General features: G+C 44.1%; 1 protein-coding gene across 2 annotated transcripts; it reads right to left on the reverse strand.

The window, feature by feature from the left end:
* Positions 1 to 46,181: 46,181 nt before the first annotated feature.
* On the reverse strand, positions 46,182 to 98,734 carry HLF (HLF transcription factor, PAR bZIP family member). Of its 2 annotated transcripts, none has more exons than XM_069482370.1 (4): positions 98,261 to 98,734; positions 95,753 to 96,088; positions 51,444 to 51,664; positions 46,182 to 46,572 (listed from the first exon to the last, which is right to left on the reverse strand). In XM_069482370.1, the coding sequence occupies exons 1-4, from the start codon at positions 98,373 to 98,375 to the stop codon at positions 46,354 to 46,356; spliced, it is 891 nt and encodes a 296-aa protein (XP_069338471.1). In that variant the 5' UTR covers positions 98,376 to 98,734; the 3' UTR covers positions 46,182 to 46,353. The 2 variants fall into 2 exon arrangements, with proteins under 2 accessions (XP_069338471.1, XP_069338472.1); XM_069482371.1 differs by having other exon boundaries at positions 46,182 to 46,569; positions 98,261 to 98,731.
* Between the last annotated feature and the right edge of the window lie 37,804 nt (positions 98,735 to 136,538).

Here is a 136,538-nt window from a genome sequence, read left to right on the forward strand (position 1 = left end):
TGCAAAAGGGGTACACCACCTCCCTCACAGTGCAGTCGGAGATATTAAATAATACATGGAAAGTGTCTAGTTTATGCGTTCTGGCATATAATTCCTGCTGGGTAAATATTCTAGTGCTTCTTTCCATATGGCCAAGCTTTTAAAAATTATGGTTATAGCCCATCTGGGGAGATTTTTCATGTAGAAACAACCTGAAGGAACAGTTCTGTATGCCTCCTAAAATTGTTTTCTGCATTTTCTAGCTCTTACAAATGGTCTTGGATTCAATGATGGCCAAGGCTAAACTGAGACATTGTCATCCCAGGCTTCATAATAATTTTGTATCCTTTTTAACAAATATTCTTTAAATAGTAAGCATTTCTTTAGACAAGACCCTGAGTATTTCTGGAGAAAGGGTAGAAAAGGAGGAGGCCGGAGCAGTTCTCCTCTTGTGCCCAGATGGGAGCTATTAATACATTCTCCACTAAGCAAAACAAAAGGCCTTCAGTTAACTGGACCCACGCTCTGTCCCACTGGACAGCAATTTGGTGATCATCTGTTGTGACCTGAGCATGCCTCTTGGGAGACTCATACCCACCAGACTGACCCTTAGTGGCTTATTAGGGAATTCCTTCCAACTGTAGCGCTCTAATGTCTTCTCCACTTTGTTTCTTTCCCAGTGATTGTTATAGGATCCCTTATTCACATATTCATTCAACAGATGTTTATTGGGTATCAGCCACGTGCCAGGGACTGGTCCAGGTTCTGGGAATTCTATAGTGAAATTAAAAAAAAAAAAAGACCATACTCTTGCCTGCTGCTTAATCTAGATGATTCTCTGCCCCCTACTCCCTTAATCTGGATTTGATGCTTTGGTGAGCTTTTGTTGATCTGTTTGTTGACACCATCCAGATAGGTGCATGTGGCCAGCTTTCCCACAAGGGTGCCTTACTTGGTGTAACCTTATTTGTGCATCTGCTAGGCTGAGTTCCCATGACTTGTTTGAAAATTGGTCCTTATTTTTGAGAGCACCGAAGCAGCTTATTATTTAAAGGAACCTGTGGTGAACTCTGCCTTCTAATGAATAACCCTCCATAGAAGTAAAACTCAACAGTAATCAAGCGGGGGGTGGGGGAGAGGAGGGGATAGATGAAATCACGCCTAACGGGTACAGTGTACACTATCTAGGTGATGGGCACACCCAAGACTTTGATTTGAACTGTACAAAAGCAATTCATGTAACCAAAACATTTGTACCCCCGTAATATTCTGAAATAAAAAATTATGGTTACAACTTGTAAAATTTATGTAACTATATCTAGTGAACGTGGAAAAATAAATACTATGTTAGATGGTGGGGAAAAAAAAAGAACAACCCTCGTGTGTGAATGAATCACCCTCTCCTTTAGCTGCACGTTTGTTTAAGTGTGTCAGGTTCATCTGCAGCAGGACTTATCCTCCCAGGGAAGGGATGATGGATGAGAGACGCCCACCCGGGCTGTTTCCTTCCTTGTTTACAGTGCCTGGGAGGCTTCCCTTCATCGTTCACCCCAGCCCTGAGATGTGTCATTCTTGTGTTAGTGGCAGAGGATACAGTATCCAACAAGGTACGTCTCTGCCCTCCAGGCTCCTACAGTCTGCAGGGGAGAAGGACGTGGGAACAGATGAACAATTATGAAGCAACACAATCTCTGCGTTTGCACTGGATGCTGTTGGTGGAGGAGGGCGTGATTAACTCCGCCCAGGGGAGTTCAAAGTCCTCCCTGCAGAAGCCTTATTTTATCTGAGACTTGAAGGGTAAGTGAGGACTTGCCAGGAAGACAAAAAGTGAAGGACAGCAGGTAGAGACAGACTAAGAAAAGACACATTCCAGGTACAGGAAACAGCAGGATTCGGAACAGCAGGGGGTGCACTTGGGAGAATGACGCCTGGCCCGGGATGTCTGGAAGGAGAGAGAATGACAACAGCTAATATTGATCAGTTAAGACTGAGAGCCCGGCCCATTCCTCATGTTTTACGTACCTCATGTTTTACGTATTGACTCGTCTATTATTTGGGGGAGTGAGGAAGAGGATGTTACATACATCTTCAGCAAACTGAATCTTAGATGGCTTTCTTTGTCTTCATATTTCAGCCTCTTTTTCCTTTTTTTAGCCCCTCACAACCACGTGCCCCCATAGAATTCTTATGGAAGGCAAAGATTCTATGGCTCATCTGAGCTAATTTCCTGCGTTCCTGTATTAAAATTGAAGCAAAGCATGATCAAGGGCATTATGAATCGTTTGCACAGGCCATCGTTACTGGGGATCCTCATCCTTTGCTGCTGACATGGATGACGAAGCTCTGAGGGTATTTATAGTGACCCTCTTCCAGGCATCCGATTCATCTGACAGAGAGTGACTCCCCCTGAGTGCCCGATGCCGCTCCTGGCGTTGGGGATAAAGCAGTGAACAAAACAGACCAGTTCCTGCCTTTGTGGGACTGACATTGGAGGGGGGCGGGGCAGGGGATAGGCAATAAACAAACACATAAGGAAAATATATAGTGTTTGGTGGAGATAAGTGCTAGGGAGAAGAATCAGTCAGGAAAGGGCGTGGGAAATGCCGAAGGCAGGGTGGGTGTGTCCTCGTAAAATACAGCAGTTAGGGAAGGTCTCATTGAGCAGGGGGTACTTGAGTCCAGACCCTAAAGGCCCGGGGCCCAGGGCCACTGGGAAAGGCATCCAGGCAGAGGCAACAGGGAGTGCAGAGGCCGGATGGAGCCCGTGCAGGAGGAGGTGTGGGTGCAGTGAGGGTTTGAGCCACGGCAGGGCAGTCTTGGCAATGAGGTCAGGCGGGCGACAGAGACTCTCTCCTTCGACCAGACTTGAGTCAGGCTCCTCTGAGTCCTCTTTCTGACTCATCCCTGACCCTGGGCTCTGTCGTCCCATTTAGTCCAGCTTTAGCAATAATCCTACTGGATCATTTTAGTGAAAGTTCCCTACCCTTGATATCTGATCAAATTCCTCATCCCTCACCTTCCATATCTCATCTCCTTGGCCTGCCTTCTGCGAGAACGTCCCTGGCCTTGAAGTTTCCCCTCAGTAGTTTTCCAACCGCTGACCCCCCACCCTGACCCTTGGCTATAAATCTCCACGTGTCCTTGTTTTCAGAGTTGAGCCCTCTCTCTCTCCTACTACAAAACCCCATGTTGTAGTTCCCCTGCATAAAGTCTGCTATGAATTATTTTTTTTGTTTTATTTTAGAGACAGGGTCTCACTGTCACCTAGGTTGGAGTGCAGCGGCATGATCACAGCTCACTGCAGCCTCAAACCCTTGGGCTCAAGTGATCCTCCTGCCTCAGCCTCCGGAGTAGCTGAGATTCCAGGCATGAGCCACCACGCCAGGCTAATTAATTTTGCCTTTAACAGGGGTACTGAATGGCAGGGTACACGGGGCCTTGTAAGCCAGAGGAAGGCCCACGGGCACATGTGTGGGGTGATTATTAGTGGTGGATCATCCATGCTCAAGTATTAGAAAGATCCCAGCGTCTGGATTCATAATACTGAGTTGAGTCCTGGCCCCTAAACAGCCACAAGGACATGGTCAAGTCCCTGAGCCTCAGCTTGTTTAACTTTAAAATGCAGATTAAAGTAATAAGACTGTCAACCTCACAGGGTAGGAAAACTGAAAACTCTCTCTTAGTTAAAAATGATCACTAATCTTAAAGCTAAGAAGTAAACCAGGGCATTTCTGAGTATCCTTGAATTGTCTAATTGTTTGGGGGGGGGGTGGGTATTTTGCTGCTCAGTACTTGGGGGGCGCTGAGGTCATCCCAGCTGACCTTCCTCCCCTACTCCACCCCCCACCCTACCTCCACGTCCTTTGCTCCTTTGAAAGACAACATGTTTGTGCAGCGTCTTCTCTTTCTTCTACTCATTGGCCTAACACATCCTGTGGGCCTGTCATGGTATAATAGAAATAGCATCCTACATCTGGCCCAAGTCTGTCTTTATTTTTACTTAATGGGAGCTTAAGCCAGTGAGAGATAAAAGGCTCCTCTCGGATCTGTTTTGGGGATGGTGACCTGGTGACCAGTAGAGAGGAAAGCAACAAGCACATGACTTGGGCAGGCTCAGCCTCGATATCCTCATTCCGAAAGGGAGGATTATGCTCTCAGCCTCAAAGTGCTGCCAGGGGGTTATTTACATAAAGTACCTAGCACAGGGCCTGGCAATCAATACTTGCTGGATTCCACTCCCAGCTATTCTGATGAATGTGAAATAGCCCTTGGCTTTAGGCAACGGGGCACAGGCAGGTGACTCTCCTGTTTACCTCCTTCATCTCCTATTAGTGAAATGTGGCCCTACTCCTGCCCAAGGCTCTTACCCAAGCCCATCAGCAGCTTGGGCCCTACTCTACCAACATCTCTCTCGTCCCTCCAGTTTTGGCCTTCATCATACTCACCCTCCCTGAGGAACATGATAGCCTTGAGCGCCTTCCCTCAGCCCCGGCCTCCTTGAACTTGCTGCCTCCTGGTCTCCCCGACCTTGCTGCTTCCTGGTCTCCCCTGTGGGCTTCTGGCCTCTCTTTCTGCTGGTTCTTCCTGCTCTACTTCCTTAAATCTTGCTGTGCGCCGGGCTCCTCCTGAGCTCCCTTAATTCTCTCTCTACCTGATCTCCCTTGGTGATCTCACCGGTGTCTGTGGTGAGAGCCTCTAACCCCAAACTCTCTCCTGACATCCACATCCTCAAATGCATTTGTCTACTGGCAATTTCCACATAGATGTCCCACCACACCCACCTCAAAGTCAGAATTTTCCCAGCTAAACAAATCATCTTTTCTTCTAATCCCGATTTTCCTCCAGTATTTTCTATGTAGGTTCACAGTATAATTGTCAACCCAATCACCCGAGCCAAAAACCTGGGAGTTATTCCAGACTTCTCCCTCTCGCACATCTATGCTCCACATCCCATGGTCAAGTCCCTTATACCTCTGCCCAAATCTCTCTCTCTAACCCCTCGCCCTCTCCACCGGCACTGCCTTAGGTGAGGTCCTCTCCATTCCCAGTTGCTTGTCTGTCCTCCACATTTCTACCCGCACGCTCTTTCTAAAAGGAGAATCTGATTCAGTTCTCTGAAGTGGTTCCTCTTCTCCTTGAGGACACTCCCAGCACTGGATCTGGCACCAACTTACCCGTCTGGATTCATCGCTTGTCACTCCACAGTCTATTAAACTCCTTGCTGTTCCTCAAATGTACCACTGCCTTGTCATGCCTCCGTGCCTTTGCACATGCTGTGGCCTCTTCCTGGAATGCCTTCCCTGTCCCACTTTCACCTTCATCCATCCATACTGAAAATTCCTACTTATCCTTCAAGTCCAAGTTCAAGTATTACCTCCTCCTAAAAGTCTTTTCTGACCCCTCTGGGCTTAGAAAGGGCTCCTCCTTCACATTCCCCTAAGGCATTCCATTATGACAGTCATTCATCACACTGTGTTTTATTCATCTGTTTCCCACAATAGACCTCAAGGTAAAGGAAGTTTTCTAATCTTTGCACCCCTGATCCTAAGATGTTCTCGACATGTAGGAGCCACTTGGAACTTGCTTATTAAATGAGTCAATGAATGAATGATTGCCACTGGATGGGCAGTGGCATTGAAAGGGGCATTTGTTGGAAGAACGTCAGTGGCATTGGGAAGACAAGAAAGTGGGAGACCAGGCTGTCAGGTGTGGCATCAGCATGTGACAGTAAATACTGAGAGGAAAATCTTGAGCCAGGCTTTACTCCAGACAACCTCCCTCCCATCGCCCAACATCTGTCTGGACCTCCTCTCCCTTCCATCTCGCAAAGCTCAGCCTGAGCAAAACAAAATTAAAAAGGTAAAACTTACTAGTATTATTATTATGATTTCAATGCTGAATTAAAATGATTCACACTCCTTGAGATTATCTGCTCTTCGAGATGATACTCTGCCCCTTAGCAAGGATGATTAAAGACTGACTGCTTTTCCTTCTCAGGACATTCTCTTTCCTAATGCATCAGAGCAAATCGATAACACCCTATAAGATGAAAACTGTCAAATCAACCGGGAGACATCGTGGAGGACCAGAAGGAGCATGGGATTCAGAAGAGCTGAGGTCTCTTCCCAGCCACGGGCATCACGAAGGCCCTGTCACCTTTCACGCCAGGGCAGCAGAGTAGCCCACAAACCCGGGTGATTCTGGGAAATGCTCTAATGATAACGTCTCCTGACCTAAGACATCCTCCCTTTAGAGATTTTCCAAGTGTTTTTGTGGCTATCTGCATTCTTTTCAGTTCTCTTGGGAGGCCATTTCGTGGCACTTGTTCTAAATCCTGTGTTACAGTTGGAGAGACTGTACCTCCCAGGAGGCGAATAACAACCTGGGGTCACACGGTGAAGTGGAGATCAAGCCAGGACCCGCGCTGGGGCAGAAATAACTCACCAAAGGCTATTTTACCAAGTCTTCTAAGAAGCATCATCTGTTCTTTATTTAAGTCTGGGGGAAAATTAAATTTGGGAAAAAAGAATAGAAGCATAATTAAAGGATCTGGCAAGAGAATATAAAACCCGGAGGGAACAAATCATTCCTTTGTGCCTTTTTTTTTTTTTTTCTTTTTTAGCTGCTTGAGCACGCATATGATTTTCCTTATTCCTTATTCCCAAATGTTCCTTCTTCTTTTTTAAAGAAAAAGCTTAAAGTGCTGAAGCCCAAACCCTTCAGCTCCCGACTTTCTCAGGGCCTGATCATCCTTTGATTTACTCTGCCAGGGGCTCACGGAGCAACTCAATGCTATTTAATTTTTAAAAACTTTTGATTATGGAAAATTTCACATGTCCACAAAAGTACCCAGCAGCTCAGCTCTAAACAGAAAAACAATAAAAAACAAAAGACCTAGCCCTAAGGGGTTTTCGATGGATTTTCATCTCCGGACATTATTGGCCCATTTTCCAACGGCATCGAGGTCCAATGTGCTCTAGACGGGAAGGAGAATGTCTGCATCCGGCCTTGCCTTGTCTGAACTGCGTGGCATGTGGAAAGTTGCTCTGAGGGTTGTTTTTTTTCACTTTCAGAATAGGAATGATCAAACCAGCCTCACAGAATGGCTGGGACAACGATATGAGATAATGTCTGGGAGCATGTTTCTTAAGTTATAAGACGTGAGGAACTATTATTAATATTGCATGGGGTCCTTGGAGCATCGCCATGCAAAAGTGTGGTTCACGTGCTCAGGAGTGTAGACAGAAGTTGGATGCCGGGAGCTCTGCCGTGCCCACCCCCTGCTCAGACGCGGTCCTGAACCGTTCACCTCCTGTTTTCCAGCCACTTCACTACCACCCTTGCTATCGGCACTCCTTTCCGTCCGTACTTCAAGGACAGTTCTTTCATCGATCTTGTCTTCCCAGCCTCACCCAGGCTTCTCTGGTCACCACCAGCCCTGTTTGTCCACCCAGACTGTACCAGCTCAGGCTGTCTTCATTTACAAAGACCCCCTCCAATGGGGCACCTGTGATCTTATTCTAGCAAAATCCTAATTGGCAGCACCCTACCCAGTGCTAGGGTGCAGGCAGGAAGCAACGTGGGCATAGAAAGGAGGATATAGAAGGAAGACCCCTTGTGACAGGCTCAGCCCCTCTCCTGGGGGTTAAGGAAGAACCCAGTCGTCCTAGAAGGCAGTTTAGGGACCGGTGGTGAACAAGATGAAATCCATGATGTCCCCAGAGGGGGAGCTGACTATAAACATGGAATCATACAAATAAATAATAAGTAAAATAAAAAATGAATAATATTTCAAATTGTGAAAAATAATGCAGAATTAGGGACTAGAGCCCTGTTAAGGGCCCTACTTGCTGCTGGTAGCCATCCCAATACCCTGGAGGAAGCTAGTTTTAGGATGAAGCTGCCACTGTAGATAGTAGAAAAAAGGAGAACTGGAGTCTTTGATGCTGTGGTTAAGCCGCTGTATTTTGTTGTTGTTATTTGTTTGTTTCCTTTTGAAACAGGATCTCCCTGTTGCCCAGGCTGGAGTGCAGTGGTGAGATGATAGCTCATTGCAACCTCCTACTCCTGGGTTCAAGTGCTGGGATTACAGGCAGAAGCCACCACGCCTAGCCTGCCACTATATCACTGAATCCTAGTACAACCAGAGTTGGCCCATCAACTCTGGGCCTTCCAGTTAGGTGAGCTAATGACTTGCTCAGGCCATTTTTTTTTCAGGTGTTTGATTCCCAGCAACCAAGTGCACGGTAACTGATTCATGCCTTTAGTGGGCTATTATGCCCAGTCCAGGCAGTTTGTCTGTCTAGCCAGACACAGCACTTCCCATGCTAATTCTGACAATCTCAAGTTTCTCCATCTTCCTGCATTTCCCTGCCATTACCAGGCTGAGGCACTTCCTCATATGCCTAACATATTAACGACATTTGACAAATGTCCGTTGAGCTGAATTGAGGGGGAATCAGCCAGAGGGCTGCTTGCGTGGAGAGAAGATGCAAGAATTCTAGTCTCCCCAAAGACAAGGACATTCCAAAATAAAACTTTGCACAGAAATCTTTCACATACATTATGCCATTTAATATTGTACTACCCCAGGGACCATGGTTATCTTCGTTTTGTGGAAAATGAGAAAGGTTAAGTCAGGGGCATGGCAATGCGGTGAAGCTCAAAGGTATTCTGACTCCCAATCTCCCACTCTCTTCTGGACTCTGAAAACAAACTAGATGATGCAGTAGATGATTCAAGTTCCAGGGAAGCCAGAAGAATCACCAAAATGGCGCACATATGCTTATTGACCTAGGAGAACAAAGCTTCTGGAGATGGAGGCCTGGAAAACATGTTTGGGATCATCCAGGCACTGGAGGGGCCAAATATTTGTGTCAGGGACACAAGAGCCCTTCTGTGCTGCTTCAACCAAAGCCAACTAAACCCCACTGACTTCTGAGAAGGCAGGACAGAGGCTTGTGTAGCACCTTCCTCCCACCCTTCAAACGCTCCCCTTATAATGCCAGCAATAAATTGATTGCACTTTTTTTAATTGCATGCAAGTCATCTTTAAAATTTATTTTATTTTCAGTAAACTTTTTATTTTAGAGTTACGAAAAAGTTGTGACATTAGTGCAAAGTTCCCATATACCCCCATACCCAGCTTCCCCTGTGATTGACATCTTACATTAAGATGGTATATTAGTCACAATTAATGGACCAAAGTTGATAAATTATTATAAACTAAAGTCCATATCTTGTTCATATTCATTAGTTTTTACCTACTGTTTTCTGTGTGTGTGTGTGTGTGTGTGTATATATTTCTATTTAGGGACAGGGTCTCATTATGTTGCTCAGGCTGGTCTAGAACTCCTGACCTCAAGTGATCCTCCCACCTTGGCCTCCCAAAGTGCCAGGAATACCGGTGTGAGCCACTGAGCCCAGCCTTTGCCTACTGTTTTATCTGTTTCAGGGTCCCATCTAGGAGACCACATTACATGGAGTCATCATGTCTCCTTAGGGTTCTCTTCACTAGGGTAGTTTCTCAGACTTGCTTTGTTTTTCATGACTTCGACAGTTTTGAGGAGTACTATTCAGGTATTTTGTAGAATGTCCTTTAATTGGGATTTGGCTGACATTTTTTTAATGATTAGAATGGGACTATGAGTTTTTGAGAGGGAGACTACAAGGATAAAATGCCCTTCTCATCATATCCTATCAAGGGTACATACATACTATCAACATGACTGATCACGGATGATGTTGACCTTGATCACCTGGCCGAGGTGGCATTTGTCTGGTTGCTCCACTGTAAATTTACTCTTTTTCTCCCTCTTTCCACACTGTCTTCATAGGAAGGAAGTCACTGTGCACAGTCCACATTTGAGTAGTGAGGACTTAAGCTCCACCCCTTGGAGCATGGAGTATCTACATAAATGATTTGGAATTCTTCACTGGGAGATCTGGCTCTCCCTCATTTACTTATTTATTCAATCATTTATTCATATCAGTATAGACTCATGGATATTTATTTTATGCTTTGGGGTATAATCCAATACTGCTTTATCTATTGGTTGCTCAAATTGCTCTAGCTTTGGCCATCAGGAACTCTTTCCATTAGCTGGTTGTACTTGTAACCCAAACGTATATTCTGATGTCTTTCTTCCCAAAAGCATAAAGCAAAGAGTCAGAAGAAATGAGGGTTCTTTTTCACCCCACCTCTACCGCAAATTTTTATGTCACTTTGGTCAAATCTCAACTCGTCTCTCCTTTTCTTCACCTGTGCAGTGAAGTTAACGCCACCTGCTTCCCCTCACCTCTGCTGTGAAACTAAAGTGAGATTATAGGCAGGAAAGGACTCTAGAAAATTAAAAACCAAAACCAAAAAACTATGCAAATCCAAAGCCTTGTTTTAAATCTCCACTTCCCCTCCCCACTCACCTCTGCACTAACAAATATTTTCCTATTTTCTGAGTGAGTGAATGAATGAGCAAATGAGGGAATGCACGTGTGCTTCCTGAGCTTCAACAGCAGGTGAGCAATGGAGAAGAGGGGACACAGCCCAGGTATTCCAGAACATACTGTCTCTAACTCAACTCATTGCAGAGCGATTTCACGCAATTCACAGGTGGGTCTATGATGGGCAATCCCCGGGCTTGGGGTTTGCAAGGACACATGAGATACACAATGTGCCATCAGGAATTTGCAATCTAGCAGGAATCCACACACAAAAGCCACTACTCATGGAGAGTGTGATGTATCTCATGGATAACAGAAAGGCATCTCTACTTTGTTACTTTTTCTGTGACTTGACCTGATCTCTATAAACGTCTCCATCGCACCTCCTGACTTGGTCAAGCCAATTCCAGGCTGTTTCAGTCATGCTTCCTTCTCCAGTCCAGGTCTTCCTCCCTCCCAATCCCTTTCGTCCTAGGGCTGCACCTAAACATCACGCACTGAGTAGACGTTAGAGGTGAGGGAGGCATCTGATGACCTGGGTGTCATCTGGCACCATTGTGCTGGCCTCTACCTGATCTTTAGGTGTGGTTACCTGTCCATCTGCTTCGTCATGGTGCAGACACCATCAGGATCCATTGGCTGGCTGGCTTTCATTGTTTTTCCTAGAGATACAGGGATTTTGGAATTCTTTCACACTGCTTTGTTGCCTCTGCCAGCCTCTCACATGACAGTCCCTGCCTTCCGCTCTCAGGCCACAGGGGCATAAGGAACACCCGCATGACGCCGAGGTCTCAGACAAGAATCGAGGCAGCCTTCCTCTACTCTTGGATACCCACAGTTATCAGGGACATTATCATGACACCCCCTTTGAAGCTGACTCTGGGGAGGAGGGCCCTTTCTCAGGTACACCCACCCTCTGCTGTCCTGCGTTCACTCCAGCCCTCTCACGTTCTTCCCCTTGGGAAATGGAGGGGGGTGGAAGGGAGCTAGCTCAGCAAGGAGTCTGTTAAATCATTATAGCTTACACCTGGACGATGATGGTTCTCTTAAGACCTAATAATTTAACAATGTTGTTCCTGCTTTTCAGTCCCACCTGGGACTCCAGAGGCCTTTTATCTAGCCGGCCTGTGTGCAGAAAGATCTCAAGAGGATGAAAGAGCCAGATGCAGTAAATGAGTGACACACCAGAACCAATGAGCATGAAAGCAGCATCTTCTCCCTTTAGGAACATAGTGCAATGAGGACAACAGCACAGAAAGGCAGTCGATGTCTTCATCGGGGACCTCATCCACACACCTAGTTCAATATGCCTCTTTAGGCAGCACAGACTCTTGCCTAAAGGCACTGATCCCTCTCTTCTAGGCTGTGTTGGTTACCTTCTGACATTAAATAATAACAAGAAATTAGGTTTGCCTAACTCTTCAGTTTACCAAGCATTTTACATCCCTGAGTGCATTTGATTACTACATCCTCATAGGAAGGCAAGTCTAATGATTCTCATTTTATAGATGTGGAAACCAAGGTTCAGAGAGGTTAAGGGATTCTGCCCAGGCAAACCAGAGAAAGACAACAATCACCAGAACTTAACCTCTCCTGTTTCTAAATCCTTTGTGGGGGGTGGGGGTTGCGCTCAAAGGTGTGCTTCATCACCTTTGGAGTAGGAAGAAATGGCAAAGCAGAAAGCCTGTCTCAGTGCTAGGGCTTTGGGGAAATTGCCATGATGTGACAGTGAAGACAAGGGCACCTAAGTCTTCAGCGTTAATAAACTGCTGTCCTTCAGGTCCGTGACGGGAAGTGTGTATGTCACAGTAAAAAGGATGCAAGTTTGGGTATTAATTATTTATTCATTCAACAAACATTTATTAAATATCTGTTAGTGTTGGGTGCTGTTCTAAGTGCTGGGGATAGAAAGGATGAGTAAGATTTTAGAAGTTTACTCTCTAGTGAGGGGAGAAATGTGAACAAGTTAGTGAAATATACTAACTAGTGAAATTCACTAACAAGTTAGTGAAATGTAATCTGACATGAGTCTTCGAGGTGGACACAGTTCAATGTGGCTCTCAGAGGGGATTGCTCAGTCCCAGGGAGCAGAGGTGGGAAAAGGAGGGCCTCGTGGGCTGAGTCTAAAAAATGAGTGGGTTTTCACCAAGTGGACAGGAAAATGATGGGAAGGGCAACTGAGGGACAGGAGGTATCATGGGGAAAGGTCCTCAGGCATCAACAACGGTATAAAATACCTCAAGCAATGCAATTCCACGTAACTGAATCCTTATGCGCAGGGAGGGATGAAGAGGGAGGTAAGACAGAAGAGCTTGGGGAGCAGCTGGACCCTGGAGGGCCTTGCAAGCCATGCTGACGGGTTAGAATTTTCCCTCTAGGCCCATAGGCTGGCCAGTATGGTAGCTACAAGCCACATGTGACTACAGAGCTTTAGAAATGTGGTTAGCGTGAGTCAGGAGTTTAATTTTTAACTTTAAGTAATTTAAATTTAAAAACTAGTACTCAATTCAGTTATTGGAAAACTTTTCAGTGTGTTTGGAACAACTTAGATAAGTACATCTACTCTTTTAGCTCATTTGTAAATTTTGTGAAATCCAAACACAAATCAAGTAGGTTTCAGTGAAAATTTAATATCCGAATTGACATGTGCTATAAGTATGGAAATAAACACCAGATTTCAAAGACTTGGCATGAAAAAAGAATATAAATTATCTCACTAATGATTTTTATATTGATTATAGGTTGAAATGATAATATTTTTTCTATATTGGGTTCAATAATACATATTATTAAAATTAATTTTACTTGTTTCTTTTTACTTTTTAAATTTTCTGGCAGCCACATAAGATTACAGCCGTGGCCCACATTATATTTCTACTGCACAGTGCTGGGGGAACAGTGAAGAATTTTATGTAGGTTGGAGACATGATAAGATTTTGATTTTGGAGGGAACATTCTAGTAGGAAAGGGTAGGATAGATTGAAGGGATCTAGGGCTGGCGAAAGGAACACTAGGTGGGAAATTATTGCAATAGTTCAGGTGTGAAATGATGAGGGCTTACCTTAGAATAGGAGCTTCTGGAATGAGATAATTAGAGAAATATAAGGAAAGTTATTTTAGAGCATGCATCACAATAACCTGGGTGACTTGATAAGACACAGATTGCTGGGTCTCAACCCCAGAGAGTCTGATTTAGAACTAGGGCGGGGTCCAAATTTTTTTTTTTTTTTTTGAGACAGGGTCTCACTCTGTAGCCCAGACTGGAGTGCAGTGGCCTCATCACAGCTCACTGCAACCTCAAACTCCTGGGCTCAAATGATCCTTCTGCCTCAGCCTTCCCAGTAGCTGTGATTGACTACAGGTACGTGCCACCATGCCTGGCTAATTTTCTATTTTTCGTAGAGACAGAGTAATTGCTTTTGCTCAGGCTGGTCTTGAATGCCTGGCCTCAAGCAATCCTCCGGCCTCAGCCTCCCAAAGTGCTAGGATTACAGACGTGAGCCACCGCTCCCGGCGTAAACATTTTTATTTCTAACTAGTTTCCAGCTGGTGGTGATGCTCTGGAGACTTCAACCTGAGAACCTCTCCTGACAAGACTTGGTGACCAATAAGACATATCAAGAGAGAAAGAAGATGGCTATGAAGATTTCTAGGTTCCCACTATGGTTATCTGGGTAGGCAGAGACTACCCAGGACAGAATAGGGTGGGTTTAGTTTGGAATATATTGAGCTTAGGGTCCCTTTGGAACCCCCAGGAGGAGATATCTAAAAAGTAGTTGATAATATGGGTCCAGAACTCAGGAAAGAAATTGAACTATAATTAAAGATTTGAAAGTGATCAGAATACAGTTGGCAGTTAAAGCCCTAAGCATGAGATTGCCCAGAGAAACAGTAGAGAATGAGAAGAAAAGAAACCCAAGGACAGATTCCTAGAGTGGAAGCTCTGTTTTGATCAAAATCATCAGTGTCCAAGAAAAATAAGATAGGTATGAATTTCCACTTGTTTTTAACCATATGCCTCTTATATTTGATCACAGGGGGTAGTGACTCAGGTTTAGGTAACAGTTTCACATGGCTTCAAAATCCTTAAGATTCTAATCAATGGGTAGCTAGGCTCCACCAATGACATGGCAGAAGTTAAGCAAAGCCTGTATTTGTTCATTTGATCATTAATGAAATAGACTTGGCCAAGTAGTAGCCACTCCCAGAGCTTCAGTTTCTTCATCTATAAAATTGGGCTGCTGATACCTCTCTCACAGAGTTGCTGAAACAATGGGGACGGTGTCTGTCAGGCATGACACCTGACGGACCCACAGCAGCATCTCAATAAAGGTAATTCTCATTATTGTGGTGAGACCCCCTTCCAGGTGAGTCTACTTCCCTAACTAAACTTTATTGGCTAGGGGCCAAAGAAAGGCTCCATTCACGTGGAATGCCACCCTGTGCAAAGACAGTGATTTAAAGAGTTGAAAATAGCAATAATAATTTCAGTTTATAATAAGTGTAATTTTAGAATTCAGAGGGAAAATGCAACCCCAATTACTTAGGGCAACGCCTGCTGTCCATTGTTTCATCGTGTTTTTGTAACAATTGAAGTCGAAGGGACTATGTGCTATACAGGCTGGATATTATTATTTCATTTAATTTATCAATGTATTGTCTTTAAATAAGGCCCCAGTGAATGGCTCTAAGTGCTTCTTGGGATGAACTGTGTCCCGGTGATCCCACCAAATGCCATTGCTAAGACGGTCAAAAGCTGGGTCATTGCGGGTGGCGTGTGATGTGCCCAGAGCAGCAGATGTGCCCAGCAGATGGCTGGCCACAGCGCCCACTGGATTGATGGGCGGGCCGGACCTGTGCAGAAAAGCACAGCCGTTCTTTTGTTCATTTAAGCCATTTTTCCCTCTCCCCTTCTCCTGTTCTCATTTTCTCTGGGAGCCTCAGTACTTTCTTTCGTTCGTCTGCTATTTTTCCCCAAACAAAACCCTTCTCCACCTGAGAGAGGAAGTCCTCCTCATGTTACCTTTAATCTGAATATCGATTTCAGCGTCTTAACCAGACAGCCTTATCTAGTCCAGCTGCTTTGATTTAGATGCCGTCTGGAGAGAAGTAAAATTGAATTTGTGGGGCTTGGCTGACCTCTCTCCTGGTCCTCTTGCACTTTTCTTTCCAGAGAATTCTCCCACCTCTTTTCGGGTCCTGTTGTGCTAATGAAATAGATATTCTTTGTTTCCGCTAGACACAGAGTAAAGCCCAAGTGCATGTCCTAATGGTTTGTTTTCCAGGTAGGCTGAACAGAATCAAAGCCACAAACCACCAACGAGAGCCCGAGACATGGAAAAGAACAAAGGAAGCCATTTAAAATGCCAAAAATAAAATCAAATCAGAGGCCAGTGAGATTCTCTGTAGTTATTTTGTTAAGGAGTGGGAGAAGATTATTTTATATACATATAAATGTATGTCATTATTAAATTTTTTATATTATGTCATTTACCAAACAACCAGGTAAGCTGCACTGGTTTTGTTTGTTTGTTTGTTTGTTTGTTTTTTATTGCTAGGTTAGACTCAAGCCCATTCACTGTTTTAGTTTTTTTTTTTAAAGCATATCTATACATACCCTGATCTAACCAGCCTGTTATTCCTTCCCTCCTCTCCAACCTCTACCACTCTGCCACCAAGAGCCCACTAAGTGATCAGCAAACTCACCTGTGTCCTCAAACACTTCGCTGAGTATTCCGTGTACCTCCAGGCCTGAGCTGAAATCCAAGGTAACTATGTGTCTTCTGTTATGGTCTGAATATTTGTGTCCCCCCAAATTCATGTGTTGAAATCCTAACCCCCAGGTGATAGTATTAAGAGGTGGAATCTTTGGAAGGTGATTAGATCATAGAGCAGAATGATCTATGATCCCTCATGATTGGGATTAGGGCACTTACAAAAGAGGCCCGAGGGAGCTCTTCTGTCCCTTCCGCCACGTGAGGACACAGAACAGGCCCTCAGCAGACACCAAATCTGCCAGCACCTTGATCTTACACTTCCCAGACTCTAGAACTGTGGGAAATATACTTGTGTATTAACTGTCCATTTCATGGTGTTTTGTTACAGCAGCCTGAACCAACGAAGGCTCTCTTAGTTCTTTCTCTCCCACAGTTCAGGCTCAGGTGGTAGGAGAGAGGTCTTCCTGTTTGCTTTGCTACTTCCAGACCATTATTCTTCCACCCTCTTATTAAAACAAAACTAAAACCAAAATACACAACAGCAACAATAAACCCAGTTCCTTCAAAGCTCATGCTCTTCTACATTACCTTTCTCTCCCCTTCTTCCTTTGTCGCTTTCCCTCACTTACTAAAGAATTTAGGACCTGGTTCATGGTCTTTGTCTCTTGCAATCCCTGCCATCAATTGCAATAACTTTTGCATGCAGGTCAGCTTCTTACCCAACACCTTGTGCATCAACTCATTGACCTCAACTCCACCTCCCCATCCCACCCTGGATGTTGTCGTCTCCACATATGTGCACCCCTTCCGAAATCATGATTTTGCAGATCCGATTTTTTAAAAACTATTTATTATTTATTTATTTTTTGAGACAGAGTCTTGCTCTGTCACCCCAGCTAGAGTGCAGTGGCATCATCGTAGCTCACTGCAACCACAAATTTTTGGGCTCGAGCAATCTTCCTGCCTCAGCCTCCCGAGTAGCTGGGACTACAGGTGCTTGCCATGACACCCAGCTAATTTTTTTTTTCTTTCTATTTTTAGTAGAGACAGGGTCTCGCTCTTGCTCAGGCTGGTCTCGAACTCCTGACCTCAAGTGATCCTCCCGCCTTGGCTTCCCAGAGTGCTAGGATTACAGACGCGAGCCACCACGCCCAACCCAGATCCAATTTTTAGACCACATCTTCCTATCTTGCCAGGACTTCTTCAGCCTCCTGAAGGCCTCCAATCTAGTAACTAACTGCTTATTTTTTTCTTTTGTCTATCTGCCCTCTCTTGACAATCACTTACACCTCTACAATTTGTATGTCATGACTTATCAGTGTCACCATTCCCCTGACACTGCCGTGGACTCTTGCCCTTCTCTCCTTTCATCACATTTGTCTCACAAACAGAGCAGTGTCTATACCAGCACCTCTGGGAATGGCTATAGAAAACCACAAAATGGGGCAAATTACTGTCACTTTAAATTAAAGATAACTCACTTCAAATGCGTATGTCATGAAGCCTAGGATTCCTGCTATAACTCTCTACTAAGCCTGATCTCTGTGATGGTTAATTTTAGGTGTCAACTTGACTGGGTTAAGTGATGCCCAAATGGCTGGTAAAACATTATTTCTGGGTGTGTCCGTGAGGGTGTTTCTGGAAGAGATTAGCACTGAGTCAGGAGACTGAGTAAAGAAGTTCTGCCCTCACTAATGTGAGCAGAGATCATCCAACCCGTTGAGGGCCCAGACGGAACAAAAAGGCAGAGGAAGGGCAAATTCTCTCTCTCATTTTGAGTTGGGACATCAGAGCTCCTGATTCTTGGGTCTTTGGACTCGGAGTCTTACACCAGCACCAACTCTCTCTCTCCGGGTTTTACCCCTGCCTCTCCGGAGTGATCTTCTCAGAGCCTGTGCTAGACGTCTGTCCCTGGCACACACACATCAACTCCCTGGCTTTCTCCACCCTGTTCGGTGCCCTGGGAGGCTGACTCACGTTAATTTCCTGCCTCATTTGCCTTCTTATTTCTTGTCAGGTCTAGCTAATGGGATGCCCTTGCAGGAAATTGAAGGGTAGGAAGAGAATGAGGATGCCATCCGTATGTCCCAGCTCCAGTTCAGCAGGGTTGCTGTGCATTGACTCTGCCCCACTATCAAAAAGCTTCAACTCTGTTGGGAATCGTCTACACTCAGGTCTCCTTCCAGGGTCCTGCACCTGCTTCTTCCTCTGGCCTCTTCAGTCCTGGGGACAGTAAAGCTCCAACTATTGTTAACCTTGGGGGTACTGTACTATCCCTTTTTGTTTCCCTAAGCCTTGCCCACACCTTTGTAAATAGTCCCTTTGTAAAATCCTGTTCTGACCTATTAGTTTGAATGTGCCATCTGGATTCCTGCTGGGATCCGAAAGCTTCTCCTCTACCTGAGCTATAAATGTTTAAATTCCTCAGGCTTCAGCCTTAGCTTCCTTTTCTTTCTATTTTCTTCCTAGGTTATCTCATTCACTTCTATTGCTGTATGCTGACACTTCAATAAATTATATCCCTGGCTGAGAACTTGCCTTTGATTTGGGGACTTCTAGAGCCAGATGCCTATTTGGAATTCCCACAGACACTAACCATACTACAAGAGCATGCTCTATCCCCTGGGGTTAAGTGTTCCTGCCTGACCAGCGTCTGCCCTGTTACTGTTGCCATGTCTGAAAGTTCTTCAAGTAGGGCTGTAGCTATTCCACCCAAGTCCTTCTCCTTACCCACGTCCCCTCCCCCCCAGCCCCGATCTTTCGTATTGTCTCTTTCTCTGAAGTGGCCTCTACCCAAACGCAGTAGGGATAGTTTATTCAAAGTCCAAGCCCTTCTCAATTAAGAGAGGACGTAATTCTGAAAGTTCATCAGCTTAGAATTCCTAATGCTTTTCCCCAGAGAAATTCTGCTATAGCTTCTGCCTAGATTTCTAGTCTACTTCACAAAGACTGCTGAAGGCATATTGTACTTGTAAGCTTTTCAAGGGCAATGATCTTGTCTAATTCATCTTTTTTTTTTTTTAAGAAAAAAAAAAAGCTTTATTGAGATAGGATTCAAACACCATACAATTAAAAGTGTGTAATTCAGTGTTTTTCAGTACATCGGCAGTGGGTATACCATCTCCACAATCTAATTTTAGAACATTTTCATCCCCCTCCCAAAAACAAATCCCATACCCATTAGCAGTCATTTCCTCATCCTACCCCATCCCATCCCTCGGTAACCACTAATGCACTTTCTGTCTCTGTAGATGTGTCTATTCTGGATATTCACATAAATAGATTCATATAATAGATGGTCTTTTGTGACAGGTGTCTTTCACTTAGCATAATGTTTTTAAGATTCATCACGTTATAGCATATATCAGTACTTCATTGCTTTTTATTGCCAAATACTATTCCATTGTATAGATATATCACATTTTGTTTATCCATTCATTCATTGATAGATATTCAGGTTGTTTCTACTTTTTGGCTATTATGACTAGTGCTGCTGTGAACATTTATGTTCCGTGTGTAGGCATAAGGTTTTATTTCTCTTGGGTATGTAGCTAGGAGTGGAATTGCCAGATCATGTAGTAACACTATGTTTAACTTTTTGAGTAACTGCCAATTTTCTAAAACAGTTGTACCATTTTATATTCTTGGTTGACAGATTTTTATTTCAGCTCTTTGAATATATCCATCTTCTCACTGCTTTCTGGCCTCCATTGTTTCTGACGAAAAGTCAACTTTGACTCTTACTGGGTTTCCTTTGTGTGTGATGACGTGTTTTTTTTTTTTTTTTCTTGCAGCTTTCAAGATTCTCTTTGTCTTTCAACATTTAAGCAGAATGTGTCTGAGTGTGCATCTCTGTATTTACCTTAGAGTTTGCTGAGCTTCTTGAATGTGTATATTAATGTTTTGCATCAAATTTGGGACATTTTCAGCCATTTCTTTTTTGTTCATTTTTCTCTTTCCTCTCCTTTTGGTGCTCTCATTATACATATGTTGGTGTGTTTAATGGTGTCCTGCATGTCTCTGAGGCTCTATTTGGTTTTCTTCATTTGTTTTCCTCTCTGATTGTCAGACTACATCATCTCTATCAATCTATCTTCAGGTTTGCTAATTCTTTCTTCTGCCAGTTCAAATCTGCTGTGGAGTCTCTCTAGTGAGCTGTTCATTTCGGTTATCATACTTTTCAACTGTGAAATTTTCACTTGGCTCTTTATTTTTTAAAAGAATTTCTATCTCTTCAATATTTTTATTTGATGAGATATTTGCATCATACTTTCTTTTATTTCTATAAGCATGCTTTCCTTTTTTATAACAGCAACTTTGACGTCTTTGCTAGGTACAAACCTGGGCCTGCTTCTAAGGCAGTTTCTGTTGCCTGCTTTTTTTCTTGTGTATGGGTCATAGTTCCCTGTTTCTGTGAAGGTCTCACAATTTTTTGTTGGAAACTGTATATTTTAGACAATATGTTGTAGCAACTCTGGCTGAAGCAATTCTGCAAAGTCTATTTCACCCACAGTGTGCAGCCTCTAATGTCCCTACTCAGATTCTTCCCCCTTACTTTTGTCTTTTAGCCTGCCTATCTGGGGGTTGACCCTGTGTTGGCATATGCCACTTACTGGTCAAACATTGTGCTTTAAGTCTGCTTATTCTGTTAGATTGTTAACCCTTTACTGTTGGAAATGGCATGTGTGATGTGGAGGCTGTTATCACAGTTCAGAAAGCTCACTATTTTTCTCCCATATTCAGCCAGGAACTAGTAGCTCGGTAGTTCCCTCTCTGATTATTCCTTAGGGGATGCAGCCTTGGGCATGCACGTCGTCTTCCAGATTGCCAGGCATGAGTGTGATTTTATTTTTAAGCCTAGCTTTCTAGGAGTCACTCCTGAGTCAGAATAGCTTATTGTTCAGTCAGGTTTTAATCACAGGTTGTACTTACGCCCTTTATGCCAATAAAATGTCTACTGTATATTGAAGGGCCTGTGGGTGACTTGCGGAATGCTTTGAAGTCTGCCCCACTTCCTGTTCCGATTGCTCCTGAGTGGGTGTGGCACAGCACAGCCTTTCTGACCCCCAGAGTTGGCTGTGATCATAGGGGGGCTCTTCTTGGCTGTCTCTTTCCCTGGTCTATTAAACTTCTGGCTGCTCTTCCATTTTGTTTGTAACACATATATGCCAGCCTCCTCTGAATTGCTCTCCAACAAGATCACCATTATTTTTAACAATGCCCTTACATAGGAACCTCTTCACTCTTTGTTCCAAATAAACTCAGTCTCTTCGGGCAGAGCTGTGGATATTTTCCTTTTTGTAGCCTGGCTTTCCCACTGGGCAGAACCCCCGTACCACTACACTGGAGCTGGGTCATAGATCCTCTTTCCCTAGAGTGATACCCCTGCTCTATGAGTGGTTACTAGGGCTGGGAAGTGCGGCAGCCCCTGTCTTCTCATCTTACTTCTCTCAGCATAGAATTTCTGACTTGCAAGTGAACTGAAGGGTGGGAAACCAGTCCCCCAGTATTCTTGACTTGCTGTGCCTAGAGTAGAGCCTCCACCTTATAAGTAGGGGCTGGATGAAACCTGGTCCTCTTGGCATGTCTATCTGGAATAGAACTTCTGCAGACCGGGGCTTGGGGGAATGAGAAACAACAGCATCCTGACTCTCCTGGGGTGGAACCATAGCCCCACACTGGGATCTAGGGAGAGGTGGAGCCCTGTCTCCTTGGCTGCACATGCCCAGGTAGAGCTCCCATAATAGGGAACTTGTGGAGAGAGTGATAAGGCAGATCATAGCTCAAGTGCCACAGATTCTTGTTGTTATTATTGAGATTTTATAATTTGGTTTTTTTTTTTTTTTTTTTGAGACACAGTCTCATCTGTTGACCCGGCTAGGGTGCAGTGGCGTCATCATATTTCACAGCAACCTCAAACTCCTGGGCTCAAGTGATCCTCCTGCCTCAGCCTCCCAGGTAGCTGGGACTTCAGGTGTGTGCCACCATGCCCAACTCATTTTTTATTTTTTTGTAGAGATGGGGTCTTACTATTGCGCATGCTGGTCTCGAACTCCTGGCCTGAAGTGATCCTCCCGCCTCAGCCTCCCAAAGTGCTAGGATTACAGGCATGAGCCACCACTCCCAGCCTGGATTTTCTTGAATGAAAGTTTCCCCTTTGCTGTGTGCCTCTGTGCGCTTTCCAGAGACTTTAAATGATGGATATTTAAAATAATTTTCTCCAGATCAATTGTTGTTCTGCTGGGGAGAGTGTCCACCACGCTTGTTATACCATTAATCCAGAATTCCGACCTCTTGACTCATCTTTATATATCCACCATAATATCTCTTTGCATATAACATAAAGGTTAAAAGCACAAGCTCCAGTCTAATCACCCTGGATTCAAGCCCCTATTCTGCCACTTGTTGGCTGTGTTACTTAGAACAAATTATTAAACTATAGTAGCTACCACAGGGGATTGTGGCGAGGATAAATGAGCTAATCCATGGAAAATGCCTAGCGTGGTGTTTGTCTCAGAGTTAGATACCATTAAATGACAGCTGTCATGTTCATCTTGGTAACCCTGCATGAAGACAGATTGCCACAAGGGGGCACCAAGAACCAGGGGTAATGATGAAGGACTCAAGGGATTGATTCAGTTAGAGCATCCCGAAGTTTATATTTTTAGGCTAGCAGTTATATTTGTAGGCTAACCAAAGTAGGTATTTTTTTCAGACAGTAGAAGAGGGAGGTTTCAGGTACTTTCTAAACATCACCATACCATCTCCCACATCCTGAAGGTGAAAATTCAGGATCCTTGCTAAATATTACCAGGCACTTTTCCCAGATTGGAAGCTTAGCTGTGCACAAGGAAGTATGCCGTGAAGGAGAATGTCCCATTCGATCTTCTAGGTACTATTCCTGTGTGCAAGGTACTGTTCCAGGTTCCCTTAAGGAGAGTCAAATGTAGTAAGTTGGTGTTTACTCACTGAGTACCTACCGGGCACTAGGGATTCTAAAGAGCCTAAGGCATCATCCCATTCCTTTTGATTGAAGAGAGCCCCGGATGCTTGGCTGAGGATTTGACCTAGGTCCAGAAGAGGAGGATAGAAGGTCAACAGATATTCTGCAGCAGGGATAGGGTAACTTAATGAAGAAGGAATTTGGAATGATTTATCTAGAGTAAAGTGCAAAGCTCAGGGATGCCCCTGGCAATGTTGAAATAGACAAGTGTGAAGTCAAACATTGTTAAAGCAGAAACTTATGATAAAACTAAACTTTAAGAGAAACCACAATAGTTGTTAAGAGAAATAAAAATGAAGCTTTTGTTCTGCGTGAATCAGGAGCAGGGAATCTGAGTTTCCACCTACTAAGCTTCTTTCTCCCCTTCTAACCACCCAAAAAATGGTAGTTCTTAAAAACTGAATCAAATGTTGGAAGAGCCTTGGGTGATTCTCTATAACACAGTTTGAAAACCATTGCAGTGGTTCGAACAGTAAAATGGATGGATGAAGACCCAGGATAAAGGATGGCGGTGAGGATGGAGAAAGTGGGTCAGAAAAGTGACCCAGTGGGCATGGTGGTGCACACCTGTAGTCTCAGCTACTTGGGAGGCCGAGGCAAGAAGATCGCTTGAGCCCAGGAGTTTGAGGTTGCTGTGAGCTAGGCTGATGCCACGGCACTCTGCCCAGGGCGAAAGAGCAAGACTCTGTGAGAGAGAGAGAGAGAGAGAGGAAGGAAGGAAGGAAAGAGAGAGATCTACATTAAGCACTCAACTACGTTGTACTGTGGGGAATTTCATTTTGTGTGTATTAAATATATCCATTTCTTTCTCAGAGCAATTTCCCACCTTTACTGCCAGATGGCGCCCACGAGCAGTGCTGCCCTTCCCAGAGGCTTTTATTTCCACTCTTTGGGCGCTAGGTAGTTATCTTCCTCTCTCTTAGTGCTCAGGCTGGCATTTAAAATCCAGTGTTGCACACAGACTTTGTGTTTTTAATCCATCTGCTCCATGAAGAACTGTGAAACCCAGAAATACCTATTTCTAGCCAGACACCCATTTCTCCAATAGGATTTGTCAGATGATAAGCCTTTGTGATATAACCGTGCAGCTGGGCATTTAAAAGGAGTCAAACAACCCTTAATTAGGAATCTGTTTTTGTGTATACTTATCCCTATTATAAGTTTAGAGAGGCTGCAAAGAATGCAGAAATTGAAAGTTCAGGCCATATGAGTTTGAATCTCATTGTTAGCTTTAGCTGAGCGACCTTGGAAAAACTATTTGATTTCTCTGAACCTAACTCTCTTCATCTATAAAATGGTTGTAATAGTAGCTATTTCATAGGATTGCTGTGCAGGTAAATGAGATAATACACGTGGGATACTCAACGCAAAATCTGGTACACAGGAAGTGCTTACTAAGCATCAGTGATTATGATTATAAAAGCATGAGCTTTGAAGTCAGAAGGATATAGATTTGATTCCTAGCACTTTGACTTCAAAGTTGCATGATTCTTAAAAGTTGAATGAGTTATGTAACCTTATCTTGACAGTTGCAAGGTTATTATCAACATTGCAGAGATGTATTTGCAAATACCTTTTACCTTTTATTTATTTGTATTATCACCCATTTCAGACAAGATTTGTGTTTACCTACCCCCCAAAACAGAAGAAATTAGCCCAATGACTTTTTTTTTTTTTAAAGCACGTAATAGAATCAGGGTGAAAGAAAAGTAAGAGTGGGAAAAATAAGGACAAGCCAGAGATAAGGTTAGGAGCTTAGATCACATCATAAGATTAGGTCACAAATTTGGCTTTGAGCTTCTTAGCATCCAAGGCAATAAAGCAAGGAAATATGGTTTGTTAGATGATTCACAGTGCCAAGATAAATGCAGAGGAGTTCTGAAGAAGAAACCCAGCTATTCCTAGTTCTGAAACTTAAGATACTATAGCACATGGTGGATACACAATAGATATATAAATGTTAGCTGTCCTCATCTACAGGCACAGAGGGAAGAGTGAGTCTAAGAATAAAAGCAACATGGAAGAGGTAATTTTTGAGCTGAATAAGACTGGATACAGATTTACCAGGGGCTGGGGGGCTGGAGAAGGGCAGGAGCCTGTCCATAAGAGTGTGACTGTATCTGGAGGGTCCCCACACATCAACAGCAGGGCACCTTTAAATGCGGTTTACACACTGGGATGAAGATGAAGTTCTCATCTGGCTGAAGGGCACAGGAACTTGTCATGTGAGGAGGCTAGAGGGACAGGATGCCTTGGGAGCACTGTCCAAGCAGCTGTTTTGGTTTAGAGGCTCTCCCTACTGGACATCTGGTATTTAATGACAATCCTCAGAGGGAAGTTAGTGGTCTTTTTTTTTTTTTTTTTTAAGTGCGTTTTCTTTTGTTCTGTTTTCCTGAGGACCCAGACTTATGGCTCTTGAAGAAAGAAAAGGATCAAGATAGTTACAGGGAATGACACCTTTTTCCTCCAGGCCTTCTCATCCATTACAACAAGTAGAGGAGTGGTCACAGGGTGAACGGGATCAGGCTTGGAGGCGCAAATGAAGAATGAAGGACTCTGGCATTATTCAAGCAGTAGGGAAAGCAAAAACACAAAATATCACTTGAAAAGGACACCAAGATTCCTTTTCTCTGTGGCATCTCAGAGAGGAGACTCTCAGAGCTGGAACTTTAGCTTCAAGCCCCTCAGTTTGCAGATGAAGACTCTAAGGCTCAGAGAGCTCAAATGAATGTGTTTAAGTCATTTAGATCACACAGATAGTTCATATCAGAGCCAAGTGTAGGACCTACACCTTTGGACTCTCAGGCCAGGGGGATCTTGGAAGAACATGCTCTTCCAAAACATTGTTATGAGCTAGAGAAGAGGTTCAGGGAAGAAGTTTGGGCGTAAGTCCCTAGAGCAGTAGAGCACATGTGAAATAGCAGTGGGGATATAGTCAGGGGCTTTTCTGCAGTACGATGGCTCTGTGTTTGCCTCTTGATGCTGCATTGGCCACAACCCAACAGCTGCAACACCCATGGAGCTCTCGCTGCTGGCCTCAGCCCACCTGGTACCTGTTATGCTTCTTTTCTCAACAAATAAGCATCTGTTCAGTCACACATTGACCAACTAGTATGGACCAGGAACTGTACAAAGCACTTGGGCTAAAATGCAGAATACCTGTCTTAGTGAACTTTACAGTCTAGTGAAGAGACAAGGGTAAGTGTCATCATCATCACTATATTAGAGGGTTTTATGGGAATACAGAAGAGAGAGCATGTAGCCCAGCCTGGGTGTGGGAAGTGGTCAGGGAAGGTCTTCTGAAGAAAGGCTACTTGATCTTAACTTAGCGTGACGCAGGAGTAGGAGGCATAAACAGAAGAGGGAGGAGGACATTGTAGGCAGATGGAGTCACCTGGGCAAGGGCGTCATGAGAAAGCATGACATTTTCAGAAAACTGAAAGTGATTTGATTTCCCTGAGAAAATAGGGTGTAGAGAAGAGATATTTAATATTATACCAGTTTCCTAGGACTGCCATAACAAAACACCACAAACCCGGTGGCTTAAAACAACACAAATTTATTCTCTCACAGTTCTGGATAGCAGAAGTCTGAAATCAAGATGTCAACAGGTCCATGCTCCCTCTGAAGGTTTTGGGGGAGAAATTTCCTTACCTCTTCCTGGGTTCTGGTGCCTTCCAGCAATGCTCGGCATTCTTTGGCTTGTAGCTGCATCACCCCAATCTGTCTCCATCTTCACATGGCCTTCTCTCTCGTGTGTCTATCTCCTCTGTGACTGTGCGTCTTCTCCTCTTCTTACAGGGACCCAGTCCTTGGATTTAGGGCCTACCCTAATTCAGTATGACCTCATTTTAACAAGTGACATCTGCAAAGACCTTATTGTCAAGTAAGGTCGCATTGTTAGGTTCTGGGTGGACATGAATTTTGGAGGGGGGTACTATTCGACCCACTACACATACTTTATTCCAGAGAGAGAATCCACAGCTTTTATTAGATTCTTAAAACAAAACAAAAAAAGCCTCCTAATCCCTAAATCTTGAATTACTACCTGGATGAATTTGAGTTGGAAAAGTAGAAGAGGGACTCATCCTCTTAGCAAGGGCAGTCATCCTTATCAGGGCCCTGTCACCCCAGTTCCCAACCCCACAACCCGATGCCCTGAGCTAACACTTTCTAATGACTTCTCTTGTGTACCTCCTGGTACCCTTCCCTTGAAAGGTGCCCAGACAGCCAAAGGGGATGAGAAACAGGATGGTACTAGGAACAAATGTCTCTTGGCTCCTCTCAAGGTCCCTCACCTATAAATTGGGGGTACAGATCATTGCCCAGTTAGCTGCACAGGGCCGCCGGAGGATTCTGTGAGTTAACGGATTGAGAAAGAGCACTGCAGGCTGTGAAGACCACAGAATTGCCAGCAAATGGTGTTTTATTTCTTCTCTTCTGACGCCACACACTTTGCTCCTTTCTTCTCCTTCCTTCTTCATTTCTTCTAACACATTCCCCCTCCTCTCAGAAAGTAAGCGGAGAGGGAGTGAGATAAACCAGCAGAAATCTGTGTTTCTTTCTGCTTTAGACACCCAGAGGGGGCAAGCTCTGAGGCACATCCAAGTCCCAGTGTCGTCCCCTCGGGACTCTGCCCTAATGAAATAAGCCTGCTTGCAAGCACAGCGCTTTGCTGCTTGCTCTGGGGTGTGCATGCCCAGGAGGTTTAAAATGAGCTAAGTGGTGATAACAATTAGGTTTGAATTCTTCAGCACAACCCTTGGTACTACTGCCTCCCTTTCAGAGACAATTGAGCAGTGACTCATTGTTAGGATTTCAATACCTTTCCGGCTCTTCCTGGCCTGCTCAGGACAGGCCTAGCGTGGTGATCCTGCTCACAGAAGCCCAGGGCAGTAGCTTATTATCTCTGCATCATCTGTGTTCTAAGAATTCTCCCCCCGGGCCAGTTCTTGGAACGGTTCCGATTGTTATCTTTGCACCCTCTATGTGACATTTAGCTCACTCTGCCCAGGTAGGGTGGAAGGGGACAGGATCGGAGAGTCAAGATATCTGAGTTCCAGGCGCAACTGTCACAGACAAATTTGGTGACTTTGGATAAGTCATTTCTATTTTCTGAGCTTCAATTTTTCCATCTGTAAAAAAAAAAAAAAATTGTGTATTAAAATTTTGTTTTATATGTGGATTTTTCCTGGGCAGAACTGTCCATGGCTGTCATTATTTTCTCAAAAGGGTCTGTGACCAACAAAGATGAAGAATCACTGGAATGGCTGATTTGTAAGTTCTTATCATGCAATTTAGAACAACTCTTTTGTCCTGTACGTTTAGGAATGTCATACATCTAACCGTTGAACAAGTTTTTGCTGACTGCCGACTGTATACTAGGTCCTTTGACAAGGCCTAAGTTTGCAAAAGTAAATAAGACACCTTCCAAGGAAGGCCCTCTCCCCTGGGGGAGACAGACTCACAAACAAAATACGTCCAAAATACAATGATGGAGAAATACACAGGGCATTTGAGTTGAACATCTGGAAGTGTTTGTAACTTTTCTTCCCGGCCTCCAGAGAGGTCGTGAACTGCTGAAAAGAGAGAGGGGGCTTTTAAGGGCTTCCCTGCAGGCTTACAGAGGGGACAGCAGGTTATTCCCCTCCAGTCACTGAAGGCCCCAGGTTCCCACTCACCTGCTCCCTCCTGACACCCTCCACCTGTGGTCTCTCTCCTTGTGCTGCTAGCAAGGGCGTTGATTTTAGTGGAAACCGGTCCCCTCCTTCCTGGACAGAACCCCTACTGTGCATTCCTCAGACCTCCTGCTTCCAGGGTGAGAAGCCCCACAGCTTCTAGGAGCCCCAGGTCCTGCCGGGGTGCCTTTTCCTGCCCTGGCTGCGTGGGCCCTCTTGGGCCCCTTACGCATCCGCACTGCAAGAGATCGGCCCTCAGGGACGCTGATGAGTGCGTTATCACACCAGCATGCTATTCTTGCTCCAGTGTAGGCCTGAGCAGCTCCCAGTGGCATTATGGTTCTGCAGAAAGCAGTGTTAAATGGGAAATTTATTCAAAAAAAGCAAAGCAAGAATATTGACATTGGCAAATGGCAAGCCAGAGGGGCAGATGCTGCAGTGGGCCCGGGTTCTAGTCCCCGTTGCCTTACTTGCCTTTGGGGTCCAAGCCTTTCCATTGTGTTGCTACCGGGTAGTCTAGGCTACCATCACCTCTGCCTTCAACTGTTCTGCTTAACTTCCACATACGCCTCATTATAATTTCGTCTCCATATGGCAGCCAGAGGGATCTTTTTAAAATGTAAATTAGAGCATGCCACTCCCCTGCTAAAATTTTCCAAATATTTTTACTGTACTTAGAATAAAATCCAAAGTCTTTACCAAGTCCTGTAAGACCTTCCCTAATCTGGCCTCTGCCTACCAGTCCAGCCCTACCCTGAACCCCTCTCCTCCTCACTCTCTCAGCTCCCTGACCTTCTGACTGTCCCTGCATCGCAGTAATGTCAGTTCTGCCTCAGGACCTTTGCACTTGCTGTTTTTATTGACTGAACTATACTTCCCCCCGGATTCAGGTCTCGACTTCAAACCCAGCTTTTTGGGGAGAAGTCTTCCCTGACCATCTCATCGGGAGTTTCTCCATCACACCCCCACTGTAGCCTTTTCACTCTGCTTTCTTTTACTTTTCATAGCATTTATCATAACCTGGAACTGTTATTTGTTTATCTATCTTCCCTGCTCCAACCCATTCTGTCCCATTCACTGTTGCATTCCCAGCATCTAGAATAGGGTATAACCATAATAGATAATTATTTGTTGAATGGTTGAATGAGTAACTATGATAAATGTCATTGAATATATTTGAGCCCCAGAATCCTTAGCAGTAAAATGGGGAAAGGAAAACTATCTACTTGGCTACATAGCAGATCTTTTATGATCCTTAGAAAACTCTCTGAGGTAGATATTATGATTATAGCCACTTTATGGTTGAAGAAATGAAAAACCAGATGGGTTAAACAATTTGCCTAAAATCATAGTTGTAGCCTGAAAGTTTATCCTCAGTGAGATACCAATAAAGATTTAGGAGAGAGAGGCAGGGGAGAGAAAATCTCTATGTTCTTCCAAGTTTTAAATTCCAGCAGAAAGGTAAGCACCCATTGGAGAATGGGGCCATGTACTGTCTATCCAGTGTACCCAACAGCAAGGTCTGTGGTCCGGGCTCTATTCCTACACATAGCCCTTCTCCACTACATTCATTCATTCATTTATTTATGCATCAATTCATCACATATGTCCTGTTAACAGTCTGTCACTATGATAGGAACATGGCAGCGCCAGGGAAGAGCCCCCGGTTCGTGCTAAGTGTGTGTCCCTAGATTCCCCTCGAAATGGAGAGTCCCCAGTAGGGTCATTGGTCAAACTCTAATTCTTTCGGTTAATTAAGATAATGCATATAAAAATGCTTATAGCCAGGGTTCTGGCATGGAATAGTCCCCCAAGGAATGTTAGTAATGATGAGTATCAGAACCTGGGCCTCCTTCCTCAGCCAGGCTGGCTGGGAGAGGAGAAAGAGACAAAAAACGCCCTTGGCAATTTTTCCCACCTAGAGTCATCCTGTTCAAAAATCCAGCTCACATGACTCCCTTTGCCTTTTCCTAAATCCACAGCCTGTACAAGCAACTGAAAGTAATAAGCATAATTTAAATGCTGTGTCTTTCCTAATTAAAATCCATCCAGAAAGGGATGCCAGAGTTATTTTTGTCCATGTGGCAGAGGAAGTTTCATTATATAAATCCAGGCTTCTAAACGGAGTCCAGGGGGAGGTGTGTCCGTGCGTGTTGTGCCCGTGCGTGTGCACGCGTGCACACATATGCATGTAGCGTAAGTTTGGGGGAGCTACCAAGAATGCATAGTTGGTCCCTAAACAGGTTGAAGGCTCTGAATTCTCAAAGGCAGCTGTTGATGGAGCCACTGGGAACTGGAAGAACCCCTTGGCCCTCTCAGGTAGTTCTGAAGAAACGCTGGAATGGCTTTTCCACGAGGGGATGTTGTCCCAGCTCTCCCGGCAGAGGCCCCACATGCTTGGCAGCTCCCGGTTGCCAGAGCAGCTGTGTCAGCCTGGCTTCCCCAGAAGGGATGGGAGAGCAGGCAGGGAGCCCTCTGCTCACCCAGGGGCCTCTTTCCAGGGGGCGACTCCCAGGAGTGTCCACAGGAAACCAAATCCAGAGAGGGAAGGGATGACAACGACAAAACAAGGAGGAAAAGAAGAGAAGGAAGTAAAACTAAGACAGGCAAGGAGATGTAGAAGGCTTCATTACAAGACGTTCTCTCGGAGGGTAGGTTTTGCTTCTCCAGGGCAGGACTTTATTTCGGTGTGGGAGGACAGTTGGCTGAAGTGTGAAGACAGTTTGGGGCACGCTTTTCATTTTCAGAGGACTCTTCTTTCCCTACACCTGGCCCCGCAGCCTTGCTGGAACTCTGCTCATATTTTTGAGGTGCATTTCCATGTCTATCCTCTTATTGATAAATCCATTTCTTTGACAGCAGCCCTTCTGCCATATTGCCCCTGCCATGGAGTAGAGAAGAAGGAAGAGATGATGTTAAGGGACCTCTCCACCCAACAGGAAGTGGGAGGAGATGCATCTATAGGCCTGAGGAGGGGGCACAGAAGAGAGAGAAGACAGGGCAAGAGATAAGAGATGTGGGGCTGGGCACTCACAGGTGGCTCACGCCTGTAATCCCAGCACTTTGGGAGGCCCAGGTGGGAGGATCACTCGAGGCTAGGATTTCAAGTCCACCCTGGGCAACCTAGAGACCCACCTATCTCTACCAAAAAAAAAAAAAAAAATTAAAAATTAGCTGGGCATGATGGTGCACAACTACAGTCTCAGCTACTTGGGAGGCTGAGGCGGAAGGATCGCTTGAGCCCAGGAGTCTGAGGTTATAGTGAACTATGATTGCACCAATGCACTCCAGCCTGGTGACAGAGAGAGACCCTCTCTCTTAAAAAAAAATAAAAACAACAACAACAACAAAAAAACCCTGAGAAACCTAAGTTAAGAAAAAGAAAAAAAGATATGAGAGATGTGGTATTTCTGCTCCCCAACTCAAAGTCAAACCTAGGGTTGTTGGGGATAGGAGGAGAGAGGACATTCAGCAGGAGTTTTAAAACAGTCAGATAAGGAAATAGGATAACTATTCCCTGGGAAATACAAATGTCTTAGGGTCCAACTAACAAACATCACTTGCCAGAAACCTGGCCTTCTTGAAGCTTCATTTCCAAAATGCTGTGGGGGGATGGATGCGTCAGAGGATTACGAGGAAATTGTGCTCATTCTGGGCAGGGTTGTACCCTGGGATGTACTGGAAGCAGATAGCTCTTAATCTCCCCTCCTATGGACGCACAATTATTTTCAGTAACAATCATGAAATAAAATAAATAATAGTAACAGCCAGAAAACCATAATTTTTTTTTCTTTTATTGAATGTAATAATAATCATGTCAGTAAAATAAACATAGTAAAACAGGAAAAGAATAGTAGAATGATACTTTTTCATTAGTTATTTTCTTTTAAAGGACAAAACTTATACCTGCATATTATTCTTTTGTAATGATGAATAGTATTACAGATTTTGTGTTTATGCCTTAATGTCTATAAATTTGTTAATCACTTTGTCAAAATTGGTCTCTTCTGCATGTTCGTGTTCAGTGGGCAGAACAGCCATATTTATCAAGCTGTCTTCACTTATAGTTGATCAGAGAATTATTTATTAATTTTAGTTTTGAAATTTTCTTTCACAAAAAGCAACAGGTTTATAAATAGGAATTTTAATATTTACCTTGTGGACAAGTTTGGCAGAGATTCATAAAAATCCTATTTCCCAATAAATTCCCCAAATCACAATACTGCCTACATCTTTGATTCTCTTCATGATTATTCTAGCAGCTTCCCAAGGTTTTCACAGTTGAAAATGTCCACTGAAATACTTTCAGCAGAAATCTCATGATTTCTATTGTGCTTCGTAAAAATATGGAGAATTTTCTTCTTCTGCAAAAACGGAGAAAATGGCTGGATACTGTAGAACATGGACATTAACACTCTTAAAATCACTCCAGACAAGGTGCCCTCTATTGCCTACACCCTGGGCTCACCCATCCCGAGGCTTAGTGCCGGGTGTGCATCTATCCATGGGTGCTTCCTGGAGGAGGTGTGTTTCATTGCTTAGGCAGGGCGAGGATCTGTGGGGTAAGGCAGGCTTCACTGCATCACAGTATTCCAAGATTAAATCCTTTTCTTTTTTAAAGTTTTGTTTTCTTAAAAAAAAATCTTCGCAAAAAGAATATGAAAATGCAGAAACACATTACAGAATAAAGATCACCCATTGAATTAGTTAGGATTAGGTTTGCTTACAATCCACAACATCCAGTCTCTGCCCTCAAAGATGCTGACATCTTAGCTGAAGGGGCTAAATTGTGAACAATGTATTTAAATCGCGTTGTAGAAAGTCAGCCATCACAAAAGAGGGACAGATGGAGAGCTTGGGTTGGATATGGGGTGAAGTTTGCAGGAGGTTCAACTGGGAGACGAGAGAACATTTCATGCGGAAAGTGGCATTTCAGTTTATCCCGAAGAATGGGCAGGATTTGGATACTGAAAGACGTTGCTTAGACCTAGAAAACAGTGGATTGGAAGAATGAGGCTCTTCATGTCTCCATTTCTCCATCTGCAAAACAAGAATCTGATCATCTTTGCCCTTTGCCTTCTTATGGAAAATAACAAAAGGGGAAACAGGGCGCTATATTAAACAGCACGGCCCCACAAGTGAAGTAGGGGATGCTGTTAATGTATAATATGCAGCTGAGGGGAACACTCAGCACCCCTCTTTCCTTCTCTATACCGCAAGGTTCTCTCATCTGAAAAATGAAAGGATACACCAGAGGGAATATATCCTCAGAAGCATCCTCTCACTCAAACATTATCTTGTGATCCTTAAAGAGCCTCGGGGTAGGTTTCTGAGCGTGGGCAATGGGCTTCCTGCTCACAGAGACTCTTTAGTGAATGGGAATCACCACTGTGGTTGTTTACACGGTCACAGTCAGGGGCCAGGAAGTCTGGGCTTTTCCTGCCCCCATCACCTGCCTGGGGCCTTGAATCTTCATCCCCACTTCCCTATGGTCATCCTCACCTCTCGTCCACGTTCACCCACTCACATCCGGGTCCCCAGCACACACACACAAGCGCATGGGAGAAAAGCAAGAAGAGAAGGAGGCAGCAGAGAGAAGAGGAGAGAGAGAGGGAGAAGAGAGCGAGGATGGGAAGGGGGAAGAATGAGAGAGAGACTGAGAGGCAGAATGACTTCAGCACACAAATAGCTCAAATCCAAGGTTCCCACTGGGCACGGTGGGACCCAGGGAAGTCTCATCTCCTTTCTGCTCACCGCCCCACCCCCTCCTGCCTCTGTCTCCTCTTTTAAATTACTTTTCCTCTATTTCTGAGTTTCATCTTCATTCAAAAGAAAAGAAAGGCGCTTTGGTCTTCCAAGGGCTCCTTTTCATGAAGCTTTTCTGTGTGTCTGCTTCTCTCTGTAGTTCTAGGGAGGCGGCGGCGGGGGGCTCGGGGGCCTGGGAGGAGGGTGAAGGGGGTTCGGCGATGCTGCCCGAGGAGGCGGCGGATGGGCTGGAACAGCGAGGGGTGTCTCGGGACCGTCACAGCGGCCTTGACAAAGGACGCACATTTTCCGGCTTCAAAGCTATGAACAGAAAAGTTAGGAAGAGGAGGCTGAGGTTACAGGTGAGGGAGGTTCGTCTCGGGAAAGCGCTATCTCAGATGCAATCCGCTGAGCACCCACAAATCACTGTCTCCCACAAATCACAGGCTTCCGTCTCACAGGGAGTGGCTGGAGGAGCACCAGGGTGCAGGCTGGGGAGTCAGCCAACTGTCAGAGGCATTTTAAACATTTTATTCAAAATTAATGAATTACAACTGAAGCATTGGGGTATGTTTGCAGGGGGTCGCGGAGGCTCCTGTGAGCTCTTCCCAGCCCACGAGCACAACACCCCCTTGGGGACACAGGGATGGCACAACACTCGAGGCACAGACCTCCCCGCTCCCCTCTGACTGGGTGAGGTTTGCCTTCACCGAAGCTGTTGTCTTGTTTGTTTTACCCTGAGTACTTACCTCATAGGGCCGCCAAAAGGGCCCAAATGAAAAGCAAATGGAGGAATGCTCCTCCGTGCGGTGGCACTCAGACGTGGCAGGATCCAAGTCATCTTCCTTCCCGGAGGGCATCCTCTTCCTGGGAGAGGTTCATGAGGAGACCCTCCCTTTCTTCCCTTCCTCTCTTCCCCTTCCCAAGTCGCAGGATGCTGTCAAGAGGATGGACGGAACGGATTACCACGGAAGAAACCTGGCCTGGAGCTGGGCTTTGTGACTCATCCTGGAAGTCCATCCTATCCATTTCCAAGGAAAATCCCACAACTCCCAATGGGCTGGGAACTGAATGTTCAGCTAACAAACACTGACTTTCAGTCTTTTATATCCTGGGACTCACTTCTGCAGCAGCTTCAGAATTTCTACCTAGACGTGGCTCAAGGGCTGCAATCTATTTCAGGTGTAGTGGGTGCCGCTAGAATTGGAAGCCTCGTTAGCAAAGCAAGCACCCTGGTTTTACTTGAATATATGCAAATTTGGGCCGGGCGCGGTGGCTCACGCCTGTAATCCTAGCACTCTGGGAGGCCGAGGTGGGTGGATCGCTCGAAGTCAGGAGTTCAAGACTAGCCTGAGCAAGAGTGAGACCCCGTCTCTACTAAAAATAGAAAGAAATTATATGGACAACTAAAATATATATATACAAAAAAAAAAAAAAAAAAATTAGCCGGGCATGGTGGCGCATGCCTGTAGTCCCAGCTACTCAGGAGGCTGAGGCAGTAGGATCGCTTGAGCCCAGGAGTTTGAGGTTGCTGTGAGCTAGGCTGACGCCATGGCACTCACTCTAGCCCGGGCAACAGAGTGAGACTCTGTCTCAAAAAAAAAAAAATATATATATATATATATATATATATGTAAATTTGGGGTGGCTTTGGGAAATTAGTGTTGATTATGGTGTACAAAGATCCATGATGCTTTCACTACCAATTTACCTTGGGGGTAGAAGATAAAGATGTGATGATGATTGGTAAGGGCAAGATTGATGGTACAGTGTAAGCATTAGACAGGGGGGTTGCAAACCTAGGATGGAATCCAGTCTCCACCAGCAAATATTTGATTTCTCATTTTAAAATTAGGGTAGTAGATGAAAGATTCTCTAAGACTTGTTTCTTAGGTCCTATTGCAGACTCCTGAATCATAATCTTTGTTTGTTTGTTTGTTTGTTTGTTTCTTTTGAGACAGAGTCTTTTTCTGTCATCTGGGCTAGAGTGCCATGGTGTCATCATAGCTCACTGCAACCTGAAACTCCTGGGCTCAAGTGATCCTCCTGCCTCAGCTTTCCAAGTAGCTGGGACCACAGGCACACACCACCACACCTGGCTAGTTTTTTCTATTTTTCGGAGAGACAGGGTCTTCCTCTTGCTCAGGCTGATCTCGAACTCCTGACTTCAAGCGATCCTCCTGCCTTGGCCACCCAGAGGAGAGTGCTAGGATTACAGGCGTGAGCCACCACGCCCGGCCTGGCCCAATCCTATCTTTCTACAAAGCTCCCAGGTGCTGCTGCTGTTGCTGAACTGTGGACCACATTTGAAGTAGCAAGAACTGAGATCACAAGTGTATAAGCTGCAATTGGAATCACCTGGGGAAAATTTTAAACTATTGATGCCTGGGTTCCACTCCCCTCCATTTTGATCCAATTGTTTGTAAGTACGACCTGGGATTTATGATTTGTAAGAGTTTCTCAAGTGATTCTAATGAGCAGCAAAGTTTGAGAGTCACTGTCTCAGATCAAATTCCCAGCCGATCCAATGGAGCAGCTCCTCTGGGGCTGGGTGTCCCTCCTGGTTCAGGCAGCTGTGGATGGAGGTAAGTCTCATAAGGTATGAACACATCAGCCACATGAAAGAATATATAGGACAGGTGGGTGAGCAGGAAGGGGAAGCAGGCAGGTGGGGCAAGGATCAACATATCTGGAACAGGAAGGGGCTTGGCATCCAAAACACTTGGGCTCAAATCCCAGCATCACCATTTCCTAGTTGCATGCTCTCTCTGCTCCAGAAATTCTGATTTCAGAACTCTTTGAGCTTTAGTTTCTGTCACTGAATGGTGAAGGCTACAACCCCTGACCCCCATCCCTCTCAACCAGGGGGGTGTGGAGCAGAATAAGCTGGGAGAGCTCTCTGAAGAAAACAGGCTGGTATTCCACACCAGAGGCCCCAAGGTCAGCAAATCTCAGGGTGGTGCCAGCACAGGCATTTTTACAGTCTCCTCAGACGTTTCTTCTGTGCATCCCTCTCCGTGAAGCATGGATCAACTGAGATTGTGTAAATGAAACCTTAGAGCTGTCCTTCACCCCTTCTACCAAACCCTGTGGATTCCACCTCCCTAAATAGCTCTTGAATCTATCCATCCATCTCACCCCTGGAGACTGATTCCAAGACTCTCCAACTCCTCTTAATTCCTTGCAATCCATTTTCCCCATAGCTGCCAGTATAAACTTTCTAATATAGGAATCTGTTTATGTCATTCTCCTGGTCAAGATAAAGTCCAAAGGCCTTAGAGCAGTGTGCAGGGACATTGGTGGTCTGGCCATAGTTCTTTTTCCACCCCCACCCCCCATACCATGGTTAGCACATAGCCAACCATGCTGTCACCCATGGGAATGTTCTGTTCTCTCTCACCTCTGTGCCACCACCTGGAATGTCCCTCCCCATCTCTTCCTGACAAGCTCCTGCTCACCCTCACTCAGCTAAACCATCACCTTCCTTCTAGGGCCTTCCCAGATCCACACACCCTGGCCCCTGCTCCCCATCAAAGCTTTAAGGAAGGTTTGGGGTCAGTTCTATTCTACAGGCTTGAAGAGACATTTCAAAAGATGAAAAAATGCCCAAAGAAGTTATAAAAAAAATTGTCATTCTATCTCTAGGAATGTAATTCATTTGGATACGAATTGAACATCCTAATTTGAGGCCCTTCAAAAATGCCAGACCTGGCCACATGACCTTCCTGCTTCGCCACCCCCATCCACCCCACTCTCATTCCCTGCTCTAAGCCAGCGAGGCACACATCTGCCGGTGCACAAAGTACATTCAAGGGATATGTGTGCACAGGCAAATTTTAAGGAAATTTCTAGATCCTCAACTTCTACATGTATTTTTTCTTCAAATTGACCTGCCTTAGCAAGTGTTTTTTGATGAGGCCTCGGGCTGGCTGATTTTTCCTTTCTTCTCCTTTTTCAATCATATTTCACCTGCTTTATAAAAGACAGGCTTACTTCCCACCCACCCTAAACCTTACTACAGTTCTGGGCTCCAGTTCCAGATATAAAAAATGTCTGGGGCACCCAACAAAGGGACAATGAGAAAGTTTGCTGTCTGTGAAGTCTTTTTCTTTGTTTGTTTTTTGGTATTTTTTATTAGGATTCCACAACCACCCCCATCATCCTCCCAGATTTCCAGTTCTGTTAAAGTTTTGTTTTTTAAGCACAAGAATTATTTATAAAAATTTTAATATACACATATGTTTTCTAATGTTTGTATACTAGTAATAAAGGTAACCATACATATACCTAAAGAAAAAATTGTTAAACTTTATGAGCCTTATGTTCAGAGAAAATAAAACTAACCATCTCAGCCTATAGATAATGTTTTATGACTGAGAAATATGATGGAGGGGCCATGTAAGACTTTGAAGCATAAAAATATATTACATGATAAACAAATTCAGGGAGGGAACATACAATGGAAATAACGGTTTTGAGGAGAAAGAGAAGTGAAGTACAAATTCCAACTGCATTTGCAAATGGATGTTGGTAGGTATCAAATCATTCGGGTTTTTATAGTTCATTGGATATATTAAAAAGAGTCATGTCATAGCTTATTTTTAAATGCCAATACTTAGAGCAGCTCTTACATCCTTTGTAACTATTCAAACATGTGATGAAAAATTTTAGATGTCAACTTTGTAATGTACAATGTGGGTTCATGGTTTAAAAAGAATTTTGGGGAGTATGTGAGCAAAATATTGAAAGACCAGTTCTCTGAAAAATTGTAGGCTTCATCTCTAGGTTAGTATCTGAATATCTGGGGTTGGGGATGGAGGAGGGGCTGAGTGGCCAGGGAGAGATTCTGGCCTCAGGAGAGGATGAAGAGTAGGGAAGCTGATCTGGACATAGAGGCTGATTCCCTTGAGCACAGCTGGACAGCTCCAGGTGGTGTTCAAATGCTGGACGAACTGAAACACGATGTAGGCGGTGATATTCTGAAGGTCCAACCCAGCATTCTGAGCAGAACCAGGGTGGGGGTCTGTTCAGAGGGTGGGCAAACCTCAAAGTCACATATGCGAGAGGTGATGAACCAGATTCCAACCAGGAGCCACAGCCTGCCAAAGATGTCAAGACCTCCAGTAAAGACCCTGGGCCTCAGAAGAAGGCTCCTATATCAGGGCAGGCTCAACAACCAATGCCAGGATCTCAGTGGTTTGACACAGAGAAGTGTTGTCTTCCCCTATGTAACAGTTCAGTGACTCAGGGGCCTGGGTCCCTTCCTTCTTAGTCTCTGTCTTCCCCACCTTGCAGCAGGTAGCAATGTTTATAGGCCCGTCATGGAAGTGGCACCGTGGTGACTACTGGTTATAGCCCACTGGACAGAATTTGGTTGCATGGCCACACTAAATGCAAGGGAGGCTGGACAAGGTGGTCTAGGTGAATGTCCAGAAGGAAAGAGAGTGGGTTTGGTAAATGTCTGACATGCTTCCTACCCCTGTCAAACGCTGGAGTCAGACTTTGGTCTAGGTTTAAATTCTGATGACTTAATTTCCATAAGCCTGCTTCTTCACCCACAAAACAGGGACTATGATAGCACCGATTTTGTAGTGTGAGGATAAATAGATGTGGAAGGTACAGGTTTAAGACTCAGTAACTCTTAGCTCTTCACACTGTTCCATGCCAGGCTTTGCAGGATGAGAAGTCATCAGAGACGGGGGCTTCGGACCGAAGTTTTTACTGACTTAAAGATCAGAAAGGCAGAGGATACTTAACCACCTTTGATTGGACCTTTCTCCTCTAAAAAGTCTTTTTGATTTATTACCAAGATGCCATTTCCTGACCACAAAGGCTAGATTTCAATAATTCTCACCCAGTTCCTGGCTAAAGATGTCCAAAGAGACTTCTAAGCCAATGACTTTCAAAGAGGGAATTGAATTCACATGCTTTGAAGAGAAGGGATTGTTGGTTGGGTGGTTAGTTATGTTTTAAATGTGGATGGACGAGCCACCATGCACAGGCAGCATGTGACAGGCCCCCAGAGTCTGAGGGCTCGCATGTGACTGGGAGTCTATGCCATATGGCTTATATGTCAGTTCCTGCCATCTTGGAGTCCAAATGCTCTCCAGGCATGAAGTTATTTCCTCTAAGAGATTTGGAAGATGCCAAATATACAATCAGCTGCCCCAAAAGAATCTTAAGCTACAAATTTATAATCAGTTGCCCCCGAAGGATCTTAAGCTAAGGTCTCCATATCTATTCCTTTGAGAAAAGTGTTTGATGATGAAAATAGAGCCGAATCCTAACTTATAACTGCTCAATCTAAATTAGAAGGTGCCACCAAGTGATGGGTACCCATTGACCTGCTGCACAAAGCTGGTGCTAGTTTATGATCTGCTAGTGAATCAGACCATGAAAGGACATCTCTAGGAGGGTATCACTTACTCTCACACCATCAGCCACCCTGCTCCATCCTATGAGCAGAGGAATTGTTTCCTGTCTTCTTTGAGGGAACAAATGGTCTGAAATATTGAATTGGAAAAAGTGCTCAAAGAATACATTCCACTCCCCTTGCCCCCACGCAGTTATTCATCGAGGGCTTGTGATGTGCCAGGGACTATGTATTTGTTATTGGTTGTCCCCACATCCCTCAAAATGTTTAGAAGCTGCTCAAGGTCACACACCTGCTAGGTGACCGATTTGAATCCAGAATTGTGCTCCTCACCACGAAGCTGCCTTCTCACTATGCCAGAGATGCTGAGTCCCTTGGCCTGGGCTGCAGCCCACACAGTGCCAGTGTTCTACACTCCCCAGGTGACTCTACCAGGCTGCCTGGGCTGGAACCACTGCTCTGCATCAGCCTTCTTATCCATCAGGAGTTTTATTCCATCTTGCATCACAGATTCCTCTAGGGAAGGCGGGGAAAGGCTATGAGTCTTCCAGACAGCAAAATAAAGATGTGTTTATATACAAAAAAATTTGCAAACAATCTCAGGTAATTATGGAATCTCTGAAGCTTCTACCTGGGTCCCCCAAGGGTCATGAACTCAAATTGTGCCAAGTCTATAAATCCTTGACTGCAATTATTTGGCTGCACATGGGAGTTAGCTGGGAGCATTTAAAAATTCAGATTTCTGGGCTCCATCCCAGATCTACTGATTCAGAATCCTGGATCTCTACTCCTATAATACGTTCCCGTATGATTTTTATATATCCGACAAGAAAAGAGTCTCTGGACTGGCTTTTGGGAATCACCCTTCTGAATGATGTCCATTCAGTGGATTAGAATTCATCTTAGCCACTTCTATTATACCTATTTGTAAGGTTAGAGAAGCTACTTAACCCCCCCCAACCTTTAATTTTCTCCACTGTAAATGGGGCTAACAGTTGTTCCTACCTCATACGGTTGATATGGGATTAAATAAAATATTCCATGTAAGTGCTTAGTATAGTTTCTGGCACAATAAGTACTCAATAAGTGTTAATTTATTGCTAATTATATAGCAGTATCATTTTATCATCTATGTAATTAACCTCTGTAAATGGTCTCTTGGTTGAGGTGTGAACATAATCCAATTGCTAGCTGTTAACAAAAACACATGAAAGAAAGGAAAAAAATTCAAAGTTTATTAAACATTAAGAATCACAGACAGATAAAGGTTTGGACTTAATAGCATAAATACCACCAGTATCATGGTGTACAATTAAACTAACCTCATGTCAACTTGTACCTGTTTAATAGATGCGATCTTTGTGGTGTTGCCAAAAGGATAATAGATTATTGTAATGTTTGGTAAGGTGCTCAAAAATTAAAGATTTTATGTCAACCTAAATATTCATGCACACACACACTCCTGTACACACATTTGGCCCCCTGCAAAACATATTGACTGTAGTTGCTAAATCCGATTCAAATAAGGCTTTGCTCATTTTTTTAAATGACATTATTAATAACAGAAAAACCCTGGAGGAGATCTTGGCCTCACCAGTGGGGGGTACCCAGGAGCCCTCAGCAGGAAGTGGAACAGACTGGGGCAGAAGGTGTCCACCACGTGGAGGGCAGAATTCCCAGCCGTAGGCACCTGCAGGGGCTGCCCCCAGTGTTAAATCCAGGTCTCCACCTACCACACACAGACAAGCAGGCCAAGTCTGCCTGCCTTGGGATTGCTCCAATTAACTATGATAAAGTTTGAGTTTTCCTGAAAGGACCATTAGGGGAAAATTAGATGAATTATTAGAAAAGGCAAAGTATAATTTTGCATTTTATAGAATGTCTGTTGTTTTACCCTGGGGCACAGGGGAGGGCACCACTTACAATTCTTCTTGACTCTTCTGAAAACAGACCCTAGACCTTCTGGATGTATGACACATTTTGAATTATTGAGTTCTCCCACAAAACCAGTGGGCTAGAAGGAATCCCTGGGTGATCTACTACAGCTTCCCACCCGCCCAATGTCAGAATTCCATCTGCACTCTCCTCAAACAAATGGTCCTTCTGTTTGGAGGGATGGATCCACGGAGGCCTGCTGTATTTGAAGACAAAAGGCCTATCACAATCTTGCCTCCTGTGGCTTTTGTATGGTCCACGGTGGCCACTTTCTCAAGAGGAAGAAGGGATCATCCCCTTCCTAACCCCCACCTCCCTCCCCAAGGTAGTGCCCGCAGAAAGAGATGCTGGTCAATTTTTGCCTTTGCCAAGTCTAGTCAAAAGAAACAACAATGTGACCCAACCAGGGTGTCCTATGCTGCTCATTCCAAATCATGTCTAAATGATGTCAGCGTGATATGACTTGGATTCCTTTTTAATAGCCAAATAATTGATCTCTGGAAGATGCTTAGGATAAAAAGGTGAAAAATGACAATAGGACTCCTATAATAGCTGCAGTCTGCAGGCACTCATCTGACCTGGGTTGACCCAAGTCACTCCAAGTCAGGCCACAGCTTCCCACTCCACCGAGCAGATCTGCCTCATTTCCTAGTTAACATCCCTGGACACACAGGCAGCCGGTCCAGGAGTGAGTGTTCACGTGTGTGTGTCATGAGAATGACCTACGTATAAGGCACCTGTACAGACTCCAAAGTGTTCAAATATTTAAGACGAGGTAGGTTTCTGAAACCTCTCCTGGCACACAAAAGAGTAAGTTTTATTATGATCTTTTTATTTCTTCTGCAGAAAACACTTGTGATACTCATTTGATATAAACATCTAATTCCAAGAAAGACCAGTGCTCAAATATTTTTTTTTTTCAGCTACCATTTGATACTGCCATAACTTTGGATGGTCCACGGTACGATCCTTCAACACTTCTCCAAGGAAAGATATGATGATTTTGTTTTGATGACTACTGGCATTTAACAACTCTGCAATTAGCCTCTTTGCCTGTAAAACGGCCAACTCTATGTCCACTTGTGTCTCTTACTGAGTATCTCTTTTTCAGTTCTGCTTAAGATTGCCAAAGGGTTTGTTTATTTTGTTATTCAGTTGAACAATGTATTTCAATTCTAGCACTCTCCCATCTCCTGTCATTGTCTGTAGCTTGGGAAAAAAAATGGATTCCTCGGGGGAATATCCTACTGGCTGAGCTTCCCAAGGTTATGAGAGAAGCACTGCTGATGGATTGACAAGGACACCACCAGCTCCTTAAAGAATTAGATACTCTGGAGGCAGGAAACTAGAAAATTCCATTGAGGAAAGGGTATTTTAATCTAGCACAAAATGTCTCTTTGCGGTAATAGCGGAATCTCTTGACGTTATACAACTTAATGAAACAAAGGAACAATCATCTTTAAAGTCAAAATGCCTATCAAGTCACGAACCATACACATAGCACCGACATCAGCCTCACACTGCGTAGGACACACGGGCCCCCAGACAGGAACAGAACCGTTTGGGGCCCTGGCAGTGACGCTCCGTTCCAGGAACTCAGAATTTTGAAGTGAACATTTTTGTGGCAGATGCTTTTCCTAAAAAACACTGTATCATCCAATAAATATTTGACTAAAATCCATTTTGTGCTTTTGGGTGATTTTCGCTGACTTCTTTCCGAAGGCCCTAATAAGAAACAAGAAAGCTCCTTATGTATTTCGGAGCAGGATGCGTCATGGCAAACTTCGATAGTGTCATAAAATTTTAATTTAAAGCAGAAAACATGCCGATGTGTCAGTGATAGGCTTAAAATATTAAACACGTCAAAAACCCCCAAGCACTGCTTCTCTGTACAACATTGGTGAATATATATCTTTGCTATATAATTTTAAAACATGGAATAGTTTTCCTTTTTTCTTTTCTATATATAATATATGTCTTCCAAAATACATTGTCAGTATTTATATCTGAAAAATACTGTACAAAAAAGAACTTCCTATAATTACTCTGTATAAACATTAAACAATTTAATAATCTCTCCTTTTGGTCTATAGTAAACATTTAAATTGATTGGATTAAACCACAGTTTGTGACAACACCATCCCCTTCTGAGATACACCAGTGTCTTTTACATTCATTTTGCAGAAGTCCACTTTATAAGAGCACATACGTTCAAAAGCAAACAGAGAATAAGAAACATAAGCTCCAGAATCATTAATTTATGAGGCATTCAAAAATGACACCACTAGGAGAAAGGGTCTTACAAAAACATCAACTTAACTTAATTAACTGCTTTTTGAAAAACAGCAAGGTATAATACACAAAAATATACGTATTACCAAAAAAATGGGAAAACTGAATCTTAATTGAATTGTTTTGAATATCAAGAGGGATATGGAAAAAGTTAACTAGAAAAGTGGGGGTGGGATGGGGTGTGGGAGAGGGGAGACAACAAAACCAAACGTATCAATGTCAAAGGCTAGTCCAAGACGCATTTTTTGGCTCATGTACTGATAAATTAACCCCTCATTCTTAGACCTCCCATTTCCCTCTGCTTCCTTGTCCTAGGGATGTTCTGGTCATGCTCAAATGCATTACTTTAACTTTGTTTTTTAAAAGACAGTGAAATTCTTAGGTAGGGAAAATATCCTACGTCCACTAGTAATACTCAGGCAGCATGCTCTAGCGTACAATAGGATTATTGCTTTAGGTATAGACAGTGCAAAAACACACTCTGTGTTCTATAATAGTACTCTTACTTATCTGGGGTTGGTAGAATTGAAAAGGAAACTTAGTCGATAGCAGTAATATGGGATCTAATAAATCTAAACAGCACTTTAAATTTGAAGACAATTATCACCAAAATTGAAAATAAGAAGAAAGCAACCTAAAAGGAAGAGAGCTGCAGTGTAGTGCTAAGTTAGTTTGTGCACCTTATTAGCATGGTAACTTACAGATTAAACAGAAACAAGAGCTTGTACTCTTAAAAACTGAGATCCACTATGTAAGCAGGGCCCTTCTTAGTGAATCTGAGCAGAGTCCTGGAGGAGTAGGTAAGCTCGAACACGGAGCAACGCGGAAAGGGCAGGAGTGGAGAAGAAGGGTGAGGGCAGGAAACCCACGCGAGGGCTCCAAAGTCTAGTAAAAACATGGCACCTTTCTTTTTTGGAACTAAAAGACGATGAGAGGGCTATCTTAAAATGGCAAGTGCAAAGGAACACGCACGCACGCACGCACACACACGTTGCTGACCACACACATGAGCACAAGCACATACATACACACACACGCACGCACACACACAGATGTACACCAAAATGGGAGTCAGTTGTGTTTATGCCTCTGGTAAAGTGCTGATGTCAGAAAGGTTGGTTTGGGTGTGGTGCTATCAGACAGGAAACAAACTGTCCATCTATTCAAAAGCCAGCCCACAAAAATGCCATCCTACAGGGGCCCATGCCTGGCCTCATACTTGGCAAGTATGTTCTTGCATTTGCCCAGCTCCTTCCTCAAGTCAGCCACCTCCTGGCGGAGGGCCGAGTTCTCCTTCTCAAGGAACGAAGCCCGGATGGCAATCTGATTCTCCTTCAGCCGCCGGGCGTCGCGGGAGCGCTTGGCCGCCATGTTGTTCTTTCTGCGCCTTGCCCAGTACTTGTCATCCTGCTCATTAGTTACAGAAGGAAAAAGAAACAAGATATTAGATGTCAGCAAAGCCCAGTGTCAGCCAGGGCACTGGCAGCCTCGGGGTTTGTGCTGAGGCACCAGCCTAGGTTTCTTAACTGCGTCTCCTTCCTTTACAGCTTCTGCATGTCAGAGACTGGTCCATGAGCCGCGGCTTCCTTCCTGGCGCAAGGACCAACCCGTCCCGGCAGGTCCCTACTCTCTGCTCAGCAGAGTACGTGCCCAACAAGGCAGAGACCACAGGCTGAAGGAAAGCAAGAGGCTCGCCTCACTCCTTAAAATACATTCCAACTTTCCCTTCTACTTCTGCTGAAAATTATATTTTAAGAAACTTTTTCTTCTATGGGCACTCATATGCTTTTTTCTGATGTAAGTTGGTACAATATTTTTGGAAGGCCATTTGGCAATAATCTATCAGCTGTTTAAATGCATTACTATTGATCCAGCAATTCTACTTCTAGGATTGCATCGTACAGCAGTCTTCATACAGCTCCACATAGACATGGGCACAAAATGTTTACTGCAACATTGTTCGTAATAGAAAAAAATGGGAAAAACTAAGTATATGTAGGAGAGTTAATAACTACATTAGGACAGAGACACACAAAGGGATACTCTGTAGCTGTTAAAAATAATGACCCAGCAGAACCAGAAAGATGTTCATGATATGCCACTATGCGGGTGGAAACAATGGCAATTTGCAGATAAATATGTATGGTCTCATCCCAGTCTAATTAAAAAATCATAATATTATATATTCATAGAAAGAGGCCCATAAGTATTTATACCAAGCTATAAAAGTGGCATGTTTAAAAGAGGGATTGGAGGAGAGAGGGAAGGGAGAGAGGTAGGACTTTCACCTTTTATTTTATATCCTTCTGAACTATTAGAATGTTATATAATGGGCATGTACACTTTGGTAATTAAAAATAGAAATTAAAAAAAAAAAAAACAACCCTTCAACCTGCCACTAATCAATGTACTCCTATTGGTGGCTAGAGTTCAAATAATTTACTCTAATTTCCTGTTTAACTGTTCTCTAGGCCTTCATTAGCCTGAGTAATATTTCACTGTGGTCAGTGTGAAAGCAATCCTTCCTTTCTCCTCCATCCCTTCCTCCCCTGACTAACAGAGAGGAGAAGCTTCCTAGGAGGACTAAGATATGCGAGTCTTATTTTAGACCTTCCCAATTCATTGACAGTGCCACCTGATGGATGTGGCAACTCCCTTTTTTTTTTTCAACAACTTGCTACAGCAAATCCTTCAGTCCTAATACCTGCAGTTACATGCCACCCAGAGTAAGTGGGTGAGGCCAGTCCTTACCCCCTGCCAGGATTCTAAGGGGCAGCTGGCATTGGAGGAGTCACATGGGTTGAGGCCAAGGCTGCAAGGAAGGACCAAGGTCAGTGGTCCACCCCAGACCTGCCTATTACTCTCAACAGACATCTGCCCTGCACAAAGACAGCAAGTGTGGGCTAGAAAGTGTGTGCAGGCACCTCCTGTCTGCCCTTCACAGGTTGGTACTATCATCTTAAATAAAGCACCCCCAGCTTTCTGTACATTTCATAATGTGTACCAGGGTGAAAAAAATGATCTTCATAATAGCTGGTTCCAGAATTCTGATGAGGGAGGAGGCTGTCCTTTGAAGAACACTTGGATAAGCAAGCTTGGGCAAGTGTGTGACAGTTGTTGGTAGAATTTGTTGTTTGTGCTTCTGAAAGGGAGCAGGGAAGCAGAAGGAAGGGGAGAGGCTGGGAGGAGCCAGGAGAGTCACTGATGTCAGGTCAAAGGTGAGGGGACCCAAAATCACATTGACAACAGCAGAGAAGCCTCTAGTTCTGATGGAAGTTGTTAGTGTTAATTTGATGGAAGCCCCAATTCCACTCCTCCCTCCATAGTGCCAGTAAATCTATAATACTCATCAATGTACGCGAGAGTGTGGAATCCAAGAACACACCAAAGAGGGGCTGACTTAGAACCTGCACACAGGGGAATGGAGCCCAGGAGATGAAGGAGGACATGAGAACCCGCCCTGGGAAACTGTAGAAACTGTGCATACATGGCGGGGGAGGGACTGGGGGTCCCACCACAGACTAGGTGGTCTGGGACAATACTGATCAGGTCTTAAGGACTAGAAAGTCACAGCTGACCTCAGGGTAACAACGGATTTCTCCATCTCTTACTTAGAGCTCTTCTCACTTTTAAAGTGCTTTTGTTTCCTAGTCTCACCTGTCCACACATGCAGATGAGCCAGCAGAAGTGTGGAATGCAAAACAAACCTCCCAGGTGGGAGGGAGAGCTGGGAACAGGGGTGGAGCAAAGGATACAGAAGGCAGGGATGATGGCAGGAGGAGTGTCCTGGACTAGGAAAACCAGCCTCCCTCCCTTTGTCACACAGAATGCTTGGGGGCAGGGGAAACAGCATCTCCAGTGGGGCTGATACATTTGGCACTCCACCCCCTGGCCCCTTGCCCTCTGTCTCCCGGGTGCTGATGCCATCTGGCTCCCCAGTTACCCCCACCCAGCAAGGACCCAGGCAGCCCTGCCCTTCCTGACAGGTCCTCCCTCCCTCTTTGTCACCAGACTGCAAGTGCCGCCAGGGCAGGAATACTGTTGGTACTGGCTCACCTTGGTAGCCCTAGCCCCTGATACAGGGCTTGGCACACACTAGCATTTGAAAATTAATTGTCGAGTGAATGAATGGACCCTTAAAAGTATTAAGAAATCAAGGTGGTTAAACTGGTTTTTGGCTAGGAATCCCAGCATGTCATCCCTTAACTCTCCCAGGGGATGCACGCTAACCCAAAGGACCAGCTCTAGAGGGGAAGTTCAGGCAGCTGCAGGGAAGACCATGCTTTGTGGGGGCCATTTCATTGAATCGATTTGCTCATCCAATGCTGGGGGCCACAGACACCTTCTCTCCCATCCACCCCTAGCTCAGCCGGAGGGAGCAACATGGTTCAGCTCTGCTTCCTGCTTCACACCAGCTACCGGTCTGTGGCTTGAGCCTTCACCCACAACTGAAAAAATATCCAAGGACACTTGGCAGGAGAAATGTTCCTGCCCATTCCTCATCCACCATGTGACAAGGGCAGGCCTGGCCACGACAGCAGTAATATGTATAATTCCAGCACAGATGGTTTTTGCATGGCCTCTTTGTTGCCACAGTTACCTGGGTTATTAAGTAATCTTGCTCTTTGCTTTGAACAGGTAAATGTGGAGACCCTGTGAAGGTCTGGCTGGAAGTTCTATCTACTGCTCAGCAACATCCTTTCAAACTACCCTGCACTGAAGAGGAAGTCCATACTGAATAGGCTCCCTGGTTTAGTTTAAGAGATGAGCTTCTAAAATATAAAAAGAATTGGATCATTAAGAACTCGAGAGTAGGAAAAGCAACCAAGTGAAGGAAGGTACCTAACTGCCCCAGACCTGCGCCCATGGTGCCACTTTCTTGCTCCATCTCGGTCTAACCACAACACCTTGACTCGTTTAGATGTTCTGGTGTTTTTATCATGCATGTTCCTTTTCTGATTCTCAGGGTGACAGCTATTGATTTGTCACCAAAGGGCTCCTGTTATAACCCTTCTCAGGGCAGACATGCTGCCATGACCTTTCTGGAAGCTGAACAACCTGGGAGCCAGGCTAGGCCTTCTTCTAACAGGTAGAGTTCACCTGACTTCATCTTTGTGCTTCTCCCTTTCTTCAACCGCAAGAAGATAACTTTGGACTAATGAATCTCTAAGGTACCTTTCAGCCCTGCCATTTTCCCATTCTGCATTAATTAAGGCAATCTCAGGTATGTGGATGACAGCAGTGATTTAAATCTGCCAGGTACTTCTGGCCTTTGGAGCTCCTTCTACATATGAAAAGCAGGAGCAACTGGTCTAAATCAGTTCAGGTAATGCCTCCATCTCCCATTTCCCTACCTAGGAAGTGTCTCTACACAGGAACCATATTCAGGTTTGAGAAATGGGGGTCAGATGTTAGAAAAGGGCCAATAATACCTGACTTGACTACATTTAATCATATCTCTATTGTCAGTATGATTGGAAAGAACCATAAACACAAAAAGTCCTAAGCAATGGCCAAAGATGGCTCTATTTTCAGCTTTGCAGACATGGCATAATTCTGGAAAAAATTCTACTTAAGGTATCATGTGTCAGATTAATTTTAAGTTGTATTAATATTTGACATCCCAAGGTGAATCTAGTTCCCTTTATAAATAATGTGTCCCTTCCACATAGCGGAGAAAACCAACAGAGAATTAAACTTTTGTTGAGATACTCAAGTGGTCATTTCTTGAGACATGAAGTGATATAAACAGTGTCAGGGAACCCACCAGCTTCCTTCACAAACCCCCACCCCGGTCATCCAAGGTTTGCAATCTGGAGGAGGTCCTGACTCCGGCTGTGATTCCCTGAAGTCTAAAGGGAAATGGCAGCAGCTAATTATCAACAAATTCCCAAAAGGAAGGCCACCCTTGGAAGTCCAGATGCCCTTTTCCAAATAATTTTCTTTCTCTTTCCAACCTGGAAAGATTCTGACTGTATTTTATTAGGCTTTCCTGTGTTTCCTTGCAGACAGTAGCAAGTTTGCTTCCTTCATGGGCTTAAAATCACTCCCACATTTTACCACTTCTCCTTATTTCTGTTCAGTATCAAGACACAAAAGCATATTTCAGAAGACACCCAGAGAGGAAGCAACTTGCCTAGAAGTCACATGCCAAGAACAGGGTCAGAAATCACAAGTGCTTCATGCATTAGCTTCTGTGCTCTTCCTGGGGTCACCCTTTCAATTTCGTTCTCCAGCCCACTCTCCATTTGCCCAAAGCCTGATTACCAGTTCCAATTTACCTTCAGATCATCAGGGATGAAGACTTTGCGAGCTTTCTTAATCATGGGTTGTGGCTTCAGTTCTTCCTCGGAGAACTTGCGTTTACGAGGGTCAAACATTTCCTGGCCAGGGATGCTGGAGAGGGCGAGATCTGCCGGGTCTGGCTCATAACCCACCGGGACCTGGATAGTGTCAGGATCGATGGGACTCGGTGTATTGCGGTTTGCTGGCAACAGCTGACCTGGAACAACACAAGAGCTTTAATTCAGGAACACACTAGGGAGACCCAGTAGGCAGCCACTTACATAATGCTGTGTGGAATGAGTGGCAAGCGTCTTCAACTCACTTATATATATGACCCTAACATCATTTATCTAATCATCCTCACCATGTTTCTGAGAACACAGTGGGCTGAGTATAACTTGATTCATGTCCTACCAAGCACAACAAAGACACACATACACATGTTCACAAACTGGGGAGGGAGAAACAAAGATATACATTCATTCTTTCCTATCACACATTCACAGAGCACCAACTATGTGCCCGGCACTCTGCAAGGTGCAATGCATAGAACTACATGAGTTTTACCTTTAAGGTGTTTTCAGGCAAATGAAGGAGACAGACCACTAACTAGCCAGTTGGGATAGCGTGCAGGTGCTGGGATGAAGTAAACCTCATGCGCCTCCAGGGCGTGGGGAAACACAGAGGCGGTTAGGGAGCACTTCCTAGAGGTGACACTTGGCATAGCTGTGTCTTAAGACAAACAGTAATTAGCAATAAGGGTATTCTGGGCACATAGACAAGACAGAGGTTTGCATTTTTGATGAACCACAAATAGTCTTGGGTAGCTGTAGCATGGAATCAGAAGACAATATAGAGCAGGCAGAGGTGTAAGCCAAGAAGGTGGGCGGTGGGGATATGATAGAAGGCCCCAAATGTCACTGAGGGACTCTGAGCTGTGAAGTGACAAACAGCTGGAGTTTGGAAAGCAGACTCTGGCAGTGTGATGAATGGATTGCAGGGAGCACAGCTGGAGACAGATCAGATACAAAGCTGTTGTGATAAACTGTGCACTCATTAATGGTGGCAGCAGAGATGGAGAGAAGGGGACCAGTGCAAGAAATATTTAACATGTTATGAATCAGTGGTCCTCAACCTTTTGGGCACCAGGAACCGGTTTCATGGAAGACAATTTTCCCATGGACCAGTGGGGGGAGATGGCTTTGGGATCATTCAAGTGCAGTTATTGTGTACTTTATTTCTATTATTATTACATTGTCACTTGCCACTCACTGATAGGGTTTTGATATGAGTCTGTAGCAATCGATTTATTATGGTCTCTGTGCAGTCAAATGTCTTTGCAAATGATAATCTGTATTTGCAGCCGCTCCCCAGCACAAGCATCACTGCCTCAGCTCCATCTCAGATCATCAGGCATTCGATTCTCACAAGGAGCAGCAACCTAGATCCCTCGCGCACATGCAGTTTACAGTGGGGTTCGAGCTCCTATGAGAATCTAATGCCTCTGCTGATCTGACACGAGGCGGAGCTCAGGCGGTGATGCGAGTGATGGGGAACAGCTGTAAATACAGATGAGGCTTTGGTTGCTCACCTGCCACTCACCTCCTGCTGTGCGGCCTGGTTTCTAACAGGCCACAGACCTGTACCAGTCCGCACCCTGGGGCTTAGGGACCGCAGTTATAAAGGACAAAATGGAGACAACCTAACTTCCACTTGGAAGGTTCTAGGGCCGAAACCACTGAAATGCACAAACAGTCACAGAACAATAGGCTTATTGTGTGCCTGAATGTGTCTTACTAGTAAAGTGAACTTAATAACAGACCCAAATGTTTATGCTGGGAGCTCTGAATCTTAACTTCTCGTTTCATCTGAATTTTACAATCGCTCCTTTCACGCCCAGAAAATAAATGAGAGGATACAGCTCGGCTGTGTTTGGCCCATCTCCTCCTCTTCCTCACTGCCAATGGTTAGGTCCGTGTGTGAAGTATTCTTTAGGTTTCATTAAAACCTACCCCAGGCCAAAGCACGAAGCCATTGGCTCGGATTCTAGCAAAACTGTGAAACCGTGCTCGTCTGTCTTCTGGAAAGGCCTGGTGGGGAGCTTGCGGAATGAATGCTCTGGGTGACCTTCTAGGCCCCTGCGCTGCTTTGAGCTCTCTTTGTATCCTGCTTGCCAAAGAGGAAGAGATGGGCCCTGAGGCGCTGGCAGCGGACAGAGATTTCTCATTAGCCGAGCCGCAGCTCAGCTCCAGCTCCTAGAGACTGCTGAGTTCTGCACTGGATGGTGTCAAGCTAGATTTGATCCTGCGCCTCTTGACATTGCCTTAGAAAATGAACCACATCTGAGTCAAACGGGAATTTTATTTTCCCTTTAGAAACTCTCTTTGAACTTGATAACAAAGCTACCCAATGCCCCTTCTCCACAACCCCCCACCCCATCCCCCACACCCACACAGGCATATGCGCGGCCTCCTATCCTCCGGAAGCATCTCTGCACACTTCCCAAATCTAATTGCTCCGAGTTACTTCAAACTTCAAGTTTCTCCTTAGTACTTCAGGATTCTGCTTATTATGTTACATTAAAATGTTTTCCGTTATTATTTTATGTATGTCCCTAAGCTTCTCTCTCTCTCTCACACAGACACACAGGCACACACCCCTCCTCTACCACACCGGTGACACGGTCTTTCATGTTTTATTGATTTTATCCCACCCGACTCCTCACCACGGTGCCTACTTCAGAGTTCAGCTTCTACAAAAAGTATTCCTTGTTTAACGGCAGCCCTCTGAGACACTGGACTCCAGACATTCATTCATGGACATTCCAACAATAACACCTCCCATTTAGGCGGAACCTTTCTTGGCATTCGTTCTCTCTGGCCCGTTCCCCCTACGGAAGGAGGTCAGCCCCCCCTGCAGAAAGGAGAAAACCTAAGTGGCCCACAGACAAGCTACGTGGCTTCCCTAGCATCAAACAGCAAAGGACCTCAGAAACACAGCCAGCCCTTCTCCCCCCAAATACCTTCATGCTGTCTTATGTACCTATATTTTCTGCTGAATTAACTCTGCTGGACTCATTTTTCCCCCCCTTTATTCCAAAATGTCAATAGTATCCTTGGGTAATGGGTATTTTTTCCTATCTTTTGTGGATTGTCAAAATTTTAATATAAGAAATCTCAAGGGGTACAGAAATGTGTCAAGAAAGTGTAAGTCCAGGTTCTTGCTACTCTCCCCTGGCCTTGGTCCCTCTCACTGGTCTCCCCAGAGGTGACCACCCTCAACTGCTTGTTGTGAACCTGTTATGTCTTGGTTTTCACACATAAATGATTTAACCCAAATGGGATTATGCTACCCACGTATCTTAAATTACTTTTCCAATATATCGACATATCGTATGCAGCTTCCAATGTTAGTACAAATAGAACTACTTTGTTCATTTTAAAGGGTGAGTAGTATTCCATAGCTTGGACATATAATAATTCATTGCATCAGTCCCCAGCTGATGAATTTTTAGGTATGTATTTTTGTATAAGAGATTTCTAGAAGTGGGACTGCTCCTACAAAAGGCATGTACATTTTTGTTTTTTTGAAACAGAGTCTTGCTCTGTTGCCCTGGGTAGAGTGCAATGGCGTCATTGTAGCTCACAGCAACCTCAAACTCCTGGGCTCAAGTGATCCTCCTGCCTCAGCCTCCTGAGTAGCTGGGACTACAGATGTGTGCCGCCACCCCAGCTAATTTTTCTATTTTTTTTTTTTTTTTTTTAGTAGAGACAGGGTCTCACTGTTGCTCAGGCTGGTCTCAAACTCCTGACCTTAAGCAATCCTCCTGCCTCAGCCTCCCAGAGTGCTAGGATTACTGGCATGAGCCACCACACCCAGCCAGGCATGTACATTTTGTATTTCTAATTTTACTGCCAAATTGTGCTCCAAAAATGTCATACCTATTTACACTTGCACCAACACTTATGAGAGTACATATTTCCCACAATTAAATATTAGTTTTTAAAGTGCTGTCAACCCAATATGCACAAATATCACTACTGTTTTAATTTGCATTTCTCTGGTTATTAGTGACACTAGACATCTCACATGTTTACTGGATATTTGCTTCTTCTCTACATACTACCTTTTCATCTTTTAAAGTGGGTTTTATTTATTCAATTTTAAGAACTCTTTATAGACTACGGATATAATCTCTTTATCTGTTTTATCTATAACAAATACCTTTGCCCATACAGTTGTTTGTGTTCTAAGTTTGCTTATAGAGTTTTTCACCATTAAGATATTTTACACTGTAATATAGTAATATACTGAAATCTTCTCTTTTGTGGCTTCTTTCATACTTTATCTCAAAATTATATTATATATATATATACACACACACACACATATTTATATATACATAAATATCTGCATATATATGTATATCTATACTTTAATATAACTATAACTGGTTTATATTATAATTTGAGTCACCTGGAATTTATTTTAGTGTATAGCGTAAGCAAAGGATGTTACCTAATGTTTTCCAAATGTCTTAATATAATGATATTAGTAAGGTTTGATATTTGATAGGGCAGGCTCTGCCCTCCCCCCATTGTTCTTTTTAGAAAATTTTCTTGGATATTTTTATATATATACTCTTCTAGACAAGTTTCAGAATATATTTGTTAACTTATATGTGAAATTATTGTTAGTATTTTTAAATTAGGATTGTGTGAAAGCCATAGGTTAATGTGAGGACAACTATCTTTAAAATATTGACTATACTCATCGTATGCTCTCCATTTTTATTTTTAGGGTTTTTTTTTTTTTATATTTATCAGTTGAGTTTTCTAGTTTTGTTCATCTTAGCCTTTCATATCTTTGCTAAGTTTATTCCTTAAATGTTTTGCAAGAGTTGTTACTAGTGTGAGTCCTATTTCCTAACTGGTTAGTGCTGGTACCTAGGAAGCTACTGGTTTTAAAATGCTGGGTTCATATCCATCTACTTTAGTCTCTTATTAGTTCTAATAGTTCTACCTCCTCTTAGTTTTTAGGTGAATAATCTTATCTTCTGCCCCTACAGACAGTGGTGGCTTCCTTTCAATGTTTATAATTCCTACTATCTTTTTTTTAAAATTTTCAACCTCACTGCATTAGCAAGCTCTTCAAGACAACGAGGAGTAAAAGGGGGTGACACTAGTGATCGCTGTTTATCCCAGACTTTAATGAAAAATGCTTGCAATTCTCCACACCCTTCAGTATGAAAGTTTGTTCTAGAATCTTAGCAGATACAGTTTGACGAACCAAGGAGGTTCCAACCCTTCCAGCCCTGTTGTATTGAGAGTTTTTTTTTTAATCAGAAACAATGTATTAAATTTTCTCAAATGCTTTTTTAGTATTTATGGAGATAATCCTGTGGTTTTCTCCTATATTTGTTAAGTCTGAGTTTAGTGTTTCTCTAAGGCTTTGTTTAAAAGATCCAGAGTGGACAAGATCAAACCCACCATGTAGACTCTGCAGTTTGCTGGAACACTGTTTTCTTCTTTCTAAAAGCATCTTGATGAAAGTCACTTCCAGAAGGACCAAGCAGGGTTTTTGGAGGAAAGGGTGGAACAAAGGGTGTAATGAAATCTGGAAAGAGATTAAACGTCACCTTCAAACCCAAAGCTGGCCTCTACATTTGTCACAGATTAGGCATGACTAAATCTCCAAATGCTGTGACTGAAAATAGGATGTTTCTTATTCTTACATACTTTAGCAAGAATTTAGCAGCTTATGTTCAACTGGCTGATTAGCTAACAGTCATCAACGGACCAGCAATGCGTCTTTATCTCTTCTCAAGTCAATGGTTTATCTTTTTAATTTATGATTATATCAAATTAATAAATTATAGTTTTATGTATAATCCTCAAGGCTAATTGCGACACCTCCAACCTTTCTGAGTGCTCCCCATCCAGGCAGTTAAATAAACACAATGTTAGATTTGCAGCAGTAATGTCAAAACAGATACCATATCCTAATATTTATCACTGATGAGCATTAGGCAGCTGATAAACATTACCCTCCATTGAGTAAGGCTGAGAAGGGAGAAAATGACTTTTATTTGGGCCAAAGGGTTCCCTTTAGAACTGATGAGTGAAACTCCCTGTGATTCAAAGTCTGCTCCCAAATCTTTCCTGCCTGCCTATTGCTCCCCTCCTCCCCGTCACCAGTTTAGGGTCTATTTGCTTCTCATGAGCTCCTGGACCCAAGACCATCATAATTTGGGTTTGTTTCTTCTTCTTCCTTTTTTTTTTTTTTTTACAAGACAGGGTCTTGCTGTGTCCCCCAGGCTGGAATGCAGTAGCCCAATCATAGCTCATTGCAGCCTCAAACTCCACGGCTCAAGCAATCCTCCCACCTCTGCCTCCCGAGTAGCTGGGACTACAGGCGCATGCCATGACACAACACCCAGCTGTAATTTGAGTTTGAAATCGCACCTTTTACCCTCTTGGCATCCCCTGCTTTCAGAAGAAATCATCATCAGAGCTTACGACCTACTTTGCTACAAACTACTCCTGCCTCTGAAAAATCCCTTTATATTACAAGGAGCCAATTAATTTAGGAGACTATAGTAACACAATAAGGTCAACAAAGAGCACTCACAATATGTACAGAGATTAAATAAAAACCTCACAAGTATAGCCTAAAGGTATGGACTTTCTGGACCCTGAGGCCAGATGAGCCAGTTTCCATTCTGATGGCAGGAACCTGTTATTTTGTCCAACAAGTAGGCAGAGCACTAATGGCTTGATGGCCAAATGTCTCATCCTTCCCTCCACCCATGTCCTATTCCATATGACTTGCAGGTCCAGGCAGAGTCTGTGTCCCCAGCTCTTGCATCTGGGCTGGCCTCCTGATTGCCCTGGCCAACAGAACGTGGCAGAAGTGACAGTGACATTTCCGAGGCTGGGACTAAAGAGGCTCTGAGATTTCTGCCTCTTTGTAGCATTTTGTCATCACTATAGACATGCCTGGTCTCACCGGCTGGAGGATAAAGGACACATGGAACAGGCCAGCCTAGGTCAGCCTAAATCACCTGAACCCTCCATGTGTGAGTCCAAGGTCAGTGGACCCACCAGATCAACAAGCTGGAAGTGAGTCAGAATTAGGTTTGAATTCTGACTCTGCCACTTGTATGTTATAAATGTGATCCTTTGTGAATAAAAGACCAAAAAGAAATGCCCCTTGAAGTCCTAACAAGGTCTGTATTGGAGAAACGGGCAATCGGTGATTCTTTTCCTTTTTCACCTACCTCTCTGAGTTTCAGCTTCCTCATTTGCATAAGGAGATCACTACGCCTGCCTCTCAGGGTTGTGTGAGAAATGAATGAGATAATGTGTATAAATAAAGTGCTTCGCAAAACGCGTAATGCCTGGAAAGTAATAAATGGTCTGTATATAAAAACAAATATAAAATATAGGTACTATGATCACAGATACCTTAAAATAAATCAAATAAACAGACTATCCCCCCTTGTCTAAGCCAGCACCATGTTCCCTCCACTACGCCAGGCTAATTTTTCTATCTTTTGTAGACACGGGGTCCCGCTCTTGCTCAGGCTGCTCTTGAACTCCTGACTTCAAGCAATCCACCTGCCTCGGGCTCCCAGAGTGCTAGGATTACAGGCGTGAGCCACCTCGCCCAGCCCCCAGAGTTATCTTTTTAATTTGCTTGATATTGTGGAGGACTTCCCTCCACTTGCATGTAAGCCTCATGGGACAGTGACCTCGTTTTATTTGCTGCTGCAGCCCCAACGGAGCGTGCGTGGAGGGGACAGCACGAGCTACTGAGTGGCCAGACGTGAATGTCCCCCGGATCCTAACATAGACTGTTGGGGAAAACAGGGGCTAGTTTTTCTTCTTATTTTCTAGGTTTTGCAAATTGTCTATAATAAGCATCTTCACTTTCAAAAATCAGAAAATAAAAACATTTTTTTTTAAAAATGGACTTTGCTTCAATTTGCACGTGTACATTCCAGGAGTCTGTGTTCAATGCTGCTGAGAGGAGACCAGTCAAGCTGCTAGAAAGGAAGAAGAGGAGGAGGAAGAAGAGACCAAAGAGAGAGAGGAAAATGGGGCAGAGGAAGAAGACGAAGAGCAAAGGGAAGAAGAGGAGGAAAATGCGTGCTGCTCCACCGCAGACTGGCTGTTGCACCCAGTTAGGGAAAAGAATGGATAAACCAACCTGGCCCTGACCGAGGGGCTTCTTGTCCAAGAGGGCCCAGCAGCACTGGCACCCTCCCCTGTGCCCATGCCCCGAGGGAGGGAGGAGGGGAAGAGGGAGAAAGGGGAATTCAGAAATCAGAGGAGGAATACAAGAATGAATGGAAGAAGAAAGGAAGGAAGGAATAAAGAATGGGAATGTGGAAGGAAAGAAAGGCATCAAAAAGAGAAGGAAGAAAAAGAAAGAAGAACTACAGAAGGCTTAGCCAAAGATTAAACTGGAAAGTGTCCTTCTGGACCCCAGCAGCTGGGAACCTGTCATGAGCCTGATGTTTTTTAAGTGTCCTGAGCTTTATATGGTTGATATGCTAATTTTAAGGCAAAACCAAATCTCAATTTCTCTCTCTCTCTCACACACACACACACACACACACACACACGGACGCTCTCACACTTCCTCTGTGCCTCATTCAGACAGGCACTCAGCAAGTGCTTGGTCCATGACAGCAGAACAAACATACTGAAAGGCCCACTGTAAAGACCCCTTTGATCTCAGCGGCTCTTGTCCAACACTCTCCTCACACAGCATCAGGCTGTCAACAGAAATACGGGCAAAGCACCATGCTGAAAGGCTGGCTCGAGCCATTCCGTGTAAACATTAGGAAGGGGGCAGGCAAACGCAATGAAGTCCCATGAGCTGGCAGGCAGGCCTCCTTGGCCCACCAACTAATCAACATCAGCAACACTGGTGGGTGACAACGGGGTAGCCCTTGCTACTCAATAGGCCCTTCAGATGTGTCACTTCATTTATCCTCACAACCGCTGCATGAAGGAGGAATGGTTAGTGTCTGCATGTTCCAGATGTGGAAAGAAAAGAATGCAAACAGAAGGTTTAAGACAAGCTCAAAATGCGGAACAATTGGCCCAACTAGCAGATGGAGAAAGAGACTCACCTTCCAATCCTTCTCACTCTAAAACTCACATTCTTTTTCATGCAAATGTCCCAGAAGCCTAACCCAGCCCCTGGAGAAAGCAAGAAACTTGGCGCTTGGACAGTAAGAGTCCTACACCAGGATCTGGGCCGGGAGCCCTGCATACAGCACCCCACTGAACCACCAGCCTCCACAAGGGGGGCACTGTGTCCCGCATTTGCTTTTGAGACAGGGTCCTGCTATGTGGCCTAGTCTGGTCTTGACCTCCTGGCCTCAAGCCCCATCCTCCCACCTCAGCCTCCTGAGTCGAGGAAAAAGTAGAGGGTCAGAGGGGTGAAACCACCTGCATGAAGTCACACAGCTGGAAAGCCGGGGGAGGCCGGTGGAGTTCAGACTCCAGTTGGCCTGCCCCATAGCCCACGCTTTCTACTCCACTTCACTTTCCCATCAAAGGAGCAGGAGAGAAAGAAAGGGGAGACTCTGCAGTTCCAAGATAAGAGATGGTCCCCCAAGAGGTAGGTATAGCCTCCTCTCATGGATGAGAGCTTCAAGAATAGAGGCAGCCAGGAAGCCTATTGCCTTTTCCTCTCTCCTTCTTTCACCTCCCACTCTGCCCTCCTCTCCCTCAGCCCTCCTGAGTGGTGAGCTTGTGCCGAGGGCGTGACTGCGTTTGACAAAGCCGGGGCTCCTGCCAATGCATTTTTAAGGGGCCTCTGGATAAGCCAGGGACCATGGCCCACCAGAAGGGTAGGACATTGGATATATCCTGTCACGTGAATAAGAATTTGGCTTCAAAGGTCACTTCATGGGGGAGGTGTGTTTTATATCTATATCCTTAAATTATCACTGTGCCAACTGACATTTAGTCTGGGCAAAGACAGACAGCTGGAATGTTGTTCTGAGGCTCCCACGGGGGCCTGAGCCCCTCAGCTCGGACCAGTCCTGTAGGAGACAGCTCGCTTCATCAGAAGATATAAATAGGGCTCACCATGGGTCCAGGCCCCTACATAGCTCTGTGGCCTGGGGCCAGTCCCTCTGCCTCGCAGAGTCTTGCTCCCCCACCCATCATGTGGAGGAAATATGCTCACCTCCTGGGGCTGGCCAGGATGGACGGTATGTGGGAAGGCCCTTGGTAGGTGGAGAGGCCATACCTTCCTCCTGTCACATGCCTCGGCTCCATTTCCCTCTAGCTACAGCCCAAGCAAAGCCTGTTAGATGTCACCCAGTGTGACCTTGTGCCCAGGACAGCACTTTGCCCTGGGGTCATGCATCAGTACCCAAAATGGCCTTGACTTGACTCAGCAACTTCTAACTTGGCAGGAGCTTTGACTGGATTAACAAGGCCTCTCATTCCAAGGGTATTTATCATCACACTTCTTTGCCAATGGTGTCAGCAAAACCTGCCTCCTAAACCCACTGAGAGGCGAGACCAGGGTAACTCATAACCAGAGCCAGTTAGAAGTCAGTGAAGTGGGGTACAGCAGACATTCCAACTAGTGGCCAAGGCATGTGGTCCATTGGCCTTCTCACCATTGCCCCCCACCAAGATGGCAAAACAGAGCACCCTCCACCTCCCCTTTGCTGGGCCGAGAGCCTCTCCCCAGACATATGGGGTCAGTGTGAGGCAGGAGATGGGGCAGCTATGGCTCTACCCCAGCCTCCTCCTACCCTATGGCTATCCCAGCACCTAGGGATGCAGAAAAGTAATGGTGGCCGGAAACGAACTCACAGTGCTGAAGACAAGCGCCGTGCATGAGGTGCATTTCAGATCTGGCAACAGTGGGTCCCCTGCAGTGGGTATGGATGGTCACGAACGGGAAACAAGAGGCACTGTCCCCCGATGCACACACACTCATGCCACACCCCTCACTCCATACCAATGTTAAGGAACTGTGGTGGGAGAAAAGGAGCTTTCTACTAACAGTTTCCTCTGCACCTGCAAGGAACGGATAGTGGGTTAACATCTGGGAAATGGGAGGTTAAGTCACCTGGCCAACTGCTGGCCGGCTCACTCTGCACGTCATTACGTGTGGCAGCTGTCCCTTCTGAAAGAGCAGCAGCCTGATCCCCCTCCCAAGGCTGCCACGGTGACGGCGGGTGTGATAAAGAATGACCATCTGAAGTCACCCTGCAACCCTACACACTAAAGGACAAGCAACAAGAGACAGTCGGAGGGGATGAAGTGGAGAGTCGAGTCCAGTGCCCTCCTCAGGCCCCGCCAAGGCGTGCACAGTGGTGACAGACATCAAGACCACCAGCGTTCCCCAGAGGAGTCTGAGGGGAGGGGCTCCTGTTCTATTAACAGGCTGCATCCAGGGGACCCTGTTCGGCTACATGCTGCATATCTATAGTGTCACTTTGCCCTCCTGACAGCCCTGTGAAGGAGGCAGGGCCAAATGGGCGCATTTTACTTCTGCAGAAACTGAGCCACCAAGCAATTACCTCGGTCCCCCTAGGACGGGCTCCCTTCTTCTCAAGCAGAGAAACGAGCTCTCCCGTACCTGGTCTATTTTCAGAAAGAGGCTCTTCCCATTTTTAATGGCAACACGCACCACTTGAATCAGCACCACCTAGGTCCCTGGAGTCTCTTTAACTGTCTGAGTTGGGGAAAATGTGCAGGCCTAGTCATTTGAAACCTGCAGTTTTCAAAGTGCTGCCAGGGCTAGTTATTAAACTGACTATTCTCCTTTGGGCTACGTTAAATTTCTTGTTTTGATTTAGAGGAGAGAGTAAAACAGGAGACTAAATAAGCAACCATATTTGTTCACTGCAAACCCAGGACCCAACTGCAAACACAACGGCCGGTGCTCTCCCTGAGTGACACCCTTCCTCCCTCTCCAGCCCCCTAAAACCAAACTAAACAAAACAAAGGAAGAAAAACAGGATTGTTTTAACGTTTCCAGATGAACATGAATAGGATTCAGGTGCATCTGGTTCTGCAGCTTCTCAAAGAGATGCACAAAGATTCTTCCCTGTGCAGGTCTCTAAGTTAAGCACCCAAATGTAAACATGCTTTTCCAACGCCTCCTTGCCTCGGCTCCTGGCCAGTGTTCTCTGTAATTCTCTTACACTAAAGTTCACAGAGAGTCCTAAACTCCAATCTCACAAGGTCCTTGTCTCCAATCTCACTGTCATCTCAAAACCAACGTGTTTAAGCCATACTCATCCTCCAATCTCCTGTCAAGCACAAGCCTCTCCTTCAGGTGTCCTCCTGCCTGTGAACTGTTTCTCTGTTCTGCCAGACTTTAAACTTTAACCACCCTCCTCTCAGGCAGGACGGAGGAATGAGCCACGGATTGGAATCCAAAGACCCCATCAGGTAAGGGAACCTTGGGGAGATTCCCTGGGCTTTTGTTTGCCTGCCCATTAAATAATCAGATGAGAGGCTGGGACAGTAGCAAAGGCTCCTTGCAGCTGCAGCGATTCATTATTCTTGGAGTTCAGTGGAGGTTTTCCTTTGTGTTTCAGGGCCCTGTCTCAATCCAGCTGCAAGGCCATTTCACTAGGCACTGGGACAGTTGCAAGAGCTTCCTAACTGGTCTCTCTGCCACCTGCAATCCCACCTGTGGACACAGCCACCAGGTCACTCTTCCTAGAACATCTCTACCATGATCAAAGGTAGCCAATGGCTTCCCACTGCCTTCCAATCCAATCTCTTTGTCTGGGACTCAAAGACCTCCACAGTCAGGTGTATTGCTCTCATCTCACATGCTCCGCTCCAGCCCAGCTGGCCTGCCTTGTTTCTGGACAATCCTCACGTCTTCCCCAGCTCTCCTAGTCCCACTATCCATCATCAAGCTGTAATGCAAGCCTTCCTCCTCCTGTCTATCCCAGTGTTGGTGTCAGTTCCTTCTAACTTCTCTCACACTTAATGTCTATATCATTTTGCACTCAGCATATGCCAGCCTAGAATTTTTTTTATCGGATCAAGTGACCCTATTACTTTTAATCAATTATCTTTTCTCAAACTAGATTGGAAATCACTCCAGGCAAAGGCCATGATAATGCCTTGCACAGAAGAGGATTAACAAAGGCTTGTTGATTAAAACATTCACTTGCTTAACAATCTTTTACTGAGCACCTCCTATGCGTTAGGCTCTGAGATTACAGAAATAAAATCCAGACTGTGAGAGCATGCAGGTGGAAATAGGTGAATAAACAGATGACTAGAGTACAGGGTGCTAAGTGCTCTGGCCAGGGAGCCAAAGGTTGGAGTTCAAAGGTTGATCACTAATCACATCTTTGGAGAGAGTGCAGGGACATCAGGAAGTGCTTCTCAGAGGGAGCTGCCATCTTAGCCAAGTCTTGAAATTGGCCAGACAAGTAAAGGGAAAAGGGTGATCAAGACAGAGGGAACAAAATATGATAGAGGATTCCTGGGCCAGTCAGGGAACTGAAAGTAGCTGACGTAGCTGGACTTCAGAAGGCAAGAAGAGGACTGGTAAGAGTTGAAACCAGACAAAGACAGGCCTTAGATGTTCAGGTTTTATCCCTAAGGAAACAGGGAACAATGAATGAAATTAGAGCAAGGGGGTCACCTGACTGGATGATTCATTTCAGAGAGACTGTCACGGCAACCAGGCGGAGGTGGGGTTAGAGGGGAAACCGGAAATGGTCACTGCTCACTCACATCAACGGCAGAGGACGGGGTGGATTCAAGAGTGATTGATGAGGTGGGATCAGGATGAATCTTAGCAAACTGGATATGAGGGAAAGGGAAGGAGAAGGCAAGATTCACTTTTAGGTTTCCGCCTAGATACCTGGAAAGGAGGTGTTAACTTTCACCTCTATAGGGAATACCGAAGAGTGAGCACGTCCAGAGGAAGACAGCATCTGACTGTGGATCCGAGTCTCAGGTACCTACGGACTCCCCATGAAGAAGGCTGGAGGTGGTGGCTCTCGGCTTCCTATACCAGCATGGACTACAGAAGAGCAATATTAACCAGAGATACAGATGTCATCATGTTGATATTTCCCCAGGAGAGGGTACAGACCAAGAAGAAAACCAGAGCAAAAGCCCTGGGGAACACTGACACTTCAGGGACGAGTAGAAGACGACTCTGTGGAGGGTACTTAGGAGAGTCCAGAAAGGTAGGAGGTAAACCAGTCCTTGGACAGCTAGTGAAATGGGACTGACCAAAGAGATGTTCCCCTATTCTCTTTGTTGATCACTTATGGCTACACACTGTGCCTCCTAATCAAGTAGCTGCCTTATTACGTCCATTAAACAAAGGAGAAACAACAGACAGATGAAGTGCCTTGCTTCAGGTCAAATGGCTAGTGAGCTGGAAGAGCCTACATACAGAATTAGGTTGCTAACTCCAAAGCCCTAACTTTCTGTCTACACTTCTACCTCGTCCCTACCCACACATGTCCACCAGCAACAAACACACTATGAATGCAAAAAGCTAGCGCCAGCTAATTTCAAGCCACACCCACACGGCCCCCATGTGGGGCAGGAATGCTGAGGTTCTTACATGCTTCTTGAATGTTCAGTGTCTACCTTCCATTCTCCTTGGGAATATTTTACGAAAGGTGCTCATAAGAGCATCCTGCTATGTTGAGCAACTCAGGGTAACAGTTGTTTTTGCTGTCCGCTGCACCTACTGCCTGAAGTTCCCACGCCATCTTTTAATATTTTTTTAATCTCTTGGTCTGGAGAAAGTATGTTGTGGGAGGATGGAAGGTGAAAATGCCTGAAGAGAGACCCTCAACAGTCCATCATCAGAGACGTCAGCACCAGAGGCTGTGTAAATAACACAGAAGAGGGACAGTCTCACTCTCTCTCCCTATTAGTTAATGATAATTCTGAAAGGTTACTAAATCAGCGTTGCTAGGCGACAGGAGCTGCCTAGGGGATGTATGCTAAGTCAGGAATATAGATTCTTGGGGGACAAATAGACTTAATTCCACAGAGTCAGCTGGTACCTAAACAAAATGAATTTTGTTCCCCCAGTGTCTCATTTGGGGTAAGGAGAGCAATCTCCTAATACTGTCAGCCTCTGCAGTTCTCGATGGGCACTTTAGTACCTGCTTCCTGTAAGTATTCGTCGCACAAGTCTTGTTATTGGCCCAACTGGTATATACCTTTGCGATGCGGTATCATGGGAGGAATGACATTGTAAACAAGTGACATCTCGGTCTTCAGTCATTTAGGTAGAGGGAAAAGGAAGACTATAGAGCAACATATATCGTTTACAGCAATCTATAATCCGAATTAATGTTCATTGAGTACGCACCTGATTTTTACATTCAGATGCAAGCCAAGACTTGGGAAAAGGCATACACTCAGGTTTTCTCAAATAAATTCAAGTTCCACAAAGGAGAAAAATTGCCAAACAGCAACTGATATAGACAAGTAATAAAAATGGAGGGGTTTATTAAATCTAGTTCTTTCCACTTCCATGTTAGGGAAAAAAGGGAGACACAGGTAAATTTTCACACATATTTACAGACCTGCAGCATTTCAGCCTTGCTCTACAGCCACACAGTTCCCTAACATACACTAGAAGAATATTCTAGACCAGACAATTTCTTAGAAATGTGTTGTTTCGGAAGGATTGAAATTTTCCAGCTTGCACTAAGATTAGCCAAGTTAAACCCATCTGGCTTCTGCTTAATGTAGTCTACGGAAAACTCTTCATGGGACAAAAATCTGCCTTTATGTTTCACAGGCACAAGGTAAGGTCTGGGTGCCTCTTGGGTAAACAGAAACTAGACATTAAATCATTATCGAACAGCCAGATTCTTGACTTGATTGCACACTTTCTCTTTCTGCTCCTCAAGCCCATGTGCACCAGGACCATGCAAAAGCAGGAAACCCACCATAGCCTGGAACCTTCCAGTGAACCAATAACATCCCAACACCTCTGAAATCCTCTGTCATTCCAATGTGCTAACAAACTCCTGTCCCAATCAGCTCATACTTTCTACCATAAAACCCCTTCATGGCAGTCAGTTCTAACCTAAGCCTGGGAGTGAGTTGGTTGATAAGGAGATCAACTGTGAAGAAATGCCAGGCAAATGCTAGGTGGGAGGGGGCTGGAGTCAGTTTCCTCAAAAGGGAAAAGAAAGAAGTGCCGTTAGATGAAGATACACGGTCTTCAGGTTGGTGGGGGTACAGGGGTGAAAGCGTCCCCTGGCTTCCTGACACCACCGAGCAAGTGCCTTGGCCACAGCTCAGGGGACAGGGGCACACAGACGAGCATGACATGGCTCAGCTGCAGAGGAAAGGCTTGAAGAACTGAGGGCTGGGATGTGTTTTTTGCAACAGGCTGTAAAGAAGGGCAAGAACCGGAATAATTTCCTAAGATGGATAATTCTTAGGAACAGGTTTTCTGAAGAAGAGATGTCCATTTTCTTTTTCCCAATCTATTGAGGCTACCTAAGCAAGGGGAAGGAGACACTTTTAATTCCCCAAGCTGGCAAGCTGGTATATACACCAACCTGGGGACTTTTCAGACTGAAATAAGAGAAAGCAGTATTGACTTTTAGTATCTACAGACTCTACCTATTGTAATTCTAATGGAATCTGAGGCCATACCAAAAGGAATTAATTCTTTCTTAAAAGGCTATAAAAAGAAGAAATGGATTATGACTAAATAATTATAGAACAGCAAGAGAAGTGTCAAACAGAACTGAGGGGTTACTTCTCTGTCTCTCATTGCTTTAATCATACACTATTTTAATAAATACAGATTCCTTAAATGTTTACATCTGTTTCAATCTTCAAATATTTCCAGTTTAATAGGAATTTCAGAGGAAATGGGTTGTTTCATTTCTCCCAATCGACCACATTATGGGAAATTTTACTGCTAGGATCTCAAAGGACATGTCCACAGAATGATCCCTAGAAGCCGCATGTCCTAATTCTACACCCTCTAAGGCCATAGTTCTCAACCCTGGTTATGGATTAGAATCACCTGTGGAGCTTTTAAAACATACAGGTGCTCAGCACCTCTCCCACCTCAGTCAGAAGATCTGAAAATGGGGCCTGGGCTCTGTAATGTTTTTTTTTTTTTTTTTTTGAATGAAAGAGGCAATAGCTTTCTCACACACTTTTAGTGGGAGTGTGAACTAGTTCAATTCTTTAGAGCCTACACACTTTGATCCAGCAGTTCCACATCTAGGAATTAAAACTCTAGATATACCACACAAGTGAACAAAGAATGGCATTCGAGGATGAAAACAATCTAAATGCCCAGAGGCATTGAATAAATTATGGTATATCCAGACAATTGGATTCTATGCAGCTGGTAGATCTATATGTACTAATATGGACAGATCTCCAAAAGATATTAAGTAAAAAAGCAAGTTGCATAACCCTATGTATCTTGTGAATATATGTGTATATACACATATTTCCATATTCTCATACACACAATATATACACACCCACACACATACATTTGCATATGTATGCTTATAAACACAAAGGAAATGTCTGGAAGAGAATGCAGAAACTGTTGACAATTAAATCTGGAAATGGATTATAGGAACTCAAGCCATACCTCTGCACAGTTCTGACTTTGTTTTACATCGAGATCATATGTTACTTTTGTAATAAAATGTTTTTAAATTTTTTTTTCCCAAAATACCCACTGGTGATTCTCATGTAAGGCCAAAGTTGAGAGCCACTGGTCTAGAGGAAATAGCCCCTGTGGATGTAAGGTAAGGAGTCTGCAAACTCAAGCTTGTCAGGAAACCAACCACCCACTCAGCTAGCATTCATACCATGTCATACCCATGACTGACCAGAAGGTGGCGCTCCAGAGGCAATCACTCAGGCCTTCAACCAAAACTTGTCAAACCAATTTTTCATTAACCCAAGTCTTTTTGCTATCCTAAGGACTATTTTATTTATGCCCAAAAGCATTCTATGCTACTGCTTCTATAAAGAGCAGTTTACACACATAGATGCCATATGCATTTTTTTTTTTTTCGTAGAAATCCACAGGTCACTCAATACATTCAAATACAACACTGGGGAGATGTTTTCCTGAAAGGAGTGCAATGCTTGCTCAGACCTCCCCCTCCTCCTCCGCACCACTTCCCTGTTGTCTGCGCTCCGGCTTACTCATCTTCTTATCTTATTCCAGGGTCAATTCCACAAAGGCAGGCAGCAATCAGCCATGCGGGACATCTGTCCTCTTGAATTTGTTCATACCTTTGGCCCAGAACAGGTGGTACGGGACAGAGGGCAGCCCAGGGCAAGTGCCCCGAATTTGCCTGCCCTCCCACGAACGCTGATTCTCTGGAAGTGGGTGTGTTGCCACAGCAACTGTCAAATCCCATCAATTACACCGCCTCTAACTTCCCAACTTCTTTAAACACACCACGTTCGAGACACGTGTCTCGGCTGTCCTGGCAGTGCAGAGCCACGGGGCCCTCTCCATGCAGCAAGGTTCCTCTTCTCGGGGGAGGCGGGATTTAGCCCCTTCGTGCGTTAACCACCATAAACATGTTTCTACTTCTCTTTTTTTCTTATTTTTTAATATTTCAGACCCATGTCCCCTAACACTCTCATCAGAATGATCATTTCCTGTGAATTACTGATGCATATCTAGTGGAAATTCACCCTTAATATCAGTCAAGAGAAACTTAATGGGTCAATTACTATATCCTTCCTTTCCACTGACGGAATTTTCGTTCATTCTTCAAGACACAATTCAAGGGTCATCTGTGATCTTCTTCTCTATTCAGAGCTGACTGTTCTTGCCTTCTTGGTCCCACTTGGTACATACCCTCATACCATCCACCACACTCCATTCACAACTATTTGTCTCTTTGCAATGCATAAACTTCTCAAGTTCAAAGGATAACATCTTCCTTATCTCTGAATTGCTGGCACCTAGCTTGGTACCTGGTAAATAGTTGGCCCTCAGTAAATGTCTGGTAAAAAAAAAAAAAAAAGAATAAATGCATTCTAAAACAAACATCCACATGCTTGTGGCTCTCCATCAATTTTTATTATGTCATTAAATCACAGGGATAATGGCATGATGGCCATGTATCTGACTCGAGAGCAAGACCCAAATGATATATATACAAACGCTTTTTAAAAGGAAGAGTACAGAAGGTCCATTTCCTGAGACTTTTAAGCCATCTACTTTTTTGTTCTTGTTTTTCAGATCCAAGAAGTGCATAGAAAGAGAGGCAGAATTCTCCATATGGGGAGAAGCAGTGAAGTCCCGAAGAAGGAAGCTGTAACATTCCTTGAGTCCTCACAAGGCAGCCTGACATCTGGTCCACACTCGGGGAAAAGAGGCCACATCCTCACATGGAGATCTATTTTTGCATTCCGAGCTGCGGATGCTTTGCTCGTACAACTTGCCTTACACACAGAAAGAGGAAGGAAACTAATATTTACCAAGTGCTGGCTACATGCCCTGTGCCGCTTCACATACAGGTCTCTCCCCCCACACTGTGTACTTGCAAAGTGCTCTCAGCAAGCATGTCTCTGAAAAGCACAAGGAGGTGAATACCAAGTGCCTCTAACTCCTTCCACTCACCCGGCTGATAGGAAAATGCTCAGCTGATGCCCAATATATCCACATATTCAGGCATGCTTCTATATCAGGACTTCTCACCATGGCTGAAGGGGGAGATCTATTCGTGAAAGAGTGAGATTCTCTTGACCCTGTGTGTCTCCCTGTTGTACTGGGGCAGATCAACACAGTGTGGGCACAAGCAGAATGAACCCTATTCTCTTCTTTGACTTGCATGGACTGTGCTGTGGGCTTAGCACCAGTGGCCTCAGGGACACAGCAGCGCTCAATGCTCCCGATCGCCCTCTAGGCTGTCCCTAAATCTTCCCAGATTGCTGTTCATCACCTTCATGGTGCTCCTCTTTTAAGAGCATTATCGGAAGGAACTGTGGCTTTGAGAGTCCTACAAAAACACAGAATTCATAAATCCTTCATGATTTAAAAGTAGAGGCATGTGTTTTGAAAACTAGCCTCTCTGTGTCCTTTAAAATTAGATTTCCCAGGAATTGGCTGAGGAGACTCCAGGACTCGCACAGAGGTGTGTGACATGCCACTCCTTTTCTCTTTATTCCTTCCATGTCTAGGCTTCCAGAACATATAGGGCACCATGTTGTCCCACTGACAGGTGTTCTGACGGTTCCAGAAGTTCTGCCATCTTCCACAAAGCAAAGTGCCTTCTGCTGAGAAGTGCAGCACTGAGTTGTGGCTCAACACACGGGCTCTGGGGCAAGGCTGCATGTTCTAGTCCTGCTATCAATTAACAGTGCCTCCTGTACCATTTTGCTCACTTTCTCTGGGCCTCAGTTTCCCCATCTGTAAAAGGACAATAACAGTACCTACCTCGTACTACTAATAATAGTAGGACCTAGAGATTGTTTTGAGTTTTAATGAAATAACACACATAAACCAGTTAGCCCAGCCCCTAAACTATAATAAGCACTAGAGAAGGATCAGCTATTATTATACTGTTTCTTTTCTACACATCCGTTTGATGGAAGCTCTATATTCAGAGAAACCTTGGTGCACAGTTGATTGCCTGGTTCTCAAGATTTCTCCAGGCAGGGGAGAAAGAGGGAAGCTCTGCTTTCTGTCCTCAGAGCACGATGGTGACCAGTCTTTGCCCAGACCAGCTGCCACACATAATGGTCATTCCACTGGCATTCCCTGTAATGCCCTGGGGGAACTCAACACCTTAAGTCTTCTTTTTACTGATACACAATAAATGTGCTTATTTATGGCATACATGTGAGGTTCTGATACAGGCATGCAATGTGTAATGGCCAAATCAGGGGAACTGGGATACCTACCACCTCAAGCAGCTATCATTTCTTTGTGATGGGAACATTTCAAGTCTTCTGGCTATTTCGAATATACAATAAATTACTGTTAACTATTGTCATCCTACTGTGCTGTTGAATATTACAACTTAATTCCTTCTACCTGTGTTTTTTTGCCCATTAGCCAACCTCTCTTCATTCCTCCCTCCCTCCCTTCCCAGCCTCTGGTAACCACCATTCTACTTTCCATCTCCATGAGATCAACTTCTATAGTCCCCGCAGATGAGTAAGAACATGAGATATTTGTCTTCCTGTGCCTGGATTATTTCACTTCACATAAATGACTTCCAGTTCCATCCATGTTGCTGCAAATGACAGGATTTCATTCTTTTTTTTTTTTTTTAATGGCTGAATAGTATCCATTATGTATTAAATATATGTGCCACATTTTCTTTATTCATTCATCTGTTGATGAACACTCAGGTTGATGCGTATCTTGATTATTCTTAATAGTGCTACAATAAACAAGGGAGTACAGGGGTCTTGTTGATATACGGATTTCCTTTCCTTTCAATATAAAGGCATACCTTGGAGATCTCGCAGGTTCAGTTCCAGAACACTGCAAGAAAGTGAATCACATGAATTTTTTGGTTTCCCAGTGCAGATAAAAGTAATGTTTAAACAATACTGTAGTCTATTAAGTGTGCAATAGCATTGTGTCTAAAAAAACAATGTACATACTTTAAAAAATACTTTATTGCTAAAAAATGCTAATAATCATCTGAGCCTTTGGCAAGTCATAACCTCTCTGCTGGTGGAGGGTCTTGCCTCCGTGTTGATGGCGGATTACCGACCAGCGTGGTGGTTGCTGAAGGTTGGGGTGGCTGTGGCAATTTCTTAAAATAAGACAACAGTGAAGTTTGCTGCATCGATGGACTCTTCCTTTCATGAAAGATTTCTTTGTGACGTGTGATGTTATTTGATAGCATTTTACACACAGAACTTCTTTCAGAATTGGAGTCAATCTTCTCAAACCCTGCCGGTGCTTTGTATTTTTAAGTTTATCTAATACTCTAAATGCTTTGCTGTCATTTCAACAATGTTCACAGCCTCTTCACCAGGAGTAGATTCCATCTCAAGAAATCACTTTCTTTGCTCATTCATAAAGAAGCAACTCTTCATCCGTTCAAGTTTTATCACGAGATTGCAGCAATTCGGTCACATCTTCAGGTCTTCTAACTCTAGTTCTCTTGCTATTTCCACCACATCTGCGGTTACTTCTTCCCCTGAAGTCTTGAATTCCTCAAAGTCATCCGTGAGGGTGGGAATCGACCTTTTCCAAATTCCTATTAACGTTGTACTTTGACCTCCTCCCATGAGACACAAATGTTCTTATGGCATTTAGAATGGGAAATCCTTTCCAGAAAGTTTCAATGTACTTTGCCCAGATCCATCAGAGGAATCACTATCTATGGCAGCTATAGCCTTACAAAATGTATTTCTTAAATAATACAACTTAAAAGTCAAAATGACTCCTTGACACGTGGTCTGCAGGATGGATGTTGTGTCAGCAGGCATGAAAACATTAATCTCCTTGTATATCTCCATCGTAGCTCTTGTGTGACTAGGCACACTGTCAATGAGCGGTAATACTTTGAAACAATTTTTTTTTTTTTTTTCCTGAGCAGTAGATCTCAACAGTGGGCCTAAAATAGTCACCAAACCATGCTGTAAACAGCTGTGCTGTTATCCAGACTTTGTTGTTCCATTTATAGAGCACAGGCAGAGTTAAATTTAGCATAATTCTTAAAGACCCTAGTATTTTCAGAATAGTAGATGAGCATTGGCTTCAATTTAAAGTCATCAGCTGCATTAACCCCTAACAAGAGAATCAGCCTGTCTTTTGAAGCCAGGCATTGACTTCTCCTCTCCAGCTATGAAAGTCCTAGATGGCATCTTCTTTTAAGAGAAGGCTGTTTCATCTACATTGAAAATCTGTTGTTTAATATAGTCACCTTCATCGATTATCTTAGCTAGATCTTCTGGATAACCTGCTGCAACTTCTACATCAGCACTTGCTGCTTTTGTTATGAAAACGGTTTCTTTCCTTAAACCTCATGAACCAATCTTTGTTAGCTTCCAACTTTTCTTCTGAAGCTTCCTCACCTCTCTCAGCCTTCACAGAATTAAAGAGGGTTAGGGCCTTTCTCTGGATCAGGCTTTGGCTTAAGGGAACGTTGTGGCTAGTTTGATCCTCTATGCAGACCACTAAAACTTTCTGCATATCAGCAATAAGGCTGTTTGGCTTTCTTATTATTCATGCATTCACTGGAGTAGCACTTTTAATTTCCTTCAAGAACGTTTCCCTTGCACTCACAACTTGGCTGTTTAGTGCAAGAGGCCCAGCTTTCAGTCTATCTCAGCTTTGGACATGCCTTGCTCATGAAGCTTAATCATTGCTATCCTTCGATTTAAAGTAAGAGACATGCAACTCCTCCTTTCACTTGAGCACTTAGAGGCCACACTGTAGGGTTATTAATTGGTCTCATTTCAATATTGTTGCATCTTAGGGAATAGGGAGGCCTGAGAAGAGTGACAGAGATGGGGGAATGGATGAGAGGAGCAGTCACAACACACACAACAGTTATAGGTTAAGACTGCCGTCTTAAATGGGCATGGTTCATCATGCCCCAAAACAATTACACGGTAATATAAAAGATCACTGATCACGGATCACCACAACAGATATACTAATAATGAAAAAGTATGAAATACTGGGAGAATTACCAAAATATGATAGAGACACGAAGTGAGCACATGCTGTTGGAAAAATGGCGCCAACAGACTTGCAGGGTTGCCACAAACCTTCAATTTGTAAAAAACACAGTATCTGCAAAGCTCAACAACGCAAAGTGCAATACAACGAAGTATGCCTGTATACCCAGCAGTGGAATCGCTGGATCATATGGTAGATCTATTTTTAGTTTTTTGAGGAACCTCCATACTGTTTTCCATAGTGCACAGTACCTTAAGTCTTGAGGCCGCACCAAAGCCTTCTGTTAATGTTGGTTCTGTTTATTTGCCGAGGAAGAAAGATCATTCTGGGTCAGGTTTTGCTCAGGTTGTTCAAGAGACACTCCCTTCACATTCCAAAGTGAAAACATCTAGAAACTCTGTGCAAACGAGCCCCCACCCACTACCTGCCCTCCAACAAAGTATAACCAAAGGGAATACAGAATTCGAATCAACTAGGCTGGCCTTTTTTTTTTTTTTCTCACCAGGCTAAAAACAGGCTTATTTATTAATACAAAGGATGCAAAGTGCTAGTGGGGATTAAGAGCTGAGAAAAAAGGACTTGGAATTATTTCAATTCAGCCTTATTTCTATTTCTTTTCATAAAAATTTCCCGGAGACCCTAACTTAATCTTCTATGCTTAGATTCACCGATGAATGTCTAGATAAGTTTATGTATGAATATATATGGCAAATATGTTGAATTATTAATTCTGGGTGATAGGAGTAAGGGTGCTTGCTACAAATTCTTTTTATTTTTCTACATTTTAAGTCATTCTCAAAATAATTTTTTAAATGTCTCAGTCGTTTGAGTAATTTTATGTGCCATTTTATCCAGAAAACTCTGCCACCTCGCCCTGCTAAGAGGGATGTTATTTTCCCCAACATACTGATAAACTGAGGCACAGCAAGCTGAACGAATAGTAGAAGCAAATGTGGGAGGCATCCAGCAACTCCAGGTATTGCCAGAGGCTCACATTACATTCTTTGGTTGTGGGCACCTGGGACACGGGGGACTCAGAACGAACTCTGTGCAGGGACATCGAGAACATTACAAAGCTGGGGGTCAACCTGTTCCAACTCTTTACCAACGTGGGGCAGCAAACAAGAAGGGCAGCTTCTCACCAGCTGCACACACCTCAGTGGTAGGTGGGTTGCAGCCATCACAGCGTGGTCCTTGGAAGCCCCGCTCCTCATCAGCAGTGCCATGTCTGTTTTAGTGACTGTCACCCGCAACTGCTGGCTGGTCTGGGGAGAAGCACCATTCTGTAAACCAACCAAATCCCACGCTCAAAGAAGCTACACATGGAGAAACATTCTCCTGAATCTATTAACTAGACAAATATAAGTTGGTGGGTTTTTTTTTTTTTAATCTACATCCATCTGCATTCCTCCCTTCCCCTCACTCAACATGGAGTTTCTCTACCTACCCAGTTAAAATCCCAATTAAGAACCTGTTGGATGAGTTCTAAGAACTCTTACAGGTGATCTGGGAACATGTAGGCTGGAGCTGCTGACGTCCAATCACGTCTCTGTGATTAAAGGGCGGAAAATTGGGGGGGGGTCAATATCCGCTTTTATTGGTAAACATCTAAATCCTCTTGTCTGAAAACAGTCATTACCATCGAATGTTAAACAACCAACCCCAAAACAGTGAAATGTTCATATGAGAAAAGTAGCTCACTGAAGTGTTATGAAGAGCCCTGAACCCAACGCTGCATCAGCAGGGGTATGTCTGCACCTGGCCTCCTCCAAGACCATCCTGACTCAGGTCTGCCCCAAAGGGGCGCATCAACACACCATCATGACCCTTTGCAAAAAGACTTGCCACGTTGAGCAACCTTCTGCCAACACAAACACTCATTTAAAACCATTTCTAATGAGAGTAGTATCTTTGCTATTTCATTCACTCAACCAGGAAGTTTACTGAGCACCAGTGTGGTACAAAGCAGATGCTTAGGTGCTGCAGAGAGAAGCCTAGTCCCCACCGCTGGGAAACTGGCAAGTCCACCGCAGGGAGCCGCCAGGGACCTACCATGAGATATCCAGAGTGCTTTGGGAGTTGGGAAGATGGGCTTCAACAAACCTTCACCTGTTTTACGCAACATGAGGAAATCTTGAGGGATGAAAGTATGCACACTGGTATGAGGATAGGCCAAATGCAGGTCCAACAACTTACATTTGAGATTTTCACAGTCGTCCAGCCACAGTCCATTCTGAATAATTGCCCAGCTGCTAGAATGTACTAAGGAAATGCACTGTGCATCGCTGTAGTTAATTATACAATGAAATTACATTCCCTGAACACTTCCCAAGTGAGGGCAGGAGGTAGAAGCCTTAGGTGTTGTTTTGCTGGGTGGCAACTAACTAGGGCTTCCACATTGACCATGGCTAATGCACCAAGCAGATAACCCACATGTGAATAATAGGGAATCGACAACTGATGCTCACTGCAGATGACTTGCCATCATCGACTATCAGACCTTTTGTCGATCAAGGCAGAAAATGTGGTCTTAAAAAAGCACCAGTCATATTCATAAGGGGAAAGGGAAAAAGGCTCCAAATAAACTTCTGAACTTCAACTATTTCTCCACACTTTCAGAAGACCTTTGAAAGTGCAGGGTGACTTCATCTCTCCAATAACCTTATCTAACCTCACCTGGGATGACTAATGCGATTGCAACAGTGTTACTCTGGAGGTAGCACGCTTCTCCCCTGTCCCCCCCACTGAGCTAATGCATCTACCAGCCATGTGAGAACTTGGCATTATTTTTAAAGCTAATTACCAGCAGGTTTTCGAGACAGGTGGAATAGGTTTCTGTCACCTCCCTTCTGCGGAGTAAGCAACGGCTTCACCAGCCGACTGGCAGGAGGCTGCAACCTGGTTCCTGAGATTCTGGGCATCCTCCACAACATGGGAGGCCTCCCATAGGTGGCCTGTCATGGGAAGAAGCGGCCTGGCATGTGCATCTGGCTGGAAAAGTTTCTTTAAGCTTTGATTGGTTGCTGTTTGGCTGGGTGGCACTGACAGCAAAAGTAACACCCCCAAGTAGCAACTACTACAATCTGAACAGGGCTTGGAGATGGGAAAATCGTTATGGAATTTATCAGTTGGTGTGATGGGGTGGGGGGAAGGACTTTATGTTCAAGCATTTTGTTACAAGAGGGGTCTATTTCATTGAGAAAACAGAAGTCAGTTCTAGTCCAACAAATCTTTGCTTTCTAACCATTCAGCTCTTTCCTAAGGAAGGTTTAAAATTCCAAAACCAACTTTATTTTGAAACCCAAGTCAAGCTGCAAGGCAGCCACCTATAAGAACAGAATACCGGGGTTGGGGAGAGGGAAATCACCCAAAGAAATAAATGATACAACCCCTTTCTCCCAATTCCTCCTTTTGAAATTGGATATTTGCTTTACTTGCTTTACAACAGAATGCAGCCAGCTTGGCCCCTGAGGAAAGGGAGAGGCAGACGGGAGTAGTGGCAGAGAAAGGAGGGTACTACAGAGTGGTAAAGAAAAAGGGGGGAAAAAGAAAGAAAAATAGATAAGGGAAAACCGAAGGGAAGAGGTCCACTTGTTTATTTTAACAGTGTCTGCCATTCCAGGAGGCAGAAGTTCCTTCCTTCAGTGGCTGGCCTGGGACCAACATTAGAAAAGTCTTAGATCTTTGGAAAGAAAGATCTGGACAACAACGTTGTTTTATCTGGGAGGGTGACTAGTTTACTCAAGAGTTCCAGGACTTTGGTTTTGATGTTATTACCTTGGCCTAAGTTTTCTGTCCGAGGCGGTCCTGGCTCTGTTTACTGATTTTGCAAGGGAAAAGGGCAGTCCTGGCAGGGAAGGGGCTTCTCCCAGGCACCTCTGCCACATTTGCCTGGGTCACCTTTGTACCTGAGCACCGCGAAGAAGTCAGAGATGGATGTGGGAAAAGTAAAACATTTTCTAAAGGTCCTATCTCTCGACACTCATAAGAGGGAAACAACACTTCTCTAACTCACTCCCCAAATAGACACCGCCGTGGATGTTCTGCCAAGGAGTGATGCGAAAGTGTGTTCCGAAGTGAAATGTAAGCTTGGCCCCGTGCCCGGCTCTCTGCTGTATTTTGCACAGAGAGCTGCAGGCTGGCGGACCGAAGGAACACATTTCTCTCCACGTGACTGCGAGAGCCAGGCAGCCCAAGCAGATTTCTTTGTGTTAATAAAATGTGATCTCTAGACTGTACACACCAGCAGCTCTGGGAAAACGTGAGCCAGAGAGAAGGACCCAGGAAAACCGATGGCCCCGGCTGAAAAGGGACACTCTGTGGTATCAAGGCAGGGCACTGCAGGCCTGGCAAATGCAAATGAGAACACAGTCAGAGATGAAAAGACGTATCAGGGGCTCAGGGGAATGCTGCTTGAGAAATGAAAATAATCGGTGGAATCCCATCAGATAGGACCCTGTGCAAATGTTCACTTTTTCTTGGTGAGCCACAGACTATGGTCCTCAGTGGACACTTTCTCAAGATCTGGAGTGTACCTGGGATGCAAGGTACGTCCTCCCAAACCTGAGATCCTCCCAAATATGGCAGGAGCTTGGCTCCTGGGTTAAATTGTATGTATTCTGGTCTGGGATAAGGTGTGGCAAATACACACACTTCTACACTGTCACCCAGGGACCCAGGCAAATGCAGTCAACCATCTGTGAACCGGAACAACCCCAACAATCCCCGAAGAAAAGCCTGGACCCTAAGGAGCTTGCTTTTGTGGACAGCCCCTGTCTCACGGCCACTGTGACCTTGGCCTCCATTGACCTCAAAAGGGATCCACAGCTCAGTGTCCCAAGCCTGTCAGTCTATATCTCAGGGTGGCAGGAGTTCGGGGGGTGCGGGGCTGGGTTCCCAGACTGAGGAGGAAAGGGGGATTAGTGGCTCCTGCTCTCTGCTCCTCCTTTCAACGTATTAGATTACTTAATCTCCGGGACTTTCGAATTCACTGTGCCCTGTGGCCAACTTGAACTTCCCAATTTGGAGAGTGTGTGGGGGCTGGGGCTGGAAGGCCACACCACAGAGCAGCAGGACGGGAACCCAGGGAACTTCTGAACCTCTCAGGGACTGTGCTGGAGACTGCAGAACTTTACAGGGCTAGCGGGCACCTCTGGGTGAAGGGAGTAGAAGATCCTGGAAGAAGTTACCCCTTGGTTCTCCTCCCCTGAAGCAGCCCAGCCTCCAAGCCCCCCAACCCTGGGGTAGCCAATCAGCCGTGACCGGCTCTTTATGGAGTAACTGAGTTGATGAGCACCTCCCAGGCCCAGGTGAGCCTCCACCTTGGCTAATCTGCAAACCAGTTAATCAGCCTCAGGATAATTGAAAGTTAATTGTATGCAGAGCTCAAGTGCAGTCAGTGGAAATGATGGGAAACAGCAGTAGCAGAGGAAGTCAGGCCCATTCTCAGTGAATTCCTTTGTAAATCTCCATGGACAATGTTTAACCTCGACTCCACTTCACCCCCTTCCCCAGCACACTCCCGGATCTACCCCTTATCACCCAGTTTCCTGGATCCCAGGGAGCACATAGTAAGTGCTCAATAAATTGCAACTGGTTGCAATATTATTCCACTGGTGCAGATCATGGATTTAAAGTTAGGAGGCTGGGAGGGCTCAGAGACATTTGGCTGGCTCTGAGAAACATATTGGGGGAGCTGCAAAAAGCACTACACTCCTCCTCAGCCATTCTTTATAGAAAGAAAAATCTGAAGAGTTCAAACACCACCAGGAAAGCAGATCAACAGCACAAAAACATAAAGCACATTCCAAAGCTGAAGAGAAATGAACTTGAGATTATCTGTTCCATTAGCATGGATAACTGAGAATCACCCTCAATCCTAAACAGACTGGCAACTTCTCCAATGCCTCCTTAAAGAAGAGGAAGCACTTCTGTTTTGTATGTCAAGAATCGCAATGTATGGAACATACGGCTGATGGCCAACCGAGGGCCAGGTTCCCAGGGAATCTGCAGTCATGACCTCTGGCCACAGCTTAGCAGGGCCTGTGGTCTGTGGCTGCCTCAGCTGGGGCAGTGGGCACCCAAGCCTTGCTTTGCCGGAGTATCCTCAGAAATACATGTTGGAATTACAGCTTCCCTCCACCTTGCAATTCCTGTCTTGTGACCATGGAGCGGAATCAATAGACTTCCTTTCTTCCATTCTCTCTGTTAAGCTAACCAGAATAAGCCTCCCTCAGAAAGTAAAACAGTATGTGCCAGAGGCTTGGAAAAACACTTTTCCAGGACACCGGAAACAACACTGGCCTGAGTCCTTGATCTGCTGCCCAGTGGAGGGACAAGTACTAAAGTATCTTCCCAACCTGCTCTGGCAGGACAGCAAACACCCAGCACAAGTATTGCCCCACCTACGCCCACAGCAGACATCACTAATTAATCACAGAACTCTTTCACTGAGCCCAGACCAACCCTCAGAATCTTTCAAGATGACACTCCAGGCATCTACTAAACTACTCAAGCCAGTAGTGATATGAAACCTACTGTCACAGGCAGGTCCTACAAACCTAAATCCACCTACAGGGGCAGCCAAAAGCCCAGCTTGTCACTGCCCTTCCAAAAAAGTTACTGCCATCATAAGACCTTGCAGTGGGCCTTGGGGGATTTCCTTCTGTGGTTTTCCTTTTTCAAAAAAATTATTTTGTCTGGCTAATAAACCACTGCTAAGAAATCCAACCCTAGGAGCAATGATTCCAGCCAGATAACTTACTTTCAGGGTTGCTCTGGAATGTCGAACACCGGAGAGAAGCCAGGGGGTTCCCATTCAGAATAAAGACCATTTTTAAGAAAGTAACAAGCTTTAATGTTGTTGTATTTTTTTTTCCCAAAGGTGTGAAATGTCTTTTGCTTTTTAGCTTTAGTTTTTAAATTCCATCATCCTTTATGAGTGGCAGAATGTCGGGTTCTTAATCCATCTACTTGGCTTGGGAACAACACTGTTACCCAAAGAGGCTTTAAATTTTTTGCACCAAAATGTGAACGTTAGTCTTCCAGCTCATGGTAGTCTTTGAACACAGAGACACAGAGCTAAGAACAGCACCTACACTTTACAGACAAGAAAAATGAGGCCTTGAAAGATTTTGTGACCTGTTCAGGGACACACCATCTAATCCTGGCAAACCAGCTTAGAATTTAGAGTGGCCAAATCCAAGATCAGTGCTCTTTGTGACTGGTCTACCTTGGAAATTGTTGCTACATGTTTTCCATTCTTGCCATGAAAACCCAACAAAAATAATAATTGGAACCCAATTTGCACTTTGGTCAATTATCTAATTGATTATCTTATATTTATGTTTTATATTTATGACATACTTGAAAGTTCAAAGGACATGAATTACTCCCATCCTTACTTGAAGAAGTAAAACCCAGAGAGGGTGATAACCTAAGGTTTATACTTCTAATTAATAACATAGCTTGGACTATAATAAATTAGATCTCTTAGTGTACCCAAAGAACCATCATGAGCTTGCAAAGACCTAGTCCAGCAACTCAGAAATTTGGAAGCGAGACTCCAAAGATATGAACTACAGGTACGTTCTAGAAAATGATCTTTATTTATTTATTACTAAGTTTTAGAAAGTGATCTTTAAATACCAGATTCTGGTATTTAAACTGAATTAAAACTTACTGAGTGACAACTCCAAGTAGGCACAATCCCAAGTCCTTTCACCGACAGCCCGTTCCATGTGATTTAACCCTCATGAAAATCCTGTGACATGGCCCCCATGTTCTGGATTAGGAAATGGGGGCTCATAATTTAAGTGACTCCCCCAAAGTTTCACGGCTTTTCAGGAGACCTCTGATTCCACATCCAATTTAGTTTGTTGACTAGAGGGCCCAACAATGATGTGCTGATGTTATTAGGACTGTGTTTCTGTGTTTCTCTAAATATCTTTATCAAAGCTTGTTATTTCTGCCTTGAAAATGATTTCATCCTGATCTCCATGGTTTTTGGCCACTGAGATATGCCCAAATTTATTTTTAAGCTGCTTGTAGTTGGAATGGAAGGGCTGATGGAGAAAAAAGAAAACATACTTTGGCAATAATCTACAACACTCAGTCCTCTTGGGAATGGACTAAATTCCAAGAACCAGTACCATTTCTAATATGAGTTGATTTCCTACCACCTTTTATATTAAGTGCTTAGCATCATCCTGGCTTTACTACATAATAGGTATTGTTACGATTTCATGTTGAATTTAGCTGATTTAAACTTAGGACCCCATTCTTCTCTAAAAGGGGGCTCGGAGATATTTGATGGGATACGAAAAATATGGTGAGGGAGGTTTAGCTGTAATTAAACATCTCTCTCAACAGGGGGAAAATCTTGCCTAGTTTGACACTGATGTACTTTGTAATCCCTTAGGACTGCTGTACCTTTAAAAGCTTTATTCTGCCGCACCCATATATACCGTACACAATACACTGTATCAACACCTATGCCAAGAACCCCACACCTCTAATCTGGTTGAAAAGCAAAGTCATATCAGGTTAATCCCAATTCTTAAATCAGTCAACTTCTAGTTGTCCCTTCATGCAAAAACCGTTTTTACACATTTCTTCTAACTCATCTACTTTTGTTTTCTCAATTTCCTTATGTTTCCATTCCACTTCAACGGAAGGGTCCATTCTTTCTATCTGGAGACCTCCCTGACACTGTCCCTTCCGGCAGGGAGAGTTAAGAAAACAGTACTTGAGAGATTCACGCCAGGGAGAGCAGAAGACCAGGGAGTTTTGTAATCATTGGAAACCCACTGTCCTGCCTCCCCCAACTCAAGAGCCCACCACCCACAACTGGGGGACAGCCAGTCCTCTACTTCAGGACCCAGGAGCAAAAAGAAGAAACCCAATTACAAATCTTGCAGCATGTTTGAAAGGCTCGAGGGCACTAAAGAAAAGGTGTTGCAAGTTCCCTCTCACCCTTCCCCACCAAGCTCTCTCAGGCACAGCACCAGAGGACAGCAGGGCTCATGGAGATGGAAGATACAGCCTCGGCCCACATGTCTATCAGAGGAGCTATCCAGGAAGGCAGGCAGTCACACTGCGACGTGCTAAAGGTGACAGGACCACAAATGGGGTTTCGAGGTGGAGCTTATCTCTTCACAGGTGTAAACACACAGGATGCTCACCTGCTCACGACCCTTTCTTCCCTGTAATGACTCAAAAGGTAGGGAGCAGTTTCTAGGCCATCATTGCTTTGGCACCGCTATAGCACAAGGTACAGTCCCACTTAAGTGCCTGTAAGATGATGATGGAGGCGGAAGAAGAGCAGGAATAATAATTGTAGAATAAAAATAAAACGGATGAGAGCTGCCATTTATATATTGAGCACTGTTCTGAGTGCTTTACATATATCATCTCATTTACTCCTCCGGGAGTCCTCTGAAGCCGGTATTATCATCCCCACTTACAACAGAGGAAACAAAGGCAGAAGGGTTGTATAGGGGGTAGATCTCGCCGTCTTTGGGGACTGGTCTATGATATCCTCTCTGGTGGCACGTAAATGAATGAAAATGCTCTTCTGGTTCCATATGCTTATATGAAAAATTAAGTTTAAAATAGAAAAATTTAGTTGGGGGATGGGGAAGGGGGAGAATGAAGATAAATGGCAACAATTTGGTGGGAACGCTAATCAGAAATGTCTGAATGACAGAAACTCTTTTGCTATTCACTAATAACCACTTGTGGTTAGGAACATCATTTTATATACACACAGTTGAAGTCTTTAAAAACTACTTTGTACTCAAGTAAGTTAAATGTGCTTTCCAAAATTATGTTTGCATAATTAATCTGTTTGGTAATCTCTTTCTTCATAAGGAAGACAAAGATATAGATTTCAGTTTAATCAATTTGAGATCAAATGATCATAAAATGTGAATCAACGCAATGCGACTGCCAGGCGAGCTAGAAGGTCAAAAGAGAAATAAAATCTAAGTAGCCCTCAATTACTTCTTTATACCTAGTGTATGCAATGCTGAGTCTTCCTGAAATGCATCTTCAAACTTCTAAGGAATCCAGTAACTACCACTAGCTGGCCTACTACGTTTGGGTAAATTTCATTTATAATGCTAAAAAACAACTTATTTTTTGACGTGGATATAAATGTTATTATTTTTTTTAATCATTCAGTTACCACTGGCCATTTGGAATAAACATACTTTGGATTCCATGAGGAAAAAAGACACTCAGCTTCCCCAGGAACGTATGCTAACATAAAGAAATCAATCGTAATGAAATGAATACTATGCAATTCTTATGAAGTCAGTTCTGCAAATTCATCTCTTTTTATCCTCAGACACTCTTTCAAGGCTTTATTTCTATCTTTACATTTTACATTATCTACTCTTCCCTCTATAAATTTTTTAAAGGCCTTTGACCTTTTAAAAGCAACACTATTCTGACTGGACCTGAGATCTCTGCCCTATTTTCATAGTTCGCTAGAGTAAAAGCCTTCGTGGTCTCCCTCTGTGACACTAACTAAGCCCACATCATAAGGAGTCCATCCTAAGGTGACTCCAGTCTTCTGTTCAGTCCTTAGGACAGATGGAGCTTCACTGTTTGCCACTATCCTTGAAAGAACCTTCGTATCTTGGGGTTTTGGGATTTCTGTTCTGGGTAATCTGATTACTGCATATCTTGATGATCTTGTTCATCTGGTTTACAGCAGTGATTCTCATTGGTCAGGGCCTGGTGGCATCCTTCCCTAAACAAACCTTCCTTCTTCCCCATTCATTTCAATTCAAGAGGCATTTATCGTGCATGAATGGACAGGTGTGCTTAACTCTTTCCATTAAGTGTAGAAGCACTGGAGAGCCACGATGAGACTTCTCTCCTCCACTGTCCATGCCTGGGTTCCACAACAAAGACACCACAGCAGACTGCTACCCAGAGCTAATTAGAAAAAAGAAAGCATTGCTCTTCCCCACTCAAGGAGTTTCTGCCAAAGCATTTATTTCTGCCGATCCATTTATGCATTCCACTTTCTAAGAGAACATTTTGTCACAGATGATTTAGTGTTGTAGCTCCCCCGAGCATCTTTCTGTAGCATGCACTCATTGTTTTTAGGAATCTAGGGTCCCCCAGGCAAGATTTGAGAGGCAAGGGGGCTTAATTAGCCACAAGCCATGCCTTATTATGAGACCTCAGATTCCAAAGCATTCTTCCAAAGATCATTAATGAAAAAAAAAAAAAATCCCAGATTAAACTTCTAAAAACAAAACTTTCAGGAGCCCAGTGTAACAGGGGAGCTGTGTAGTTTTTCAGCAGAGAAAACAGGGCTGGATGGGTAATGAGTTAAGAGAGTAATAATATTTGTGAAAGTCAGAAAAGAAGGAAAACAAACATTTTAGGAATTTTCCCCGTTCAGTCATGGAGTTTGTATCCACCAGAAGCCAGTTTAACAGGAACAAATACTGTATCGTTTCTCCCCCACCAGCAGACACTCGATTGTGCCAACGCTCAGGTAATTGTCTACGGTATGCAGCTGGAGGTGAAACTGCACCCACTGACTGCTAGTTTTTATTTAAGACAACTGGTTTGGGTTATGGCAACTCTTCCAGTCTTCTGAAATCTTGGCTTGAAATCAGAGTACACTTGAGGGGTACTTGCACAAGTCATCTGATGCACGTGACATTCAGCAACTTCCCCCTCCAATCCCCTCCCACAAAGTCCCCTCCCTCTAGCAGCACTCCCCATGTGAAACCCCAACCCCCCCCCCATATCTAAGCATGACATACAATTCTGGTTTCAGGGAAGAAGGGAGCTACAAATACAAGGTCAGGACTCAAGAATGCAAAACCGTAATAATGACTCCTTTGTCTCTCAGGAGTAAAATTAATAAGCTGGCCAGAAACTTGGCTAAGTATTTTTAGCTTGATATTACTGCTGTAGGTAATCCTTATAAAGTACTATTTGTATCACTGAGGCATTAACTCCCCACCCCCATACCCATGCGCGTGTACATGTGCACCCCCCCCACACACATGCACCCCTAAAAATTGGTTCAATATACTTGTTTGCAAACCTAGTAAGCTACATAAAATAGACGCATTTAAAAGTGATGAATGTTAATGGATTGAGTTTATTAAAATCTATTTTTCTACTCCTCTGAGACCAGGCCTGCTTTTGGACTTTTAAATTCTACACCATTCAAATCCCTCAAACTATTTCCTTGCCAAAGAGTATTTCCCCCAATCTCACCAAAATTATGGGCTTTATAAAGGAAACCTAAAACCCTGTGTTTTTGAATTACTTTCTCTAGATCATTAGAACATCGTGTTTTGAAAAGCTGTTTGATGTTCAAGGCAGGGTATTTATTTTCAAAATAATGAAAATAAGGAAATCCTGGTTTGCCAGAGGAAACTATTGTCAAGTTTCTAAAAATGTTTGAAATCCAACCTTGAACCCAAGTGGAAACGTCCACATGCCACTTCCCTGCTCAAAAAACCTTCCATGGCTCCCCACTGCCTGTTGGATACAGTTCAAGTTCTGCAGCCCGGTACTCATGAAGCTGTCAGCCTGACTGGCACCAAACCCCTCTGACTCATCTCCCTGATTCCCTCATATGAATTTTCTGCACCAGCCAAATTGGATCTACACCTTGTTCCCTAAACACCCTGCGGGCATTCCTGCCTCGCAACCCACTCTCCAGTCTGGCTCTCTCACCTCTCTTTCCCAGGCCCAACACAAGGTCCAGCTCTTCCAGGAAGCCTTGCCCCAGGCACCTTTGCCCTGAGCGGTGGTTGCTTCCTGTGAGGTCTGGCAGCTCTTATTGTCTACACTGCTTTCTTATTCATTTTTAATTTTTTTATTCATTTTCTTGATTAATCTTTCATCCGCCTCTTTTCAGTAGATACTGGAGGCCTCTATATACCCACAGTTTGGCACTGAGAACATGCTAGTTTGTCCTGTCACACATCCTTTTGCCTAAAAGGATGCCTATCTTCCCTATTAAATTGCCTTCTCCTTGAGACCAGCAGCCAAATTGCACCCTTGTCTATCTTCCCCAGGGTGTACAAAGCAAAACACAAAGCACAAAGCAAAACAATGCAAAACCAGATGCTATTTCTGGGACCATCCCCATTGCATTTCACCTCCTGAACCTCTTCTGTTGCTTTCTAATCACCATGTCATTTATTAGAGAAAAGTACTGACTTGTGGTAGAGGCTGGCCTACTACGTACCACCACGCTGGACCCTTCTTGCACCTTAGCTTTAGACGACTCACAGAAAGCCAACAAAGATGTTACTCTGCAGATGGGACAATGAAGGTTGAGAAATATTAAGGATTTACCCATTAAAGGACCACTCGGGGAGAGGAAGAATTATTATTCTGGAATGCTTATGAAATGTCTTGCTTATAAGCAGATAGATGAACTAAACCCTTCTTTTTTTCCAACCCCATAATGTGACTTTATGGTTTCCTTACTTCTGATGACATATATTGCCTACAAGAATAATTATTAATGCCTATTATTAAAAATTCAATAGTAACATGGATGGATTGATTTAAAAGCAAATATAACATGGAAGAAATCTAATCCAGAGTTTCTTCAGGTGGCTCACGCCTGTAATGCTAGCACTCTGGGAGGTCGAGGCGGGAAGATTGTGCGCGGTCAGGAGTTCGAGACCAGCCTGAGCAAGAGCAAGACCCATCTCTACTAAAAATAGAAAATTAACTGGGCATGGTGGTGTGCACCTGTAGTCCCAGCTACTCAGAGGCTGAGGAAGGAGGATCACTTGAGTCCAGGAGTTTGAGGTTGCTGTGAGCGAGGCTGATGCCACAGCACTGTACCCAGGGCGACAGAGTGAGACGCCGTCTCAAAAAACAAAAACAAAAAAAAGAACTTCTTCAAACTGCATTTTGTTTGCTTATTTGATCTTTTAATCCTGTGAGCAAGGACGAATGACTAAAGGTTGCAGTCAGCTGCTCCAAATCACCAAAATCTCAGAGGCTAAGAGAAGGGCAAACACCACTAGGCAGAGGAGCAGAGGAGAAATCCAAATTCCTTGACCAGAGTCCTCACCTGGCTAGAAGGGAAAACTATCAGGACCCTCTCTGAGTCCCACGCTAGGTGCTCCCATGGGAAGTGAGATTAGATGGTGGTAAGGATGCAGCGGTTATTGAGCACTTACTGTGTGCCAGGCACTGTGCCAAATCCTCTACATGCATTAGCCCATGTGACCTGCAACAATCCTAGGAGGCAGGTCCAATGAGTATTCCAAAGTTCCAGATCAGAAATCAGAAGCTCGGATCATTTAAACGACTTGCCTGAGACCGTGAGCAAGCTAGTAAGTGGCAGAGTCAGGACTCGCACTCAGGTTGGTTTGTTTATCGGACTCTGTGCTCTAAAAATCATAAAAACATCGCTATGTTGCTTGTATAGATCTGTGTCTCGCACACAGGACATTCTGATGGACATTGTGGATGCTGGGCCAGCAGGCACCTGGGTCTTAAGGAAATTTAAGTTTATGGCAAAACAATAGTTTAGAGGCTTCAGGTTGAGACATTTACTGGGGGAATGCCAAATATTATAATTGATGAAAAATATAAGATGTGACACATATTTTCAACATTCCCCTTACAGAATCAAAACATAGACCATGTACCTCCCTGTCCTTCTCTAATATATTATTTTATAATTTTTTCAACTTCTTTCTTCCCTTACTACCTTTCCTCTTCCCTCCATTTTCATTGCTGAGACAGAAAAAATGATTCCTGGGTAAAAGTGATTAGTGCTAGTTGGAAGACAGGTTTCTGAGAAACCTAATAAATCACTGCCGTCTCCTCCTCTGGCTTTCCACATCAGGATGTTATCAAGGCTTTTTTCTTCCCACCTTCCTCACCCCCTTTCCTTCTCCTCCACCTCGTTCTGTCTTTATATTGCTATTTTTCTAGTCTGGTAGGCACAGTGCTGAACTGGAAAGACTCTGCCAAGACCCTTGGCAGAAGCTGGCCTCCAGGAATCCTGCCCACCGCAGCGGTGTGGAGAAGACAGGGCCTCTGGGCAGACCGGCAGGAGAGAGGGCCAGGTTTGGGGTCTGGCTAAGAATGTTGGGCAGAACAGGTTTCCCTGGCATCTAAACTCTCATGCCTCCAGAGCTCAGCTTTCTCATGCCAGGGCCAGGATTACAATTGCTCGCTGGCACTTGCTGTTGTTCTCCTCGCAAGAGAAGTGAGAGGGAGGAGGCAAAAAAGAAAAAAAAAAAAAAGAAAAAAGCAAGCCAGCACACCACCCAGCGTCGGGCAAGCTCCACAGGGCACAGCCACGTGCCCAGAGCACACGGTCCTGCAGGCAGACAGCCAGGGTTGCCAGGGCTCACACGAGAGCCGGGGGGGGCTGGGCACCGAGAGAGTGGCTGTTTCCACACTGGCAGAACAGGAGTTGCTAACCCAGAAGCGATACTGCTGGGTTAACATCAGGAAACTGATTCGTCCTAACCCAGAAGGAAGAGAAAGGTCAGGCAGGCTGCACAGAGTAAGTTTCAGGCATGCTGGGGAGAGGAATAAAAAAAACCATGTCCTATTTTTGCAGAGGGAAGGGGACTGGATGAACAAATCCCTAAATGGAGAACGGGGGTTAGAATCCAGTCATTCCTTTCCCTACCCCCATGCCGATGGCATGTAACGGCTCCATGCACCAGGCACTCATGTGCCACACACCGTGCCATCCTTTGCCATGCGTTATTTAACCCCACTAAAACCCCATGGGGGAGGAACTATTTATAATCTCCATTCTATTGATGAGCAAACTGAAGCTTGAAGAAGCTTAAGAAGTTGATACAATGTTACACACCAAGCCAATGGTGGGTCCAGGACGTTAATCCAAGCCCCTGAACTGGGAGCCCACACTCCTACCTACCACATTGCCTTGCTTCTCGTACTTACCCCCAAATACCTCCTGCCACAGGCTAGGGACTACTATCCCATGAACGTCAGCAAGCCTGTCCTCTACAGCTGTGCTCCCCAACCCCCAGTACCAGTCCAAGGCCTGTTAGGGACTGGGCTGCAGAGCTCCACCATTGCCCCCACCCCCCTTTCCATGGAAAATTGGTCTTCCATGAAACTTGGGACCCAGGGGGCCACACACAGGAGGTGAGCGGCAGGCCAGCGAGTGAAGCTTCATCTGTCTTTACAGCCGCCCTGCTCCATAATGCTGGCATCACCGCCTGAGCTCCACCTCCCCCAACCCCCCCACCGCATCCATGGAAAATTGTCTTCCATGAGACTGGTCGCTGGTGCCAAAAAGGTTGCGGACCATTGCTCTGAGGGCTTGGTGGAGCAGGTAAACTCTTATAAAAGAAACAGAAAAAAGTCCACCTGCCTCCAGAACAAAGCTGATTCCCTCCTCTCCAGGGTCACGCAATCCTGATGAACGAGAGGCACCTCCAAGATATGTGAGGTGCCACGCACAGCCACTATCAATCTCACGTTCCCAACCTGCAGGCACAGCAGTCTGCTGCACAGGGATACAGATGAATTGCATGCCCGTAAGGGGAGCTTCATCTCACGATACTGGGAAAAGCAAGAGAATCCTCTTGCCTCAGTAGGACCTCCCATAATCCCAGAACCACCTGCACAGAACTCCCCTCCATCATTACTCAGATCCCACAGGGGCAGCCTCTTCCTTCCATACCCACACCTCGTCATAAAGGGAAGTTGGCAGAAACGGAGCACAAACTCCATACTGCAATGGTACGATGGCTTCTCCTCACCCCCACTCCTCTCGTGCCAACCACTTACGCCCTTCTCTTCCCACACACGACCACACGGAAGGGTTTTCACTTTACTCTGTAACCAGTCTTTATCATAACCTGGTCTCTGTGCTCAGAACTGGAAAGAGAACCTCCTTAATTCTCAGCAGAATATGGGCCTAACAGTGGCGAGACACCCCCAAGCTATTCAAAGAAAAACCACCAGAGGAAACGATTTCAAATCTGGCTTTACAAGCATGTGATTTAAAAATAACTCTGCCTTTGTCTGCTATAGATGACTTTCCCTGAAGGGATGGCTGTCCTTAAAGCAATCGCTCAATTCTCAGGGCAAATAGATCCTTATTTTTCCAGTATCCAGCACATACCTCCAGGAGAGCAACCCCACGTACCGCCTCTGATATCATCTGAAATGCAAACATCGAAGTCATCAGATTGACTCCTGCTATCTCTGCTGGCCTGGGAACATCCAGAATGCTGCACCTCAGGTGACCGAGAAGCCTCTGCAGGCAGCTACAGCATCCAAAAGTCAACACTCTTCCCATCATTAAGACATCAGCCCAGAAGGCTCAGCCATCACACCAGCCACTGGTTTCAATGGGTCCCTGGATTATTTCTCCAAGGAAAATATATTTCTTCAGATATTTGATTCATTCTTTGATTAGATAACTCGACAGGGGACTAGGGACGGGCACAATATAGGAACAGAGACTGGGGGGTTAGTCATGATAAATATATGAGAATTCAGAAGAATGCTCGCCTCCTTGTCAGTCCAAGACCTCCTTGGGATAGACTAGAAATGCATAATTTGTCAGTTTACAGCTTCACTGCCTTTCAACCAAACAGGTGACACTAATGACACAACGCTACTGAGCATAACTCAACAGATGCATGCTGAGCAGATAGGTGCAAACAAAAGTTTGGTAATTGTTCCACAATTATCTCCCAGATAGCCTGAGGGCTAAGTTTTATCAACTCAAAGTGTGTAATTACACTCTTATTAATATCCTATTTCTTCTTGGCAACCTAATGTTTCCCGACCTTCTTAAAAAGCTTTGCCATAAAGCATCACGGAAAGTAAAAACATCCATTTGTATGACCGGATCCTGAATTAAGTCCATATTCTGCTGTCCAGGTTGAAGATCTAAACCAGTGGTTCACAACTGGGAGTGACTTTATACTCAGGGGACATTTGGCAGTGACTGGAGACATTTTTACTTGCCACAGCTGGGGGGGAGTGCTACTGGCATCTAGGAGGCAGAGGCAGAGATGCTCCTAAGCACCCTACAATGCACAGGTCAGTGTTCCACAACCAGACTTACCCCAAACATGAACAGCACCAAGGCTGAGAAATCCTGATCAAGACTGAAATTATACAGTTCCCAGAATGCTCCAGGCTATATCTGTGCTCTTCCCTTCTGAGGGCTTATTTCCTTCAAGATTAACTTGGTACTTCTATTCTGGTCACTTCTGAGAGCCACAGAGAATAATCAAGAACTCTCTGTGTTTTCAGGTTTGCTTGTGATATACATCCATCAAGGTAGCATCTCCTATAATTTTATTTTGCATTATAATCTTTATAATGATCAACAGTGTATGAACAGCAGAGTGTTATTCTACCTGAGCTTGGCATTTGAAGAAGAGCTTTAACTTTTTTTCTTTTCTGTGAGGACTATAATTGAGTTTTCAATTCAAGGAAGAAAATCATTTTGAAAGTGTTTCCATTATCAAAAAGACATTTAAATAAAGAGCTTATTTCTAGACCCTCAGTGTTCCCTTTGATCCCAGTGCCTTCCTGCCACAATCTAACAAAATGATATCCACTGTGACTCAGGCATTTTTCGCTATGGATTGCAACTCTGACTGGGGCAGCCCAAGTTTCTGAGAGTCATTGATCAATACTGACTCTAACAAGCTCTGAAAAATGACTTTTGAAGAAGCCTCACATTCTAAAACCCTGATTTTTGACTCTCAGTAGGAAGCAAGGTGTGGACACTCAATATCTGCACGTCTTTTGGGAAAAAACACAGTATTCCTAACATAGTACACATCCTATATTTGGTAGGGGATTGAGAAATACTAGTCCACTGATTATAAGTATTAGGGTTAAAACACCCCAAACCTGTAACTATCGGGAAAAATCTCCTGATATTTCTCTCCAAAGGAAGAGTTATATGCTGCACCTAGTTACTTTAACAAGGAATTTCAGAAGACAGGGATTGAAGTAAATAATAAAAGTTGACACAGATATAACAATGATCACAACTGCTTCCACTGCAAAAACCTCCATTGCTAGTCATTTGATCCTTTATACATATTATCTCTAATTTTCCCAATAACTCAATAAAAATAAAAATTATATCCTTCTACACAAAGGGAAACTGAGGCTCCAAAGCTGATATCACTTCCTGAGGTCACACAGCTACCAAGTGGTAAGTCTCACTCTGCAGAGTGGAATGACAGTTGTGCCTCCTCCCTGGGGCTCTGCTCCCTTCTCCCTTGGTTGTTTTTCCACTTTGAAGAATTGTTTATTTTTCCTGATTGTTCCTGGGAAGCAACTAAGACAGTGGCAGGGCCTCAGGTCCACATCAGGGGTGTTTTCCCAAGCTCCTGCAGCCTACAGGGTGGCTGGAGGTTCAGATTTAATTCCATTCCAGCCAGTGGCCTTGAGTTATAATTCAAAGTGGATTTTTGGAGAAAAGGCCAGCACAGAGAGATGTGAAAGGAAGAACTTTAACTCCAATACCAATATATCAAGGCGGGGGTGTTCTCTTCCTTCTTTGCATCATTTTCTTCCATTTAAATCTTGCTCTGTGTGTGTCACAGAAATTTCTACACAAGCCGAGGACACCAAGTTCAGCAACGATCTCTAGCACAAGTCTCGCATTGTCCTGCTTTCTGTCTTCCCCCACGGCTAAGGCCCTCAGCTCTGTGACCTTCCTGACGATTTATCTGGCTGGATCTTTGTTCTGGTTACCTGTGCACCTGAAATAGTCTTTCTTCCTGTTCATTTTGTACTACAGGGTGCTAAAGGCATGAATCCAGAGCTGCCTGAATCTACGTTTCTATCTCAGCATTTAGCAGTGGGTTTTGAAGTACTGGTCATTTCAGGTGATGTTTTTGGGTGATATTTCAACATCATTTACAGCCGATCTTGCAGCCTAGCGGGCTTTGATAAAGGTGGATTAAGTGTGATGGACAGATGAAAATGGAAAAAAAAAAAAGTAAGAACAGTTTGGTTTATGGGAATCATGACAAGAGGGAAACAGGGTCTGGTCCGGAAGAAGGCTAAGCCACATTTAATATGAGAGCTGCTTTTGGATTCTATTTCTCAGTTAATGACAAACAACATGAAAAGGATGAAAAAAATACCTGCCTCACATCCCTACTCACATTGATTTGTCTCCTTCAGGCCAGAGAAGACTGAATGGAGGTAAACCAAGCCTCACAGAGAGTCTACCCACATCATTCAGCAAGACCCTATTATCTATGTGTTTAGGGAATGAGGAAAAGAGATAGGAGATGAGATGGATGCTAAAATTACTGCAATCAGTAACTGTTGGTATTTCTTACACTGCAGTCCTTGGATCAGCTGCATCAGAATCCCATGAGAAGCTGGTCAAAAATACATATTCCTGGCCCCTCACCCCAGACCTGAAGAATGAGAGGTTCTAGAGGTAGAGACATAGGATCTGTATTTCAGATGAGTGATATGGATGCTCCTTGAAGTGGGAGAGCCTCTGCTGTGGGCAAAGCAGAAGGTTTCTCCCTTAGAATGTTTGCTAAAGCCTCCCTGAGTGTTAAGACGCTTACGCCAGCCCCACTTGCCCCTCCGTTCGCCCTTCTCCCCTTCTGCATGGAGAATGTTCGGAGAGCTTTACCTGGTCTGATGGGGCTCTGCATACAGTTTGGAGACGGGATGCCAGGGTGAATGGGTGCAGAGGCCCGGTTGCTGAGGTCCATGACCAAGGGGGCCGCGGAGGAAGCCGGCTGCAGCCCGGGAGGGTGAGGGCTGTGGTCGTGCTGAGACGGGCTTGGGGGAATGCCATTTTCTGACAAAAACTCCTCCAGGTCCATGTATTCCAACTGGAAAGTATCTCCGTCATAGGGAAGGGTTTTGTCCCATAAGGTGGGCCCCAAGAACGCCGACTGGGGGACCGTCGGGCTGTTACTCTCATCATCCAGCTTCTTTTCCTTGTCTTTGTCTTTACTAAATGCTGCAGAAGAAGGGAAAGTGGGACTTTAATAAAAAAGAAAGAAAGAAAAGAAAAAACATCTATCTTTTACCACTTTTCCTGGCCTGTTATACAACCATGTGTCACCAACTCTAGGGTCCTTCTCTGGCTGCTATCTTTTATGGATCTGGAGTTAAAAGTTCAGGCAGCACATGGATCTCTGCCTGTTTTTCAACATCTTCCTATTTACTTTGGAAAGAAAGCACTAGTCCTTGGGACAGGGCTACAGGCCGATCTAGAATAAAAACAAGAGAACAACAGTCTTGGTGCACTATTTGAGGTGATTAATAATTTAAACCTAAAGTGGAGAAAATAACACCTGTGATACAACTGCTGTGATTTTTAAGAAAACTGCCAATAACCAAGTTTATCTTCCAGGAAATTTATCACAGTAAGAATATAATAAGGTCATTCAGACTTACACAGCCAGTGAGTTGGGGGTCTTAATTTTGGTGATTCAGGGACTTTTCACCCTTCTTTAGTATTACGTATTGAGCACCTACTGTATGCCTGGTTCTTTCCATATATTATCTCAAAAATCTCACCGAAAAAGCTTGCAAAACAGTGATTATCTTCATTTACAATGAAGACATGGAGGCTCTGAGATTTTAAGGAACTTGACCAATGCCTCCCCTTGGCAGAGAAGAAAAATGAGAACTTTCTGAGTTCACATGTGTTTGCTTCGAAAGCTGCTGGAGCACATTGATTTTTACAAAAGGAGTGAAAAAAAAATGTTTCCTTCTTCCTCATTCCCAAACATTTGAGTATGATCCAATTTACAAAAATTATGCATTTAGGAAACCCATCAAAGCACAGGTATTTCAAAAAGTACTCTACATACCTATGATGGAAGTATGCAGCTATTTTCTACCTGGAAATACTGCTCACCCGAGTAGGTCTTTAACAAGTGCTCTGGATTTTGCCAGTTCTAATACTGAGGCGTGGGTGGAATCTGGGATTAAGGAATTGCTTCTGAGTTTCATCTTCAGAGAAACACAGCCTCCACGACAACCCATTCTAACCCTCCACAGTCTCATCTGAGACTCTGACTTAGAACACCTCAGGATGCAAAAGCTCGCAGGCAGCCCCTACCTCCCAAGTGCTGTTCCTTAAAGGACGGTCAAGGGAGGGGAACTGCGATCTGCAGACTGCTAACCGAACACCCCAACTCTTGCAACGCAACAGGTTGTCCCCTCCTAGGAAAGATGTGAGTACTCCCAAGGTATTTGTAGCCAAATAATCTTTCAAAACTTTACACTCTGAGTAGCATCTGCTACTGTGATCCCGAAGGCATGAAAACGCATCAGCCCAAATGACAAATCTGTGGGGGTACACTCTGGGTTAGGCGCCTCGGTCTCTCTACCCCTCCTCTCCCGCTGGGGCCAAGGTTGCCTTGGGAAGGTTTGGGACTTACCAAGAAAGGGCTCTAGCCAGAGGAGGCTCCTGCGCGGCTACACGTGAGCCCGCTCCGCTCTCCCCTCCCACCAGGAAAAGTGCACGGGGAAAGTGTCAGCGCGGGAGGCGTGCACCGCTTCCCTCCGAGAGACCACTCCCCCCGTCGTCCCCAACCCCCAACCCCGTTTTTGAATTACCCTGCACCGGGAGAAAACTGCATCTCCGCTCAGACCTCGTGAGTTCCAAATTCTACCCAGTAGAAGAATCTGTAACACAAGCCCGATACCCAGGCTACGCAGGGAGACCCCCTCATTCGAGCCGCCCCCCCCCCCGCCCCCCATAGAACCAGGCCCCGGGGTTTCTCCTCCCCGGCCCCGGAGGCTCTGCCCAGGCTCAGGCGGTTTCCCTCTGGTCGCGGGTGCGCAGCCTTCCAGGGAACGATCCCGACCTGTCAAGTTCTACCTCCCACCCGCGCCGCAGGAGCGGGACCCGGGGAGGCTGGGCGGCCCCCCCCCCCCCGCGCTATTTTAAATGTTGCTTAGGAGGGGTCCCTCCCTTTCATTGAGGAGGAGGAGGAAGGGTGATGGGTGAGCTCCTCAGTCGCAGCAGAGCCGGGCCAGGGCGCCGTGGGACAGGGACAGAAGGGGATGGATGCTCCAGCGGGCGTGCCCGGCCGAGGAGGGGGACCCCGGGAGCGTCGCCCCTTCCCAGAGCGGGGCCGCGGGAGGGGAGGAGCGGGGCGGCCGCGGCAGCGCTCACCGTCTTCGTGGTGAAGGGGGAGCTTCAGCGGGTTCTCCAGCAGGGACCTGAGCACGCCGTAGGGAGGCGGGATAAAGGTGGGGTTCAGGGGGAGCGGTCGGGACATTTTCTCCATCGCGATGTACTCAATTATTTTTCCTCCAAAAAACACAAAAAAACAAAAACAAAAAATCAACCGCCCCCCCCCCCACCAAAAGGTTGCTGAGCTTTTCCTGCGTCCTTTGCCAAAAGTACTCGCTTGCAAAGCGGTGGAGACAAGGGAAGAAAAAAATTACTTATAGCCTTATAAATACATCTACATAAAAATATGTATAAAAAAAAAAAAAAAGAACTTTCGGGTTTCCAGTACAGACGGTCCCAGGAGAGCGCGCCAAGTGCCCGCGGGTTCCCCGGCGACGCGCAGGATGCTCTCACCTGCCTCGAACCCCTGGTCTTGCAAAATGTTCAAAATTGCAAAAAAAAAGAAAGGAAAAAAAAATGTCGACGGCTGCAGAAGGGCAGAAGGCACCGCGCCGACCCTGGCGCCTAGTGCCAGCACCCGAGGCGGCGCGCCGTCCCGCCCCACCCCCCTCCCCGCGCCGGCGGCCGCTGCTCCCCCGCGCTCGGCGGCCCCGCAGCGCCCGGCTCAGCGCATCCGGCCGCCCATGTGCCGCGGCCCTGACAAGAGTGACGTCAGGGCCCGCACCGCGCGCCCATAGGCGTGAGGGGGCGGGGCCACGAGCGACCCCGCCCTCCCGGCCCGCCCGCCCCGCCGTCGCATGTTTAGCGTCGCCGCGCGCACCGGTTTTCCGGGACCTTGCCATGCCGAAGGGCTGCAGAGGTGCAGGTGCCAGATTCCCTGGGCCATCGTCCTGGGCTTAGAAACTATTTTCTGGTCAAGGAGGAATGAGGATTTTATATCAATAGTTTCCAACCTGGGAATAACTCGGGGAGTTTAAAAAAATCTCGATGCCCGGGTCGCATCCCAGATCAATTAAATCAGAACCTATCCAGGCGTTAGTCGTTTTTAAAGCTCCCCAGGTGGTTCCAAAGAGCATCCAAGTTTGAGATGACTGGTTTAGACCGAATTGAAGGTAAGTAAATACTGTTCTAAACATTCTCGTGGTCCAAGCCAAGCCTCGAGCCTTCTTCCTTGCCCTGCTCCCACAACCACCAAAAAATGACTGTTTCCCCGCGGTCCGAACGGGATGCAGAAAGCAGAGTGGAGAGGGGAGCACCGACCGAGCGCTGGGAACTGTTCCAGCGCTGCCACGGGGTGGACATTTGCCCGAAACGGAAAGAGGCAGGACAGAGACACACACGCTGACTGGGATTTTAGAAATACTTACTCTAGGTGAGTCTAGGGGAGTGTGCTTGGGTCAATTTACAAGGTCTGCACAGTAATTAAAATAATTTTTGTAAAGTATTCCCTAAGGGATTTTTGGCGTTCATTGCTGTCCCAGCAGCTGCAGCGCCTCGCTCTGCCAGTTTGACCCCGCGGCGCTCGTGGTCCCCCAAGAGCTGCGTGCGCCCCCCGGTGTGGGGTGGAACTGCCTCCCCGAGTGGGGTGGTGGGGGCGCTGGCAGGCTCTTCCCCTCTCCGACCCATCTCCCCAGACTAGGGAGGGTGAGTCTGGGGAAGGGTCTGCAAGAACGAATGGGCACAAATTAGAGCACACCTTATTTCAGTGAGATATAAAGGCTTTTGTGACCCTAGGCTGAGTCCCTGGGGTGGGATGTGGCGGAATCTGGTAGAATTTACTTCCCTGGAGCACCCCCAGGAGAGGGATGTGAGAGAAGGTCCCCGAAACCCAGAAGATCAGGAGGACTGCCAAGGGGCGCAGGTGCCCTGGTAGGGCCACTCTGGCAAACGTCTTCCCCCCCTGCCCTGCCCGGTCCTCATCAAAGGACGTCTGATCTAGCGATCTCGACATTCCTCCTCACTCTGAAATTGTAACAAAAGGGTAAGGCAGCATTCTAAGTGAAATGATGTTGCAATGTTTCAGACTTCAGCCAAATTCCAGAAACATCAGACTTTTAGTTAATGCCACGTGAATTATTTGAGCACCACTGTATGCCAGCGACTATTCTGGGACTGATGAAAAAACGATGAATAAGACGTAATTCTAATCCTCAAGAACTCATAGTTTAGTGGCTGACATATAAACAAAAATTATAATATAGAGCAAGAATAGATAGTTGGAGGTGACATGGGCACTTATATTAGGGGAGGAATCCAGAGACGTTATCCAGGCTGGGCTTGGAGCTAATGGTCTTTCATGAGCTGTTCAAATCTCTCAATTCTATTACATTGTTTTTCATAAAAGAGGGAACCATATCTCCACCATCCTTTTGTAGAGGGAGAGGCTATCTCTTTGATTTGATTTCCCCACATCCCTGTAGGCCATAAACAGAGAGGTGAGAGCATTGTCTCAGTCTGGTTAGAAATAGATTATAAATTCCAGGTGCATAAAAAGATGCATACCCAGGCTTTGCCAAGCAGTCTATTAACATTATTCAGCACATCCCAAATGCTCCACCTGCTCACGGTTCTCCACACTTCCCCACTTCCCCACGTTTCCAGATGTGAAACTCTTATCAGTTCAGGTAATCTGGTTTCCCAGAGTAATCATCTTACCACTGGAGAGAGCCTAACACCGTGGCTGGGAAATTACATTTCTCATTGCAAATGGATAAACTGGCATCCTGGTGGATCAGTCAATCTCTTGGGAATTGGGTTCCTATAATTCAGTCCCCCTGCACTCAAATCAACACTGGACATGGACCAGATTGAGGACCAGCCTCATCATGGTGACTCCCTCTCCCTTCTCTCCAGCTCAGCCTTCTCTCTAACTTCCAATGTATTTGGTAGAGTCTTGAAATTATAACAATCATTGACTAGTCCTCAAGCTAGACACATTCCTTAAGAAGATAAATGAAATGGGCACATCTTTTCTGCTCAGGCTATGTGGCTATTTGTAAATCTTATTTTCTTTTGTTTTTCATTAAACTATGAATCTCTCTCCCCCTCCCCCTTCCTCTCTCTCTCTCTCACCTTCTCTCTTCCCCAGAAGCAATAGTAGATGGCTGCCCACGTGAGAGGGAGGAGGGAGATAGAAGAAACCAAAGGTTCTATTGGTTGGACAGTAAGAGCTCTATTCCGTGGGATAATTCTCAAGTGGACATATCTCTGCAAATGAGCACAAACCCTAACCTGTACATGTGCCCAGAGATAACAGCTCCGCACAAATGCTTAGCACTTGTCCATTTACAGAGATCTTTCACAAGGGTCATATCACTTAGTTCTGACAATTCCACAAGGAAAACAACAATTCTGGTTGTCTGTTGCTGCAAAACAAATCACTCCAAAACCTAGTGGCTTAAAATAACCATTTTATTATTTCTCATCATTCTGCAATCTGGGCTAGCCTCAGTTAGGACGCTGGGATGACTGGCCTTCTCTTTCTCTCCATGTAGTATCAAGTCCTCTCCCATTTTCTCATGGCCTCCTTACACCCTAGATTAGTTTGACATGTCCTATAATTTCATGTAAGTGAAATCATACTCTCTTGTGTGTACCTTCTTTCACTCTTCACAGTATTTTTCATATTCACCTATATTGCATATAATTCATTCCTTTTCATTAGCGAGTAGTATTCCATTCTATGAGTATACAAATGTTTATCTGTTCTTCTATTGGTGGACATTTGGGTTGTTTCCAGTTTTTAGTTATTATGAATAACATTTCTATGAACATTCTTATCCGAGTCCTTTTGTGAACCTATGTTTTCATTGTTCTTGAATAAACAAATAGGAGTAGAATTGCTGAATTGTAGAATACATGTAGGTTTTACTTTATAAGAAACTGTTCAACAGCTTCCTGCAGTAGCTGAATTATCCTACATTTCCAGCCACAGTCTGTGTATGAGTTCTGGCTCCTCACCAATATTTGGGGGTGTCAAGTTTTTAAAATTTGAGCCTTTCTAGTGGGTGGATAGTAACACCTCATTGTACTTTTAATTTGAATTTTCCTGGTGACGAATGATGGTAAGTACTTTTTCATGAGGTTATTGGTAATTTGAAAATCCCTTTCCTATTTTTAAATTAGGTTATCTTTTTATTATTAAATTTTAGGAGTTTTTTTATATGTATTTTGGATACATATTCTTTGTAAGATATATGTGTTGTGAATACTGTCTCCCGATCTATGACTTGCCTATTAGTTTTCTAAACAGTATCTTTCTATGAGCAGAAGTTTATAGTTTTGATGAAGTTCAACTTACCAATTTGTTTTGCATGACTGTTGCTTGCTGTGGACTAGGAAACCTTTGACTGCTCCTAAGTCCTGGAGATATCCTCTTATACTTTCCTTTAAAGCTTTTATAGTTTAAGCTTTTCCATTTTGGTCTATGACCCCTTTCATATTAATTTTTATGTATACTGTGAGGTAAGGGTTGAGGTTTTTTCCTATCCACCCCCCCTTCATAGAGATACTGAATTGTTCTAGGAACAGTTGTTGAAAAGGCTTTTTTCTTCCCCTCACATTGTTTTGATGTATTTGCTGAAAATTGTTGGTATATTTGTAGGTGACCAAAACTTTTGACCCCAAGGGAAAATGGGTGTTTGACCTCTAAGGACAGAGTCGTGCTATTTCTTAGTTTCCTGGGCTCTGATTCATATCAGACAACAGAACGAAGTTCATCAAAGTTAATGGCTAAAATGAATGCTTCACTTTCAATGGCTCATTCGGCTTGTTGACAAGACTTTCTAAAAAGTTGTCCACATTAACTTAGATAAGACCCTAAAAGCAGAGGCAATGTCTGATTTGCTTTGTTTGTATATGAGCAAACAGTCAATTATTGGATACTTTTGGTTACAACCAGTAATGTCTCAAGGCTCCTGTCTTAACCTGCATGTGCTTAAAAAATAAGTCAAAGCTAAACCCTTTTGTTGGAGAAATCCAAACAAATAAATACGGGGTAAAGAGCACTTGACAAGTCACTGGAAAACCCTGCAGCTGGTCCTTTGAGGGGGAAGGGATAGCAGAGGCTCTGGAGGTTTGGAACTGTCCTAAAAATAGGAATGACCATAGAAGAAATATTTTTCAGAATTAACTTCTTAAAAGATGCCAGCTCAGCCCTACTCTGCTCTGAAGCTCTGGAAATCAGCCTTTTGCCCAGCCAGTTGTTGCCACCTGTCCTGTCATTTTAGGAGTTTTAATAGTGAGGTGAGGGAGGGACGTCTTTTCTGCAGCCTAGTGGGGGCGCAGATGTGAGGCAGCCATCTTGGCACTGACCCTGCAGGTCTGCAGAGAGATCTGTGCAGTGCAAACAGTGTCTATGTTTCAGATTCCCAGTGGGTGTAAAACCTTGCTGAGCACACAGTGCCTGCCACTGTACCCTACTTGGGCCTGGGAGCCTGGGGTGGATGGAGGTGAGCACTGTGGTTATGAAGGGCTTTATACTCCAGTGAGCCAAACCTCTAGATGAACCTGTTTATCTTGTTGCCAGAAAGGGCACTTTATCCAGGGAATTAATTCAGAAGTGAAAGGCATCACGTGGGAGTTCAGCTAGATACACCTAACCCAGGCTTGTTCTCTTCTCTTCTTCCTGAAACCTCTAACTCAGCTAAAGCACAGAAAAGCAAAATATGTTTCATTAACTTGACTACCGGAGACCCTCAAATCTATTCACTTGGTGCAGGAATGTGCAAACCCAAAACAATAAACCATTTGATGCGAATGTTAAGCTCTCCTCCAGAGGATGACTCATGTAAAAGAGCATCACTAGGCTTCCCTGCCCCTTCTCGAAGCCCTGTATTGCTCCGGGAAATCTGAGCAGGAAAGACTTAGGCAGATACGTAGGTATAAGAGGTCCTAAATCAGGCACATGTGTGTATGTGTGTTTAAAATCAGATGATGGTAGGATTTATATCTGTGTGGTAGGACGGAAGATGAAGAAAATCATATAGAAGAAAAAGAAAGAAACGAAGAATATATGTGGCAAAAAAAGAGGGGAAAAAATCAGTGCCATGTATTGCAGTAGAATGAACACAGGGTTTGGGGCCAGACATACCTTGGTACCTGCTGCTACTACTATTACTGTAAACACCAATAACAACATCAAGAAGGGGAAGAAGGCATATTTATTGTCGGTTTAACTGTGTTCTGGCAGAGCATTAAACCTTTTTTACGTATTATCTCATTTAGTACTTGCAACAATGGTATAGGGGTTGTACCATTATCCCCATTTTACAGATGAGGACAGTGAGGCCCAGAGAAGTTAGTGACTTGCCATGATCCTATGGCCAATTAATACATGGAGAAGCTATGAGTTGAAAACAGCTCTGCTTGGCTGAGATGCTTGTGGTCTTAACCTCCCTCCAGTAAATGAATAGCAAACATCCATTCAATAAACTCACTGGGTTTCCAACCGGTTCCAATTCTGCCTCTGTCCTGTGACCTTGGATAACCTCTCTGATCTCAGTTTTCTTTGTGTCCAAGGTAAACTAGCGCCTATGTTTCCCAGCTCGCAGCCTCCGCCAGGAGGATTGAAGGAGAGAACTCCTGTGGAGGTGCTCGGTAGATTATGAAAGGCTAAACAAATGTGAGGGCTTGTTATTTGGGGCATTTTTGCATTTCCTGGTTTCTCTGCTCTTTTGCAGAGATGCTCCCACTTAAGGATCTGCAAAACTGTTTATTTAGCTCGTGATATTAGAAGCTACTTTCCATCCAAACACACATCCCTTTTTGTTCTCTTCCTTTTCTCCCTCCCACCAGGGGCAGCCACATTCTAGTGCTCCCGATCTCCAAAAAAAACCCCACAAGTTTAAAGTTTAATAAAAAATCAAATACAGCAGATTCCAAACAGCCATTCAGCCAAAGTAGGGAAGGGTTGGCCATTTCCTGTATCTTCCTAAGGGGTGAAGGAATAGAAGTTTTGGGGTTAACTAACATTTAAAAATTATTTCAAGTCCAGTAAATACAGCTGAAGGTAGAGCTAGTTGAGCTATAGAGGCAGGAAATCACCTTGACTCAGAATCTAGTCTTTAATTTCTTCAGCATCCAGTGTCGGTCAGCCTTAGCATAATTGACTTACATCAACCACATTCTAAAATATAATTTCCAGAAAAAGAAAATAAAATATAATTTCCAAGCTGCCTGTTAGGTTCTTTTAGGTGCATGGAAAATATAAGGCCAGATAGCTTCAGGTAATCAGAGTTTATCATTAGGCTAAATAGGAGGAAAGGAAGACCACAAAACTGTGCTGAATGTATACATGCTTTCAGGGACTAACTACTTCCGTGACCAATGCATCCTGCAGGCTCGGGGAGCACTGGAATAATGACCTATCAGCAGGGATTCAAGACCCACTTCCCTCCATTTATTGTGTCTTAATCCCTCTACAAAGGTTCTGATTCATAGACATTGTCACCACCCTCAGTGAAGTTCCTGCATGGGGTGGAGTTTCACGTGAGCCATCTCATAAGTGATTGGTCAACCTTATGCCAATAAATGGGTGTCTTTGTTGGGATATTGGTAATTGGTTCCATTACTAGAGGCCAAGGCAGCAGGTTTAACTGAGACCCTTCCTTGCACATACCGTGTGCAGCCAGATTAGCCTGGCAGGGCTTCCCTTTAGAGAGGAGCTCTTTCTAAGGAGCATGCCAGGTATGTTGAACTTCAAGCAATACTTAAAAATTTATGTCAGCTGGACAATGTGTTCCCTGCCCTGTAGGGACACTCTCCATGGGAGCTTTCTTGCTGAGCATGGAACCAGACCAAGGGAAGTGAGTTGTGTGACCTTAATGACATCAGGCAGTGCCAGCCAGGTGCAGATAGCCTTGCTGAGTACTTCTTTCCAATTGAGTAAATGTGTGGATGTGAACATTTTTCCATCACAGGAACTCAGAGCTAGGGTGAGAGAAGCAGAAGGAAGCATCCTGAAGGGTCTTGCTTGGCCTGCCGCAGTTTTAGCTCTTACACATCAATAGACACGTTCTACGGTTACTTTCTTCTTCCTCATTATGTCTCAAAGGCATCACATCTGCTGATCTTTGCACGGCACTGGAGGCAGCATTCCTGACTCTTTGGACTCTGCTTTTACTAGGTTCCAAGCACACCATTCCCCATCTGTTAATGCAGTTTAGTTGTCAGGCAGGGAACATTAAGATTGATGAGCTTTCAGCAGGTCTGTTTTCCTAAGACGACAAGCTAGTCCTCTTCTCCTCAATGCACACAACACTGATGGAGGGCTCTTCTGGGCCAGGTGCTGCGCTGGACACTGAGGATTAAAGCAAAGAGGAGAAGTATGGGCACAAAACCCTTGCAGTCAGGTAGGGAGATAGCAACTTAACCAAATACCTGTCTCTGTGAGGTATGTACAATTGATAGATGAGGAAAAAGGGAATATGAAGGGGACGTGATGAACTCTGTCTGGGGGCCTCAGGGCCTCCAGGAAGGTTTTGTGGATAGAATAGGAGTAGATCAGGGAGGGGAGGCAGAGAATGGGAGAGGAAAGCAGTACAAAGTACCCAGGCAGGAATAGAACAGTCCAAACTACAAGCTATTCAATCTTCTGGAATGCAAAGTTCACTAGAGGAAGAATAATACTGATGATTGTAACAGTAACAACTATTAGCAGAGCCCTGACAGGGCCAAGCACTGTGCTAAATTCTTTGCATGCATCATTGCAATCTATCTTTCCAACAACCCTATGAGACAAGTACTACTGTTTCTTACTGGTAAACATTCTTGGTTATGTCATAAATCAAAGTCAAATTGGCTTAGGCAAATGGCAGAGTTTTGAAAGCCGTTTCAGTCTCTTCCTTCTTGGTGTTGTTTTCATTCTGTCTCTGCAAACTCGTCTCCACCACACATCAAGGCACGTGACTTCCAGGAGCTCAGGAGTTTCACATGTTTGGCTTTCCTCCACCAAGGAGGGACCGATTCTCTTTCTCAGTTTTAGTTTTAAAAAATCCCAGAGAAGGGCTTAGATGGGCCCAGCTGAGTTCAGCTGCCCATTCTCGGATTATTTAGCAGTGGCCTGGGGGAGATAAGAGTGTGACCACTCCAGTTGGGACCAACAGTTGGAGGAGAAGGAGGAGCAATTTCCAAGAGGAGAGTCCTAGAGAGACAAAAGCACATATGCCTAGTGCATTTTTCATTTTATAGATGAGGATATTGGAGCTTTGAGAGGTTGAGTAACATGTTGAGGTCGCACAGCTGGTAAGTAGCAGAAACGGAAGTTCAGTCTAAGTCTATCTTGGTGGTTCTCAAACAGGAGCTTTGGAACAAGACTGCTAGAGCTCAAATCCTGGCTCCACCGTCTGTTAGCTGGATGACTTTGAGCAAGTCACTCAGCTCCCCAACTGTACAATGAAAACAGTAATTGTACCAACCTCGCAGGTTTGAGGACTACATGCATTAATACACAGGAAGAACTTAGACGAGTGCCTGGCAGAAAGGGTGAGCTCGAGAAATGTGAGTTGTCACACTCTCAGACTGCGTGCTAGCTTTCGTTTCTTCGTCTGATGAATGCCTGTCCCAACCTTCAGGGCTTGGCTCAGCTGCCACGCCTTGGTGAAGCCTTTCTGATGCCTCTAGAAAAAGTTTGTCCCTTTTTGCACTCCTGAAACTTTTGCTTGCATGTCCATCTCCCCGGCTGCTCCTCAAGGGTGTGGTTCTTTCCTCTTGATGTTCAGCATTCCTCCAAACACTATCCTCACTACAGAGAAGACGAGCAATAATTGCTTGAAGACATAATACATGTAGATTTCACTGCAGGCAACACCAACATTTTGGATCATCTAAAGCAGCAGTCCCCAACCTTTTTGGCACCAGGGACCATTTTTACGGAAGGCAATTTTTCCACGGACCGGGGGTTGGCGGGGGGTGGTTTCGGAATGATTCAAGCACATTGCATTTATTGTGCACTTTATTTCTATTATTATTACTTTGTAATATATAATGAAATAATTATACAGCTCACCATAGGTTGGGGACCCCTGATCTAAAGGTGCTGATCAGTTTGCCTAAGCAGTGTTTTTTCTAATTCTCACATTTCACCTGTTCTTAATTGCCTACCTCTGAAGGAGTGAAAAATATCACTTAACAGAGTTCAGTAACGTGGTCCTTCCTCCTTTGCTTGTCAGCTTTTATCTGAGGCTGAATGTTGGTCGTGTTTGTTATCAGCGCCTCCCGGACTCTCTATTACCTCCCCGGCTTGGGTTTCTGTTTACCTGCCGTGACTTAACCCTGACCATTCAGCTCTCCTTCCTTATTAATTTCGCACACTCTGCGCCAGAATGGTCTCCTGTCCAAGACAGACCTACCCTCATGATTTCAGACTTGTGGTTCCAATTGCTTCTCAGTCAGTGCTTAAGTAATTACAAGTCTCCAGTAACGAGTAATCTGGGTATCTCATACCATTGCCTAATCATCCTGGGTTCTTTGTTAAGAAAATGGCAGGCAGTCAATGCGATTTCTTTTTGTATTTACAATAAAAATAAAAATCTTACAATACTAGGCCATTTCAGTACCAAAAGACAAAAGCCACAGTTGGTTGTTTTTTGTTTTTTTTTGAGATAGAGTCTCACTCTGCAGACTAGAGTGCCATGGCGTCAGCCTTGTTCACAGCAACCTCAAACTCCTTTGCTCATAATCCTCCTGCCTCAGCTTCCCAAGTAGCTGGGACTACAGGCATGCACCATGACACTTGGCTAATTTTTCTATTTTTAGTAGAGACAGAGTCTCAACTCTTGCTCAGAACTCCTGACCTCAAGCGATCCTCCTGCCTCGGCCTCCCAGAGTGCTAGGATTACAGGCATGAGCCACCATGCTCTGCCTCAATTGTTCTTTATTAGTAGCTGTCAAACTTTATAGTACCAGAGTTTAGAGGAGCTCATTAGAATGCAGATTGCTGGGCCTACTGCTAAGGATTCATGTTGAATAGTCTGTGATAGGGTTGAAGTATCTGCCTTTTAAACAAGGTATATAGTTTCCTAGGGCTGCTGTAACAAATTCCACAAACTTGGTGTCTAACAACAACAGAAACTTTTCTCTTGAAGTTGTGGAGCCAGAAGTCTGAAATCAAGATGTCAGCAAGGCCATGCTGACCTCCGAAAGTGTGAGGGGACAATCTTCCCTTGCCTCTTCCAGTTTCTGTCCGCTCTAGGCATTCTTTGGCTTGTGGCTGCATCATTGCAATCTCTGCTTCCGTCTTCACGTGGCCTTCTTCTCTGTGTCTGTGAGTCTCAAATCTCCCTCTCCTTTCTCTAATATAAGGACACCAGTCATTGGGTTTAGGGTACAGCCTAAATACAAGATGATTTCATCTTGACATCCTTAACTTAATTATACCTGCAAAGATTCTATTTCCAAATAAGGTCACATTCACAGGTACTGGGGGATAGGACTTGGACATATCTTTTCAGAGGGACACAATTCAATCCATGAAGTTGAATTTATGGTTTATGGGGTTTAAGCATCATACCATAAAAAACACGGCCCTAGTTTCTAGTAAGTTATCCTGACACTGGTTGTCATGAAATCTAGACAGTTCTACAGTAGAATACTACTAAGTTAAAACAATAAGAAATAAAAGAGAGAATGTTTTCCCCTGGCTGAGCACATCTTCCTGCCACTGATTACCTTGGTGGCAGGGAGGGGAGGAAAAGTCTAGCTTCTTTCCTTGGCTCTGTGATTGTGTGTGTGTGTTTCTCTCCCTCTCTCTCTTTTTCTCTCCTTCTTGCCCTCTCTCTCTATATGTGAACTCCTCCACCTGCCCCTGGCTCCGAAATGCTTGGTCTTTCCCTCTCCAGCCACCAGTTTTAGAGACTTTGGCTCTAAAAGCAAAGTTCCAGACTAAGATATTGCCTCCTAGTCAGATGCACTGAGCCTCCTATTTGAAATATAAATATTAAATGTATGAATGAATGAACAAACATACACACAAAAATGGAAGGATTTTCTCTTCCTTTAATTCATTCAGGATTTGGTATATTGATCCTTGAAAAAAAAAAAAATAAACCTTCCCCTCCCACCCCCGACTGTAATCCTCATCCTGGTTTCCCCCTCCCTGTATCTTATCAGTATAATTTTACCACTGAGATAAGATTCCTCCTCTTTCTCTTCCTGTGGGTTAGTCACCTTTCCCATCTTGTTTCAAACCAAAAGAAGGCTTTGAAACCAATATTCTACAATAATACCTGCTCCTTCTGCAAAAGTATAGGTGTCTTAATTTCATGGCTGCAATCTGCCTGGTCTACAGGAGCCTCTCTCCTCTCCTCTAACATATGTTCATTTCCTGTACACCTAATTCTCCAACGATCAGTTACAAATCCTTTAGCTGCCCCTCGCTCCTTAGATGAGACACAGTTTACCTTTTATTTGATCCTCAATGTTTTTGCTGCCAAAGTAGTTCCAGGTCCTGGAGCCCTTTCCAGAAGTTCTGACCCCTTTTTGACATCAGGGATCAGATTTATTTGCCCCGGGTCCCAGCCCCAAGCTCTCCCTCCCCCTGCTAACTCCATTCTCAGGTATTTTCCTTGGTGGCAGCATCTGGCCAGAAGTATCTCTTGACTGGTGGCCGCCTCTGCCATGCTGGTACCCACGCTATTCACTCTCTCCTCAGCGAATCCACTCCACACAATAACACAAAAGTAATGTGGATGAAACCAAAGAAATCAGATGTAAAAGAATATGTCCTGTATATAACGTGTCGGTGGGATTAAAGGCCACCATACTTTTGGGGGTGATTGAAGGGCCTGACAAATGTTTAATGACTGGCTCTCCTCTGAGCAAAAAAGCCATGAATTGAAGTACTGGCTGATTTCCATGGTATAAATACTCAAACTATCGCCAATGTCAAGCTGCTAAGGTGATGTCACTTAACATGGAGTTGGAGACAGGTGTGCTGTAGCACAGCGTTATGTGGTGTGTCCATTAGACAGATGCAGTAGATAAATAACCTCAGGAGCACAAATCCTAGTACAGTGTAGTAGAATAATTAGGAAGTGGGGAATTTTGAATATTTATTACCATGTTCTGTGTGCCAAATGATCTTTTTAGCATCTCACTCTCATACAAATGTGAAAGCCCCCACAGCGAACGTCACCTGGAGACTATAGGACTAAAATGACTTCAAATGTCCAGTTATATACTCTTTATTTCCACCATCTTCAAACACTCTTAAGCTAGTCTATATGTAGTCAGCTTTTCAACAAATGCTTAGCGAGCTATGTTTCAGGCACTTTTTTCTCTTTGATAGTTTTGTTGAGGTATAACTGACATACAACAAACTACACATGATTAAGTATACGCTTTGATCGAGTTTGACATCTGTATACACCATGAAGCCATTGCTGTAATCAAAATAATGAACATATCTGCCACCCCCAAATTTTCCTAATATCATTTTGTGGTCCCTCCTCCTTCCCCAGGGCCACACTGATCTGCTTTCTGTCACTATATATTGGTTTGCATTTTCTAGAACTTCTTACCTTTGCTTTTAATATAATTTATTTAAGTGTAAGTTTATGTAAGTTTGTTTTTAATAATGGCTGTGTTTAACAATCAGCTCATAAACTCCTGACACTTTGAGCGTGGGTACCCAAAAGCCAGAGGAGCCAGCGTTGGCACACGACTCAGTCAGGTAAGTGAATGGAATGGAACATAAAGGGAGATTCCAGACTTGGGGTAATGTTCTATTTCTTGATCTTGGTGCTGGTTAAATAGAAATTTCTACATCGTTAAAATGTATCGAGATAAACACTTACCATGTGTGGACTTTTCTGAATGTATGTTAAACGTCAATAAAATTTACCCCCAGAAGGCACTAAAATTACAAGGAGGGTTGGATCACTTCTTTTCAACTTAAAATCCTCCTCTGGCATTTCCATTAACATCTCAGCTCCTTGCTACAGCTTTCCAGCCATGCCCTGCAGGCTCTGAGCCCTGGTTATATTTCCAGCCTCACTAACTCAAGCCTTAGTTCCTCAAACCTATTAACTCCCCTCTGGTCTCAGGGCCTATCCATGTGCTGTTCCTTCTGCCTGGAGCTCTTTCTGACACTTCCCTGTGACTGCTACCACCTTCTCCTCCTTTAGAGTTTATCCTAAACATCGCCTTCCCAAGTGGCTGCCCTCTCTAAAGTAGTGTTACTCTTTTTCTCAAAGCCTGATTTGTGTCTCTCTTCATGCTTTTAAAAATGGGTAATTTGTTTGTTTATTCTTGGCCTGGGCCCCCTACCAAAATGTAAGCTCCAGGAGGCCAGGGATCACACGCTGTATCTTGTTCATCACTGGAACCGGTGAGTGGAGCGAATGAAGCAGGTAATCCTTGGTTTCCTTGGGGCATGCAGGGACGCTGTGGGGCAGGGGATATGTGTGGACGTAAGGAACGGCAGCAGAGACGTCAGCCTAATACCATGATTGCAAGGTCCTTTGGGTCATTTCTACTCCGGCAGTTTCCACATCCTTCTTCCGGCAAGAGTAGGATGTTAACTGTAGAGATTACAGAGCTCAAGACCAGCACCCCCACATTTTCAGATGAGGGGACCCAGAATGCTCAAGGTCATGAGCAGACATGGGATTGGAATTTCCATCTCTCTGATTCCCAGTCTAGAGCTCACCCCGTTTTGTCACATTGTCAATGCTGGAGAGTGGGGTGGGGGCAGGAGATGGGGCAGGAGGGGAGAAGGAGCAAGAGCTTTTAACACATGAAGATGTGGAAGAGAATCTGGCTTTGTAACTGCTTTGTTCAGCGTTCTTAGGCAAATAGTCAAATCTCCCAAGCCTCGGTTTTCTCCTCAGTAAAACAGGAATCATAATGACTATTTTATTTATTTATTTCAATGCATTTAGGGGATACAAGTGAAGTTTTGTTACATGGATATATTGCATAGTGGTGAAGTCTGGGCTTTTAGGGTACCCATCACCAGAATAGTGTACATGGTACCCAGTGGGTAATTTTTCATCCTTCCCCCCTTTTGAGTCTCTGATGTCCATTATTCTGCTCTGTGTGACCATGTGTACCTATGGTTTAGGTCCCACTTATGAGGAGAACTTGTGGTATTTGATTTTATTAAGAGGTACCCGAGTGACTTCACTCAGGATAATGGCCTCAAATCCCATTATATAGGGTTCTTGTGAGGAATGAGGAAAACAGTATATGTAAAGCACCTATCTCATCCTTGGTGTTGTCAGATGTGGGGACCAGATGTCAGGTCCCCGTGTTCCCTGGTTCTTGGTTCCCAGCACCAAGAATAGTTACTGGTACCGAGTTGATGGAGCAAATGAGCAGACCAAGCAGATGCAAGCAGGCAAAGTGCCAAAGTTTATTAAAGCATAGTACCTTCCAGAGAAGGAATGGATCAACCCCAGCGAGTGGAAGAGATTTAGTCTTTTATGCTGATTCCCTAATTTTATGTTAAGTGGGGGGGTGGAATATTCACAGTTTTTCTTGGAAAAGGGTGGAGAATTCCCAGAATAGGGAGTCCTCCCCTTTTCTATCCTTGCAAGGCAATTTCCAGGGGTTGCCATGGCATTTGTAAACTGTCATGGCGCTGGTGGGTATGATTTTTTACTATGTTAATGAGGGGAGTTCATTTAAGGACACTATTACCTCAACTGTATTCATGCTCCAAAGACCCTCTTTTGTGGCTTTGATCATGTCTCCACTTTGTGGCCTTTCCAATTCTTTTTGGTTGGTCAGTCCTTGGAGACCCCCCTATCGTAGACCAAACAATCTGTTCAGTCCTTGGAAGCCCCCTTGACGTGTCATCTGTTCTTTCCTGGAAGCCCCCCTTCTGGTCAATTTGTTCCCTCTGTTGTAGACAGAGCATCTCCTGGTGCCATCTGCTCCTCTCCCTCCTTATCCCTACCTAACAGTATTTAGTAAAAACCCGGGTGGTTGCCTTCCACTGCCTGTAGTGGCAGCAGCCAGTGGGGGTTGGGCAAAATGAAGCCTCTCCTCACTATTCCACGAATGTCCTAATCATGGCTCTGATCATTGCCCAACTTAATTAATGCCCTGGCAGTAGGTTGACATTCTCAGGCTTTAACTGTCTAAGAAAAGTGCTGGTACCACAATGCCGTGCTAATGCATCAAGCCTCTGCCCCAAATGCCTGATAAATTCGTTCCTGTAGGCACTATGAGAAGAGTGAGAAAATTAAGGCATAGATTGGATGAAAAACTATGACAGTTGTAAGGCATAAAATCAATAATGCCCCACTTTCCAAAAACTGGAACCTTTTAAATGTCAAAAATACAGTGAGACATCTCCTGGCATACATATCTGGTGATGCTACCCTCCAAAGAACAATCTTTTCTAATTACAGGTATTTGGTTTCCCATTAAAACTTAGTTACACTGTTCTTAGGGTTCCAGGTGTTAAAATGATGCACTGAGTGAAGTGAGGAGAGGAGAAGGGAACTGATATATTTTTAGTATTTACTTTGTTCCAGACACTGCGCTAGGTGTTAGCCTCTCTAAGAGATAGGCATACCCTTCTTCATATTAAGGATTTCAGATTTCATTTAAGTGTGAAATAGAATATACTATTAATAGTTGAGTAGAGTCTAAGACGCTTTCACGAAGAGACCCAGAAAGTACAGGGGTTCCAATAGGTTAGAAGTTTTTTCTGTCCAGAGGTAGGCAGCCCAGGATCGTAGGGCGACTCTGCTGTACTTAAGATGATGCTTTCATTTCTGGAACCAAGACAGCTGCTCTCTTTGCTGCCATTGTGTTTGCATGCCAGACAGCAAACACAGCAAAAGGCAAGGTGATCTTTTCTTTTAAGGGCATGAGCCAGAAGTGCCAGACATCATTCCTGCTCATGTTCCCAAATAGTTTAAATGTTTTAAATAATATAGAATTTTATTCCTTTCCCATGTAACAGTCTGAGGGTAAGCAGTCCAAGGACCTCCATAGTATCAGGAGCTGCATTTCTTCTTGTTATTCTACCATCCCCGGGGGGTTACCATCTTCCACATAGCAGAAGGTAGCTCACCACCATGCGGGGACACATTCCAGCCAAAAGAACTGGGGATAGGAGGAGAGAGGAGAGTACAATCCTTTTCTTCTTAAGGGAACAACTTGGAAATTGTTCACATCACTTTTGCTCACATCCCGTGGGCCAGAGTTTAGCCACTTGGCCAAAACTAGCTGCAAGGGAAGCTGAGAAATGTGCCTAGCTAAAACTGGGTAATTCTGTTAGTAAAAGAAGAAGAAATAAATGGTTTCTGATAGAAAATAGCTCTTTATGTTATAGGAAACCACTGTAGGGATTTGTGCAAGGCAGTGACACCATTATTTTTCTGCAGTTATTGTGGATGGTATACCCTGGAGGGTAGACACAAGTATGGAGGCAGGAAGACTAGCTGAGAGATCAAGGTGACTTGGTCTAGGTGGTAGCAGCAGCTCAAGTGATGAGAAGCGGTGTGATATGAGATATATTTGGAAATATACTTTCAAAAACCCTCAGCAGGATTTTCTGAGGGGTTGAATATGGACTGTGACAAAAAAAGAGGAGTGGAAGATGTTTGAACAAATTCAAGTCAGGGCTCAGCTCAAACAGTGAAATTGTTTTTGATCAACTGCTTCACGGCAATCACACTATCACATCGTTGTGGTTTTTCTTCCTAAAACTTATCTCTATCTGAAATTATCTTGTTTAGTTTTCTGTTTGCTTAATTAGTTTCTGCCTCTTCCTGCTAAATGGTATGCTCCATGGAGTGGAAACTTTGTCTACCATATTCATTATTCTAGTGTTGGCACCTAGAACAATGCCTGACACATAGTAATGTTAAGAGCCAACATTTTGCTGGCCAGCATTTATATATTTGTTGAATGGATGAATAAGTCAAGAGAGATAGTTGCTGGTTCTAAAGATGATAACAGAATAAAAAGAGAAATTAAATGATATAATAAGAAGATAGAATGAAGGAAGCCACACATCTACACTTTGAAGAGTCTACAATGGTTTTTAAAGATGATTAAATATTAGCCAATGCTGTTATATAATCTTTGTGATGTTGTTAATCTAAAGTTTACAGTCTATAAGTGCCCTAAAAGAAGAGTCAGGTTACTTTAAAAGAAGAAGTGATCGGGCAAATCTCAACTATGTCAAATATCCCTTCAGCTCTGTAGATTTAAAAAAAAACAAACCCAATTTCTAGAGGTTTAAGGGGAAAAAGGTGTGACTCAAAAATTCTAAAAACAATCCAGTTGTCATTCAAGTATGTAAGAACATTGGCAATATATAACCCATACATCCTTTCTGGAATGGAAAAATGTCATTAGGGTCCTTGAGGATGATTATGATGTTGAAGCATATAAGGATTATTGGTGAGTGTTAAAATATAGTAAAGCTAAAATAAAGTCTGATATATTGTACTGTGGAGATGGCCACCCTAAATACCCTGACTTGATCACTATGCATTATATACGTGTAACAAAATCTCACATGTAACCCATAAACTTGTACAAATTATTTAAAAAGTCTGAATATTTTTAATAATTGTGGTTATAAAACATAATGCAAATGTTACAATTTTTGAAAGGAAAGCTACACAGTGTAAGATAATAATAGGATATTAACTTGACTGCTTTAACAGATACCAAATTAACAGTGGTTTAAACAACTGGAAGTTTATTTCTCCCTCCACAACAGTCTGATTATAGGTAGTCCACAGCTGATCCGGGGGTCCATGATACTAAGTACGCAGGTTTCCTCTCTCTTTTTACTCCCCATCCTCTAGAGGGTGGCCCTCTTCTACTTGGTTGGATACGGCTCACCACCATGTCCACTGGGTTCATATTCTAGCAGCAAGAAAGGTTAAAAGGTGGAAAGGGAGCAGAAGTTGCACACATCTCTTCTACTCAGTCCAGTCAGTCTGCCACCTGGCCATACCTAGCAGCTAGGGAGGCTGGAAATGTAATTGGTGGTTGGGGACATGTGTCCACCTCTATTATTATGGAAGTAGAAAAAAGAGATGTATTGGGGAGGGAGAAACCATCAGTCTTTGCCATCCTACTTCAGGGACTGTGAGAATGAAATAAACTAAATCAGAGCACATGCTTAATATACCAATTTATACCTACAACAAAGTATCAGTAATATTAGGTATTCTTTTTAAATTAAAATAATCTTATTTTTTCTTATAGAAATGATACATGTTGGTTGTCAAATATTCAAACAATATAGAAGAATATGAAATAAAGATCATTCTGAACCCCATCTTCAGAGTCAACCACAGCTAATGCTATGCCCATCTCTGGTAATTTATCAAGTGTTTCTTTGAGTCCCAATATGTAGTAACTTTTATAAATATTTCAGCACTTTGAAAAAGAATACATATTTTCTATTTGCAAGATAAATAGTTGATGTATATATCCATTGTTTCAACCACATTAGTTATGTTTTATATTTTTATGCTATGTTATTTGGTGTAAAAAAAATTATGATAGTTATATCTTCATTGTAGACTGGATCATTCATGATTACGAAGTTTCTCCTTGATTTTGAATGTCTGATGTTAATATCACAACCTTACTTTCTGCTTCCACTAGTCTGGACACTGAGATTGACACATGAATTTGCCTCCAAGCAAATTCAGAACCAGAAGGGGTTAATTTTTTTTTAAAGGGCTAAATCTTCTTCTCCCCTTCCACTACAACAACTAAGGTACAGTTCACAGCCACCTGCTTTGTACGTACTAATCTCAGGTTCTGTAAGAACTTGAGATATTTTAAATACCACAGATCCTATTTGGGTACATTTTCCCCATATTGAAAAGGATTGTGCCAAACTGTAGCAGCAACTCAGTTCCAGAGATTTCAGTTTTCACTAGATTTCAAGTGATGCTATCTATCAATTCACAGCTAATGTGTAGTTCAAAGGCATTTTAAGGGCTTCTTTTGATGCCTTTGAAAATGTCACATATACCTTAACATTTTTTTTGCTTCACGTATAGAGAAGCAGCCACTTCAGAGTTGGCATCCCTATTTACAAAGAGGCAAATAAGAGCTTTCCAAATTCAGTCTAATTCCTTTTGAATTCATGTCACTAACATGAAACTACGAGAAAAAAAAAAAATCCTGTCTTATTTGCATCTATTTTTTTTCCCTAAGAAAATAATGACAATGATGCCTGCAACCATTCAAGGGTGACTATAATGTGCCAAGCATTTTTGGCACATCAACTTTCTCTGATCCTCGTACTCTGCCATGTAAGTGTGATTGCCACCTTTGTGCAGTAAGAGCACTGACACTCAGAAAGAGAAATAACAAGTAGAGCTACACAGGTAGACTAGAAGTGGCAAGATGGAGCTGGGCTCAGACTCATTCTGTCTGACTCCAGAATCTCTGTTTGTTCTGAGAGATGGACTTTGGAAGGAAATGGGCAATTCTTTGTTTTTCTATGATTTGAGTAATGTTTCCTCTTTTCCCCTCCTTGGATGCTCTTTACTGGAGTCTAACGAGAACCAATTCCATGTGCAGCTACAGAAATGCAAGTCTGAAGGAATGGAAAGCTAGACTCTGTTTAATTTACAGTTCAGCAAACAAATACAATTTCCTTAAGTAAACCCTCCAGGAGGGTTGATGGAATCAAGCCTCTTGTTATTTTAGTGCTTTAATTCCAGAATGTACCTCAGACATTTGACAAAGAATATTGATATCAAATATTACTCTCCATCTACTGCAAATGCCATACAAAGTTCTTGCTGTTGTTTAGAATACACAAGCTCTATAACAAAACGTTATACCTAATTTCAAAAATGTGAACTGCATTTGGAATTAAAAAAAAATAGGGGAAACTTTCTGAATCACTTAATTTTATTTCTTAAACCCAACAAAAACCCCTAATACGTGACTCTGGAAAAAAGGGTCATCCCTCTTGATTGCAGATTTATTTCCATTAATGTGAGCTGTACTGTGCAAAACGAGGTGTTTTAGTATCACTGACGAAAGGACTTGGGCATGATGGCATGGAAATGAAGAAATGGTTTAGACCAAACCCACAGCTCTGGACTGGTGGTGCACGACATTTATATCTGCAGAACTATTCCACAAATTCAGGCCCTCCCTCAGAATTGCTTATTCAAAATTTTGAGCAGTGGAGTCCCAGGCATGTGTATTTAGAAAATCTCACAGATAATCTTGATGTGCATCCCTGGTTAAGAACCTCTGGGCTGGAACCAGGGATATACCATTGGTGCACTGAATAGCAACAAGAAAATATTTTCCTTCTAATGCTGGCTGCCACTACAAACAATTATTTTTCCCTGCCTCCTTCCTTACTCCATCAAAAAAAGAGAGAATCATACAATAAAATAAATAAATAAAATGATGCTGTCAACAATGGCAGATATGAATCTTATTCTCAGAGAGACGCACCTTCATTGTCTGTCATGAATACCTGATGCAGCTGGGGGTTAATAACCACTTGAATGCTGGCAAAGGGTTTTGGAACAATAAATGCAGTTTTTTGTTTTTTGTTTTTTTTTTTTAGAAAGTCCAACAAAGAAACCAAAATACTTTCTTTCCATCCAATCATATGGTGAAGAGATGGACACAGGGTTAGAAATTATGGAGTCCAACTGCTTCATTTTACTTAGGAGAAACTGAGGCCAAAGTGGAGAAGCGACTTGTACATCACACAGCTTTTCCACACAAGGCAAACCATTTAATTCAATGGCCAGCCCAGGAATGCAAACCAAGTTTTCTATTCTTTTTTGGAAACTTGCCTCACTGAAATTAGAAAGAACACAGAACAGCTCTTCAACCGTGTCCAGAAAGGAGACGCCATTTTTCAGTAAAGCACCAATAGTTTAGCCAAGAAGCGTTAAGAGAGAAAAAAAGACCAGCCTGAAACGTATTCTTTAGCAAAGTTGCCCATCCTTGCAGAGGCTCACAGAGTAAAATAACCAAAGCTACCTGTTCATTTGCTGTCCTGTTATCAATACGAATTGTTCTTTCAGGACAGATATTTAAGGATAGACTTAGCCAGAGCTTCATCACACACTGTTTTTCTGGATCTCTTCTCAGAGCAGGGTATTTTCTAAACTTGATCTCTCCTCCTTCCTCAGCCCCTAAACAAAATTTTGGAGAAGTAGAATAAGGGTGAAGATCTGATATCGAATAATTCATAAATATCTTGTTGGATGTTAGGAGCTGAATTGGGTCCCATACCCCCAAATTCATATGCTAAAGTCTTAACCCCCAGTACCTCCAAATATGACTATATTTGGAAATAGGATATTTAAAGAGGTAATTTAGTTAAAATGAGGTCGTTAGGGTGGGCCCTAATCCAACATGACTGGTGTCCTCATAAGAAGAGAAAATTAGGATGCAGACACACACTGAGGTAAGACCAAGTAGAGATTTAAGCAGAAGACAGCTGTCTACAAGGCAAGGAGATGGGCCTCAGAAGAAACTAACCCTGGGGACACCTTGATCTTGGACTTCTAGCTTCCAGAACTGTGAAACTATAAATTTCTCTGTTGAAACCACCCAGTCTGTAGTACTTTACTATGAAAGCCCTAGAAAACTAACGTACTTGATGTTTTACTCATCTGCCATGGGTGTGAGGTTGAATTTTATTCTTTAAGAAGTTCATGCTCAGAATGGAATGCCAGTGTCATCATTTTGACTTTTTAGTTAAAGCGAGGACTTGGGCATGGTATCCGTGAGGGTGGTTGTGATAGCAAATAACAGAAAACTCTAGTGACTGAAGTAACAAATGGGATGTGTTTGGCTCAAATAACTGAAATGTCAAGAGGTAGTGTGGGCTGCAAGTGCAGTTTGATCAGGGCGTGGCCTCCTCTGCCCCTCCCTGTTTATCAGGTGTGTGGTTGGGTTGGCTGCCGTCAAGATGGAAGGAGGGCATCGATAGTTATACATGCTTCTTCACTCCTGTCCAGGGAGAAAGAGTGGCATCATGTAACTATTTAAACAAGTCCAGCCTTCCCTCTGATTGAACCAGTCATAGTTTGTTATGCTAATAACAGAAGTAACAACAACTAATATGCAACGAATACTTAATATGTGCCAGGCATTCTTTTAAGTGCTTTTGCTGCTTTAACTCTTTAAATCCTCATAAAAAGAGCAGTGGTGGAAACAACCTAAATGTCCATCAACAGATGAATGGATTAAAAAAATGTGGTGTGTGTATGTACAATGGAATACTATTCAGCCTTTAAAAAGGAAATTCTGCAATATGAGACAATATGGATGAACTTTGAGGACATTATGCTAAGTGAAATAAGCCAGTCACAGAAAGACCAATACTGCATAATTCCACTTATATGAGCTACCTAAAATAGTCAAATTCAAACATTCAAAGAGTGGAATGATGGTTGCCAGGGGCTGGGGAGAGGAGGAAATGGGGAGTTATCACCAGGCATAAGGTTTCAGCCAAGTAAGATGAATAAGCTCTAGAGATCTGCTGTATAGATCTGGATTGTTTCCCTATGGTCAACGATAATGTATTTTACACTTAAAATTTTTTGAGAGGGTAGATTTCATATTAAGTGTTACCGCAATATAATTTTTTTAAAAGAAAAGAAAAACAATCCCCCAAACCAAAATAAAAAGTAATGAATGGGACTACCCTGATTTGTTAATTCAGTGAAGGCCAATCCCTGAACTGATGGGGGTAAGTCTCCCCACCCCCCGCTCCTAGAAACTATCAGATTGATACACAAGGTGCAGGCTAGATATTAGGAGAATAACCACAGTATTAATTACAACCACGTCTCTGAAAAATTATAACTCTGCTTCAGGCTTCAGTTTTCCTTAACAATCTAGCTTAACACAGGCAAAAAGCAAAATATGTTCTTCTTTCATTGTCCATATTATATAAATTACCTTTTGGCCATTTGTCCTTTTGAATGTCACAGTATTGTTTTCTCCCTGCAGGTACAGATGCCAATAGAGACTGAGTCAAGAAGCATACAGGCTTCTGGAAATTTCCAAACATGTGAGCAGCCTTCCTCCGGCAAGTTATAGTGATCTCTCTGGTCAAACCCTAGGTCCCTTTGATTCTCTTCCTGTTCTGACATTCGCGGAGAGGCATGGAAACCTCCTTGCTTGTTCTGGCTTGTGTAGAGCTGCTTTCTCTGTTATTCCTGATTCACGGTAAGAAAGGAGCAATGAGAGACAAGCATTTGGTGAAGCTTTAGTTTGTCCCACTTTCACCCTTGTCACCAACTCCCACCTTGCACAAGCTAGGTGGTTCCCTGTAAAGATTAAATGCACAGATCTGATATTTCCCAATTTTCAAACTTGAATTTAATTAGAATTTTATCATGGGCTACAAAAGCCAGGAATGCATGTGTATTAGGAGTTATGGCATTCGAGTAAACCAAGTGTTACTATCATCAGGCTTCACTGATATGAAATAAATAATGGGCAACTTACTGCCTACATGCTAAATATTTAAATATCATCCTGGTACAAATCAGGACAACTTTTTTTCAGAAAATAATTAAACAATACTTTATCAAAAGTTACAAAATGTTTGTATCTTTTATATAGCAAGATACACTATAACAATTCCCACAACTACGAGTTATTAAAAGTGTAGGGGGGGAAGCAACAGTGATGTTCATTCAAGATGGGCTTAGACTAACATAAATGTAAACAATGCACATTCCACTCATATGCATGGCTAAGACAATTACAGTAAAAACTCCTCGAGGGGAATATTATGTAACTATTAGTAGTTCCCTTTGTTTGGAATATTTTTCCACCCCCTCTGCCTTATTTTTCTGCCAGCTAACTCCCACTTAGCCTTCAAGACTCAGGGTACCCACCCCTGTGCTTATGTAACACCTGGGCACACCTCTAAAAACATGTAGTGCCCGTTGCATTGTAACCCACTGATTTCGCCTGCCAGTCTCCCTCACTCGATTGTAACTTACTGAGGCAGAGCCTGTCATTTGTGCAACAAGTTAACAGAAGAGGAGGGGAGAGGAAATAAAATTATTCCTATTACATAAAATTCAGACTTCAGCTAATTCAGAGCTGCCTTCATTCCCCACCCCTGCAGCTGCATCAGCATCTGCATCCCTGCAAAGCCTCTTAAAAGGTGAGAAGTCTGCTTCTAAGCCTTCTAGAAGGGGCGTCTTTTGGGGGTAGTGAGTGGGAGATTAGAAATGGGGCCTGCGGGGTATTCCTGCAAAACCTCGGGAACTATTAACATACTTTTATATTTCCTTCCATAAAGTTTGTTTCCGTGAATATCTGAGTTGCCCTATATACTGTACAAATTGGGACTGCAAACGTGCAAACGATCAGGGTGATTTTATTTACACCGAAAAGCGACGCGCGTTCCCTTCTTTCGGGCAGAAACTGCTTCTGAAAGTATTGAAGTGGAGGCAGCCCTGCGCCAGGGGTCAGCGATTTGAGGTCGCTCTCTCCCCCATGCGTTTCCAGCCGGGCTCCCCGACATTTCGCACGGCGCTCCCTTTTGCCCGCCCGACTTCTGAGCAGAGCGCTCGGGTGGGAGGAGAACCGGCAAATCCTCGCGGGCGCCGAGCGCTCGCGGAGCCGCCCGCGCCCGGCCCCGTCACGTTGGCTGCAGAGCGCAGCCCGGCTGCGCCCCGGCGGGGAGGCACCGGGGGTAGCTAAGGGGAGCGGGTCACGTGAGAGGAGGAGTCTGACCTACTTTTCCCGGCGGCAGGCGCATGCGTACTTCGCATCTGCGCGCTGGCCGGGAGGCTCACGTGGAATCGCACGTGCCTGATGCTCGGGCGCCGGCTCCGGGCGGGGCATACGCAGGGGCCCGGCCGGGCTGGGTGCGGCGGGGCAGAGTGCGGGGAGACGGAGCCTGGGGGTCCTGCGGTTGTCACCGGCGACAGCCCGCAGCCTTTGGGGAGCTGGTGGGGCTTTCCACGGGGCTTCCCACGAATTCATCGAATTCAACAGTCATGAATTCGAAGTTACTGTACATTTGCCCTTGGAATCACCATTTCCACTACTCAGAGTTTATCCTACAGATGGGCTCCTACTTCTGTGAAATGAAGTCCCCGGAAGGATAATCATTGCATCATTGTTTGACATCGCAAACGATCAGAAACAATCCAAATGTCCAACAAAACACGGTTAAATTTATGGGAACATGGTTGAAGTTCTCTGCAGCTCTTAAAAACATATAGACACTGATAGGGAAAGACAGTGTATGGGGTGCTTACATTTGTGAGAAAAAATTTATATACGTGTATGTGTAAAGGAACAGTTCTGGAACGATGCACAAGAAACTGCTAAAGGAAGGTATATTATGACTGGGGGTGGGTCAGAGGAGAAGCAAGGCTGACTCTACACTTTTGTAACTTTTAAATTTTATACCATGTGTGGTTAATCTATTTTTTCAAATAAAATTTAAAAACAAAGAGTCATGTAGCACTTAATCTGTGCTGGGCTCCAGGTTTTATGCAAATCATTTCCTTCTAGAAAGTTTGTCATGTACAGTATCTGCTGTATTTCCTGTTTTGTTCAGCTTATATCTTTGTTTTTTCCTGGCAGTAAAACATTTCATTGTCATCAGCTGGTATCTTAATGTCTTAAGCTTTCTAATAAAGTGCTGAGAAGTTTTTTTTTTTTTTTAACTCCCAAGGTGAACAACCCAAGTCCTCCACATCTTTAATATCCTCTCCAAGTTCTGTGTCTTGAGGGACGTCAACTTAACCAAGGGAATCTCAGCAACAAATATTTGCATAATAAAGCCTACACAGCAGTTTTATTTCTGTGATTAGATTTTCCTCTCCCAATTACTCCGTGAGGTTGTAGTGTAGATATTATCTTCATTATGGTTATTAATATGTGTGTCGGTTATATTTGGTTGCAAGTAACAGAAAATCCAGCTCTAAGTATCTTGAACAGTAAAGCTCATCTAACAGAAGTCCATGATAGGATGGATTTCAGGGATAGTTTGATTCACCAGTTAAACAATGTTACCAGGACCTGGTTTCTTTCTATCCTTTTGCTAAACCTTCTATGGTGTCAGCTTCATCAAAAGCTTTGGGAAGATCTCACTTAGTGAATATGCTTCCTCCTAGAGGCAGCAAGCAAACGTCTTCCCCATGCTCATTGGCTTGAGTTGGGGCAAGTACCCATACCTGAACCAGTAACACTAGCAGGAGATGAGAATATGCTGATTCATTTGGGTTAATCTGTTAGTCCATGTGCTTTGCGAGGAGCTAAAGTAAACAGAGAATGGGTCAGGGGGAGGCAACCACAATGCCCCTCACATCACGACTGCTATTGCTCCTGCTAGCGTTTTCCCCTTTCCAGGTGTGGCAAGTTGGATTGAGTGATAACTCTTGATTTGCTGCAAATTATGCAGTCAGCATATTTGCATGTTCCTCTACACTGTATACCTTCCCAGCGATGGAGTGAGTAAGAGCATCAACACATCAGAAAAATCTTTCTCCAGTACTAGCAAAACAACTCGAGTTATGATGAGAAATCAGTGATGCCATTCTGGCAGAATTATATAAAAGGAAATGTACAAACACCACATTTATGTTCTATTTCTTCATCCACCCATCCCATAAGTATTAAACTCCTACTATATGTGGAAACACAAGAGCTCTTACATAAAAACAGAAGACATTCATGACCAATCCCTGAACTCAGAGGGAATATAGTCAAGTTAGGCAGACAAGATGGATACTTGGAAAACATTAAAATAATGATACGAGACAGCATGGAATAGTGCCTAAGTGGATGATAATGTAGCGTGGCAGATGTTCAGAGCAGAGGCAGAGATCAGTTGAAAAAGATAACAAATAGGAGAGGGCCTTGAAGGATTGCTCAGCTTAGATACAATAAGCAGGGGAGAAGGCAAGGGCTGTGTAGATGGTTGGACGCTAGGTGAGCAAAGATGCACAGGTAGACAGGACTCTGATATTCTCAAGATTAGAGACCAGACCTATTGGCATGCGGGATTTGCATTGGAGGAGTGAGAGGTGATGCTGGAAATGTGAGAAACCAGTTTCCCCAGGCCCACTCCCTGTGGATATAGGTGCATTGTACTTATTTAAATCACCCTGGCTTCAATTCCCACCTGCTCATCATTTCCAAGTCTCAGCCAGTTATATTAGAGAATACCCAAGGACCTTTCACATGTGCTCACGGGCCAGTCGGCTAATTAATGTCACTCCATAGCATCTGTGACGCTCTTCCTCTCCTGCTCTGGTCCCCCTGTCCTAGAAAAGCAGAATGAAAGATGTCTCACCACCACTTCCCTAGTTATATGGGGAGGAAGGAGAAGAGTCAAGAATGATTACAAGAATATCCACATGTTGCTACATGCTATGTCATCACGGGACATATTACACAGAGAGCATGCCCAAATTGTGATGTTCACACAATAAGGGGAAGGTACCTCATCTAACACACTGGGTGTTCAGATATTTAACAACTACCAATTCAAGATCAAGGCATACTCTTAGGGGAGGAACTGTGATTAACATGAGGCAGGTGAAACTACTAGGGTACAAAACTTAAGGAGGCGCTCACTCTTGGTGCCCCTGTCTTTGTCTTGTGGTCTAGACAGCCTCAAACTAGAAACTTAAAGACCCACAGAATCTCAGGGAAGTCTTAATAGTAGGCAGAGAGACATTCATACCCATATATTTATTTGTCTAAGTTTTTCTCTCTCTTTCCTTTAAAAGTCTTTCTTATCTATCTTTTTAATCTACAGCCCAATTAATTATACTTTAGATTTTGAGTTTTTAACCAGATGTGTGAATTTATGTGGGTATATAAGCTGTATATTCATCTGACAATTGAATAAAACATACGTTAAGAGTCTGCAAGGATAGATCAGGGATTCATTAGTTGTTGGGACCATGAAGAAAATAAATAAAAATAAATGAAAGGCTTGCCTTCCTTGAGATCCTAGCCTAACAGGGGATATAGTTTATAAAGAGGAGACTGGCAAGTGTAAAAGTTTGTCAGGGTGGGCGTGGGGACACAAAGGAGTGAATGGCTGTCTCTACCATAGTTGGCAGTAGGTGGGAGGTACCAGCCGACCTTCGTGTAGCATGTGGCACCTGAGCTAGGTCTTCAGGGATGAGACCCCCATAAGCCAGGCATTGTGCTAAGCATTTGAGGTAGGGAAAGGAGAAGTATGTAAACTCCAGATATTAAAAAAAAAAAAAAAACAACTCACAGTCTAGTTGGGGACAGGCCTAAAAACAGAAAATTGAAAAGGTTCTGAGAAATGGTCAACAGAAGATTTTACTCACTGCCATGAAGAGACAGGAGAAAGGGCGAGGCGCGTGATGGGTGGGAATTGGAACAGTTTTGGACTTGACAAAGCCACCCGTTCCATAACCTGGGTATAGAGAGCTTAAAGATTACTGGGTGGGGTTGAGCATATTTGCATAAGGAGACAAGTTTAAAAAGGACTGGAAACTCCCTTTCTCTTTCCCTTTTGATGTTCAACATTATTTAAAAATCCCTAATGACTGACACGGTATGCACTGAGACCAGTAGGTAGAAAAGGACACCAAAATGTCATGGTGATACAGAGGGTGTGTGGTTGGTGACAGGACCTCAAATTGCCCAGGTGAGGACGAAGCATGTGTTTGAGGCTGGGCCTTCTTTAACACCTCAGGAATATTGGCCAGGAAGGATCGTAATGTTGGGAGCTCATAGAAGAGCATAAGGAGCCTTGTTTTCCCTTCCCTCACATGTTCTCTGAAACAAAACAAAACTTTGTGAAATGCTGTGGCAGGAACATCCACTGGTGAAGACTCTTTTTGGATTATCAATAAGTCATGGCCCCCTGCTTTGACAGTACATTTGCAACACAATAACTTGTTCTCAGATAACAAGTTATTTACTGCTGTGTATCAATCAGGATAGCCTAAGGTGGGTCACAGTAACAACAAACTCAGGCCAGGCGCGGTGGTTCACGCCTGTAATCCTAGTACTCTGGGAGGCCGAGGCTGGAGGATCACTCAAGGTCAGGAGTTCGAGACCAGCCTGAGCAAGAGCGAGACCCCATCTCTACTAAAAATAGAAAGAAATGATCTGGATAGCTAAAAATATATATAGAAAAAAATTAGCCGCGCATGGTGGCACATGCCTATAGTCCCAGCTACTCAGGAGGCTGAGTCAGGAGGATTGCTTGAGCCCAGGAGTTGGAGGTTGCTGTGAGCTAGGCTGACGCCACGGCACTCACTCTAGCCTGGGCAACAAAGCAAGACTCTGTCTCAAAAAACAAACAAACAAAAAAACAACAAACCCAAATCCCCATGGCATGAAAGAGCAATGATTTATTTCTTGTTTATGCTACATATCCATTGCAGTTCCATCTTATCATTGCTCTTACTTGGGTACTGAGAGAGAAGATGCAGCCATTATCTGAGACCCTGCTGGTCTCCTGGGCAGAGCAAAAACAGAGCTCCAGAGGGTCCTACTTGACCAATTAAATGCTCCAGCCTAGAGGTGACACTCGTTGCTTCCACTCACAACCCATTGGCTAGAACTGTTCCTGTGGTCCCACCCAACAACAAATGGTTGCATAAGTGCAATTCTACCTGATTCCAGGAAAAAGGAGATGGAATATTTGTGAACAGCTTCAATAACTACTGTGCATGTAGCATCCTTTGCTTCGAGTTGGCTCACCAACTTCTGTCTCCAATGGGCAAGTTGAAATACTAGGAATGATATTGATGGTAGGAACAATAAAAAAAAAAATGTTTATTGAGCACTTACTATTCCATTAGAATCAAGCTAGACACTAATCTAAGCACTTTCCCTGTAGTAACTTATTTAATTTCCCCAACAACCTTGGAAACTGACATGATTGCAGAAAAGGTCATTCTAGGGTAGAGAGGAGTATAGTCTCTCAACAGGAAGTGTAAACTTAGAGTCATATAGATTTTATCAACAAAAAAAAAAACTTATTTTATAAACCAGGTTTATGAAGTAAGACATCAGTTTCACATGTATATATCCACTTTCACTGTGTAAAGGCCGGATACAGTGTGAAACCAGGAAAGTATAAATTCAAGGGCATGATTAAATTAACTAGGACATTGTTTCTTACACTGCATTGTCCACAGTAATAATAATTACTTTATCAATTTATGCACGACATTTTATCACAGGTTTTCCTCATCCCAAGCAACCACAGGCTTCTCAAGGGAAACATTGATTAGAAAACCTCCCTCTGAATTGGCTCAGAGATCAACACTAGAGGGGCAATGTCAGGAGCCCTTACTACAACATGCTGTTTGCAGAATTCTGCCTGAGGGACACCTGGAAAAGGTGTGTGCGTGTGTGTGTGTGTGTGTGTGTGTGTGAGAGAGAGAGAGAGAGAGAGACACGGCATGGGGGGGTCAGCCATGCCCGCGTGTATCCCTAAGTGTGTTTTTCTTTTTATGTCTATACCTTGCCCAACTATTCATTAGCAGCTTATTGAGTCTCCCTCAGAGCTACTTTCACAGCCTCCAATGGGAACCACCTACCAAATATTTCTAAGAAATTGGTGCTGATTTGGGAAAATGTTTTGTGACTTGCACACAGAAATAAGGAAACAATATCGGCCAACATTTCAGAGCTCATTATGCACCAAGCCCCTTGCTAACTACTCTGTATGCATGATGTTATTCATCCTCAAAAGAACCTATGATGAGGCAAGTACTATCATCCGCTCACGTTGACACAGAGAAGTTACACTGCTGGTCAACAGAACCAAGGTCTCACTGACTCCAGAGCCCACACTTCAGACTTCTGCACTCTCCTCCTCTCTGGAGCCTTCCTGTGTGCCCAGCTGAGTCTGGCACTTTGTGTTCTAACCTGACCCACCTGGCCATTTCCTGAATACCTCTAAGCTTATTCACTCAGCTTTTTACCCACGGCTCACTCTGTCTTCTTTTCCTGGGATGTCCTTTTTCTCTGACTGCCAAAGTCCTGCTGCATCTTCAGGCTCATATCAAGAAACGTCTCCTTCACAAACACCATCTTATCCTCCTAACCCTGTCTAACTACTGCCCTCACTCCACATTGCTTTGTTTTTGTTACTTTTCCTGTGGGTTTCACCTAGGTCCTCCCTATGTTGCTAGAGCATAGTACGTCATATGCCTAATTTTATTCTCCAAGAACCTAGCTGACCATGTGGTACACATGATAAGTGCTTGATGAATGCACAAAAAGGATATTTTTATAGGTCTGAGAACATGTTAAATGGTTACAGTGTAACATGAGAGCAATATCTCCCATCCTCCAATATTTAAAGAAAGATACATTGACAAACAGAAACTAATGAAAATAAATCTTATTAGAGTAAACTGGAATATTCTTTGATCACACCAAGTCCCTCAGAACTTCATGACGTTCTAAGGAAGTTTGATATAACCTGGGCATTCATCCATGTATTATTCATGAAGTGACTTCTGTGCAAGCAGGCACTGTTGTAGATGCCAGGGATCCAACAATAAACTCAACAATAAAAAAATAAATACGGAAATGGAGAGCATGTCAGATGGTAATAAATGCTCTGGGGTGGGGGGAAAATAAAGCAGTATGGAGAACAGGAAAACCTGGGGCTGGAGTGAGCAATGTAGTTGTATCTACAGGGGTCAGAAGAGGTCTATGCAAGGAGGCGATGAGGAAGCCAGCTATGCAGATATCTGGGAAGACAGCATACTAAGAAAGGGGACCGCAAGTGCAAAGGTCCTGAGGCAGGGGTGTGCTTGGCATTCAAGGAACAACAAGCGGGGGGAGGGGGAGGTGATTGCAGTTCATGGAGTAAGGGGGAGAGAGGCAGACAAGGAGGTCATGGAGGTCATGTGCAGTGGAGCTGGTGCAGATTAGGTAGGGCTATTTAAGCTATTGAAGGACTTTGGCTTTTTTTTTTCTTTTTTAAGAGTTCGACTTTTTATTGAACATATTATAAAAGAGATTTAGTCAAAAAGACCAAAGCCCATGTCATCATCAGACTTCTCAGATTCTTCTTTCTTTGCTTCCACTTTCTTCTCCTCAGCAGGGGCAGCAGCAGTGGAGGGGCAGGACCTCCTGCTGGGCAGCACCAGCTGCTGGAGCAGGTCCTCCAGCCCCTACATTTCGGATGAGTCTCCTGATGTTGACATTGGCCAGGGCCTTTGCAAACAAGCCAGGTCAAAAAGGTTCAACATTTATACCAGCAGCTTTAATGAGAGCATTAATCTTATCTTCCATGACAGTCACCTCATCGTTGTGCAGATGAAGGCCGAGGAGATGTAGGTGAGCTCGGAAGATGGAGGCCATGGCGTGGGCGAGTACAAGGCTGGTGCTGCTGGGCATGGTGCTAGTCGCCAGATGAAGTGAGGCCCTCGCCCCAACATGACTTTAGTTTCCTCGGAAGGACAGAGCACCTTGGCGGCAGCTGAGGAAAGGGGACTTTGGCTTTTAGTGAGCAAGACAGAAGCCATGGAGGGTAGTGAGTGGACAAGTGGCATCATAATCTAACCTCCACATTGGAAGAGCCCTTTGGCTGCTGGGCTGACAACAGCCTGTAGTTGAGCAAGCAGGAAACAGGGAGACCACGCAGTCAGCTGTTGCAATAACCCAAGGGAAAGCTGACAATGGCTTAGTCTAGAGCATGGTTCTCCAGGAAGGGCGGTTTTGCCCCTAGCAGACATTTGGCCATGTCTGGAGACGGTTTGGTTTGTCACAGCTTGGAGGAAGCAGAGAAGTGGTGTGTTACTGGCATCTTAGTGGGTAGAGGCCAGAGATGCTACTAAACAGTGCACAGGACAGCCTCCCCCAACAAAGAATTTTCCAGCCCAAATGTTAGTAGAGCTGGGGTAGAGAAATGGGTTTAGAGTGGTAGCGACTGTGATGGTGAGAAATAATCAGCTTCTGGATGTATTTTGAAGGTAGTGCCAGTGGGATTTGCTGATGAGCTGCAGATGGGGTGTGAGAGAAAGGAAGGAGCCAAAGATGACTTCAAGTTGGTTGCTGGAGCAACGGAGAGAGGGGAGTTTCCATTAACTGAAACAGGGAAGACTCTGGGAGAAGCAGATCTTGGAAGCAAAGCCACGAGTTCAATTTTGGACTTGATAAATTCCATCAGGGTGTTGTTCCCATTTCCAGTGTTAAACACGGGTCTCATTATATAATGCTAGTGAAAAATGCATAGATAAGCCAAAGCAGATAGACCCCCAATTATTTATACTTAGCTTCGGACTGCATTCTGTGATATCCTCCCAGCAAGTTCATTGCCCTGCTTGTATTTTGCTTATGTAAGTATTCACCTGGGTTTACAATTCTGGAAGGTGGTCTTCTTGAAAAGGGAAGATGAGGAAGCTAAGGAAGCTGGGAACAAGGAGAGAGCTATTAATAATAATAGCTTAACATTAGGGTCTAGGCTGATACCAAAGATTATCTTCTTTTCCTTCCGATTTGGATATGACACAGGGGGTAGTGATCAATCTCTCTGTTCATGGTCATGGGTGGACGGGCTGGAATGTGATCACTAATTTTTTTTCTCAGTACTACATGGTACAGATGATACAATATCTACATTGGGGTGTCCTGGTGAGGAGTGCCCCTGTCGTGTGGTGGGTTAATGCTCACTAGAGCCGGACAGGGCCACATTCCAGCTTTGCCACTGACTATGTCTTTAAGCAAATTCTCTGAGCTTCAGTTTTAACATCTGTAACATGAGGATAACAGTGGTCTACTCCTAAGGCTGATGCAAGAATTAAATAAGCTGATACATGTAAAGTTCTTAGACTATTAATGGCACATAGTAAGTGCTCAGTAACCATTTGCTTACTATTTACTGTGAAGAGTGCAGGTTGGGGGTGAGAAAGATCCAAGTTAAGATTTCAATTTTATAATTGGGAACTTTCTCTGACCCTCAGGTACATAATCTTTAAAGTAATTATGATGAAAAATATTTATATCCTAGAGACATGAACATTGCATGATATAGTTTACATAAAGCAGGCAGCAGATTGCCTGACATGGGCAAGCACTCAGAGAACAGACCTAGGTTATAAGCAAATAAAACCAAAGTCTTTTTTTTTTTTAAACCAAAGTCTTATGGGGGTGACTTGAACAGATCCTCATCTTGAAACACCATGAAGACACCTTACATATTTTCAAAGGCTGCTGAGAAGCCAGAGCCCAGAGAACCACTACCACCAGCTAGAATTCTTATTGCTAAGCAAGCAGCCCTAGAATGGAAGAGAAACGCCCAGGATTAGATATGACATGTTATGTTATGTTATGACATGTTATGTTATGCTATATGTTATGCTATCTTGTATGGTATTTCAAAGGAGGAGGAAGAAAGAAGAAATGATAGTAGTTTGAAACACATGAAGATAACAAGAACCCTAGAGGACTCCAGTGTGCCTGAAGGGAGGGACAGAGCAGGGCCTTTGGACAGCAGACACTCAGGCTTGTGCTGGGGACAGAACTCTTGACGCCCTTCCAATTAAGTCCAGGATGTGGTATGGGGCAAAGCAGGGGAATGCCAAGTAAGTCACAGGAAAAGATGCATGTTTTTTACTCTTTAGGCCTCAATCTGTATGTTCTTAATCATTCAGTTCACCCACATTTCCTGAGTGCTCAACCCGAGCCAGGAGCTGTTAGCTGGGTGGGACACAGAGATGAATAAGAAAGACACCGTCTGTGCCTCCACTACCTTACAGCACAGTAACAAGAAGGACACAACACAACTAGTTCGGATGCCCAGGCGGGTAGGATTTAATGCTGTATCAGAGAAGGCCTGGGAAGCAACTGATGCTTACTGAGCGTCCTCAAAGATGATAGAGAAATGATGGCTTTGACCCAGCCACAGTGCTCAGAGGTGAGAATGCAGGGGATTAATAAAAAGGCAGAACCTGCTCTTACGTGGCCCCATAACCGGTAAGGCCTGGGATGGTTGGTACGTGGCTCATCTGACACATGTAGCAGGATGTCATGTCCCTGGGTACCTGGGACTCAGGCTCTTCTCCTCAGCAACCACCCTTTGCTTCCCTCAACCCTGCTCCATGCTGGGCTCTCACCAGTGTCCACCTTATGGAATCAGAAACTCAGATTAGGAGGGGCCCTGGGCAACTGTCTATTCAATGTTTTCCAGACTTCATCCTGTAGGGATGACGTCTTTTAGGCTTTGTCCCAGAGGTTCCCAGGGGCTCTCACCAGGGCAGCTGGAGGTGAGGAAATAGAGGAAAGAGAAATGAAGCCACATCCTCATTAATTTCAACCAGAGCAGTTCTGTTTCTATTTATCTTATTGGTCTTCATTTTCATATAGGGTTTCCCTTAAATGAAGGGTTGTGATGCTGGACAGTGTTTGGGAGGCACTGATTTTAGTTTTATGGAGAAGAGATCTGTAAGAGAAATGGCTTTTTCAAGACAGGAGAGTCTGAGACAGCTCAGATGAGAGCCTGGGTTTCCAAAGTGTGGGCCACCACACCTAGCTAACTTTTCTATTTTTTGCACAGAGTCTTGCTCAGGCTCTCCCCTAGAGTTTTAAGAGTGGCTATGTGGCTGATTTTTAGTCAGTGAAATATGAACAAAAGTGTTGTGAAAGCCTTCCAGACCTGCCCCATAAAAACCTACTGTAGACAATCTTCCATCCTGTTTACTTTTCCATTGGCTGGATGTGGCAGAGCCTCCAACATCCTGAGTACCTGAATGACTGTGTGGAGCAAAGTCCTTTACCAACCTGGAATCACCTTTCATTTGGTGACTTATGTGATATAGCAATGAGCCAACTACCTAATTGTTTTGTTGTAAGAATTGAAAGAGATGAAGCCATGTAGGATAGTGCCTGGCACATAGAAGGTGCTTCAAATGTGTAGCAATTATTCTTACTCTGAACTAGACCAGACTTCCTTGAGGCTGGTGCAGGTTTGAGTATGGCAAAATTGATAAATCAGACTCAGCTGTTGCTTCTTTGACTTTTTTTAAATTGCCATATTAGCCAATAAACACTACACAGGATATAAACGAATAAAATGCATACTGGTGGGAGTGAGCAGGTATCCAATCCCTCTCTCAAATGATGCAGGCAAATGCGGTAGGCTTGGCAGCCCACACAGAGCGAGGGGGCTGTCGAGTCAGAAGAGCCCAGAACTGCACATTCATTGTCTTTATACCTTTTAACTGGGGATTGGATGGTGAGGGTAAGAGCGGGGTTATATCAGATCTAGTCTCTAAGACGTCATCTCAGTTTAGGTATGTGTTTTCTTGCTGAACCACAGCTATGTAACGTTCTTACTCCTATATTTCATTTCTTACAATTTCATTGCATCTACCAGAGGTTTCGATGCAATGGGACAGTCCATAACCTACCACATCCTACCAATCTCCTCCTTTTGTACAAATTTCTCACTTTCCAAACTGACATGTATTCCAGTTCAGCTTCCCTGCCCTCTATAACTGGAAAATTCTGTCCTGGAGTGAGGACTGAAACATTTGCCATGGGAAAGGAAAGTCATATTACAAATGAATATATTGACATAATCAATTATCCATGCAGCCGTGCACCAGTTACTCTCTACCCGCCACCCTGCATTATTTTTTCATGACATTTACAGCTATCTAACATTCCGTTATTTATTTATTTGCTTACTTGTTTATTAGTCGCTTCTTCGCACCGATGTAAGCTCTATGAGGACAGAGACTTCACCCTGTTTCCTGCTGTATCCCAATATTCCAAGCAGGACTAGTCATAAAGTAGACTATTCATTTCAAATGAATAAAGGAATTTGTTGGATGAATAGTTGTTTGTTGTGGGTTGGTTTTCCTGGATTTGTTCAATTCTGGCAGACTAATCAAAATGTTCCTAGACCAACAAAGCTAATTGCGGGCCCTCGGGCCAAATCTAGTACCAAGATGAGGCTACCTTGTGAGTACCTGTTTGGGTATCCAGACAGCTGGAATCTTTAGGCAATGCAACTGCACAGCCAGAAAAATATTTGAGAATGAATACAAATTTGCACATAATCTAGGTTATTGTCACTCTATTATATTGCAATTCATTATTCCCCTTTCTGGTGTCAGGAAAAATTTAGAGCCCTTGGGATTAATTTACCTAGAGGAGAAAATGCTGAGATGAGATATAAACTGCCAACTAAAATAAGTCTTGTCAAATGCACCTCATGTCTTTCTTGGTCAGGGTCGTTAAACTGATGGATGAGGAATGCTCTACAACAAAGGATTTTGTGGGGTCTCTCAGGTTATCCTCACAAACAAGAAGGGAAATAGAGGTGAATTGACATGTGACTGATTGAATAACCATCTTGGGAGGATGCAGCATGGGTCTTTGGTTATGGACT

This window comes from Eulemur rufifrons, chromosome 9, assembly GCF_041146395.1.
Source record: "Eulemur rufifrons isolate Redbay chromosome 9, OSU_ERuf_1, whole genome shotgun sequence".
Taxonomy (NCBI): domain Eukaryota; kingdom Metazoa; phylum Chordata; class Mammalia; order Primates; family Lemuridae; genus Eulemur; species Eulemur rufifrons.

Coding starts and splice junctions, on each gene's coding strand:
- HLF (XM_069482370.1), bottom strand. CDS start 98,375: ATGGAGAAAATGTCCCGACCGCTCCCCCTGAACCCCACCTTTATCCCG. Junction 96,089..98,260: donor CCCCCTTCACCACGAAGACG/GTGAGCGCTGCC, acceptor CTTCTTCTGCAG/CATTTAGTAAAGACAAAGAC. Junction 51,665..95,752: donor GCAGAGCCCCATCAGACCAG/GTAAAGCTCTCC, acceptor GTGTTGTTCCAG/GTCAGCTGTTGCCAGCAAAC.